Source organism: Pararge aegeria, chromosome 24 (assembly GCF_905163445.1).
Source record: "Pararge aegeria chromosome 24, ilParAegt1.1, whole genome shotgun sequence".
Lineage (NCBI taxonomy): Eukaryota > Metazoa > Arthropoda > Insecta > Lepidoptera > Nymphalidae > Pararge > Pararge aegeria.
In genome coordinates this window covers 1,977,634-2,121,812 of record NC_053203.1, presented here as the reverse complement: position 1 = coordinate 2,121,812, position 144,179 = coordinate 1,977,634, and the positions used below count along the sequence as shown (strand labels likewise).

At 37.3% G+C, this 144,179-nt stretch overlaps 2 protein-coding genes across 2 annotated transcripts; both read right to left on the bottom strand.

Moving 5' to 3' along the window:
• Positions 1-27,582: 27,582 nt before the first annotated feature.
• LOC120634623 lies at positions 27,583-29,238 on the bottom strand. Its single transcript, XM_039905357.1, has 2 exons — positions 28,572-29,238; positions 27,583-28,493 (listed from the first exon to the last, which is right to left on the bottom strand). Exons 1-2 carry the CDS (start codon positions 29,236-29,238, stop codon positions 27,583-27,585), a joined length of 1,578 nt encoding a protein of 525 aa, XP_039761291.1.
• A 14,199-nt stretch (positions 29,239-43,437) lies between these two features.
• LOC120634500 (potassium voltage-gated channel protein Shal) lies at positions 43,438-139,109 on the bottom strand. The gene is made up of 5 exons (XM_039905158.1): positions 137,985-139,109; positions 60,453-60,615; positions 57,784-57,972; positions 51,008-51,160; positions 43,438-45,521 (listed from the first exon to the last, which is right to left on the bottom strand). Exons 1-5 carry the CDS (start codon positions 139,097-139,099, stop codon positions 45,423-45,425), a joined length of 1,719 nt encoding a protein of 572 aa, XP_039761092.1. The 5' UTR covers positions 139,100-139,109; the 3' UTR covers positions 43,438-45,422.
• Between the last annotated feature and the right edge of the window lie 5,070 nt (positions 139,110-144,179).

The window sequence follows — 144,179 nt, the reverse complement described above, 5'->3', positions numbered from 1 at the left end:
ATTGTTTATGTTATTAAATAGTACAGTTCAATTGTATAAACAAAACTTTGATACAAGTGTGCAGCGTGAATTTATACTAAATATCACGACAAACTTTTAATACGTTTGTGTGCTAGACTTAAGATATTCTGCATCAAATATCCACAACTTTTACATTATTGATGGATGTTCATCAATAATTCTATTATTAAATATTTACTACTTTAAAATATTTTGATTGAATTGCTACCGACGCCGCAGCGCGCCGTTTGCACATGATATGGGATGCTTGTAATACACCAAACTATCAATTAAAATTTCTTTTATTTTCCTAATGTAAACATTGTAACTGCATAACTTTTGTACGAGGAAAAAGACAGGAATTTTTTTTTTCTTAAACTTTCAAGCTTGTCCAGCGGTATTGTCTCTACCACCAGTATGAAATGTTTCTTGTAACAAAGTGTACGTGCGTTTTCATATCTCCAGTGAAAATGGGAAAGTTGCTCTCATAAAATATAACTGCCGTTTCACGCACGAGTCTCATTATTTTTCAGTTCTATCTTTGTATTGAATCCTATTAGAATTATATTATATGGGGGTTTCTGGCATAGCCCAGTGAGATGGGAAGCTAAAATAGCAAGACGGAGCACATTGCTCAGAGAACCGATGGACCTTGGAGTCCAGAAATCCAAATATCTATTTTCTATAGTAACCACTAGTGGTAGCTCACGTTCTTCGTCTGCGTCAATTACGGTTTTTTTTTTATTCCAACATAAGTCACCAGACAGAACCTGCCCGCAAACTGACCTGCTAGTAAGTGATAACGCAACAAGTCAACACATTCGTAGATATATTTGTTTAAAAGATTGGGTAATTTATCATCTCAAATCATGAGAAGGGATGTGAGAGTGATATTTCAATTACTTAAAATGCACATAACTTAGAAAATTTAGAGGTGCTGGGATTCGAACTCGGCCCCCGAAGGTGAAGGTGAACTCCAACGGATGCGCTATCACCGCTTATAAAAAGATTACTTAACGAGTTGCAATAAATATACAAGCCGCTTACAAAAAAAGTGGCATAAAATTTTCCATTAAAGTTTTATTATTGTAAAGAAGCCTTCTTGCTTAAATAGTTAGATACCTATTTATTTTTACAAACCGGAACTAAAAGTCAAGCTTGATCTTTTGCACGTTTCATATTATATGAAGCCTGCTTTAAATACAAAAAAATCATCGCAATAACTAAGAAGTATGAAAACTACAGTTATAAATACCAGCACCAAAGATAGGTTCGGGTTTTTCCTATAGCTAAAGTGATATTGTACCTATTCTTGAAATATACGAAAACATATCATTATTTTAAAACTTAGATTTGTCGTGGTTAATCAACATTTTTTAAATATAGTTAAACGGGTACATACCAAGATACTATTTTACCCAAACTTAAAAATCATTTTTTTGGCTTTCTTTCTTTACTAATTTTCGTTTTTCATCACGGGCGCCATTTTAGATTTTGCATGACGTCATATAATCTATTTCCCCCGAAATGCTAAAAAGAACCTACCGCCAACTGTTTTATGAAAATATAATGAAGAAAACAAGCAATGCGAATCTAACATAACCTAACTTTTCTATACTCTGGCAAGCAACTAACCATTTAATCGATCGTTTCCACAAACGTAGGTTAGTAATGCATTGTTTAATTTAACTGAAAACTTCCTATTAGAAACGCAAGAAAATATCTATAAGAAAGAAAATCTAGAGACATATTTAAGTACCTACTTATACAAAATTACGGTAAATTTAAACACACCTAAACCTAAGTAAATAGGGGATAGTATACCTACTTTATGAAACGTTCCGAAAACCGATTTAATAGCCAATACTTCTAAGTAAAGAAAAATATCTTATTAGAAATACAGTTGACGATAAACTTGGCTAAGAGAAAACAGTCTATTTCAAGTGAAATAAGAATTGTCAACCTGAATTCTACTTTTAGTTAATAGTTACTCATAAAGTTAAAGTAAGGTTTTTACCTATAGTAGTGTGTCGTATAGATACTTAGTAGTCATACAAAACCCCAGTTAATATAAAACGTCGTATTCTTAAAGTAATTTTACTCACTAACCGATCGTTATTCATGGTTTACAAAGCGATTGGTCACCTGAAAAATGCAAAAACTTATTTCCAACAAACATACCTCAATCAAAAAAACACCACGTTACTAGAACAACAAGAACTAGATATAACAATGTACACAAATTGTTTCACAGTAGAAATCACTGTAGCACAGGCACTTTGGTTTTTATTGAGTTTACTTGGTTTTTATTTGCCCGCGAGCCGACACGTCCGTTCGCGTCGGCGTCCAACACTCAAATGCGGTTGACTGGAACAACTCGACTCCCGCGCAGCCTTTACCTGTGTGACCATGTAAATCGTGCACATCACACATGCACACATTTATGTAAGGAGTTCTTATATAAAAGGCATATAATTTTGACGGCGGAAAAGTGCCATTAAGTTTAGGTTCGTGATTGCGTTGACGGAGGCTCTTCAATTAATTGTTTTGGTTTACGAGTCGGTGTGATTTTCTACATATTATATTGCCTTTTTGTCGATCTCTCTGAGTCTTGCCCAGTAGTGAGTAAGTACGGTCTTATGCGAGAAAGGTTATATGCGATATCAATTCAGGACAGGGAATTTATGATTTCTGACTTTTCTCTGGTCTAGTGGAGACTTCGGCAGTGGCTAGTTGCCGTTCTTACGTTATTAACGTACGTACAATATTCAGCCGCAACAAAGCGATATGGGTTTAACATTACTGCCCTAACATATTTTGGTTTATGAATTTTGTTTTTAAATAAAATTTAACTTTCATCTTAGGAAATGTGCCTAGCTGCGGTGGTTTCGAGGACGTTTTAGATTTTATTTAGTATATTTTAGGTTATATTTATATTTTAAAGAAAGAAATATGTAATATATCTTAATTTAACTTGTTTTAATAAATCTTTAACTACATAACTTGAGAGAATCACCAACAAAACTATAAACTTTCTTTGCCGAAATGCTCAAAGTTTCGCTTATAATAGAGTTAACAAGTGATTAAATTAAAAATTTAAAAAAATAACACTCCGACAAGCTATATTGATACCCATATTGAAGGAATGGTAGAAAAAAAATGTAATTCGTCATTTCGTAGTGGCGGCCATCTTGGATTTGCAAATTTCCATAGTGTATAGTATTCTACTAGTCAAGCCCTTTAATTTGTTACCCATATTGAGGGGGTTGTGAAAAAATATGTAAACCCGCCATTTTGTGGCGGCGGCCATCTTAGACAGATTTTCATCAAGCATAGCTAAGATAACTCCTGACTAATTAACCTTTCAAACAAAAATAAATTTGAATCGGTTCACCAGTTCGCACGCTACGAAGCCAAAGACAGACACGCACACAGATACGTCAAACATAAAGCAAGCATCCTGACCTGCGACGTGCTTAATGTCGTCTGCCCACCTCGTTGGGGTCGACCAACGCTGCGCTTACCAGTGCGGGGCATCGCATCCAGCACCTTGAGACCCAAACGTCCATCCTTTCTCCGAACTATGTACCCCGCCCATTGTCACTTCAGCATCGCGACTCGTTGAGCTATGTCCGTAACTGTGGTTCTTCTACAAATCTCCACACCATACGTAGGTGCAAAACATAATCTACCTCACCGCATACATCACAGTTGTCAGAAAACAATTTTCACTTAATAGATATTTGAATTAGCTTAAAGATTTGTGCCCTGATTCAAGTCTAAATGATAAACATTATGAATTTAACACGCACATAAAAGTATCAGAACCGTTGGGAATTGAGCCTACGACTCTCTGGCCACATTAGTTATTCGATATTGACATAAATGAAGTATTTAAATATTTTTTATTATTATTAATATAAACGCCTATTTGTATTTTATTTCTTAAAACAATATCTCTATTATATATCATGTAACCCTACTAATATAATAAATTTAAAAGTGTGGATGTTTGTTATTCAATCACGTCGCAAGTATTGCACCGATTGGTCTGAAATTTGTTACAGAGATAGATTGTAGTCTGGAATAGCTCATAGGCTACTTTTTGCCCCGGGAAATAATAATAATAATAATAATAAAAATAATAATCATTTATTTCAGGCTTTACCCATAAAATTAAAGATCAGTTACGACATAAAATTAAATGCAATTAAAATAAATGCATGTCAAAAGTAAATAAAACAAAATTAAAAAAATTCAAATAAAATATAAAATAAAATAAAGTGAGTTCCCGCGGGAAAAAACCCTAAATCTACGCAAACGTAGTCGCGGGTATCAGCTAGTACTTTATAATATATAAGCTTTGTTTTTGCACCAACACTCGTTTTTTTCTCTCACGGGTAGAGAATGCATTAAGTCCGCCTTTTGTAAACACATTATTTTTGTTTTGCTATATAGAGTTTAAAAATAAAAGCAACCGTGTAAGAATACTGTATGTATTAACCAAAAAAAAAACGTGTGTGTACTTATGTACACGCGTTAGAAGTTATACTTCTTAGGCGTAGCACGATAAAAATCTTTTAAATTTTTTTATCTTCCGCTTTATTCTACGTTTGTAGATAAAACGAAACTAATAATAGAAAAAAGGTAATGTTTGAATTATTGAAAGTAAGTAAGTCAAAACTTTTTTAGAAAATCTAAAATGTTGATTATTGCTAACTTCATGGTGTCGGTTTCTGGTGACGGTGCGCGCGCGCATCGAAAAAAATTACTCTCACCATTTTTCCCTAACGCGCCAAAAGAAGTATAACTTCAAAAATAACCTATTTGTAAATTAATCTGTACTTGACGCAAAGCAAAATGACACCTTTCGCACCAAAGTGGTACATTCGTCGCTACACTTTTACCATCATAGCATCTACATTTAGCCACGGTCAGTGTTTCGAGGTATAATCAATTTACTCGAGGTAGTCGGCTACGATCAATAATCTTCTATCTATAACTGGTTGTAATAAAACGCTTTGTTGTAACTGACAGAAAACCTACAGCCTAAATCTGTAATTATAGAAATTAGATTTTATATGGGATAAATAAATATATATCTTAAATATAGTTCAACGGATACATATTAAAATATTATCGTGGTATGTACCCGTTGAACTATATTTCAGAAATCAACTTAACCACGAAAATCTTAGTTTAAAATCTTTAATTAAATAAATATAGGTACTACGACAATACACACATCGCCATCTAGTACTAAAGTGAGCGTAGCTTGTGCTATAAGATAACTGATGAATATTTTTATGAATAATATACATAAATACTTATAATATACAGATAAATACCCAGACACTGAAAAATATTCATGTTCATCACATAAACACTTTCCAGTTGTGGGAATCGCACCCACAGCTGTGAACTCAGAAAGCAGGGTCGCTGCCCACTGCGCCATACGGCCTTCTAATACGGAATATTATTATTGCAGATGTTCCATTATTGAAAATTCTAAATTAACTTCATGCAGCGAAGTAAAATTATTAGTTGCTTAGTTAGACCGCGAAGAAAGGACAAACAAACAAATAATCACGTTCTCGCATTTATAAAATTAGTTAGGATATCCTACTAGCTTATTTGCATTTATCATGTTTTTTTACAAATCCCTCGGGAATTTTTTTTTTGCATATACTTCTAGCTGTTGCTTGAGGTCTTCGTGCGCGTTTATTAAGATTTATAAGAAATCCCGCTGGAACCGTTAATTAGAAAAAAAAAACAAAAAAAAAAGTGTTATACCTACTACTAGCTTCCTAGTTCTTCATCCGCGTTTATTACGATTCTTTACAAATCCCGTGGGAACCATTAATTCTCCTAGGATTAACAGTAGCTTAAGTTACTCTCCGTTCTTTCTATTAGTCTTGGCCAAAAAGTTAGGGCTAAGTAGTTAGGGCGTGAAGGAAAGACAAAAATAACAAACAAACTTTAGAATTCATAATGTTAGAAGATTACATTATAAAGAAACAATTTTCCAAGAAAATCCGTAGTGGCCACAAAAATTACAATCAAATTAGTTAAGAGTTACAAACAAATTGCAAGACTAGTAAAACTCTTACAGCACAGTCCGCGGTCAATATTGCACCATTAGAATCGTAATTAGACGAAACAAAAAAAAAAACTGGGAGAGTAAAAAAAAAGATGGTACTGGCAGGTGGAAATGTTGCTGTCTCTGTCTAACACGCCGGGTTATTGTATCGCCGTCCCGCTCAACCGGAAGAGTTGGTGAATAAATTGTAACGGCCTGATGTTGTAACTGACTTTTGTTGGCACCTGTTGTCAAAGTTTACAGAACGGTATTTGTTTTTATTTTCCTTTTAAAATTTTATATTTTCATTTATTTCCACCTTTTTTGGTTTAGTTTCTGGCAGGTTGAGACAGAATGGTTTATGGAACTGCAAGAGCAACCTTTACGATAAAAAGTAAGTAGGTCCACTCCATTTTATATATTTTAAAATAAACAAAAAGTGTTCAAAATATTAGTAAGTACGATTTATTTCACATTTCTAATATATATTCCTCCTGCCCGTATCCAACCACAGTGACTACTATTATGAGAATCCTTTAAGCTAGAAAAGATTCATTTGCGCAGGATATATTAAAGTGGCATAGGCTTTCGCGCTTAAACAAATGCACTCTCTCGTCCCAACCTTTCTGTATCCGATGGGACGGCCGCGGTAGACCGCTAAATCGGAAAAAAGGTTTGGATGCTGTGTCTGGACGGCATCTCCTTGGCCTCTAACGCCGCCCTTAGCCTTCCACCAGGCCTTGCTAACTCGCCGTCACCAAATCCACTGCTTATCAGATGTGGCTAGCCTTGACGCCAAGTAAGTCTTCGTACACACCTTGCGGGACGTAACCGATGATTGACCTAGCGCAGGCGCATAAGGCCCCCTCAACAAGGTTTAGCCCACGAGCCGACGTGGTTTACCAGGGTGTGGCCACTGCATGTACAACAGCAACTAGGAGCCACTGGCGAGAGTTAGTGAAGTGCTAGCAAATTTAACCATACAGAAGGTTGGCTTGCATACGTTGACGCTGACACAACACTACACCCCTTATATATTTAAATTCTTATAGTAGTAGAGCTTTTCATGATAGCGCTCGCCCGGGGAAGTACTATCGCCGTATTGCTCTAATCAGGTTGCTCTTCTAATAATTTTTATATTGTGAGATGGTGATAACAAAAAAAAGCACCAGGCTAAGTTTATAGTGGGCTTCTTCTTAGACCAGGACGCGTTTGGAACCCTCGTAGCTTTAGTTTTAAGTTTACGAATGTGATTATCGCCATCATCTCACTACCGTGTAATTCTTATGTATCAGTGATAAATTGTTATCAGTTTGAGCATATAAATTATAGTTTTTTATCACACTAACTAGATAATATATTATCACTTATTCATGTTAATTCTAAATTTCTCATAAAGTGAAACTTTTTCTTTTGAGAGTAAATCTATTTAAACCTAAATATCCTAGTAAAATAATGTATCTTAACTATGCCGGGTCCTATTTCAGACTATTGGCTCAACTCTGTTCATCGAGACTGGGACATAAAATAAACTAAGAACCTATGACAGCTGAAATAAGTTTATTAACTATTTCAGTTAGATGTAAGTTTTAATGTATACATTTAACTATACATTTTTTTGTATATAAAAGCTGATTGATATATGGGTTTATATGCCTCTAATAAATAAACTTTATTATTATTATTCAACTACAATGGTCACACATTTATTCGCGTCGGTCTCACGGACCGATAACAGTCAAGCAGCAAGAGCTTCTAAAGCACTTGCCACCAGCGCTCGCGCCGCACCGAACAATCTCGAAACAATATCAATGCGCAAACGAATAACAAATAAAGAAGCCACTACATTAAAGCAGTAAACTACACTACGATAAAGTCACAGTGTTGATACTTTTTGAGAAAACAAAGATTTTTCGATTTGCGAACTGAGAGACCGCGCGGGTATACACGAAGGTTAAATTAAGTTACCAGGTGCCGATGCTAGTGCACAAAGTCGGTCCCCTGAAAGGGAAGAACCTTTACCCCAGGCTGTCACCGCAAAACTTTTTTATGTTAATGTTTATGGCATCTTTGAGAACCACTGGCTCGTTAACAAAGAGAGCTGGTGGCGGGCACGCGCACCAACAGTTCCAACACCAGATTGTTTAAGATAATAATTACCCGCGTTATATTAAAAAGCGGGGCATAAATTAAAATAAAAACTAGGAATTATCAAAATTTCAATAATATTTATTTGTAATGAAAGTTTCATTAATATTTTCAAACGACTTCAACTTTATTCATCACCGTCATCTAATAGCTTATTTCTGAACTTGCATGAATACTGTGTTTTGGGAAGTATAATTAGAACACATGAGGCTTAACTTAAAAAAAAAAAAAGATATACAACATGTAACAGAATTTCAAAATACTGTTAAAGGGTGCATAAGTTTGTTTCATAAGGAAAAAATGCTTTAAAACGATGTTGGAAAAGAGCAATCTGCTGAGTTTCTTGCCGGCTCTTCTCAGTGGAATCTGGCTTCCGAACCGGTGGTAGAGTCACTACAAACAGACTGACTTGACGTTTCAAAAGTGCTTATAATTAGGCCTACTTGAAACAAATGAATTTTGAATTTGACAGCATCACCATGTCAAAATATCAAATCAAAAGAAGCATAATTCAAAACATTCAGGGACGACATAGACTCCATTAGGGATGACATAAGTATTTACTTATGACATAAGTATTTACTTATGACATAAGTATTCACTTATGTCATCCCTAATGGAGATATAAGACCGACTCGTGCAGAGTACCTACGCTACGCGACACGTACTTAATAAAGTGACAGGAGTCACATGGTTTGTCTTTTGCATGTGTATCTGATGTCTTTCAGTGAAAACTATGGCAATGGTTTACTCAAAAGCAATAAGCATTTCGGTTTTACAGATAAGTCTCAGAGACAGTAAATAATGTGCCTCTAAAGGATCTGTATTATTTCGGTTTTCATTTACACGTTGTAATGTCTGTAGGTTGTGGGTAATAATAATAAAGATTATTAATATGATAAATAACTACCCTTCAAGTTGCGATGTATGAAATAATCAATAAATATTTATTTATTCTCTAAAATAGTTGTTTTATAAATATAACCTAAAAAAAACTAAGTATTTAAAACTAAATAATATCTAGCGATGTAATGCGCTATACTTCACAATTTTAGGGATGAAAAAATTTTTCAATTCCGACTCATAGTTTCAGAGATTTTATGTTTAAACATAAAATCTCTGAAACCTCAAAAGAATGACCGAAAAATTGATTGATTTATTGTATGGAGGTTAACTTTTAATATAATCACTATAATACCTACTTATGTTTAAAATTCTTAATTCATATATTTTAAGTTTTATTCTTAAAAAGTAAATTCTAAAAATAAATAAATAGATAAATATACTATGGGTACCCATGAAAACATAATTGGTGATTTATTATGAATAACATACATACATACTTATAATATACAGATAAACCCAGACACTTAAAAACATTTATGTTCATCACACAAACTTTTTCTTATTGTGGGAATCGAACCCTCGGCTTTTGACTTTGCCAGTCGGCTGCCAAAACTACTTATTTGTGGCTCAACAGCAAATTCTTGCATTTCAAATAGCTCGGTTTTAAAAGCCAAACATGCAAACATCTAAGCCAACGAGGCATACATATTCATTGGTCACATTAAAACTTAAAATAATTAAAAATTATTTTACTGCGTTAACTCAGATTACTATCGAGGTATCAGACTGGACTTAATACGAGTTATAAATAATTTGTTATGGAAAAGACTTCAACGCGCTTCTGTTTCCTTACGGGTTATTTTTCCGATCTAGAATATTCCACTTTTTTAAATAGAGGGGCTTATAGTGTTTCCTAATTATGCATTCAATTGGAAGTAAGCATTTTTTTATTCTATTTTATGAAGCGGTGAAAGACGAGTTGCTAATTCGAATTCAAAAATTCCTTATTCATGTAGGCCTATCACAGGCACTTAAGAAGCGTTCATACATACATGCTTACATTATTGTAAAGTGATGGTGATAAATACGTTTACCAACTTAAACCTTAAGCTGCGAGGGTTCCAAACGCGCCCTGGTCTAAGAAGAGCACACAAAACCTTTGCCGGAATACTTAGTTCTTCGCTCTATATTGATTAATTTATACTGGCATGAAACATTTAGGTTTTACCATTGATACTTTGTTAATAGAAAATGTTTCTGTCATGTCTTGGGAATTAACCCAGCTTTCTGAGTCCAAGGCCGTGGGTTCGAATCCCACAACTGGACAATTTTTGTGTGATGAACATGAATGTTTTTCAGTGTCTGGGTGTTTATTTGTATATAATAAGTATTAATGTATATTATTACTAGCTGTCCCGCGCAACTTTGTCTGCATCAAATCGGTTATTATCGGTTTTAATATCTTAAAAAAATAAAGAACCTAATTGCAGCACCACCTACCGGGTCCAGTTTTTTTCCAAACTATTTAATACGCGGGCGGACTGACCTCGGTATGTTTCTTGCTTTTAACATTTCTAAATAACTAAACAATTCGTCGAATTTGAATAATTTGAAGAGGAAATTAAAAATAATCAATTTTAAATATAAAACTATTTTTTTGGATAAGGATTAATATCATGATAGGAAATTACTTTTTCAACTATGCCTATCCAAAAAACCACGTCAATCTAAAACTCGTTGCGCGGATTTTGAAAGACAAATGTAGAAAAAATTGCGATGCCATCCTGTAGTAGCTTTTTGCTTTTCCGGAATAAAAAGAAGTATATGAGCTATTCCAGACTATATTGTATGCGTCTGCCAAATTTACGCCAAATCGGTTCATTCGTTGTGGTGTTAAAGCGTAACAAACCTCCATCCATCCATACATCCACTCTCACAAACTTTCGCATTTGTATTTTTTTTTTATTTTTTTATACGACAATACACACATCGCCACCTAGCCCCAAAGTAAGCGTAGCTTGTGTTATGGGTACTAAGATGACTGATGAATATTTTTATGAATAATATACATAAATACTTAGAATATACATATAAACACCCAGACACTGAAAAACATTCATGCTCATCACACAAACATTTTCCAGTTGTGGGAATCGAACCCACGGCTTTGGACTCAGAAAGCAGGGTCGCTGCAACTGCGCCAATCGGCCGTATTAGTTATGAGTAGGATGGTACGCATGCATTCGATCGTTGTCCCATATGTCTTACGACTCGCTGTTATCTGTGAAGAGTTATGTCCTTTATCTCCAACAATATTTATCAAATCTAAGTCATCAGTCATGTTTATCGGGATAAAAAGTAGCCTATATGTTGACCCGGAATATCAGTTTTCACATGATGCCCGGACAGGCAGACAGACAGACAGACAGAAAAAAAAATGTTTTGGACTCAGTATCGATTATAAAGCATTCCCCGGTCAAAATTTATAAAATATATTAAATGTACAGAAATCTACTGGTTACAGTTTTATTATAAGTATAGATTATGATTACTTATAACTTAAGTCTAATTTTGAAAATTTTTGTACCTTATCCATAAAAATATTCATCAGTAATCTTAGTACCCACAACACGCTACACTTACTTTTGGGCTAGATGGCAATGTTTATTGATATTTATTATTATTTATTAATGTCAGAGTGTAACACTGAATTCCGTCGTTATGCCACGTTTATTTCTTTGGTCCTATATTTATACTTTCCTTTAACTACATTTGAACAAACAATACCTTCTTGATATAAATTCGTTTCCAAGTGTATCGGCAGGAGTAGTGAGGGGAAGACGCGCCACAATTATCGTACTTCCGCTGCAGGACGTTAGGGATTCACTCGTGTTACTAGACTATCGATATCGATAGTAAATTCACGATTCACTTTAAGTAAGGTTATTTATAGAACTATGCGTTTTATAAAGGAAGGGTATTTCGTTAAACTCGCTGTTAAAAAAAACGAAAAAACGTATAAACGAAAAACAAAGACAAGTTTGTAGTATGAAAAATAAATTTAATTTTTTCAAGTGACTCCGAAGTCTAAAACACATGAGTATGCTTTATATTATGAAAATAATCTAACTTATATCAAAACGTTTATTTGCACATAGTTTATTTCATCTATTGAATGAATGAATGAATGAATGAATGAATATACTTTTACTGTACACATAAACATACAGAAAAATTATAAATAAAAAGTAACACAGAGTAGCGATCAGGCCGCCACCTTATCGCTACATACTTTTATTTATTGAAATGAAAATTGTTGTACACAGTGCGGAGTTATGTAGGTTATTCCTTGCACGCTTTGTTTATACTCGGAGGTTTTACACGTCTTGGTCACATCTACTTGGTCAGTTAATTATTCGAATAAAGAATACACATATATCGATGAAATGATGCACGTCATTAGCAGCGCAGGCGGCGGAGCGAAACGAAGAAAGCACAACCGTTCTAACGGCCGACACTCGCCGAAGAAATTATAAGACGACCGCGCGTAGGGGAAGAATACATTACTGCTGTGCCTATTTCGATGCGGTTTTTTTACTATACTATGCTAAAAAGTGGAGGTAGTTACTACCGTCTATCTACACACATAGCAATCCAGCAAGTGTTTCTTGGTGGATTTTATCATATCGTAAATCCAATATTCAAAAATTCAAAATCCTAAATTCATTTAGTTCAAGTAGGCCTGTTATAATATACGGATACAGATAGCAATCCAACAAGTGTTTCTTGGTGGGTTTTATCATATCATAAATTCAAAATTCAAACATTCAAATTCAAAATTTAGTTCAAGTAGGACTTTTGTCAAGTCTGTCTGTTTGTAGTAACTCTAACGCCGGTTCGGTTGGCAGATTCTACCGAGAAGAAGCCGGCAAGAAACTCAGCAGTTGCTCTTTTTCAACATCAACAATTTAAAAGTTTATTTTTCTATCTTGAGAGAGATGCAAGAGGAGCCGGATGCTAAAACCTTGCAACGTATAAAATGCTATATCATTAAGTAGAGACAGACAAACGGCTGAACGTGGAACTTTGTTGTTTGAAAAGTTTGAGATAGTATTCTCTGTGCACTTTATATTTCAACTAACGCCATAACTTAGCAACCAATCAACATGATTTTTGCAATTTTAGTTTAGAATATAGTAAATAAGATAATTGTTATGGTTGTAGCTATGGATTTTTATCTGAATTAAACGTTATTATTATTATTCTTATTATAGAGCTAGGTAAAAGAACAGCGAGTAACATAGGCTTCTTTTTTAACCCAGGAAAATAAATAGTTCCGTAATCGTTGCGAAAGGTAAAGAAGTCATTTGTGGGATTCAGTAGGTATACACTTTTATAATATTATGATTCCTAAGGTAATTTTTGACTGACCAATGCATTTAGTTTAAAAAATATGTTGAAACACATTTATAACAGCGAGGTTATACTATACAATTAATGAATTCCTTATGGCAAGATTGCATGTTAAGACAAGATAGAAAAATGAAATTTGTGGGATTGAGTATTACGCTTTTATAGTATGTTTTGTAAGGTAATTTTGGACCTACCAATGCATAAGTTAAAAGAATATGTTAAAATACATTAATTTCACCGATTAATTTCTTAATAACATATTTGCTTAGAAGAATCCGGCTGCGCTTTCATATCTCACAAGATAGAAAAATGAATGTTAAAATGTATAATGTTGGAAAAGAGCGACTGCTGTGTTTCTTGCCGTTTCTTCCACCGAGAAGAAAATCTGCCTTCCGAACCGGTGGTAGAGTGACCACAAACAGACAGACTTGACGTTTCAAAAGAGCTTATATTAGGCCTACTTGAAATAAATGGATTTTGAATTTTTTTGAATAAGAACCCGGACAGCAGCTAGTATTTGCTAAAATAAACAAGCTGTGATCCAAATATATCATACACGGCTTAAAGCAGTATAATTTTAATATGGTTGACCTTAATTCTTATTTTAGGAACTTGACGTACCTAAAATAAGGATAAAGGTCTATCTCTCTAAAGCATATGTTTAAAACTGTACTGCTTTACGCGACCGCACTAAGTAAAGTTTAACTAGCACATCAAAACATTTCTATAAAATTAAATAAAAATCACTACAGCATTGGTCAGTCTCGTCGACCATACAGTCCACTAATTAACATGACCTGTACGTGCGAGCGAGACGGCAACACTTTTAAACACAAGTGAGAGAGAGACCGAACTACCTGTTATGTTCTTATGTTTATAATCGGCGCACGAGTCGCCTCACGTACACACGGGTAAAACACACATGGATGTGTTCTGTATGGTTGTGTGCAAGTGTTATATGCTTTAACGGAAATTTCTGGCACACATAATGCTTATGACGGATGCTACCCGTATGTACTATACTTGACATTACGGTGAGATAGGCATCTGGACATAATGGTAATATGTCTTATCACATTGCTTTTAAAACTGTTAAATAATTGGATTATTACGGGATTTATAAAAATCATAAAAACCGAATCATCGATTGCCTATAATAATCCACTTTAGGTCTCTCCCAGTGGGAGGATCTGTCCGTAATCTCTGCTACCCGTTCTCCGTTATATTGCCTTAGTCGCTTCGTACGACTTCCGCTGGAAGAAGCTGTGTGAAGCAGAAGAACCGTGAGTGAGGGAACTGAAGCCGTCACCATACGGAAGAATACAGAGTGTACCTCAGTCATCATCATCATCACATCAACCCCCTACCGGCCCACTACAAAGCACGGCAGGGGGATTACGTATTTCGCGACAGCAATGCGACAGGCCTAAATCTTGCAATCATTGCTGTCAAACGTCACTTGTTTATTTGTTGTATGGAAAAGTGACGCTTGACAGCAGTGATTGCAAGATTTACGCCTCTGTAGATTCCTATGTGAATATGTTAAGTGTAATAATATTAAGTTGTAAATAAAACTTGCTCTTCGGTTTGGCCTTATCGATTTTGAGATGCCTTACTATAGGTACGACCCAGCGTCAGTTCTTGAAAATAGCAGTGCATTGCTCTACTGGGATCGAACGATTATCACTGACAGGTATATTACAGCTAAAAGACCTGATATAGTGCTAGTCGATCGATCAGTGCGCCGTGCAATAATTGTTGACATTACTATTCCACATGACGATAATCTGGTGAAAGCTGAAAAGGAAAAAGTATCTAAATACTTGGACCTTGCTCACGAGATTACCGCCATGTGGAATGTTGAGTCGACCGTTGTTGTTCCGATAGTCGTTTCATTCAATGGTCTTCTCGCGAAAAGCTTCGACCAACATCTCAAGAAGCTTTCGCTTGGTTGTTGGATCAAGGGTTGGATACAGAAGGCGCGTAGTCCTTGAAACGGCGCGTATTGTGAAGAGGTTTCTCACTCTGGAGCCCTGACCACCGGTTGCTTGGGCATTCAAAAGCCCCGCAAGCGGAGGGTGGAAGTTTTTTTTTTTTTTATAAATTTTTAATTGTGTCTTTTAATTTATTCTTAAGCATTGTTAATAATTTAAAAAAAAAAAAAAAGAAAAATAATAAATGATAGACAAATTAAGTTGTAAATATATATATGTAAATAGCATCGTATCACCAACCGTCTAAAATTCTAATTATCTATTTTTCTGTGCTGTTTTGGCTTGCAAATTAACTCATAAAGAAAAAAAAATCTGCTACTTATTTAAATGCGTCAAGATTACAATTTGGTCTTCCACATATTTCAGCGATCATTCTCAAAAGCGCGTCTCCTCCACACCACGTGACATTGGCGTAGTAAATCGTACCCAGTTGGTACAAACGCAAGCCATTAAAAAAAAAAAAAAAAAACATTTACGCCTGTCGCATTGCTGTCGCGAGATACGTAATCACCCTGCGGGTCTCTTCGTAAAAATAGAAGTGGCAAAAGTCGCCCATCACGCTTGCCCAGTTGGTTGGTGGACTCCACACACCATTGAGTACATTGTAGAAATCTCAGGCGTGAAGGTATCCTCACTTGACCTACCAATGCATACATGTAAAAAATGTGTAAAAACGCATCTAGTACAGCGAGGTTATTATACATTTGATGAATTCCTCAATGACAAGGGAGATTGGAAGCAGCCAGCCTCGCTCTCATCTCCTGCAAGACAGAAAAATGATTGTAAATGTTGATGTTGGAAAATAGCAACTACTGAGTTTCTTGCCGGCTCTGCTTGGTAGAATCTGCTTTCCGAACCGGTGGTAGAGTCACTACAAACATTTTGAAACTTGACGTTTCAAAAGTGCTTATAAAGTAGGCCTACTTGAAATAAATGAATTTGTATTTGAATTTGAGTTGTTTTTCTTCACCGTTGAAGCAATTGATAGTTTAATTACTTAAAACGCACATAACTCAGAAAAGTTGGAGATGTGTGCTGGGATTCGAACTCGGACCTTCGAAAGTGAAGTCAAGCTCCAAACCAATGCTATACCGCTACACCTACCATTGTACCTTCAACCTCAGTAATGTAAGCTATTAAAGCGAGCTATCAATGATTGAATCAATGTTTCGGAAGGCACTTACCCCTAAGATACGGGATTTCCTAGTTTAGGGGGTCAGGATTCCAAAGACTTATTGTACTGAGTTTTTCTAATAAATATTTTCTATTTCTATTTCTATTTCTATTTCTATTTCTATTTCTATTTCTATTTCTATTTCTATTTCTATTTCTATTTCTATTTCTATTTATCATCATCATCATCATCACGTCAACGGATCGATATCCGACTTATCCCCGGGATAAGTCTTTTGTATAAAGTTCCACAATCCACAATCCTGGGCCGCTGGTTTCCAGCAGCTCCCAGCGACTCGATGTCGTCCATCCTATTCGTTGGGTGACCAACGCTGCGTTGACAACGGTGCAGACTCGCCATTCCAGCACCTTGGGACCCCAAAGTCCAGATGTTAATATAACTATACATATATACATATTATTATGGTTTTTTTATCGTGTATCTTCACCTCTGTTTGGTTGGAAAACTGTGTCCAAGCTCAAATTATCTGTGGCGTGCATAGAGGGTATGCACAGGTTATGCAGATGATATAAAATGAAGAAAATCTCTAGTACGAGTTAGAAAAAACTTAAGGATAAGAGTATATTGAGTATATTATTATGTTTTTTTTTCACGTTAAGATACGTCCATTTAGGTTTTTTTTTTTTTTAATTTTGTAAAACGATGCGGCATAACTAGTGGTTAGGACTCCGACCCATGCCTTAACTTTTCGATGCTGTGTGCGTTTTAATCTTATTTTTTTATTTTACTACAAGTTAGACCTCGATTGCGATCTCACCTGCTGGTAAGTGATCTTGAAGTCTGATGGTATATTATAATAATAATAATTGTCTTTATTGTGTCTCATTTACAACGGATTCTTTTAATCTAAGGAACGGTAACAACTGTGTTACAGCTATTAACGCCCACCTCCGGGTTTGCTTAAATACAAAAAGAATAAAACAAGGAATAATTTAAATATTACAACTAAAACAGTACAATTTACAATTTTATTATGTACGTGTGCGTGTGTGTGTGTGTATCGAACCCATACCCTTAATTGGTTCCTGCGCGACATCGTACTGGAACGCTTAATCGCTTAGCAGCAACTCTTTGTCGGTCGCTGGTAACTAGCCCCGGCAGAAGCCTTCTACGAGACACGGAAATTAACCCACTTTAACGGTAAGAGAAAACCTGTATGCCTGAAAGATGCGTATTTTGTTGGCTTCTTCTTTGTTTTCAAAAACAAAAACAAACGCAGACGAAGTCGCGGGCAACAGCTTTTTAACCGTTCATCATGAAACTTTGTACACGTATTGGAAGTAATACAGGATACTTTTTATTAAAGATACATATATTTTTTACGAAAAATAAAAAAAATGATAGTCGAAAATTTCATGTTGACTATATGTTGTAGACTATGTAGCAGTACGCTGTATCCCGAAAACTACGCGGGCGAAGCCGCAGGGCATATCTAGTAAAATAATATAACCCTACTAATATTATAAATGCGAAAGTAAGGATATTTGTAACTCAATCACGCAAAAACGGCTGAACGGATTTGGATGAAATTTGGCATGCATGTAGCCTTTGCCATGGAAAATAACATATGCTACCTTTTATCGGGATAAAATTCCGATCCCTTTCCCGAGGGAAAATTGTTAACGAGCGAAGATTCAGACCCAATTCTGAAGTCCACGCAGACGACGTCTCGGGCAGAAGCTTGTAAAATAATAAAGGTATATGGAAGCTTTCTTGCAAGCATAAAGCGCTCATCATAAAGCACACATGAGTTGGTTGACCCGCGGCGGCGCACGCGCCGTTTATTTATCAATTACGTCGGAGATGAACTTCTCGCTCGGGCAGCCAACTGTGGCCGCTCGGAACCAGCCCGCTATGTATAGCCACAGGGTATCTACGACGCAACTTTACATTTCTTTACTGTTGTTGGTATAATGACAATCATGTACTTACCTTAAGATTAATCAATAAATGATCCAGTCATCTTATCTGGTTTCATTTAGACCCCGTACTATAACGTGGTGTCAGGTGTGGAAATAAAAATTAGTGATCGTGATAATATTGTCGGCTGACTGGTTCAGTGGGCAGCGACCCTGCTTTCTGAGTCCAAGGGTTCCCAAACCCACGGGGTTCGATTCCCACAACTGGAAAATGTTTATGTAATAAATAAATAAATATACTACGACATAACACACATCGCCACCTAGCCCCAAAGTAAGCGTAGCTTGTGTTATGGGTACTAAGATAGCTGATGAATATTTCTATGGATATAATACACATAATTACTTATAATACCTATACAGATAAACACCCAGACACTGAAAAACATTCATGTTCATCACACAAACATTTTCCAGTAGTGGGAATCGAACCCACGGCCACGACTCAGAAAGCAGGTTCGCTGCCCACTGCACCAGTCGGCCGTCTATGTGTTTATATGTGATGAACATGAATGTTTTTCAGTGTCTGGTTGTTTATCTTTGTATTGTAAGTTTTTATGTATACTATTCATAAAAAATATTCATCAGACATCTTAGTACTCATAAAACAAGCTACGCTTATTTTGGGGCTAGATGGCGCTGTGTGTATTGTCTTAAAATGTAGAGGTACAGCTTTTTGTACCTACTACCACCGCACTTAATTCTGCCGCCAAGCAGTATCTCTTTGTTCCGGTCTGAAGAGCGTGGTTTTCGGTGTGACTACATGCGCATGTGGCTCAACATCAGATTAATTTTTTTATTAAACTGTTTTTTTTTTATTTCAAATTGATTTTTGGGACAGAATACGTTAAAAGTGGTAGAGTCACAACAAACTGACTATCTTGACGTTTCTAAAGTGCTTATAAACTAGACCTAGTTGAAATAAATTAATTTGGAATTTATTAATTTTTTGATTTATTTTTTTTGTAACAACGGAGAGTAACATAGGCTATTCTTTATTACAGGAAACAAACGGTTGCCAGCGGATTTGTAAAAATCGTAATCATCGAGGTCGAAGAACGTGGGAGCTAGTTTAAAAGAATTTTAGAAAACCAATGTACCCTGCGCCTGTACTCTCCTCAGCGCACAAGTAAGGCACACTTAGCGCGATTTTTTTATTCTCTCCACAATTACGGTATGCATGTGTGCATGCACATAAACGCGCACGTGTGCGCGCATAACAGTTAAGCGTCCAGATTGTTTTATAGCTTAAAACTTTCTGATGCCACGATTACGTACCTTTCGTTTCCTGTTTGCCTGGTGGAATGAACAAGTCCGAAAGATAACATTTTCATTATTTTAAATCTATACGCATTTATTATAAACATGAAGTATTCGTTAAATTCATTATTGTATTGGTACTTATGATGAAAAATATTATTTTACATAAAATAACTTATTTTTTGTTAAATTTGTATTTATAAACAATGATTGAATCTTAATGGCATTTAAGTTTAGTTTTCGTATTTCTTTTCATTTTTTGTGTACGTCCTAATCATTTTGACACATTTGACGGTCGATTGGCGCAGTGGGCAGCGACCCTGCTTGCTGAGTCTGAAAAGGTTTGTGTGATGAACATGAATGTTTTTCATAGCCTGGGTGTTTATATATATCACAAGTATTTATGTCTATTTTACATTAAAAAAATGTTCACCAGTCATCTTAGTACCAATAACACACAAGCTACGCTTACTTTGGTGCTAGATGGCGATGTGTGTATTGTCGTAGTATATTACATATAACATTACATATACTGTAGCTTTTTTCTTATTCTGTGATAGGTCGCCTGGTAGCGGGCTTACCTATCAGGGCGTATGGTAATCATACCCCTTATCGGTTTCTACGTAGGTAGGGTGGTGACTAGCCATGGCCGAAGCCGGTCAGACCAGACCAGAGAAAATGCAAATATTATAAATTCCCGAATTGCTGTCGGGAATCGAACCCGGATTCTCCCACTCACAAATTCACAGTGCTCACCGTTGTGCCAACTAGACCGTTTACAAATTATATAATGCTAGACACAAGAAAAGTTTTCCTGTCGTATCATAGCTTAAGAAAGCAAGCAAGGATACATTTTTTGTTTTCGCCTGTTCAACGCACGATAGCTATAAATACCTTAGTCGGCCGATTGGCGCAGTTTGCAGCGACCCTACTTTTTGAGTCCAAGGGCGTGGGTTCAATTCCCATTGAAAAAGGTTTGTGTGATGAGCATGAATATTTTTCAGTGCCTGGGTGTTTATATGTATATGTATATTCTAAGTATTTATGTATATTATGGTTATGGTTACTCAGATGACTGACGAATATTTGTATGAACAAATATTCGTCAGTCATCTGAGTAACCATAACGCAAGCTGCGCTTACATTGGGGCTAGATGGCGATGTGTGTATTGTCTTTATTTATTTATATTTACTTATTTATTTATTTACCTACGTGTGAAAATTAATTTAACTGTTTTGTTGACTACTTTGTAATTTCTAAAGGCTTCATAGTGGAGTTAAGTTCACAATTACCGAAGCGTGCATTTCTAGCAGGTGGTGACCTATCGCGAGGTCATATTCCTGGAGGGTGGATCAATATAGCAAGGCAACTCTATCATAAACCCCGAAATAACATCAATACTAGTTATTATTCTTTACTAGTTGCTCGCGGCTTCGCACGCTTTTTTCGTCCGTATTTTACCATTTATCGAATTAAAATATTTTTTTTAGTGCCCTCGTTACGCGATGTAACGAAAAAAATATTTGGGATTATTTTTTCATTTCATCACTAGGTCGATAGTTGATAATCCTAGCTCGGAGAACCTAAGGACGTTGGGGTCTTAAGGTGCTGGAATGGCGACCCCGCACCGGTAAACGCAGCGTAGGTCGGGCCCAAACGAGGTGGACAGATGACATCAGGCGAGTAGCTGGGAGCCGTTGGAGGCAAGCGGCCCAGGACCGTGTATTGTGGAACTCCCTACATAAGACCTTTGTCCAGCAGTGGACGTCGATTGGTTGAGGTTATGATGATGACTAGGTCGATATATTTAAATGCAAAATTTAACCGAAATTACTTTAACTCGGATTCGCATACAACAAATGTAATATTTTAAAATCCCCCGGGCATTTTTCCCTGGTGTTTTTCGGGACAAAAAGTGCCCTATATCCAGGAAGCAAGCTTTATAAGTGCCAAATTCTATCAAGATTGGTGCAGTAACAAACATACAATCTTTCGCATTTATAATTTTAGTAGGTATGTATTTTAAAACATACAATTAAGCTTTTAAAAACGTTTATATAAAGGTCAAAGCACCTATTAAAATCCTAAAGCATAAATAAATATAACATCTTAAAATAAAATTCAATATCAACACTCTCAAGTGAATTGAAGATTTTTTGTGGATATTTCCAGTAATATATATTTTATTATCGCACGAATAATTTGTATATTATGAGAATTCACAATTTATAACTTCTTAATATAGTATTTGTTCGGCAAAAAAATTGTCTTTATTGACAAAAAGTTGAAATAATTCATTGACCATTGAAATCTCGAAGTGACATCTGCATATCGTCTTGGAAAGGTAGAAAAATAATCTGTGGGATTAAGTATTCTATGCTTCTATATGTTTCACCAGGTAATTTTGTATATACCTATGCATAAGTTTAAGCAGTCTGTATAAAACGCATGAAGTTTAATAAATAATCAATTGATAAATTCTTGATTTCTAAGGTAGCTTAGAAGCATAAAACAGTCATTGCTAATATTTGTAAAGAGAAACTGCTGAGTTCCTTACCGGCTTTTTCTTAGAAGAATGCCTTCAAACGGTGGTAGAGTCACTACAAACAGACAGACTCGACGTTACAAAAGTGCTTATGAAGTATATCTTGTTCAAATAAGTTGTTTCTTATTTTAAAAACTGACCATTGCGTATTCAGAAATATACAAACTAGGTTTGTTTTTCGGAAAATAAATATGTAATTAGGTAATATATGTATCCCGCGCATAGGGGTATGCACAGGATATGCAGAGTATAAAATGAAGAAAATCCAGTAAGAGTTATAAAAAACGTAAGGATAGACTTTGTAAGAGTTATAAAAAGCCTACCCTCGAGTATTTATACGTCAAACTCGAGATTTTCTTCATCTTATATCTTCTGCATACCCTGCCTCTATGCACGCCACTGGTATACCCCTATTTACGGGAGGAGTCCCACATAACCTCCAGCCCAAGGGTCTGAGGTAAAAAAATAAAGCATTTCAAACACGCCCATAAAAAAAAGTGTTATTTAAGTTCGAACTCAATCCGTCCGAAAGACATAATCACTTTGCAATTCACTGCTTAATCTGGAAAGCGAGCCGACCGAAAAAGTATAAGAAACATCGTCTTACAGTCAACTACTTAATATTTCCTTAGACTTGTCCCCGTGTAAGTAAAGTTCACGACCACTGAAGCGTGCAGCCCCCGCAGGTGGTACCACCTCGTGGGGTCACTTTGCAGGAGGGTGGGTTTTTTACTCTGTACCTGTCAGTCTGTATGGTGCTCTAGCTGTGAGCCTATGGGAAATGTTTTACGTTTTATGTATGGGAATGTTTTAAAAAAGTGTTTTTGCTTAAAACTCTCAAGTACACACTCTTCTCATCACTTTTAAAACGAAGCAAGGTGTTTTAGTTTACGTACGTGAATTCGTTTTTGAAATAATGAATGAATGAATAAACTTTTATTGCACACCACAGAAAGTGCATTAAAAAAAAACAAAAGTATAATAAAAAAAAACGTATAGTATTTTGTTTTTATTAGTGACTCGTTGTTTTTGCGACTTGCCGCGAATGATTAAGCTTTTACGTAATAAATTCCGCAAAATTGCGTCTGTTTCGATTATTTCAATCTTCGACGCCTGGGTATAAAATTAAAGCATTAAATTATGGGTAACTAGAGAATCACACTGGTCTCCTCCCACAATGAGAAGGGGTTAAGGCCGTTGTCCACCAGGCTGGCACAGTGCAGATTGGTGGACTCCACACACGTTTGAGAACATTATGAACTAACAGGTATGCAGATTTCCTCACGATGTTTTCCTTTACCGTTGAAGCAAGTGATATTTTAATGACAAGTAGAAATAAGAAAACAACTTTTATAGCAACTTTATGGTATTATTAGTATTTGTTCTACTATATAGAGTAGTCGTAAACCCATCCGTGTGTCTATAAGGTATTCTAGTAAATACGTACAATGTAAGTACTTATTTATAACAGTATGTATGCGTATATCATACGTTCATTGGCGCGTTAATTCATTTACATTACAAGTTCTATAACTCTAGCGTCTAGTACTCGGTTACCTTTTACTTGCAATGTATTTATATAATGAGTTTTTTTTATTCCACAGCATGTAAGACCTTGGCTGCAATCTCACCTGATAAGTGATGATGCAGTCTAACATGGTACCGGTCACATTAATCGGTGTGTACGCAATACCTACCGGAACGCTAAACCTTTTTTTTTTTTTTTTTTTTTCGTGGGGAAATCCTCATGGATACCACTACACCACGGGGAGGCGCAGTGGTTATGCCGGACTCTTACCGACTAAAACCCCACGGTGTTCCAACTCATCGCCTGGTAACTGGGTCATGGGAACGCTTTCGCACACAACCACAACCCAGTCAGCGGTGCCTACTGAGGCAGGCACTTCCCTGTAACAACTTCAGATACTGCTGAACACCACCGAAGGCAAACCAGGAACACGGGGTATGCCTTTCAACTCGAGGACCAAACTCCGACGGGCGACAGAATCCCCGTATCTATCACCCGGAGGTCCTTCTCAAGGGGGCAGACGTCGGTTGTGCGCCAACTGTCTACGCCCGACTCTTCTGCGGCGGAGCGGATTAGAGTCTACATCGTCCTCTCTCAACCGCTCGGCCAACTCCTTCTGCACCATCACATCCTCACAGAAGGAGACCACTGCTTCCCACGACCTGTCACTTCCTACCATGGCCCTAACCACGGCTGGTAGAGAAAGGTCCTGCCCAACCGTAGCTACGAGTGCCTTGCGTGACTCCGCCCATTTGGGGCAGTCAGCCAATGTATGCTGTGCTGTATCTGTGGCACAGCCACACTCATGACACACCTCAGTAGGCTCTCTACCAGCCACCTTGAACAAGTACCTTCCGAAGCAACCGTGCCCTGAAAGGACCTGTGCAAGATGGAAAGTGAGTGTTCCGTGCTTCCTTTTCACCCACTGCTGGAGAACAGGCCGGATGGCCTCAATAGTTCGTTGGCCCGCGCTGGGTGCCTCAAGCCTTCCTTGCCACTGGCGGAATAGCTCTGCCTGTGCTGTTCGCCGCCACATTGCGATCCTTTCTAATGAAGGGTGTTCCCCTCGTATCCGGACAGCTACTCTACGCTGGTATACGTATGCCAGAACTTCAGCATCTAGGTCCCATGGAGGTGTCCCGGCCATTGCGCAGGCTGCCTCGCAGGAGATGGTGCGATACGCTCTCGCTTCCCTAGCTGCCATAACCCGCTGCAGAGCTCGATTACGGGCAGTCAGGGAGTCTACCCAGATGGGCGCCCCATACAAGGCCATTGACCGCACTACCCCTGTATAAAGGCGACGACAGCCAGCGTTTGGCCCACTCGTATTAGGGAGAAGTCGGCATAGCGCCCCAGCGGCTCTTATTACCTTGGGGGCAAGGCACTGGAAGTGCTTATCGAACTTCCATCGACTGTCGAGGACGAGTCCCAGGTACTTCATCGTCGACTCTACAGCGATGGAAACACCTCCCACCACGAGATCCGAGCCAGCCGGAGGTGCTTTCCTTGGCCCGTGAAAACACAGAGCCTCGGATTTATTAAGAGCAACCTCCAGACCTAGCCACCGAATCCGTGCAACGACTTGAGCAACTCCAGCAGTGGCCAGCACCCGCGCCTCCCTAAAATTTTTACCGCGAGCAGTAACAAGGGTGTCGTCTGCATAACACGTCACTTCAACACCTTGCAGGTTAACTCCGCGCAACACCCAGTCGTACCCAATGTTCCACAGAAGCGGTCCAAGGACCGATCCCTGTGGAACACCGCACGACATGTTTTTCTGCACCAACCGGCCGCCAGCTGGATAGCAAACGGCTCTGTTTGAAAGGTAGGCTTCCACAATTCGCTGTAAGTATCCTGGCATTACATGGTACCTGAACGCTTCCTTAATGCAGCCCCAGGGTAGTGTGTTAAAGGCATTAGCGATGTCGAGTGAGACCGCCAAGACAACCTCGCCCTGGGAAACTGCGACATCCACCAGAGTTCGCACCCGATCAATAGCGTCGATGGTGGATCTACCCCGTCGGAAACCAAACTGGTGCTCACTAAGATCAGGTCCAACCTGCTCTAGTTGCTTGATGATACGAGCTGAAATAACCCGTTCAAAGAGTTTGCTAACTTCATCTAGCAGAACGATTGGCCGGTACGCTGACGGTGAGTCAGCCGGCCGTCCCTCCTTCCGTAGCAAGACAAGTTTTCCTGCCTTCCAACTGCGCGGAAAATGACCTTGCCTAAGACAAGCGCTGAATAACGCTCTCACCCAAGGCTCCAGTGGTCCTAGGGCCAAAACCCAGGCGAGACCAGGTATACCGTCAGGGCCAGGTGCAGCCTTTTTGGAGCGTAAGCGGATAAACGCCGCTCTCAGCTCTCCCTCGGTGATATCAGCCATACCTGTATTGGATTCATCGTTTTCACTGGTGAGTGGGGCCATAAGTGGTGGTTCTATCCCAACCCTACTCGGAAACAAAGTTTTCACCACCAATTCCAGCTGCTGGGGCTGAAGGCATTCAGTTAGTGGTGGTACCCTAGGATGGAGTTTTTGTCTTACCATTTTATATGGCCGACCCCAAGGATCAGCATTCAGGCTAGACAACATCTCTGTCTCCGCTAGATCCTTGGCCGTCCTAATTGCCCCCTGGAGTGTCTTAATAGCGGATCGGTACACTGCATACAGGCGCTTTTCCTCCACTTCGTTTCGTATTCGTCGTCGCCGACACCTGGCGTACTGACGTCTTGCAGTTACGCAAGATCTACGTAGCTGTTGAAGTTCTTGTGACCACCAGTAAACTGCGGTTTTCAGTGGCTGAGGACCAATGCGAGGCATAGCAGCATCACAAATATGCGTCATAGCAGAACGAAGCCATTCGGTTTCCTGCTCCAACCCTACTGTATTTTCATAAACTGAAACCCACACCTGAACCAGAGCTGCCTCAATCAAAGCATCCCGGTCCAATCTTTTTAGCGACCAACGAGGGCCAAAGCCCCTCCAGGGCTGACTTGAACTGTTTGTTGCAGCTAGGGTTGTGGAGACTTTAAATCTAATGTATCGATGATCCGAAAGTGTTTCCACATTCTCCATGACCTGCCAGCCCTGGACATAACACGCCAGAGCAGCATTAGCAAACGTTATATCCACAATGGAGCCACCCTGTTGCCGCACGCATGTTTGGACTGAACCTCGATTGATCACAATTAAACCCATCTGTACCGCCCATTCTTCCAATTCCTCACCTCGCACATCGGTAACTGGGGATCCCCATGCCAGAGATTTGGCGTTGAAGTCGCCAGCGACAAGCACCCGATTTGGGCGACAACGACCGATAAGAGCTCCAATTTCCACCAAAAATTGCTCAAACTCGGAGAGCGTACGATTTGGCGAAAAGTACACCCCAACTACAAGGATACCTCCGACAAACGCCGAAACATACCCTCGGCCCTTAACTACTTGTTTAAAAGCCGGGGAGCCCACCGCAGACCTGGTTGTGATGGCTACCAGCCCATTTCGGTCACCTATCCAATCATCTCCCGTTGGGACATAATAAGGTTCGGCAACCACTGTCACGTGTATCAACCATTCCGCCATACTCTGAAACAGAAGGTCCTGAGCTCTGGCGCAATGGTTTATATTCACCTGGAGAAAGTTGAGGGCCATACTTATTAACCCTCGGACATTGATGCTTCCTCATCCCGGGCTCGTGTATTTGAGGGCGGGTGGACAGACTGCGAAGAGACCCGGGGGTCAGTGGCAGCCTTGCCTTTCTGCAACTGTTTTTTACTTCTTCCAGAGTTAGACTGGCCACAGGTACTACTGCCCACTCTGTGATCAGCCATTTTTCCACTTGCCGCGCACACGCTGCAGTGCGGTGCAGCAGAGCATCCTCTCGCCTTGTGCCCCTCCTGTCCGCATCGGTAACAGGTTTTGCTACGATCGACATCGTTGGTGCATTGTGATTTCATGTGTCCTCTTTGCCAACAACGGTAACACAACTGTGGCCGCACATCGAGCACCTTAACTTGTGCTGAAATCCAGCCTACTAAGAGCCTTCCACCCTCAGCTACCTTTTTGGCAGCTGCAATTGGGCAACGAATCCACAATGTCCCAAGACCTGTGTTATCGCTTCTGATATCACCAGCCCGCACCTGCTCAGCTGGACAACCGCCAAGCTGCGCTATAGCAGCCACCACTTCTTCGCCAGAAACAGAGTCATCCAGACCAGACACACGCATTTCTACAGATTTAATGGGTCTGGAAACTCGGACAACATCATCGCTCATTATTTCCTTCAGCTTTTGAGCAAGAGAGTCTGCCTTATCAGAACTGGAAGCTCCTGGCACTTCCAAAATTCGTCCTCCCGCCGCAGCTCTTTTGAACCGCAAAGCAGTTATGCCAAGGTCAGGAAGGACAATTCTTTTCTTGGCCTCATTGAGCACTGTGGCATACGTAACGCCCTTCTCCTCAGCCCCTGGCTGCAGCGTGAGGACCACGGCTGCTGATCGTGGAGGACGGAGCTTGCGTTCCAACTTCTCTTGAGGTCTGAGCTGCGGGCGTCCTTGCTGCTGCGGCTGCTCTTGGGATCGCAACAATGTTGTTGTCAAGTCAAGTCTCGGTTCCTCTTTTTATTCCTCCCTTTTTTTTTTCCTATTACTAACTTTTTCCCAATGTCCTTCGCTAGGTAAACAAGTGGGGGCCGGTCGTGACTCTCTTACATTATTCTTCTCCTGGGTAGGCTTATTGGGACCCGGAACATTCTCGCGGATGGTAGCATCGACAGTAGACGCAGTTTTCCTTGGCCTCTTCTTATCCGCTGCAAGCGGGGGCCTCAGGCTTTTCTCCGGGAGGAGTCGGTCTTCAAAGGAGGCCAGGCGGGCATTAACCATTTCTCCAACCTGGACCATCACCGAACGACAGAGTTCCTCATTTGAAGACGCAGTCAACGTAGCGTTAGCACGTCGGACTTTCAATTTTTGCTGAGGCTGCGGAACAGGGGGCAGCTCCTCAGTCATATTATTATTATGTGAGAAGGTGTGCACGGAACCTTGCGACCGAACCCTCTCCATATCTTCTCTCAGTTGGGCCATCTCCGAACGGAGGCTGGCCATTTCAGCCTGCAGTCGAGAATTGTCGTTCTGCAGCTGCCGCGTCTCTTCCGAAATGGTGCGCGAACCAAGAACTTCTATAGCATCCGTAATGGAGGCTACAGCATCTTTTAAATCACGCACAAAGGTCCCTTTTAAGTTGGTGGACGTTTTAGCCACTTTCGTTATAAGGGCCACGTCCTCTAGTACTTGTTTCTGAATTTGGGCCGCAGTCATAGTTTTCGCCTGTGATAGGTCACAGTTAGGACTGAATCCTTCTTTTTACGAATCTCGCGCCTGAATTTTGCAACAACTGATTCCCTCAAGAGCTTGTCCTCAGCCTGCCTACGCAGCTCCGCTCTTTCTTCTCTTTTGAGGGTCTCCTTGCTTTTAACCAGTCCAACATATTCCTTTACTGTTGGTCGACGATCTTTTATTCTAGCGGGCACTAGCGTACCAGGCCTCTCCTCCTCAGAAGACAACAAATCATCTTCGAGGCGTGGTCTCTTTGCACCTTGCCCCTGCCATAGACGGCCAGATGCATTTGCAGAGGACTCAGATCCCGATCTGGGTCTATTCTCAGACATTAAGCTGCTGTCTGACATCGCCTTATCCACTTCTGTACTCCTTACAGACACTTCCACACTCATTTCTTCTATCTCATCTGTCCCTAACCCAAACTCAACCACTCCCACTCCCCCCTGCACAATACCATTCTCTGATCCCCCCACAATCTCCAACTCTCCCATGCGACGGTTGGCCCCCCCGTATACGCTGGGGCCGATGCACCGGCTATCCGGAACACCAAGGGATTCCCCCCTAAGGGGACCCTCCCGGGTAGATTTTTGACACGATCGCAATTTCATATTTTTTGTTTTTGTTTTCCCCGTTGTCCCCCCCAAACGCTCTATCGACTGAACTCCCAACAGCCATTCATCCCATTAGCGAGCGTCAGACCTTAGGATTGGGTCTTTGGGCGTTCCCACCCACTTCGGTAATTTTTTAACGAGGCTGTCTTCCTCGCATTTGGCATGTCCGCTAACATCAATGGAGCCCAAAAAATATATATGGGTCTCCGGTCTCTTGGACCCACATCCCCAATGTTCACTTCGCAAAGCCCGCTGCTTACCAGAGTGGCGTGCAAAGAAACCTCCCCTCCCCGTCGGGTTATTAGCCATCGGCTAACAATATCGCATATCATAAGAGAAATTGTTAACCGATGTTACCAGGGTGCACCGGCCCGAATGCTGTTCTTCCCTTCGGACGAATCAAAAGGGACTCGCAGCATACAGGCACACGTGGAGGTTACCCGACCTGGCACCCCACCGGAACGCTAAACCTAAGCTAAGCTAAACGATTGTACAGAGAAAATTCAGATATTAAAATTCCTAAAATGCCCCCGCTGGGAGTCGAACATGGGACCTCCCATTTAAAATAACAGCGTTCACCGCTGAGCCAGGGAGTAACGTCGAAATAATAAGCGCACTGTCTTCAGAGAATATAAATGAAATATTACACTAGTATAAAAACCTAACCTAATGCTCGATTCTATTCATTTAAATTAACGCAAATTTCCAAATTTAACAAAAAGGAAATAAAATAAACGTAAAAGAAGTAAACCTTCTACCACATTATAAGAGTTAGTATTTTTAATTATTTGGCAACAATATTAATAATGAGGTATCAATTATGAAATAAAAAAAAACGTGTGTGTACTTATGTAACGCGATATAGGTACGTTTAAAAATTAAAATATAACTTGCTTCAACAGTGAAAGAAAACATAGTGAGGAAACCTGCATGCCTGAGAGTTCTCCATAATGTTCTGTAAAGGTGTGTGGAGTCGACCAATACGCACTGAGCCAGATTGGTGGGCCGGAGGCGGTAGGTGGATGAAAATAACTTATTTACCAATATAAAACTAAATAAAATCTAAAACGAGAGCAGATGCTGGCAGCATCGCTCCTTTGAATGGCCAAACTAATTCTTGGAGTCCAGAGCAAATCTTATAGATAAAAGATCTTGAAGATAAAAGGCCGACACGCGCATAGTACCTACGTTACGCGATACATATCTACCTACTAAAGTGACATGATTTTAAATTTAAATTTTGCATGTGATTTTAGGGGTTTCATTTAAAACTATGGCAGAGGTTTATTCATAAACCATTAGCGTTTCGGGTTCTTTGCCGATCATTATGAGCTGGAGCAATGTATCGCTCATGATACAGAACGTGGCCTAGTTATCCGACTTTTCACTTCTTCCATTATACCAAACCAACCCAAAGAAAGCCAAGTTGACTTGACACTGGAATGTGCTTAAACATTAAACTTTAGATCAATGAATTTTGAGTTCTACTATGTAATACATACAATTGCTTTATTAATATACATGCACTTATTCGGTTTGTGTACCTACTGGATAAAAAAATAGATATCACTAACGCCATCTATGCAAAGCTGTATAAACTACCATGCACGAAGTTTCTTGTTGATAGAATGCAGTGCGAAGTTCTGAAGATATGTACTGCATGCCTTAAAAATATAGGTAAGGCTACTAACGCCATCTATGCAAAGCTTAAGAAAATTCAAAATTGCATAAAGGATTTCCTTGTCCAACTTCAGTGAGAATTTCTGCCCAGTTCTGCAGTTTATAATATATTTACAGTGGTACAGTAAAGCCTATAAAAATATTGGTACTACTAACGCCATCTATACAAACCTTAAGGAACTACAATGACAAAGAAGTTTACTGGTCACTACACCTGGTGTGCTTGATAAACGTTCTTCGTAAATTATAAATGTTCCGGTAGATGGCACTGCCATATTCTGGAACAAATATCAAACCCAAACTAAAGATGGCAGTTTTGGAAAAGAAAGAAAACTTTTAAATACACGGTGACTTTGTTCTTGACATTTAAACGGCATATATGTAAACGTTTGTATTAAGCAAACATCCATTCTATTCTATTCTCTAATATTGTTTTACCGCGCCAGTAACAAAAACCAGTGTATTAAGTACATACTTACATATACCTACGTAGGACACACCCCACGCGATTCAGTTTGGAGGTCCAATTTCGAAAAGAGGTGCACTGCCGATTCCAACTCGAATGGGAAGCGTTCGGGAAACTTCGTGACATCTTCTCGTCCAAAATCCCTCAGTGCCTGAAGACAGTACGTATTGTCAGTGATGACTTTCGAATCCGAAACGCCTCATAAAAAGGCTCAGAGTCACTCGGGCGATGGAGAGAGCTACGTTAGAAGTATCTCTTCGTGATCAGAAATGAGGAGTTCCGTAGAAGGACTAGAGTTACCAACATAGCTCAGCGAGTCGCGATGCTGAAGAAGAAATGATCGGGGCCCATATCTCGGATAACCGATGGACGTTGGGGTCTTAAGGTGCTGGAATGGTGACCCCGCACCGGTAAACGCAGCGTAGGTCGGTCTCCAACGAAGTGGACAGATGACATCAGGCGAGTCGCTGGGAGCCGCTGGAGGCAAGCGGCCCAGGACCGTGAATTGTGGAACTCTCTATACAAGACGTCCATCGTTGAATATATGATGAATGATGATGATTTTGTGAAGTAGGTATTTCTTACGACACTAGGTAGCATGAAAAAAAGTAAAGATAAAATTTTCTCGTAGTATAATTTTATTACTTGGAAAATTATATTCTTCAAATCATAATATTATTATAGTACTAACTTTATTGAACAAAACTGCTATATACAATAAGTTATTTATAACGTTGATTGCTCTTTGGTTTTTTTTTTGGGAAAGGCGTAATGTTTATACAGAGTAGGCCTTGTAACATTTAAAACGGAAACAATAATAAAATATTTAATAAACTTAAATAATATACAATTATTAATAATAAATAGGTATTATAACTTTAAACAGCCTTAGAATCACAGGGAGGGATTAAAAATAGGATTTCAAGAAACATATTATTTGTGACTGGATAAATAGATTTCTGAATCCTGATTCTCTGTTACATTGAATTATACTACTTGTTTGTTTACAAGTGATGTTAGTCTAGTAGCTAAGAGTTCAGTTTCACTTTTGAGGCGACCGGGTTCGAGCTTCGGCATGCACCTCTAACCTTTGGTAGTTATGTGCGTTTTAAGTAATTGAAATATTCTTTGACCGATTAATCGCGTTGAAACTGCATGCCTAGTTCTCTATAATGTCCCCAAAGTGTGTTTGAATTCCACCAATCTGCATTTGGCCAGCATGGTGGACTACGGCCTAAACTCTTCTCATTCTGAGAGCAGAGCTTTGTAGAGGGCTGGTAATGATATTATAAAGATGAAGAAGATGAGGTTTACCTCAGTTTCATCATCCGCAGCCTATTTATATAACACATCTGTAGGCCTAGCATGTGCACCGCGAGAAAGTTATCACTACCCGTTTCTCGTCTTATTTTTATAAACATAGACGAGATAATAGGTACACATAATTTTTCTCGGTGCGCATGCTAGCCGTACTGGACATAGGCCTCATATCTCATACAATAATAAGGACATTGACCCACCATGCTGATCCAATGCAACTTCGCGGGCCGGGAATCAAACTAAGTTACTCTTAGTTAAACGCTTTAAACACTACCACAATTAGCGACAGTCAAATTGACATTCTTATGAAAACGTGTCAAAATCTACGTCACAAAATACATTTCGAGCGCAGGTAATGTTCTATTGGCATAGAGAATCAGAGATCTGGAAAATTCTCATACAATTTGATAAAACCACGTAACATATTATAATGCTTCGATCAATAATACAATAGATACGCAGTCCTCATAGATATATATCTGCTGAGTGAATGAGAGAATAAATACACTTTTATTGTACACCAAAGAAAAAAAATAGTTACAGAGATATAAATACATATCAAGAGAGTACAATTTGGAGTGTTTAATAACGTTGATTTTATTTTTCATGAAACTACAAGCAGCGAACAAAAAAAACATAGAAGTTTGCAGTTGCCCTTTCTAACAAATTGTCATTCTAAATGGGTACGAATCATTCTATATCCGCACGCACCATGAACTGAAACGCAAAATAGTTACACGATTGGTTCTACTGTATGTCGTACAGCACGGGATCGGCCGTGATTGGCCGGCATCGCATGCGGTGCACACTTAATAAGCCACTCCCACCGAGGCTATGTTTTAGTTATTTTTGAGCAGTAGTTATACTTGTGTTTTTTTCGTTCGCTGACTACAAGTCAATCATTGACTGCAATCTAACCTAATGGTACTTCATGAAGCTAAATGGGTAAATCTGTTAGGGGCATGGAGTTATAAACACATTCATCTAATTGGCTTAAATGGCTTTTACAATAGCAAGCTAGCAAAAAGACCCCAAATCCGTTCGCCATCATCATCATCCGCAGCCTAGTAATGTCCGACAGAGCTCGGGCCTCGTCTCTCATAGGAGAGACGGTTTTAGAGCTTATACCCACCACGCTGCAATGCGGGAAGGTGGGCTTTAAGGACTATAATCACAGGTAAGTGATAAGAATAATAATAGTCAATGGTCTTCTTGCTAAAAGCTTCGACCAACATCTTAAGAGGCTTTCGCTTGGTTGTTGGATCAAGGGTCGGACACAGAACAGTAGTCCTTGAAACGGCGCGAGGTTCGTTACTCTGGAGTCCTGACCGCCGGTTGCTTGGGCATTCAAAAGCCTCGCAAGCGGAGGATGGATTTTAATAGTGTTTTTTTTTAAATAAACAATTGGTAAGTATGAGAAATAATGAAAATCAATAAATTATAGAGAATAATAACCTTTCCTAACTCCAGGCTAGTCAATTCTTGGTCCGACCCGCGATATGTACCCAGGACAGTAGGTAAATCTAGTATATCATTGATCGAAGATTATGTTGAAATAAAACCGAAACATATATATTAATATAGCGTACAACAATGGCTTCCCTTTAATAAGTCAAATAATTCGTTTACTTTTTATTTTTAGAAAATAGACGTTAACATTAGGATAATCGGAAAAGACACTAAAATTGACTTTTATAATCTATTGTCTAACTTAGTCACATAAAGCGATCATACTAGCTTCTTCTGTTACTTGGAACGAAATATATTCACACACTCGATAACATATTAATGACTAGCTGTTGCCTGCGACTTTACCCATGCTTATAAAACGTCTGCATAACTAAGATAAAATGTCTATGTCCATCTGGGCAGGGGCAGGAGAAAATTATCTCCCCGGGGAAAGGATACAAATTTACCTTTCCCACAGCTTTATCAACTCTCCGAGCATTGGCACAAAAGTTGAAATAATATATCGTAAGCTTATAGAAAAGTCCTATTATGCTATTAAGGACCACTTCAACGATAAAAATGCTTGGGTGTAAATTATTGCTCTAACCAGTTTGCTTCTTTCATAGTTTTGAATGACAATGTGAGATGGTGATAACAAAATAAAAACAAATGGCTAAGTTCTTTGTTTGCTTCTTCTTAGACCAGGGCGCGTTTGGAACTCTCGTATCTTTAGTTTTAATTTTACTAATAAAGTTTTAGCCAGCAACTTACTTCTATGTCATATTTTACATGTAACGTACGCATCAAAAGTGCCATATATGTGCCTTTTTGAATAAAGAAATATTTGATTTTGACTCTGATTTTAATATCCAAATAATATATGTGTAATAATAAACGGGGGTAAACTCCCCTTATTACGAGTTCCCGTGCTTTAGCAGGTGGACACGTTATATCCCCTGTATATATAATCGGGGGATATAATGTTTGTCTCTTGCATATGCTGGCCCAGCTGCGTGGCTAACATGGATAGGAGATACTTATCTCCACATGAAAACGACAAAATGTTTATCTTCTCGCACAGTTGGACGTTACTTCAATACTACTTTATTTTTTATTTTAATTATGCAAACCAAGAAAGCATCGTACTCTTCTCAATTTAAAAGTGACGTTGTCAGTGTAGTGTGTCGAACAGGTCGTGAAATACCGACAAAAAGAACACGAAAGCGGGTAGTCAGACTCTGCCCGTGACATCCAACTTGACATCTCGTACCTAGTCCCCAATGAAACTTTCATTCGGTACCGTGGTTGAAGTAAACATAGGAAATAAACTAAAAACACTGCACACTTTCGCATTTATAATGTCAATATGGATTCACTTTATAAACTAAAAAAAAAAAACAACTTGGATACCTAATAAAACAATCGTTATAATTAATATTAAAATTACTTTTAAAATATCCCACAAATTTAATATGAATTCAGTAAACTCCACAATGACTTAGGAAATCTTTAATATACACGATGTAGTTAATAGATCAATCACTATCTACTGACTGACGTTTAATTATTAATTTTATTAATTACCAAAAAAATTATTGAATATTTTTATTTATTAAAGTTTAATAGAAACTCTGGCATATTTTGGAAGAGATATTTTAACATCGAATTCGGTTTATACAAATAGCTACAAAATAAGAGTGTTACCCAAGTTTTTCACGGACGGAGTAAATAACTGTTGTAATGAATGTTTCTACACTAGCTTTTTAATTTGAGTAGGTACCTTCAAGGCTAGAGGGAATAGGCACTTATAGGCAAGCGTGCTCCAACCTAGACCTCATCATTGCTTTCAAGCGCTGGCCTGTCGTTAATAAAAAAAAAATGCTTCACTACGATTAAACTTTGGACCGAATCTCGAATCTCCAACCAAAGAATAAATTTGATGTTTTGGCAGTTGTTGCATATGAAATCTCTCAAATTTATTCCTCTGGTTAATAAGCCGACTGAATTGGACATTTAAGAATATTATTAATTTTTTGTTTGTAATATTAGCATGCCTTTACTCTGCCAAAAATTGTACCAAACTAATACGTTTTAATCAATCAATATATAACATCTATGTAGCTCTATAAAATTAATTTATTCTGATTCTGATATTCTTATGCAAAGTTTTATCGTTTGATTCCACATGTTCTACCACATTTAGGTTAGGTTATGCTAAAACTGAAAATGATAAATTTGGCAAATATTACTTTTATAGCACAGCTACACAAATTATAATTATTTTCTGATGAGCACCCCAAGAAAATTTCATGGTAATTTTTTTAGTCTACAATATCCAGCTTATTTGTGAAAAAATAGGAAATAATAGATTTCGAAAATTACCCCTGCTGGGGTCGAGCCCAGGACCGACCTCCCACTAAAAGACACTGCAATGGTTACGCTTACCCAGGGAGGTCGTCAAGCATATAACATAACTTGCTGCACCCCGCGGTAAAAAAAACGTTCAGTTGCTTTGTTAGGACTTGAAGAATTTGGTTTAATACGAATATTCCTGTAAACCCTTGGAAATATGTTGGTGTTCCAGGATTAAAAGTAGCCTTTGTTACTCTCCGTCCTTTCAACTAACTTTGTGCCAAAAATCAAGTCGGTTGGTGACTTTGCTACGACATGAAGTAAGGACAAGTAAACACACTATGCCATTTAAAATATTAAAATGCATTTAATGGACTTGTGAGTAAGTTTAACTTCAACAGGTTTTTACTTCGTCAATGAAAAACGTTTACTCTTCTAAAAAATGCATCCAATGCATTAAACACTCACATAATAATTACAGTTAATTACATCTATAATTTAACATTTATTATTATTATCAAATAAATCTCTATTCATTTAAACCACATAAATTCATCTATCTATACATTATAACATTATTTTATCTAATGCAATCATAAGACGTCCACACCTAGTATTATGTCATGGTTCTAAAGTTCAAACCGTACATAAAATTTCATTGTTTAAAATTCATTGCAACTTTTCCTCAGCCACCACTGGAAATAGTTGACGACACCTCGCAATGTACAGCATACAATGGCACGTAGCATCAACAAATACAATCATAATAAGGAATTATTGTTTTATACATATACCAGGTCATTCTTTAAGTACAAAGCCGATATCCGTATATATAAAACAAACAACTTTTTTTTATCTTAAACTTACTCGTATTTCTGAAATTTCTAGATATGAATTCCAGAGTAAAACTTTAATATTTTTATTGCCCTATCTAGTTATATTTTATTATTACCTTAGGTCCAATGATGTTACAGAGGTAGAGTTTTACGCCCTTTAAATATGGCTAATCAGCAAACCTTATTCCCGAACGTCGTCTTCCAATTACGAATAGGCACGGTACTTCTCTACAATACGAATGTGTCATTCAAGCAAGAAGTGTTTCCGCTTTTTTTGCGCTCTTGACAAACAGAAATACGATACTAAATGCTCCTGTTTTAAATAATAACGTACGCAAGCTATACAGGGTCAAATTAAAATACAAAGAGACTCTGGGCCTTGTAATTCCTATCTTTAAAACCAACACATCTTGTTCTATAACTTTTCAAAATTCATTCATTAATTTATTTCATACAGATATTTATAAATCATGTTATTTCTGCAAAATGACATTACACTGTGGAACCAAATACATATTCCTGTTGCCAAACCGCTGCGAGCACGCACATAGTTTGGGTTCGCGCGCGTTCGACGCTGTAACATTACAGAGTAGTAAGAAGTAGAGTGTCTATGTAAAATATTGAATATTCAATATCTCTAGAGTCAGAAAAAGGTCGTATAACAAAAATTGTTAGTTTTAATGTAAACAACTACAAGCCGAGAGCTTTCTGATATTTTTTTTTAACCCGGTATAATAGCCCTGTTTTTTTTACTCAGTTCCATAGAAAATTTTAATTGATTAGAAATTCATGGACTAAGCGTTATGTTACACGCGTTAGTTTTAGTAGTAGTTAAGAGCTTTTGTGACACATCTCGACTCGCACCATTGCTGTGTTCCGCTCTTAAACTCTTGGTCACCGGTTAGTTACTGGCACTTGAAGTTTAACACATAAATGGACACAGGGCGACACTTCTCAGGACGTGTATCTAGCATGCCGTACACGGCTAGCATGGGCAGGAGATAATTATATCCCCGGGGAAAAGATAAAAAAACGTGTGAGCCGTCACGGGACGCCTGGCAGATTTGAAACATCGAAATTGTTCTCCGTAAGTTATTGCAGATATTGCACAATGGAAAGATAAAACATTAAAATTTGTTCCACAAATTAAAAAAAATACAACCAAATCGATAACCACTCCTTTTTTGTTAGTCGGTTAATAATGACTGTTTATTACAAAATTACTATTCATTTTTATTGTTACATACGAAATACAAAAATTCAATCATATAGCGTGGCGATGCGTCGCCACGGCCTGTGTCGGCACGCCAATAATCAGATTTACCCTCCGCCTATAGATCACAAAAGAGTTTCACTCTTAGATTATTAGCGCACAGGTGGAAATAATATCCAAATAATATGTATATGCGTAATAATAAATGGGGTAAACTTCTTCTATTCCCTGTTCCCGTGCTTAAGCAGGTGGTCACGTTAATTATATCCCCTATAGGGTAATAGTCGGGGGATATAATTTTTCTCTCCTGCCTGCTAGCCCTGCTGTGAAGATTTAAAACATATCATTAAGTAGGCTTGGCCGGTCAATTATTACTATAAAAAAAAAAGTAATTAGTAACAGTGCATTTCGTACCATTATCCAGCATAAGTTATCATCAATGTCCACCTATTTTTTCATATTTTTCACTTACAAGATCATTGCTTAGGTGTTTACAAAGGGGGCGGATTTAAGTGTCTTATGCCCGTTTTCACTAACGGACAACGTAATGCCTAAATAAGTAACGCCTAAGCTTAAGACACTCCTAGGAATACATCAACCGTTCACCAATAGCACCTAAGAGTTGGTGAAACGTTTGGGGACATCGCCTAAATAATTAGGCATTCAATTTAGGCGATGCCTAGGTTTAGAGTCAACGGGCATAGAACTCTTATAACTGTATTACCTATATTAGTTAACTATATATTAATTTAAATTATATAACATAACATTGTTGTTTAGTTATATTTCAACCAGTAGAAGAGTAATCAGCAATCGTCTTATTTTTCTTCCAAGATTTGTATTTTCATTCAAAGCTACAATATGATCATAAGTTATTTATCCAACGGGACCTTTATCCAACGTTAGACTTCCAACGTACGACTTCACAGGTTTATACTATGAAAATGAAGCTCAATTTGCTATAATCCGCTAAAAGCAGGAGAAGCTATTTATACGGAAGCTATACGGTGCTATTTATACCTTCATCAATCTTCATACTCCACACCAAACAGATCTTGAGCAATGTACTCTCTACGCACATTTCGCCGCCACATCGGAGCATCCTCAGGAGATGTTGACTTTACAACGATTGATATGTTGTCTTAAAAAAATTTCATAGTACATCATGGAACGTAACGCCTCTCTGCAAAGTAACGCCTGCTTCTACCAAATACGTCCCACTGTCGATATTACGGCAAATAAAGTTTGCAATTAACTCTTTTCGATTTTTAGGTACAACCATATCTATGAGCATGCATGGAGCCAGGTGGGATGAAGCACCGATACATGTAATGCAACGGAGTAGCAGAACAACACGCAGCACACCTTGGCTCCTCAACAGCACCCCTGAATCACTCTGCCACAAGGGCGGCTTGCTAAGCGTCTGGAGTTAACTAGCGGCTATTCGTACAAACATGGAAATCTTAATAACAAGTGACCAGAAATGTTGCGTACGCGTCACCTTGTCGCCGCGAATAAGACTCAGAGCACTCGAATTTTAACAAAACATTACAGTTAGTATTTGCCGTTGTGAGACACTAAAATGTATGATTACCTGCGCGTGCGCATACGCGTAGTGATACGGCCGCTGGGAGCAATTGCCTCGCCAATAAATGCCAAGTGTTTTCTATACTCAATGTGCTAAAGAGCATTTCTAGTTTGTTATTAAGATTTCTATACGTCGTTGCACGCATAGAAATCCTCGGTTCTAGACGGTTCCGTCCAATCAAGTACGGATACAGGGCAAGGAATAGAAGAAGATGATGAAATAGAGTTTCCTTCATCTTCTTCTTGTGAGTCTCTCGAGCGTAGAGACAGGCACATCTTCTTCCGAACTGGTGTTGCCCTCGAGGACCATTCAACTCACTTTACAGAACATGATATTTTTTTATAAGAAATAAATTAATACTGAATTTTGAAAAGTCGTAGAACAAGAGTTGTTAGTTTTAATATGTTTTGTATTTTTATTTAACCCCGTGTATTGCTTTAATTTGTGAAAACTTCGACAGCGCGATGTTGATTCTTGTTGCGCCATCTGGTTCGGTAACGTGGAGATACAGCCAAATTGTTGCAAACTCTTCGAACTAGTTGAGATAGACCTAAAGGTAAGCGCATACGGTGACATGCCACAGCGCATTCAATTACAAATGACAAATTCGTAACAGTATTTGCGCATAGCCCGGTGCGCTCCGCGTATATCTAGTCTATTGTGCGTTGGTCTATAAAATGTGTAGGAGGATATTATTAAAAGCTCTGTCACCATGTGCGCTAACAATATATTTATATTTTAAAATAACCCTGTACGGCAATATTACACACTTAATATCACCTTAGATTCAGTGGCGTGCATAGAAGTATGCAGATGATATTAAATGAAGAAAATCTCAAGTACGAGTCATAAATACTTAAGGGTACGTTTTTTATAACTCGGACAGTAGATATTCTTCATTTTATTTCATTTGCATACCCTCTATGCACGCCACTGCTTAGCTTTAAGGTTAGGAAGAGATAAGTTTTTTTTTAATAATAATTCGCACTCAATCATATGAATTATCATTTTTTCTGTCACTGCTCATATATATCACATATACACCTATAAATATTAACATATATATATATATATATATACAGAATGTGCATCTGCTACGTGCCTATCACGCCCCGTTATAACACATATAAGAATATTCTAACTCCTATTATTCACTAACACAGAGTAACAATAAGCCGCGTATTCACTAGTACACAAACGTTTTGAATACATCAGTTTACGTTCACAGCGCGGAATAATTCTGAAAAAAATACCACTTCTTAAATATAGTTCAACGGGTACATACCACGATAATATTTTTGGATTGTCGATATTCCCCGTTGTGACCACGATCCATGTGGGTCGAAATATCGACAAATCCAAAAATATTATCGTGGTTTGTACCTACACGTTGAAGTTATATTTAAGAAATGTTGATTAACCACCAAAATTTTGGTTTAAAATCTTTAACAACAACCACTTGCTTCAACGATGAAGGAAAACATCGTGAGGAAACCTGCATGCCTGAGAGTTCTCATAATGTTCGAAGGTGTACAGAGTCCACCAACTTGCACTGAGCCAGCGTGGAAGATTACGGCCTTCACCCCTTCTTATTTAGGGAGGACACGCTGTAGTGAGTCAGTAACAAGTTGATATCATGATGATGAAGACTGTTTTATTATTTCGAAGTTAGTAATCAATGTTTTGATCACAATCAACTGACATTTCACTTGATTTAGTTAAGTGAATCAAAATATGACTAAAAATATAGTCATATTCTATTTGTTCTGTATTCTATGTCTTCTGCCATAGATTTGTAGTTTTCAGTGAAATCCCTAGTTTCTTTCACTACCGTATTTCGAAAAATACTTAAATGACATAGTAATTTAGGTTTCAGAAACCAAATTAGTTGATATCTGATACACGTAGTTCATCCGAAACTGTGTGTGCAGACAAAATGTATACTAATGAATGCGCGGCTTAAGGCTGGGCGTATGCTTATGCAAGCAAACATTGTGGCCCCTATAAACATATAAATAATGGAAAGTGAATGCTAAAGGTGCGTGTTAAGTATTCACTTCACTATTACTAGCAAGTTCAAAGCCTAAGTCCATACAGTCGTACTAACAGGGTACTACAATTAGTTACCCATATTCTATTGGGTTTCCCTTAGTACAAAACCATTACCCTCAGGATGACATTTAACACTACTAATCGAAAGTCAGTTTTGACTCTGTTAAGTCAGAGTAAAATATAATTTATACATCTTGTTAGAAATAACGAATTAAAAAATTATAATCATCTCTCTTTCAGATGTCTATCTCAGATTCGACTCAAACATTCACTTGGAATATTGCATTTGATTTAATGACGTTTAATTATCCCAAAATCTGTACATTACTGAAATTTTTAAGGTACACTCATATATAGTCATCTTGAATGTAGCTGAAGCTACACTGCCTACTATATATATCTGTATATAACTGTATAAATTTATTATGGGCTTCTTTTTTACTTGTTTCTAAGCATATTGAGTGTTCTTTGACCAGGGCACCAGGGTTCGGAACCCTCATAGCTTTAGTTTCAAGTTCACTAATATGGTTATTTTCATCATTTCACTGACATGTACACATTTTTTATGTAATGTACGCATCAAAAATGACATCAATGGGCCTACCTAAATAAAGATATTTCTGACTTTGACTTACTATATGTGAGATGCAAAAAGTCCAAGCCCTTACAGCATCACTACCTCAATACTTCCTTAAAGTTGCCTGCAATACAGCCACACCCAGCCCCCATTTTCCTTTGCATAAATCAAGGCACTAGTGACCTAGCGAATTAAACAAAAAAACCACAGAGAAAGCTAAGAATAATACCGGAATAGCCCTTATAACGCGCCACGAAACGCGCCGAAAATGCCACTATTACTAATGCCGATGGCTCATTAGAGTTTTGCAAAACGCTTAAATGAAGTACGTTGTTATCGGAAAACGAGTCACTTGATAGCTTATACACGTGGCGAGTCATAAGTGTGATTCCAGCTTAAAAATTATTCCTGTTACTGATATTGATATGATTCCCACTATTGACTAGAATGTAATTTGAAAAACTAACTTGTCTTTTTTTTACTTAAGATTTTCGGAAGCGGAAGTCTATAAAGCCACGTATCCACTTGCATAGAAATCTTTCAGATACATCACGTAAATGTTTCTGTAAAAAATGTATCATCATTGAAATCTTTCACTAATCAAATAGTATCGAACATAATAATTATCGCTGAAACTTAAAATGGTATCTCGACGAGACGTGTTTAATATACCAATGAAAAGTCTGCCTCGTATGTTAGCCATAAAAGTATTTTAAGGTTTGAAGTACCACTGGATCCAAACAGCGGATGTTAATGATTGCAAAATTAATGATTGCGCTACGCTGAGTAAACTCTTGATGGTCCAGTGATCGAAATTCCATTGCCATATTTCATTGCCTCTTCCATAAAAAGGGACAACTTAAGAAAACTTGAATGACAACAGGAAAATATTGCATTTCAAAAGTTTTCTTTTCACTTATTAGGCAGCATGTTGAAGTAGACTGTTCAACAAATCTTTATGGCAGATTAAAACAATAATCTAAATAACACGACCAGTGTTTAAATGACATCCAGATTAATGTTATGATTACACTATTTTTCGAGTAGTATTGAAGAAGAACTCGTTTGAATAGGCATTCAATGCACATTCATTTATCACAAATGAATGTGCACCGGGTAGGCACCCGGTGCACATTCATTTGTTATAAATTTAAAATGTACACAAACGAATACGTGGCTTAACATCGTCGCGGGGCAAAATTCAAGCCAATCATTCAAGTTTTTAACATTAAAAATCTTATTAATACTGGTTTTTACTACACGAGTAAAAGAAAACACGAACGGGATTAACGTTATGTATCCTAATGGAGATCCAATGAGATAACATCAATCAATGCCAAATGGTCAGTGAAAGATTGTTATAAGTAAGAAATAGTTATAATACGTAAACGTTTTCGAGTATCGAAACAGAATAATGTCAGAGTAAAATGGATCTTAACTCTAGTTTTTACGTTTCATTTTACTCTGGTGATTCTCGAAAATCACCGATGTATAATTTCATACTAAAGGTCGATGATTTAAATCTGATTAGGGTCTCATATAGTCTCCGTTAGTTTATTAAACTCTCGATACATATAAGATATCTATACCCTTAGTAAGAGAAGCGCACCAAGAAAGCGTCGAAGTTTTACATTACAAAAACACGATATCATTGTATTTAGTTATATTGACCTGATGGTCCTTGTTTTAAAGTTGGACATTTTTATTTTTAGTATTAAAGAAGCGATCATTGAAAGACGATAAAACAGTCACCGTTAAATTTACTCTCACGTTATATTATCGAGTACTCGAAAACTATGGACGCTTTCGAATGATTCGATGTCGTACTAAGGGTACCGTTTAATATTTAGGCAGTATCGTGTTAAGATTTACAGATAATATAATAGTCTAGTAATTATTTGCGCAATGTCTTTAAGGAGTCCCAGTTATTGGAATTGTCCGGGCTCCGTGTGGAAGATCACAACCACACTAAACTAAAGTTCACACATAGCTCTCAACATGAGCGCTAGACGTCGAGTCCTAGAAGGATGCTTCGACTAGATATGTCCCGTCCATCGCCACACCGGTCTGGTTGCCCTGGACTGTGCTGCCCGCTGGAATGTACTTACCGCATGCTTGCTGTAAAAAAAACACCAACGTTAATCTGTATAACTCGTAATTTAATTACGATTTATCCTCGGTTTCACATATACTGTCTCGAACTGTACTAATATATCCATAATAAATATAAGATTTTTAAATGAAAATATAACTATTTGTTGATGTAAATTTATTTTCGATTTTACATATTCTAACGTAAACGTTACGTAACATTTTTTTCTATAAATGTAATGTTAAACTTTATTGCAAATTAATAAAAATATTATAAAGCTTTTAAAATTTATACTCATATTTTTATGTGTATGTAAAATAACTTCAATTAAAATTATTAACTTGTTTTATAATAAATAAAGTACCAATACATTGAAACATATTTCACGACATAAACTTTTAAACTAATATTCTACATTTTATACAAATGAAACAAAAATAAAGCATTCAACATCGATATCAAGCTTTAGGGAGCTTATACACTTGCGACAGGAACCACAGAATATAAAAATACATATAATACGTAGAAAAAAAAACATAAATGTGAGCAGTAATGTATAGGAAGAGTGTATATTTGGTATAACTGTGCTGGAAGCATGCCAATTTGTATTTAAAAAAAAAGTACATTAGTTTGTTTAATATATTTACGAATATAATAATGTAGACCCATTAGTGTATAACGTGTAAGTGTATAGTTTTAGTTGTATAATAAATTATTTGAACACACCCTCAATAAATTGGATATTAATCAGTTGTTCGAAGTGTATACATATGGATGTCGAATAAATTTGTAATTCACAGTAATGAAACCTATGTATTGTAATTGGACATAAAAAATAAAAAAATTGCCAACGCAGCGTCACTTTTTTGATGCGTTCGTCATTTTGTGCTTACTAGTTCTCGAGTACGAAGTTTTACGCAAAAAAAAAACCTTTTTGAAATGTGTTGAAATATTCATTTCAGCGTTTTTATAGAATGTAGCAAAATACAGTAAACTCTATATTTTATATCGAAGCAGCACGCAAGCGTACAGCAAGCGTAAAATGACGAGTACACATCTATGTTGCGAGTTTTGGTGGACGGTGGCATTAAGGAACAATGTAAAAAAGACCACAGACCTCATATATTAAAAAAAAACCAGCACTTTTTGCTAACATTAATGTGTGCAGTGTGTTGGCGACTGCAGATTTGATATTGCAGTTTAAAGGTTAAAGTCTAAATTGCTTTTCTTTATTGCAATTAAAATTCAACAGATAACTATAGATGTCTAGACTCTACAATTAAAATAACTACGACATCCTGTTTTATACAAATATACAACACTCGTGGATCTACTTTTACGTTAAATCGCATTACTATAGTGTTCATAAAAGTTTTATTGAAATTTCTAAAGGAAAAACGAATTCACATAGCTGTAAAAATCTTTAACTAATGAAAAAATGGATTTTTGATCTTGTATAATATTGCGACTTATTTCACAATAAACATTGATATAATACTTATAATATAATAATATACACTTCAAATAATTACAATATAATAAAAAAAAAAAATTTGTTTCACGACAGCGTCACAGCGAAAGCTTACAAAATAATACATTGAAACATTTATAATATATTTACGAATATAATAATTAATAATACCTACTATTTTTATATCAAATTGACATTAATAATATTCACAAAGCGACATAATAGCAGCCAACACCCTGCAGACATTGAAAGCCGTTATTTTCCAGTATTTACCACACAGCGAGACTAACAAAAGAATAAAATAATAATAACGAACCAGTTCAGGTACGATTTTTTTTCAAATATTCAAATTTAATAAAATTGGATTACTTTAAGTAGTTTTGGGAAGATTCAGTACCCGGCACATTAAAGTAATAAAATACAAAAGCTATTCCCCGATTTTCCTAATGCCATAATAAAAATTCTCAAAGTCTAAGTTCCAATTTCAAACGAAAAAATAAGGTACAGGGACATTTGCAATAAAGCAAAGCCACGTCACTCGTCTTGTATCAAATCAAACCGTTATATTTTTATGATAAGCAGAACAGTAAAATTTAATGAATAAGAAATTCTGTCTATGACATCAAAACTAAAAATGTCGTCGATGGATTAACTAATATTATGTTTTTTTTTTTTAAATAAAAACAGCGCCATCTTTAGAAAATTAAAGCAAAACACGCTTTGCTATGTTTCCAAGTCTAGTAAAATAGTACAATTTGATTTGATTCAATAAAAATAGCGTTATGTGGCAAGGCTTTTTTCGGTGTACTTTTTGTTGCAAATGCCCAAAATTTCTCCATAAACGACACATCAATCGCTGCGTGGTAACATCGGAAGGACATACTGGTAAGGGGTCTTCACTTGGGGCGGCGGACACCGACGTTTCGGACGGTCGTGACGTCGCAGTGTACCTTCTAGTGCCTCGAGCTCTTTTCTTACTCGAGTCTAAAAGCAGGACCTGTCAGAGCCAATTATAGACAGCTGTCTTAACCTTTGATCTTAAAAATTTCCAATTTTTTATTCAGAAACATTTTAACATTCATTATTCACGTAAATAAATTTATAGAAATGATTTTTTCGATATTTATGTACCCTAAAACAAAGTGATGAAATATATAAATAAAGGAATATATAAACAAAATATAACCTGAAACTTTTTAATGTAGTTGAAAACATTATTTGTTAGATTATGTGTTAAGTAGAAGTAAATTTATAATTCTTAAAAAACACAATAATAAATAATTTACTGTGTCATATTTACAATAAGAGCAAAAAAAAGACATATCTAAACTGAAATATAGCGTTACAAATAAATGGCAGTATATGTCATAAAAAAGGATAAACTTTTTTTTTTTCGCACATTACGTATTTTAATTGACACTTACCTGATTATTTAAAACGATTATTATAATAACTGTTATAAAACAGGTATAATATAATCTATAGATGGAATATAACAATTAAGTACTTTTGTTTTTTTTTAAATATGGGAGAAAGGCAAGCTCTCAAGCAATCGCCACTCAAACCCTAGCAACATAGGAGTCACAAATATATTATCAAGTTTGGATTTGACCGAATATTGGAACGCCACTAAATGTTCAAGCGCATCTCAAATTTTAAGTGACGTTTCATGACTTTTCCAAAAAAGGATGTATTAATTTCCAAATCACAACGAAGAAATACAGGGATCGTTTATTCAACTTTTCTAAAAAAAAATGTTTTTATTTCCAAATTGGAAAAAAATAACAACGAAATTTTATTCGTCGCTTAAATTTTAAGAAGCGGTTTAGCATTTGGAGGTTTGCAGACAAATAGCATTCAATATTCTGTGCTCACGTTAAAGGCGGAAGCTTTTTTTTTTTTATAAAACACGGGGTTTTGGTATTGGTTTTTTAAGCACTCGGAAGGAAACACGGAGGTCTAGCCACATAAGCAACAATTGGGCGCCAATTACGTAAATTTTGTGTTTTGGGTTTTTTTAATTTATTTCCATGGCCAAAAAGATGACTATTAAAGAACTATTTAAACATGACGATTTAATGACACTTTGTGTGAATATTTAATTCTATTATTTTTTTAGAATCAGTTCTACAAAAAATATTTAGAAGTAGGCATTTTAATTATTTTTGGAACGTATTTTAAGTTAATATTGGTAAACAGAATTGAAACTTAAAGAATAACACTGTTTCATTGATAATATAATATAGTAGACGTCAAAAGGACAGAACAAAACCGTAAAAAAAAACACAGCTATTAGTAAATAAAAACCAAATATATATCTATTTTTTTAATTGTTTAAATGACTAATCCGAATTGGATTCCGATTTTTTTTTATTCGATAGCCCATTTCCTATGAAAGTCATAGGCTATAAAAATTCGTTACGATACTAAAAAACGATCGTACGTGATGCAACTGCAACTGCACTGTTTTGGACTCGGGGCATATTTTGAAAAATAGCGGATGAAAATTTGTATGAAAAAACGTTTTTAATAAAACGAAAATTCGGGGAACTTTTGATTTTATGTAAAACTATCATTTACAATATTTTTTAGGATAAATTATGTGGGTATATTGAAAACGATTTATACGCGACACAACGCAGTATGTAGAACTCGGGGTATATTGTGCAAAATAAGAGATGACATTTTGTATGCAGAAACGACGTTGCGGGGGACCTCTGATTATAGAATGTTATGATTTAAAGTATTTTTATAAAGTTTATGCACGAACAAATTTCAACGGAACTTTTATAGTTGATCTCCACGATTTGGCCATAGAAACGTAATACGTAATTGGTACAAGAACGCGTGCTTAGTGCTTTGTATACCTCACGTCCCGGGTGCGTGACGAGGCCGATCGGACTGATGCACCGTACTGAGCGACGGCGCTTCTGTCGTCAAAACATCGGTATATGACATCGTGATATACTGCACTCGACATCTCTCCCTTAGTAATTCCGAATATTGACAGGTTAACGTACTTCAGAGTCCTGAATGGCGCTATTTTATACTAGCTTCAAATTAAGAAGCATTATTTTAAGAAAAAACAATTCAACTATGGAGAATTCTTATTATATTTATACTAGTCTGTCTAAATAAATAAAATTGAACTGTTTAATTATAAATCGGTTAAATATAATCTTAGTATCACTATTGAATGTGTAAAAAAACTATAATTCTACAACTTTGCTAGTAAATTAACTCTTATATATAAATGTTTATTATAATATGAGAACTACTTGTAAGAAATTTTAATATACAAAGTTGCGATCTCTACTTACTCATATAACAAGTTTGTTGCGAGAAAAATTATAAACAACAAAGTTTGAATTCTTTTTCTAATCCTGATACTTTGATTTGCGAACCTATTATGTATGATAGATATAAAGAAAAATGTACCTTTTATGATCGATGACTATAAACCTTTGTTTTTTGTTTAAATCCTATTCTTTTAGCTTTTAATGTACACTCTATTATTTTCCATATCCACTCTTTTACTAATTCAACTACCCCTAGTACAAAGATTCACATTTCGTTTTTGTGAGTTTTAATAATTCACTGCTTTCGATTTTCGTTTCACGCAGACTTTATTCAGAATGAATAAAGAAGATAAATAAACAGTTGATTGAGAACCCCTTAATTTATTCATAGTTACATCTGCCTTCGTTAATAGTTTGAGTAGTTTCGATTATATGATGCCTTTGTTAATTGTTTTATTTTATTCCGCTACAAGTTAGCCCTCTTGATTGCAAGTAATGAGCCTAAGATGGTAGCGGGTTAACATGTTTTGGAGTATTACACTAATTTACACCATACCCCTAATCAGTTTTAAGGTGATATCGTAGGTGCATATCTTTGTCGGTAGGGTGGAAACTAGCCTCCCACCAGACCAGACCAGGGAAGATTCAGAATATATTAGTCCCCAACTTAAGACCACAGCATTTACAGCTACGCCAGGGAGGTCGTCAAAAGTAAGACCACCAGATCAGCGTACGACCTCACCTGATATTTCTGTGGGCAGCATCCGCATCGCGCGCAACAAGCAAGCAGTGCGGGTGCCCTTCCCGAATGCGCGGGCGAGGCCAACGGTGAGGGCGAACCAGGCCGTTTGGCTGCACCGTTATAAGGATTCTCCATTTCCACAAATTCCCGGTCCTGAAACACAATGGACATACAAGCATTCATTAAACAAGCCCTTTAAAGAAAACAATTTCAAACATTTATACTCTTTTTCAGATAGGAAGTGTCTTTTGGCACAGTTATCTTCAAGTAGAATTATAAAACATTTAAATTTTTCTCTCGCAAGTTACTGAATTTAAAAACGTTCCTATTTTAAAAATTTGGAAGTAGGTACCAATACAATAACTAAAACTTTTTATTGCAGTACCATCTTATGATCTGATTAATGAATTGAACAAATATTGACGATTAATCTGAAATCTTGAAAACTAAATTTCTGGTACATCGTCATCATCATATCGACCCATTACCGGCCGACTACAGAGCACGGATCTCCTTCCACAGTGAGAAGGGGCTAAGGCCGTAGGCCGTAGTTGGTGGACAAATTTCTGGTTAGTAAAAATAAATATGTGGAACAAATAGATTGTTTTATATATAAGTTTCAACATGTCCATATCATTACATCAAATGCTTTCGGTTCTTCGATTTTGAATAAACCTCATATTTAATTTTAAATAAATTAAAGTAAAATAGGTAATAGGTAAATATTACAAAAACAGTAAAAATGAGATTTAAATGAAATTTGGAGTCATAAATGTTTTAGTTTGCTGATAAGACAAAGGTGTACATAACATAATAGTGACGCAGAAGTCTATGATACCAAAGATTCTCTAAATTTTCATTTCGTAGGACGGTACGTGAACTTTCAAATTCATGCAAAAACCTTAAAAACTTTGTACAAGTAATTTATTTAGTTCTTTTAGAATTTTATTCTTTCTTAATGCTATTTCCATTCATAATCTACTGCTACATATTGATTAATGTTAACATGCCCACTATTTATGTATTGTTACGGTGTATCAAATGTGCCAAAAGGGACTTACTTTTTGAAAAAATTTTAAAAGGTTCGGAAAATAATTTTTAATTGGTCTGATTAAATTATTTTCCATATACTACCTCCGCGTAGCACTCGAATTTTCTTACGTCATCTATCATCTGTTGAAAAAGAAAATGGCATTCAGAATCAAATGCAGATGTTTCTACCTTACCTAGATTAAAATAACAATGTAAAATAATTAATAATGCACACGACGACCGTTTCGCGTAAAGTACCCTTGCTCTTAATCGTTATATCGTTTTCGAGTATCGGAACATCCGAGCATTTCAAATACGCAAATTCTGCACTAGTGACTTTTAAATTATAAACGTTCCTTTATAGTTCAGACTGAGCAGCTGACTTTACGTCTTTATAATCTTCACATTTTAGTTGCCTTGTTTGTCTGTGTCATATTTAGTAGTGATAGTCGGTTGTGTAATGCTTCTATTCGTCATTAGATTGCCGTGGGATAAGACACTAGTAGTAACAACAGTCGCTGATAAAGGTGAGATAGTGAATGCCAGTTTTCCATTTTGGTTTTTCAAAACATTATGTATGAACGAGGTAACAAAAGTACTCTTTCACGGCTGGACTATATGTTTCTGTGACTAACTTAATTTTACTCGGAAACATATATTGCTCGTATATTAAGTACTATTCGAACAAGCTTTCAATTCACAAACTTTTACGCTAATATCACTACCTGTAATTAAGTTTAAATAATTGCTTTTTTATCTAAATATCTTAGATGAAAATTAAGTTTAAAAAGCTGTTTGCGAAAACAAACAACAAATCTTCGGCAATATACCCTATATGCACGTTTCGCTCAGAAACCGGAGCATCCTCAGGTAAATATTATTAAATATTTAGAAGAAGAAGAACAAGAAGAGTTAGCTACAGTTTATTATGACATTATCAAACTCGAAAACCATTAACGTTAGCGAGCATTAAAATTTCGTACTAAAGGAAGGTACAGTTTAAACCCAGTTTGCAGCACGAAAAAGTCGTCATGAGCACTTAAGTTGATCGCACATTGCCGCAAGAAGCACTTAGGACCCAAGAGATTTTACAGGTTAAAGAGAAACCGCATTTTCAGACTAAATATATTGCGTCTATGGTGCGATTTTTGCGGTAATGCAATATCAACCCTATTGTTAGTTTTTATTAATAATAAGGCCTTTCAAAGATAATCGTTAATGTTTATTGCGTTAAGAATTTTAGGTTATTTAAATGTAATTTTTTAATGGTCAAGCTCATGCTATTTTTTTTTTGGTTCTACTGTTTTCACTCTCTCTACATCTAATAGGGTATTTTACATGTTTCAGTTTATACACTCATTATAACATAACCGTTACTAAAAACTAAATTATATTCACTTGTATTATTGTCATCAATCCCGTTTCCATATCTAAGTAAAATTCTTTAGTTTTTTGATCGATCAGATATTTGATTCCTTTGGGTACCTTTTTCTGCGTTTCTCTTAGAGTTTGATGTAAAGGGTTGTGTTAGTGTATTTGTTTTGTTTGTTTGTCATTTACCATTTGCTTGAAATATGCTACTGGACTACCTTTATACAGTTTCAATGCATTGCTGACATACATTCAAATCAAAGTATGTTTTATGCAAAAATAGCCCTACCTCATAGGGAGACCATCACCTATAAACAGTGCAAAACTTCATAGGGGATAGGAACACGTCCTGCAACCAGTGGCGTGCATAGAGGTTATGCACAGGGTATGCAGATGATATAAAATGAAGAAAATCTCCAGTACGAGTTATAAATACTTAAGGGTAGGCTTTTTATAACTCTTGCAATGCCTATCCTTAAGATTTTTATAACTCGTACTGGAGATTTTATTCATTTCATATCATCTGCATACCCTGTGCATACCCTCTATGCACGCCACTGCCTGCAACGTGCCGAAAAGTTCACCAAGCTGTGTCGTGGGTGTTAAGCCTCACATGCCTGTAACTACACCAGCAACCACGCCCTTCAGACCGGAAGACAACATTGCAACAATGCTGCTTTGCGGTAGTACTTTTTCACTGCACTGCTACTACTACAATAGTTGGAAAATCCAAAATTGCACGCCTCATAATCTCATTCATTACAATAAAATTGAGATTATTTGTAAATAATAATTAAACTACATCTATTCTTCAAAAGAGAATTTTCTGAAGCCTATAAAAAAAACCAACTCGATAAGTGAAGTATTTCGCTCGTTATCGTTACCACAAGACACGGGATCCGCACATACAGACACGGGATCCGCACATACAGACACACGGCCGTCCAAGAAAGAGCTTTTTAAAAAAAAAAAATTAGTTTAAATAATAAAAAGACATTCAAAAATATCATAGTGTTAAATATAGTGTTTTTTCTCAACATTTGTCTATTTATGTTCACTTATAAAGAATTAAAAAAGTGACATTTTAAGTTGCAGAATCACTCGGTGTGCGTAAACTGACAGTAATACCCACCTAAACGCTTCGCTTATGACGCGTGCAAAAACAACTAAGACTGTTTTAATAAACTGTTGTAAATATACATGTTTTTATATCAAGAGTAAAATACCCTATTGGAATTAAGCAATCGCTTTTGAAAATTAGTATATCTACCCACCGTTACAGCAAAATACTTTGCACAAAAGTATTGGTGACGTCGATTAATTCTGATTGGCAGGCGTCAGCTTGGAAACCCTGCACAGTGTAAGGCAAACGGTCAGCCGTAAACTTAACCCCTAGTGAGAGTATTCACTGGGCCATTGGAAACAGAAAAAAGTCCATTACCAAGCGTCACTTGAAATCGTGGCTTATCTTGAAAGATGGCTTCGCTAAATGTTGTTTTGATGTAGTGGCTATTTTCTATCTACCATAGATGCGATTGAATTCCATTACTCGTATTCTCAGTCGAAACTTTACGTTGATTCTACCTCGCTGATGAGATCTATTACTTTTATTTAATGATTTCGATTATCGAGCTGAGCTAAAATGAAACTTAAGTTAGTTTCATTATTTTTTACTCATAACCCGTGACATATCGTCTCAGATTAATGATTAGCCTGCATTGCACTCACTTCAGGTATTTATAATTGACATTTGTCACTTGCGCGTGAGTTCGTGTGTTCGTTTTTCTCGTTTTTTTTTTTAAAAGATAACAAATACACATTTCCATTTTTGAAAGTAAGCATGCATTGGGAATAAACTTTTATAATTTATAGATTTGGAAGAGTATAAGAATACACCCTTTTTTCGATTAGTATAGATTTTAGTTAAACTGGCTGCAAAACATCTTACGACCCATATAAAATTTATATTCATATTTATAAAATTTACATTTATAAAATTATTTAATTAAAAAAAAAATGGCTGCGCCCAAGGAAATCCGAAACAGTCGCTGTGACCGAATACGGTTAGGATTGATCGATTGATTGATCATCTGGTAATATTACCTTATTTGTAATAATAAAGCCATGTGCCAGATAAGTATTAATTCCTCAACATATTTTTTGGAAAGTCACCCACTATTTTTACTAGAACTGATATCAGATTAATGCCACAGGTTACGAAACAACAAACTTTGTGTGACTTTACAAAGCCATAATTCGAAGTCGTGTACGTGTAGTTTATACATCATTAATTGCATGCGCACTATGTTTTATATTAAAATGGATACGAAGAAATGCAGTAAATAACTTAGGACAAGCTTATGGGACTCCCTCGGACACTACTATCAGTAAAACAGCGATGATGTAGGCCCATTGGGCATACAACAGCCAGCGGTAGTAGATACGTAGCGTAATGCATATAAACTTTGTATTATTCTTACTATAGCTTATTGTTTGCGGTTGACTGTTCCCCTGAATAAGCACTCAATACTTTTTAAAATGGTATAATCACACTACGGCTGATAACTAGTACGAGTTCGAGGTGCCGAAAACTTTGATGGTTTTCGCTTAATACGATATGACAGTTTCAGGGAAAATGGAGAAAAAAACTACCGATTAAAATTATATATAGGAAGATGGTGTTTCTAACGAAACATGCATTCGAATAAAGTATCTGTATTAAAAAAATGATAGTTTTTGGTTTTGGAAAGTGTTTAAACTCGTACTAGGTAGTTTGCGGCAACTTGCTCACTCACCCGTTCAAGCAATACGGCTATATCAGCTGTATGTTACAAATATCTACAGTACGGTCTCAGTTTAAAAATTGGTAGTACTGCTCCCTATCTTCACGTAGAAGATGTAACAGACGATTAAACCAAAGGCGTCTATATCTATAGCAATCGTTTTGTAAGTCCGAGGAAAGTATCCGTACAGGTGGTCGTACGAGTTGCGAAGCCGTCTAAACGATGTCGGCGTTCACGACATGATCAAAAGCGGTTAACTGCTGGATATCTTCCTCATACTGTGATGTGGGAAATCAAGCAACTGATTATGTACAGTTGTAGAATAATAAAAAATAAATAATAATCGTAGTATATTTATTTTTATTATTTATTTAGAACACGTCTTGTCCAGTCATTAGATTGGTCAGAACGCATTTATAACTATACGCATTAGTAAGGCCATAACTTTGAGATTCTTTCCAGCTTTGTATATACATCTCTCATTCGAGTATGACAATTTAGCATTCTGAAGAAGGTTTAGTGGTACAAAAATGTGGAAAGTTTGATGAAAATATGTTGTACTAAGCTTTTTATAAGAAGATGAAGAACTAGAAAAAATAAGTCAGCTAGCAAGCTAGCCGCAAACTATAAGCCAAGTGAGACCGTACCTTATCATCACGTGGATGGTTGATGCGAGTTTCATCCATTAATCCATCCCATCATATTATGGTAGTAAGATGTGTAGGTATACTATGGAGTGACGTTATCCTTACTAAATACCGGAGCGAATTCTGTTATACACGAACCTCTAAACGAAACTAAATTAGTGCCAATAATTCTATTACAAATCTCTAATCTAAACTTGACAAGTCTAAAAATAGTCCTATCCTTTACCACAGCAAACATTGTGTTACCATATTACTTTTGAAACGATTCAGATCAGTGTGGAGATATTTTGTGTATAACAAAATTGGCACCAAATTAGTTTAGGTTAGAGGTTTTGATACAACAGAATTGGCGATTAATTATAATAACGAGTACATTACGATAATAATTTTAAATTGATATTGTATCTAGTTTCATAGATCGCTGTTTAATGCAGGGCATCGAGTTATTTTTTCGTATTTAGCTCGACTGGAGTAATCTAAACACATATTCTTATTACAAATACGAAGAACAATTTTATTTTAAAATGTTGGATAGAAGCAGGCGTTACTATGCGGAATTCCATGATAAATTTTACAATGAAGCTTAATTTGCTATACTCCGCGAACGCAGGAGAATCTGTATGGTGTAATTTATAATTTCTTCAATCTTTACACTCCACACAAAACAGATCTTCGGCAATTGCAAGTTTCATTTTAATTTTAGTGTGTGTATACTCAAATAAAAGTTTTTTCTTTAGTTCTTTCTTACTTGGTTGATACTGCTATAAAGCCTAAACTAGTTACTATCAACTTTCTAACTCTAATGACGAATTTCTTTGTCGAGAAGGCGTTAAATGTACTCGTTAATACAATTATAAATGTAGATTAACTAAGAGAATTTAAGATTATAATCACTATACTAAAGAATTAAAGCTATTCGAATGAAAAAGGTCTCATCACCCACCGTGGTACGCTCCAAACACCTTAATAGATGGTGATGCTGCAATTCGAAGATGTCCTCATCCCGACCGGCGTCATCTAACTCGACACCCGATTCCTGGGCGGCGAGGCGGGCTTCTGCCGCCTTCTTTTTGGAGACAAACGCGGCTCCAGACGATGCTTTGGCTATGCGGATGCGTGCAAGGCGTGCTTTCTGTAATGAGATTTTTTTTTATTTAGTTTCAATATACATGAGGACTTTGAAAAAAGCGGGTGTCGTTATGGCTTGTTGCTCTTACCATCAGATCTGGTCTCTGAATTATTCTGTCAAATGTGACAAAACATACTGTGTTTTGACAAATTTGACATTAACTTGACATTTAATTCACCAAGTTCATCAAGACAAAATATATACTCATCCCGCACATTACGTATCAATCAAAAAATGTATGCAACATCATTTCAATCCATGAAATTGAATCGATAAGGTTGACGCTTCAATAATTTCAAAAGTATAATTTAAGTGAATAATTGGACGGAAAAATGAATGAGTCAATGAATTATTTTGAATAAATGAATATACCGAGTACATTCAAACAGTGTTTTATATAAAGGTCTAAAATTCTAAAATAAACTACCAATTGTCATCTTGGAGATGTCTCTTAAATAAATAAATAAATAAATAAATAAATATACTACGACAATACACACATCGCCACCTAGCCCCAAAGTAAGCGTAGCTTGTGTTATGGGTACTAAAGATGACTGATGAATATTTTAATGAATTATATATACATAAATACTTAGAAAATACATATAAACACCCAGACACTGAAAAAGACTTATGCTCATCACACAAACATTTTCCAGTTGTGGGAATCGAACCCACGGCCTTGGACTCAGAAAGCAGGGTCGCTGCCCACTGCGCCAGTCGGCCGTCAAAACAGTGTGCATTAAACGTAAGATTATAGATAAGTCCTATTTTAGTATAAAGGACTACGTAATCGATAAAAAACCTTGGGTGTGAATTATTGCTCTAACCAGGTTGCTCTTCTAATAATTTAAAATGACATTGTGAGATGGTGATAACAAAAAAAACACCCGGCTAAGTTAGTTGTGGGCTTCTTTTTAGACCAGAGCGTGTTTGGAACCCATATAGCTTTAGTTTTAAGTTTGCGAATATGGTTATCGCCATTATCTCACTACCGTGTAATTCTCATGTAATGTACGCATCTAAAGTGCCACCTATGGCCTATGGGCCTGCTTGAATAAAGCTATTTTTTGACTTTGGTCCATCACACTTCTTTACATAGAATAAAACAAAATCGCTTTCCGAGTCTCTCTGTTTATCCGCTTACCCTACTAAAGCACCGCTTTCCGAGTCTCTCTGTTTATCCGCTTACTCCTACTAAAGCACCGCTTACCGAGTCTCTCTATTTATCCGCTTACCCTACTAAAGCACCGCTTTCCGAGTCTCTCTGTTTATCCGCTTACTCCTACTAAAGCACGCATTTTCTTTACTTTTTCTTTGGAATGGAACAAAAACGGTGATAATGATCACGAACAAAGGTCTATTATCAGCCTATTAACAGCCCTCTACAGGGCGTGGGTCTCCTTTCAGAATGAGAAAGGTTTAGGACGCTGACCCAGTGCAGATTGGTTGACTTCAAACGCCTTTGAGTACATTGTGAAGAACTCTCCGGCATGCAGGTATCCTCACGATGTTTTCCTTCACTGTTGGAGCTAGTGATATTCAAGTACCTAAAACGCACAGTACAGGGATCAAGCCGAAGCCCAATTTACTTCAATTATTAAGATGATTAGCATCATCAACATTATCATCACATCTGGGTTGATGTGATGATAATGTTGATGATCCTAACCATCTTAATAATTAGTAATTCTTACGGGCCCACTACAGAGCACGGGTCTCTCCCCACAATGAGAAGGGAAGGCCGTTGTCCACCACGCTGGCCCAGTGCGGATTGGTGGACTCCACATACCTGTAAGAACATTATGTAGAACTCTCAGGCATGCAGGTTTCCTCACGATGTTTTCCTTCACTGTTGATGCAAGTGATATTGTAATAACTTAAAACGCACATAACTTAAAGTTAGATGTGCGTGCTGGGATTTGAACTCGGCCCTCCGAAAGTAAAGTCGAGTTCCTACCTAATGCGCTATCACAGCTCCGCCATTATGTATAAGTGTTAGTATATATTATATTAATGGATTGTTAAACAAGGCGGTGTATATTAATGTCTTACGGTACGGGCGCGGGGAGAAATTCCAAGCAAATGAGGGATTTTTGAGTCTTCCGAGCGTAGCGAGGTTGTTGCAGAGACGCCCAAAACGAAGGCATATTTGACTGAGTTGAATACTCTTCTTTTTACACCTCGCGAGGTATTATAATCAAGTTTTGGAGGAATTTCTTTTACAATCTCTACTCTATGTTTCGAGCCTCAAAGGATCTGGTGAGTGAGAGGGACGCCATCATACGTTAGTGCGAGATAGCAATATTAAAATAACAGATTTTCTTTAGCGCGCCGTGCGCAAAGTTTCTTAATCAAATCATAAAAGCCCGTAGGGACTCCATTACAACATTACTTTTTCGCTAATCCTATAGGATGTATTAACGTATTTGACCTTCCTATACTAGGGTATGTCGAGCGAATGGTATCAAAATAAATCTTACCCTTTGCGCCTTCCGCTTATCAGCCCTCTGGTTCTGATGGTAGATCCGCGAGAAGTTGGACACGATGACAGGGACGGGTAGAGCTATCACCAGCACGCCAGAAAGAGAGCAGACACCTCCCACGATCTTCCCGGCTATCGTGCCCGGGACCATGTCTCCGTAGCTGGAATGGAGGAAAATAAGATTTTCAATACAATTGGTAAACCTATGTCAGAAGATGAAGGTAGGAAATTTACTGGAATGACCGAGAAAATATCCAGCCAGGAAAGGGGGGGGGGGATAATAGGTAAAAAGAATAACCGTAAGGCAAAACTATTATTAGCTATTTTTGTAATATTGACCTACGCGACGACTGCATCTCTGATGGAATAAATAAATATTTAGATTTTACATTTTAACATTTTTCTATCCTGTGAGAGATAAAAGCGGAGCCGGATACTTCCAAGCAACTTGTCTTTAAGAAATTCATTAATTGTATAGTAACTTCGCTGTAATAAATGTGTTTTTACATATTCTTTAAACTTATGCATTGGTAGACCCAAAACATAGGAATCATATCATAAAAGCGTATACTCAATCCCGCAAATGACTTCTGTACCTTTCGCAGATGATATGCAGATGACACTAATTTATGACCATTTCTTATAAGTTGACCGTTTATATGCACTATTTGTTTATAAAGATTAATATGTTGTCTTACAAATACTATATCTTTATAAATATTTGATGAAGCTACAGTGAGTATAACTATTTCTTTAAATTTCTTACGGAGTGATTCGCGTGGTTCAAGTTTATATATTAACAAGTCATTCAAAATTATAATTATTTAATTTGTTACAAATTAATTAATTATCGTTTTAGTAAACACTAGCTTACCTGTTCAATTTCGTCTGCACCAAATCGGTTATTACCGGAAATACGAATAAAATGGCATTTTCTAAAAATGAATCCTAGCTAGATTGATTTACTGCCCCCGAAACCCCCTGTATACTAACTTCATGAAGATCGTCATCGTTCCTACTATGGCAATATATATAGGTATGTCAAAATTTTAAGATTAGTTAATAATGCAAAACTTATTTTCTTGTCGTTTTATAGTATAGGAATTCTCGGGTGGAGAAACACAAATTATTTAAGAGCCACATTTTGAGTGCAGGTACTTAAAGTAAGTTTATATAGGTTTATCTTTAAAATCCCTGGCTTCCAACAATATAAAATGCCGGAAAATGCCAATCCGAAGAAGTGTATAACAAAAAGTGAAACATATTCCGCCGTTGACGCGGAGTGCTCTCAGCGGAGTACCTACTCGGCTGGAATTAGCTCAAAGCACGAGCCACTGCGACCAACAATAGGCGGATTGTGGGGAACAAAAGGTTTGCGGATATTTTTATAAGTGAAATACTATGATTTTTTATTTGTTCAAACACTGGGCGGATAGGTTTAAAGAGTTTATTCTCCAAAGAATATACTGTTCACTTACAATATAACTTAAAACTAATTACATAAACTTAGACCGCATACGGCATATACGTACATCAGGCATGATAGTTGTCAAGCGCAAGTCTATCAAGTATATAAAAAAAACATTAAGTTTTTGATTATTTGAATTTTTGACTCGAACCTAAATAAAGACAAATATTTTGACAATGATTTTTTTCTTATAAATGAAAAATGACTTTCCTAAAGAAATATCTTTTCGTACTTATTATGTAGAAGACTAGCTGACTCGCGCCAGTTCGTCTGCATCAAATCTCTTACTACCAGTTTTAATATCTTAAAAAACCCTAGAACCTAATTGCCACCTACCCGGTCCAGTTTTATTTCCAAATCATATACGCGGCCGAGCGCGGCGCGGCGGCTCGCGGTATTTTTCATGCTCTTAGCATTTGTATACCTACCGACCTATTAAACGATAGGTCTAATTTAAATAATTTAAAAAGGATTTTGCAGGTAAATAATCAATGTTAGTTATAAAACTATTATTTTGGATAATGATTAATATCATGATAGGAATATCACCATCTTTCGATTGTGCCCGTGTTTTGATTGACAAATTATAACAAAAAACGGTTATTGTGACTTAACCATAACTGTTAGACGAACTTTTTTGTGGACTTTTTTGTACATAATAATGATTACTTTAAACATACAGAACATTATTTGTATAGAAACTAGTGAGGGATCATTATTTGTTTCTATCGGCCGAACATCGCTGAAGCGGATATATTTAAGTGTGTAATTTTAATTATTTATGTATTTCGAATAAATTGAGGATGTTATATGATATATATTTATATAGGGATTTATGTTATATATTTTATTTGTATTCATATGTAATATATTTATATATATATATATATATATATATATATATTTATATATTTAATTTAATTTTAAATCTTATTTATTGCACCACCTACCTCTTTTCTATGTTTTTTCCTTTTACGCCATTGATTGCCTGAGAGAAATCGCTATTTAGCGATAAGGCCACCAAATTGTACTCTCTTGATATGTATTTATATCTCTGTAACTACAATTTTTTCAAATACCTAATGAGGAAAGTTGATTCTCCCAATTGTGATTTATGTGGTTGGTGTTCGGAATCACAGCTTGAGAGAAACACTAATCTACGAACTGAATATTAATTTTATGAACATTGGCATTTTTAATTCTATTATTAGCGAACCGTTGAGCACATCGGCAATAAAACTTTATAGATTCGTTGGTGATTATCTCAAATTGTTGTAGTTTAAGATTTATGTTTATTTAGGATTCATATTGTGTGTTACGATGGGGCTGACATATAGGTAAAAGTCCCTTAAAAAAAATAGATTAAAAAAAAAAAAAAAACTACATTTTTCTTTGGTGTACAATAAAAGTGTATTCATTCATTATTTTTATGTATCATCAATCATTTTCGGGGCTTACGCCAGTAAAGCTCCAAGTCGGTACGACATCTTTACCAAACATCGTTATATTTCAGCCATATAACAGAAAACAATAATAAAATATACACTAAAACCTTCCGCATGAGTGACCCTGTTCATTAGTGAAAACCGTTCGGTAGTTTTTCGCACCCAGACAGACGGACAGACGCAGGGACTTTGTTTTATAATATCATGTTCGTATTTTGTTTATAAAATATTTGTTGTATTATATTTGTTTTATAATATGCTAAAATAGTCATTCGAAAATAATAATCTAATAGCTCGACGATACAATTCACGAGATAGAACCTACTTAGTTTTCGCTTCGGAAAGTTTGGAAGTACCCAAAGACTGTACCACATGTTTTTTTTCGAACAACAGCTACTGTGATCACTAGAAAACTGTAAACTTGGATCAAAGATGATCCAGGGTCGAATTTTATTCTGTTTACGTTTTATGGGTTTCCCCTTGAACTATAAAGTAAGAATTCATAACATCTTCATTCAAATATTTTGTTTACATTTTAAAGATAAAAAGATTTTCATTTTAAAAGTTATGCTTTGAGGTTTTTTTTCTTCGTAAACGGTTAGAACCGCTATTGGTAATTAAATAGCTCTTTGGTTTTCTCCGTTGGAACGTTCAGTTGGACAGTACTAGATATGGTTCCCAGGTCTTGCCAAAAGTGTATATTTATTTGGATTTTTCTGCAAATAAATTCACAGAAGGTACCAGCTTGGAGTTAGGAAAACGATTTTCACTTTCGTAACGGCACGCTTAGCCATCGATCCCTGATGTTATAATTGAGTAACAACCTCACTAACACTACAAAAGCGAAAATATTTTTGTTTGTCAAAAAACCGACTTCCGAAATAAATGTTATACCTACCAATTCAAATTCAAAATTCAAAAATGTTTTATTAATGTAGACATCATCACAGGCGTTGAATCGTTTATACATTTAACATGTAACCTCTGGTGTTAGGTGACGATGATAAAGCTGGGAGGGTTGCCAACGGGCCCTGGTCTAAGAGCCCACGACAAATTTGGTCAGGTTTTTTTTTGTTATCACCTTCTCACAGTCGAGTTAATGTTTAGCTATGCAGTGAGAGCAATTGACACCCATGCTTTTTTATCATACATGTAATCCTTAATGAAAAACTAGTTACGTTCATTTACACGTTGTACATGAAATTTAAATGGGATCATTTCGGGAGTCCGAGAGTTAAAAGAACCCCGAATTGAAAGTCTCCTTCTTTTCAACGGAAGCCAGTTAACAAACAGTTTTGTTTAAAAAGAGCTTTTATTCAATACAAATAATAATTATTAGCGAGAGACCTTTTACCAAAGTGAAATTTAAACTTTCATTTCGCTATAACACGAAACTCCGAGTGCACTTGTGGCCGTTGCTCGTGGAGAATACTTGATAACCAAAATGCCGCCAAAACTAATGGTTTAATGCGGAACTATTTTATTCGGATTTAATGCGGAAATATACGCTAATTTCCGCAATTTAACTTCTATGTAGCGATATAATTTTCAGTCGTTTATATAAGTTATACACGTATGTACTGTCAATAATTGGCGGCCGATTGGCGCAGTGGGCAGCGACCCTGCTTTCTGAGCCAATGCCGTGGTTTCGATTCCCACAACTGGACAATGTTTGTGTGATGAACATGAATGTTTTTCAGTGTCTGGGTGTTTATCTATATATTATAAGTATTTATGTATATTATTCATATAATTATTCAACAGTCATTTTAGTACCCATAACACAAGCTATGCTAAGCTTACTTTGGGGCTAGATGGCGATGTGTGTATTGTCATAGTATATTTATTTATTTATTTATTCGTGGTGCTGGAATGCTAAATCGCTTGTTGGCCTGGCCGAAGCCTCCCTCCGTGAAAAAGTTCTGAAATTTTTTACACGAAAGTCGTCAAACCTCTTATAAAAGTCGCTCCCCGAAGATTTAAATAGATGATTCAAGTTTTCAACAATAAATAAATAATAAATAAATATACTACGACAATACACACATCGCCATCTAGCCCCAAAGTAAGCGTAGCTTGTGTTATGAGTACTAAGATGACTGATTAATATTTTTATGAATAACATACATAAATACTTATATCATAAATATAAACACCCAGACACTGAGAAACATTCCTGTCTATCACACAAACATTTGTCAGTTGTGGGAATCGAACCCACGGCCTTGGACACAGAAAGCAGGGTGGCTGCCCACTGCGCCAATCGGCCGTCGCAATGTACCCTGTACGCACGTTTTGCTCCGAATTTTTATAATACATCATGGAATTCCGCAAAGTAACGCCTGCTTATATCAAATTTTTACAATGTGTACTTTTCTAAAAGGGGTTTAACGTTTAAAGTTAAACTGATTGCTAATACTAATTAAACCTATTGCGTTTCTTATTCTTGCCTGGAACTTGGCTGACACATTTTCTTTAGCTTTGTCTATAGCCTGTGAAAGATTACTTCTTGTCACAATCATCTGATGACCCGTGATAGTTCACTGCTCCCTTATTCTCTTTTTTCATTTTTATTATTTACTAGCTGTCACGTCAAACTTCGTACCGCCAAACAATTTTTTTTATGTATACTATATTTTAATACTTTTTATCCTATTCCGGACTAAGAATAATCCAAAAAATCAAATATCATAAAAATTGGCCCAGCCGTTCTTGATTTATAAATGGTAACTAGCACAACTTTCTTTTATACATATATAGATACTTGAGGATAATTATTTTTTTATTTATTTTCTTTGTTTATATATAAGTATTATAAAATTAGTAAATAAGATAAAAGTATTCGTAAATATCGTTTTTATATATTATATTTATATTAGCAGTTACTTATTTATTTATTTGTCTTCGAATATTTTTTTATATATATTTTATACATTCATGTAAGTAATGAAATATTTATTTAATCATGTACCACCTAACTATTTTCTGTATTTGTTTTCTTCGCTTTGCTTTGCTTCGATTGCTAGCCTGGAAGAAATCGCTATGAAGTGAGAAGGCCGCCAAATTGTATCCGTTTTGTGCAATAAAAGTATATGCATTCATTCATTCATTCATAGCTTGCTTTTTGGCATCCGCATATTCCATGAAAATAACTGCATATTAAACTTGCAATGTCAGAATTCTAAACTGAAGTGAATATAAGTGTTTTAGAGATTATTTGAGTGCATCGTTTATAATTTACCGTCCAACAAAGAACATATAATTTAACTCAGGTCACCCATTTTTAACTCCTAAAAGAAGGGGACTGAAGTGAATTTAACCACTTCGTCTGTTAGTTTTGCTATCGTAGAGTGCGGTCCTTGAGCTTAAAAGTTAATCTCGGTCTATCAGTACGCCAAGTTTTAACAAAGTCGGCTTTTCCTGTTAGCCTTAGGTATTGTACAGGATTTTTTTTTAAATGCTGTGTGAAAATTTCCCTGGCTGTTGTCTGATATAAAAATTATACAAGTAAATAAAGCTCACACCTGACAGTTGCACTGTCAGTGATCGCGTCGTACACGTACAGTTTTTATACTCTGTGACAGCTGAAGATTCAACGCTGTTTGATTTTCACTTTCAGTATAGCGTGCAGGTAGTTGGCATCGATCCAGCATATCGCCAACTCGGTCGTCAAAACTAAATTAAACCGAACCGAAACAATATCCTCAATTAATTGACTCGGTTCATAACTTAAACCACACTAGCGTCAAGTCTTAAGACTAAATATTGATTATTTTTATGTCTTTATTGACGTCGTGACGGCCGATCGGCGCAGTTTGCAGCGACCCTGCTTTCTGTGTCCAAGGCCGTGGGTTCGATTCCCTGGAAACTGGAAAATGTTTGTGTGATGAGCAAGAATGTTTTTCGGTGTCTGGGTGTTTATATGTATATTCTAAGTATTTATGTATATCTATATATATAAAGGAAAGTTGTTTTACTTACACCATTTACAACTCAAGAACGGCTGGACCAATTTTTTTTGGATTCCTCTTATACCGGAATAGGATAATAAGTATTAAAATATAACATTGATCAAAAAAAAAAAAAGCTCCGCGATACGAAGTTCGCCGGGACAGCTAGTTATTCATAAAAATATTCATGAGTCATATTAGTACCCATAACACAAGCTACGCTTACTTTGGGGCTAGATGGCGATTTGAGTATTGTAGTAGGATATTTATTGTATTTATTTTATAACTCCTTGACTCCAATTTAGCAGTGGTAGAGTTATTTGTGACAATGAAAGTCTATCTCATAATTATTTCTGCCGCCAAGCAATATTGTTGCAATGCTGTGTTCCGGTGTGAAGGGCGTGGTTTCAGGTGCATGAAGCTTAATTTGATGGTCACAGAGCGGCCTTTTGCAGGACGTGCGCTTTGCATACCCTTATTTCTCATTTTACGAGAAATAAATATTTACTGTCAACTTCGAAATGGTATGAAATGTATAACCGTGTCGTGTACGCGGTTTCTGTGCGTTCGTAATTCTGTGCTTGTATTATACATAATTAAGTTTTTTGTTATTAAAAAAACAGGATATTTTGCTAAACCGCGGCGGGTCGCTAGAAGAAGAAGAAACACTTTATTGGCGACATGTTATGGGCGAGAACTAAGAAGAACGACTATTTATTAATCAGAGAACTTAAAAATGTTCTACCTATTCGATCGCGTGACAGTTAAATAAGATTTTAATGGAATCGAAAAAACGCCATCTATTTCATCATATATTTTAAAGATCCTAAGCGGCATCGTACTAGAACGCTAAATCGCTTGGCAGCATATCATTGTCAACGGCGTGGTTATGCGCCATGTCTGAAGCCTCTCACTAAATTATACTCCTTATCCTCATTGCAAAATTCTTAATTGAGATATTATGCATATTATGCATACATCAGTTTAACGGCCCACTACAGGGCACGGGTCCTCGGACTATCCGTAGTAGTGAGAGGGTTAAGTACGAGGGCCGTAGTACACCACGCTGGCCCAGTTCGAATGGGTGGACATCTATTCGCAATACGCTTTGTTGGGATTTCCACAATCCGCGGTCCTGCGCCACTTGTATCCAGCGGCTCACATCGGATCGTTTGACCTCGTTAGAGGCCAACCAACGCTGAGTTTACCTGTCCGAAGTCGACATCCCGGCACCTTGGGGCAAAAACTTTCATCATTTCGTTTTGCGAGCTATGTGCCCCATTGCCACTTCAGCTTTGCGCTATGTCGTAATTATGTAATTATTCTATGGATCTCGTCATTTCTTGACGTAGAGATACTCTTAACCCAGCTCTCTCCATCGCCCGCTGAGTGACTTTGAGCCTTCTTACGAGGCCCATAGTTAGTGATTAGGTTTCAGTTTCGAAAGTCATCACTGCCAGCATGCACTGTTCGATGACAATGGTCTGAGAACCATTAAATGTATTCAATATTAAGAGTAATTAGTGTGAGATTTCTTACCTATTCGATCGCGAGAAAGTTAACTATGATTTGTAAAGAATCGAAACTGCGCCATCAAGTTACAAGACTTAGAAACAGTAGTGTCATCATATGGCGTTCACGACCAATATTATCATTTTAGACTGGGTTTACAGTCTAGAACTTGTGGAGCACTAGACGAAAGACGTAAGCAAAAAGTCCATAGTGTGAACTAGCATTCAAATCGACTTTATTTGCACTGAGCTTCAGCCAATATAAACTCCACCTCGAACTCTGTTGTTGTTTTTGTCTGTGTGTCACTTTTTATGATTCCATCAACTTCGATTCTTTAATTTTCGACCGCGTTTTTTTTTGCGATCTAAATATCAGTCAGCGAAAAAACTCCAAAAAAGTTTTGTAAGGTTTAATTTAATTTTAAGCCATATTTATCTTAACTAAACTAAATTCAGTTTGACGATGATAGATAATAATAAGTAAAATATAATAGTACCTAAGTTTTATTCAAAAGTTATTTATTCACTAGATATTCCCTGCGGCTACGCCCGCGTAAATTTCGGGACGCAGCGTACATAGTCTACACCTATAGTCATACATGAGATTTTCAACAAACATTTTGTTGTTTCGTAAAAATTTTTTTTTTTTTTATCGTGTCCTATATTACTTCTGATACCTCTAAGAATACGTGTACAAAGTTTCATGGTGATCGGTTAAGTGATTTTCGCGCGAAAGCGTAACAAACAAACTTACATTCACATTTACAATATTAAGGAAGGAAGGAGGAAGGAGGAAGGATGTAGGCCATCACAGGCACTTATGAGGCGTTCATACATATCTGTTACCATTATCGAGAGGTGTTGCTGCATTTTTCAACTTAAACCTGAGTCCTGAAGCTAGGAGGGGTCCAGGGGACCAGGGGTCTAAGAAGAGCCTACAACAAACTTAACCGTGTTTCTTTTGGTTATCACTCAACTCAATTAATGTTTTGCTATAAATTTAGAGAAATTCATACACTTATGGCCCCATAAGTAATCGTGGAATAACATTGCGAAAGAGATTCGGTCTTTTGTCTCGCTCTTGTTGCCCAGCATGATATGTTCTACATACATTTACTAATTCGATCGCGTGGAAGTAAACTACGATTTAAATGGTATCGGCAGAGCGCCATCTAGATTCTATAGTGGGAACAGTATTGGCGTCATCAATCTCTAGATCGCGATGGTTGGAATGTCAGGGGGGAGAATAGTAGGTTTAAAGTTATAAAGTTGGTTAAGATGTATAATTATTAAGATTTTATTATTATTCAGAAGGCCTTTTTAGTTATTTCATGTTTCTTAGGTTATCTGTGATAGGACAGCTTATATTCTATCCATTGACAACAAGGCTGCTTGAAAGCAGCCTGCTACGCTCTCATCTCTTGCAAGATAAAAAAAGATTTTTAAACTACACCTTGATGCGGCATAAGAGCTATACACTGAGTATCATGCCGGCTTTCTCGGTAGAATCTGCCATCCGAACCGGTGGTAGAGTCATTGCAAACATACTGACTTGACTATACAAATGTACTTATAAACTAGGCCTACTTGAAATCAATTAATTTTGAATTTCGAGCGGGTTCGAGAAAGACTACTAAAGTGGAGTGGTTTTTGATCCCTCAATATTAGTCATGTTACACGGTTTCTGTATGTTCTTATTCCTGTGGTTTTATGCCATTTTATTAATGTGTATTGCGTCTAACATAAACGCGTCGCGTAAATTTTGTCCGTTTGTTTGTATTCTCACAATTGTTCCACGTCCAATCGTAAAGACGAACGCAGGGTTGCGATAATAAACATGCCGCACGTGATTTCCGCATTTCAATCATCGCTTGCACATTTTCGTAGTATTTTTTTGTTTCACTAAATGTTAGCCCTTGACTGCACCACATGACCTTGTCGTAACTAATGATGCAGAGATGGTAGCGGGCTAACCTCAGGTATGTTAGTTATTTTAACTCCATTCCTCTATGGTTCCACACGTCATCATACCGGAAATCTAAATTTATTGGCGGCTTTTCTTTATCAGTAACATTATCGAAATTGCCCCGAATCGAACCCAGAATCTGCCTCTTCTAAGACCCAAGACCTTACCACTGCACCAGGGATCGTCAATGAATGAACTTTAATATATAGATAGAGTATTAAGTTACAATTACCTATTGTTATACACATCCTACTATCTTTATATATATATTTCTTGTGTGCGTGTGTATGTCACTGAACTCCTCCTAAACGGCTGGACCGATTTGAATGATTTTTTGGTATGCGTTTGGGTGGCACCCTGGATGGTTTAGATTCACAAATTAGCCCGACAGATGGCGCTGGGGTCCGCTAGTATAATATATAATTATTTAATATATTCAGTGGCGTGCATAAAGGGCATGCACAGGGTATGCAGATGATATAAAATGAAGAAAATCTCCAGTACCATTTATAAAAAAATTAAAGTAATTTGAGAGTTCTTGAATAATAAAATTTATTAATAATAATAGTTCAGCCGATTTTGCGTGCTTGAGTAACAAACAAACTTTCACATTTATAATATTATTATATATGTGAAAGTTTATATTACACAAGATACAATCACGCAAAAACAGCTGGTCAGATTTGGATGAAATTTGGCCCGCATGTGGGCCTTTGACAAAGAACATCAGCAGGCTAGCTTCATCCCGATTCCTTAAGTAGCTCCTGAGGGAAAATGGAAAAATGCTAAACTAAACCGCGGGCAGAGCTTTGAAATTTAGTATGCATGTCACCTATGCTATGGAAAAGGACTTGTACTTTCAATACCGATCTCTCATATAATTCCCATGCAGTGGCGAGCATACAGGGTATGCACAGGGTATTCACTAAGCGGGAAGTTGATGTAAAATGAAAAAAATCTCCAGACCGAGTTATAAAAAACCATCGTAAGAGTTATAAAAAGTCTACCCTTTAGTTTATATTGTAGATTTTCTTCATTTTATATCATCTGTAGACCCTGTGCATACCCTCTATGCACGCCACTGTTCCCGTGGTAAGATTAAAAATTGTTAACGAGCGAAGCTTTAGACCCAATTGTGAAGTCCACGCAGACGTAGTCGTGGGCAGAAGCTAGTACTATTTATATCTAAATAAATATAAATAAATATGCTACGACAATACACACATCGCCATCTAGCCCCAAAGTAAGCGTAGCTTGTGTTATGGGTACTAAAGTAGCTGTTGAATATTTTTTCTTATGAATATAATACACATAAATACTTATAATATACATCAGAACAATCATGTTCATCACACAAACATTTTCCAGTTGTGGGATGAACCCACGGCCTAAAACTCAGAAAGCAGGGTCGCTGCCCACTGCGCCAGTCGGCCGTCAATATTTAGGTAAGTAATGAAATAATTAACTACGGGTATATGTATAAATATATGCACCATCTACCTATTATTTTTTTTTTGGTTTGTTTTTATCCGCTATTGGTTGCAAGCGATAAGGCCGCCAAATTGTATATGCTGCTTTGTCAAGCCTTTTTTATGCAGTTTACAATAAAAAGATAGTTTTGAAACCACTGCGGATTTTTTTATGGTGGTTAGGTAGGTTTTATGTTGATAGAATCTATTTCCACTAAATTTTCCATATTTATTTTTTACTTTTTCCGAGCATAAAATAAGCAAATGATGGCTACCTGTACCGGTATCGCATACGAGTACTTATCGCATCACATACCGTAACCTGTGATTGACGTCACAAATTTTGATCTGAATTCTCGTTCTAAATTGTGCCTAAATTTATCTCCGATATAATTTAGTGGCTAGATACGAGTACGGAGTACATCACCCGTAATGAAGTATCATAACCTAGTTCAGTTTTGTTAGGTTAGCCAGTTGCGTTATAAATTCAAAAAATTCAAAATTCATTTATTTCAAGTAGTTACCATAAACCAAGTAACCATCCAAAATTAGTATCCAGTTAGCCAGTTGCGTTATAAATTCAAAAAATTCAAAATTCATTTATTTCAAGTAGTTACCATAAACCAAGTAACCATCCAAAATTAGTATCCAGTTAGTCAGTTGGGTAAAGTGTTAGTCGACGAGGTTATACGCAGGGACGCAGTGGGCAGCGACCCTGCTTTCTGCGTCCAAGGCCGTCGGTTCGATTCCGTCAACTGGAAAATGTTTGTGTGATGAACATTAATGTTTTTCATTGTCTGGGTGTTGCGGTGTGTGTTATAAGTATATTATAAGTATTTATGTATCCTATTCATAAAAAAATATTCATCAGTCATCTCAGTACCCATAACACAAGCTACGCTTACTTTGGGGCTATTTTATTTATTATTTATTGTTATTATTATTAAATTATTTAGATGTAAGCAAGTGCTACTGTTTGGTGAAGTCCATATTAAAAACTGGCTTTCGTCCCCACAAATTTCCCACTTTAAGGGATGAATTTGCAGTAACTAGTCTAGGGGTCTTTCTTATTAGATGCCGATGAAGTTTTAGAGCGTATCTATCGTTGATTCACGTCACGCACATATGCCCTTGCCATTCGATGCCCGGGTAAGCCATAACGCTAGTGAATAAGATATAGTAGAGAGCAGAAACAAATAACTAGGTACTTGTAAATAACGTTGGTATATTTAGGTTTAATTTAAACAAATTATAATATCACTTGATTTAACGGTGAAGGGAAATATCGCGAGGAAACAAAAATAATTTTTTTTATTAATTTATTTTATTTTATTTATTAGGTTTACTTACAAACACTTACACTAATACAACCGTTTTTAAAATCTCAACTATTCTATTTAAGTTTTATGTTTTCTTAAAAGTAAACACAGCATATCAAAATATATAATAACACCATATAATGAAAAGATAAGGTATCGTGAATGAGAATATAATATCCTAGGAATCCCTTAATCGGATGTCTAGCTCTAGGGATTTATGTGATTTTCCTACGACGTTAAGCGCTGTCTAAAATTACGACACCGATACAGCGGATTTTAAAGTTTAGGTACTCGTAAAATTACACTTACCAGGTGAAAAAAAATATGAATTCGAAATATTATCATATTCTTTAGCCACAAAATAAATAAAGCAATTGATAAACGACTAAGACACCGGGAGGTATCATTGCATCGTTCGAGTCCATGTAGGACCGAAGTTTATCAAAAATGCAGCCGTATTTATATCAAAATACCCACCAACACAATGTCATGAACGTTGGTTTTTAATCAAATTTGTAAAAATCCTAATCAATTTAATAAAATATCTGGCAAATATGATTTGATAGTTATCAACATTTTAATTATTTACCCAATTTATAAATTTTCTGTAACACAATACTTCGCAGGGTATGCGAGGGACACGTCCTACATATTGCCGCGCTGTTTTCGTGAATCTGATTTCTAGGTATTAAGCCTCAGGCACATTTGTCTTAAAACACATACACACACACGTACACACACACACAACACATATGATACAATTACAGAATTATACATGGAACAAAGCAGTGATAGCGCATTGGATAGGAGCTCGATATCACTTTCCGGAAGCCGAGTTCTATTCCCAGCACTCACCTCTAACTTTTCTAAGTTATGTGCGTTTCAAGTAATTAAAATATCACTAGCTACAACGGTGAAGGAAAACATCGTGAGGAAACCTGCATGCCTGTGAGATCTATATACCGTTCTCAAAGGTGTGTGGAGTCCACCGGTTCGCACTTAGCCAGCGTGGTGTTACAGCCTTAACCAGTGGCGTGCATAGAGGGTATGCACAGGGTATACAGATGATATAAAATTAAGAAAATATCCAGTATGAGTTCTAAATACTGGAGGATACGCTTTTTATAACTCTTACAATACCTTTTTTTAAGTTTTTTATTACTCGTACTGGAGATTTTCTTCATTTTTTTTGACGGCCGAGTTGCGCAGTGGGCAGCGACCCTGCTTTCTGAGTCCAAGGCCGTGGGTTCGATTCCCACAACTGGAGAGTGTTGGTGTGATGAACATGAATGTTTTTCAGTGTCTGGGTATTTATCTGTATATTATAAGTATTTATGTGTATTATATTCATAAAAAAATAATTATCAGCTATCTCAGTACCCATAACACAAGCTACGCTTACTTTGGGGCTAAATGGCGATGTGTGTATTGTCGTAGTATTTATTATTTTATATCATCTGCATACCCTGTGCATACCCTCTATGCACGCCACTGGCATTAACCCCTTCTTTTGTGGCAGGAGACCCGTGCTCTGTAGTGGGCCGGTATTGGGTTGATATGATGATGTTGATGATTAATAGAATCACGCCCTTGAGCAATGCTGCTTTGCATCAGAAATAACCACAAACTCTGTCACAAAGAGCTTTTTTAAATTTTAATCATATGTTACTAACCATTATCCGTGATATAACGCTTATATGCTAATGCTGTGATATCAAACCTAGTACCTCGTTATCCACACTCATGATATACTACACCTAAACCAACGAGGGATTTCAAGGGAACGGACAATTGGAAATAGTTTGTGGAAAGTTTAGGGTAAAATTTGTAGCGAACAAAATTCCAAGTAGGTACCTTACCTATGTTGATGGATTGTTTGGGATTGTTAATTTACTTTCAACACATAATGTGTACGGAAGAAGGAATTATATTATATTATGTGTAAATGGAAAAAAACATATTTTTAAGAAATCTTAAAAAACATTTTTTAGCTAATAGTTCAAGAATGCCACTGTTTGATTAAGATTGTCTAAATATTTTTACATTAAGATTAAGTAGTTGAATATTTTTTTTCTTTTTTTCAAGATATATACTTGCGAACCCGCCATCACCACCATGAACGCATAGTTTCTAAGGGGATGGATAATTATGTTGGAAAAATATTTGTTACTTTTATTTTGAACAATAAATTAAAAAAAAAAAAAAAAAACTTTAACACGCGTGAAACCTGCAACTACGTTAAGTGATATTAGAAGCAACTAGAAGTAAGCCTGCAATCACACCTGCTAGTGATGATGCAGTTTAAGACAGTAAAGAGCTAACCTCTAATCGGGCTCTACACGACATCGTACCGGAACGCTAAGTCGCATAGCGGCATGTCTTTATCAGTAGCCACAACCGGAGCCTCGCACCAGTTCTGTACGCGGTGAGTTTATACGCATCTATAGACAACCGAATCACTGTTTTTACCGGATTCATTAGATAATTAGACTTAACATTGCCAGGCGATGAATAAATAAATGAATGAGTGAACGAGTGAATGAATGAACGAATGAATGGCAAATTTAATTGTTTTACGAAGTATTGAATAAATGAATGATTTCAATCATTAGATAGAACGAATGAATACACTTTTATTGTACACTGAAAAAAAAACACAGAATGTTCAATTTGGCGGTGCTCTAGAGAAGATTTTATTTCTCGTGTGTGGTAAACGCTGTGGACTTTCCCGTGTTCGGTCCCAGTAATTAATATTCCTGAATATTCTCGGCCCGGTGGGAGGTTTCGGCTGTGGCTAGTTACCACGCTACTGACTAAGACTTGCTAAACGTGGTACGATTCCACGTAGATACCGATGAGTTGTACCATTGGGTTTATTAAAACTGCCATACCCCTAAAAGAATTATAATAATAATAAGTTTATTTCAATTAACAGTTACACAGTAAATTAAAAATAGTACAAATTAAGGCGAACACAAGGTAATGTGTATCATGAAACCCAAATTCGATAATACTGCTATAGTGCAAGACTGAGTCGCAGTTATTATCGCCCGTCTCTGGAGCGAGAACCATACACTTAAATTAAATCTAGTGAAATTAATAAAAATAGAAACCTAAAAACCTTTTGAATTAAATTCAATTGAAAGCATTGATTAACTCAATTTTTTTTTTGTTTGAAAGATTAGTCTAATACCACTACGCCAGCTAGCTTTAAGTTTAAGTTTACAAATATGTGTGAACGCTTCATATATCAATTTAATTAGAATTTACTTCTAGATATAAGAAAATATATAAAAATATCTTCTAGGCAAGCGAGCTTTGCCATCACTTGCCATCGCGCGTGATTGCAGCCAAGCTGCTAGTTGTTATATTATTAAAAAGACATCTCAGACGTCATGAGACAGCTTTCTTAAACCTAACTTTTCACTTGTAACCCTGAGATTTGTGAATACAAATTTGGACTTTAATGAAACAGCAATAAGAGCTGTTTAACTTTAATCTGTCACACACATTTTGAATGACATTGATTTTCTGTCTGCAATGCGGCCTGAGTCGGGCATTTATGCAACGACATCTCAAACCAAAGTGGTCCAACTTAAAAAAAATCATAACTTTAAAAAACAAATGATTCACATAATAGCTCATTTATGAATGTTTTTGGGAATGGGAATGTTTATTCCTAGAGCCTTATTGAGGTAATTTAAAAACATTTTAACCAATTTAATTAACAAACTATCTTCATTTTTATTCATTGCTTAAAGGTATATACTTACACTTTTTATTGGTTGATTGGGAAAGGTTGCCTGGCAGAGATCGCTATTAAGCGATAAGGCCGCCTTTTGTATTCTACTTCTTTCGATATCTTTCTGTTTTTATTATATTTTATATTTGTTAATGTTGTGGTATCAAAAATTAACAGTTTAATTATAATAATAATTGGAAACATTTAGTGTATTGTTTTAAATTATTATAGTAGTTGTAAATTTAAGTGTATTACTTTTAAACAATAAAAAATATGACTTAATTTTTAAAACCGTTAGAAAATTGAAGGTGTGAAATTAACGGTGCTAAATGTGCAATTCCATCTGTCATTACTATTTGTCTATAATTTGTCATTCATAAAAACCTCTTATTTGTTTCTAAGCGACATTGCACCGGCTGGTAACTAGCCACGGCTGAAGCCGCCTAGATAAAACCAAAAAAAAACTGTCGTTATAAATCCCAAATCGAGCCCTCCACTTATAAAGCCATAACGCTGAGCTCTGCGCTATAGAGGCGAGTCTAAGAAGCACTATAACATGCACTATTTTTCAGTATACACACTTTTTAATTACTTAAAATGCACATAAATTTAGATGCTGGGATTCGAAATCGGCCCCCCTAAAGTTAACCCGAAATCCTGGGCTATCACCTCATTCTACTTCTACGTTATTAAAATATCACTTGCTACAACGACGGAGGAAAACATCTATGTTATCATGAATGTTCTCAAAGGCGTGTAAAGTCCACCAATCCGCAGTGGGCAAGCGTGGTAGACAACGGCCGAAACACTTTATTCTGAGGGAGACCGGCAGGGTTATCTCGCGACAGGCTTGCGACAGGCGTAAATCTTGCATTCGCTGCTGTCAAACGTCAGTTTTGTTTATTTATTGTATGGAAAAGTGACGTTTGACAGCAGTGATTGCGAGATTTACGCCTGTCGTGAGATACGTAATCACCCTACCATGCCCTGTAGTGCGGTAAGGAGATTATGTACGACAGCCTTGCCACAGACATCTTGCAATCTTCGGTATCAAAAGTCACTTTTCTAGTTTTTTGTTTTTCTGCAAAAATGTAATGTTTCGGCATGCTGTCAATCATATTTTTTAGTATTAAGCCACTTTAACTCTGCCAGCCTCGTTTAATATGGGGCAAGCGGAATTAATAACTGCTTTTATTGAATTACTTACTTTCAGCTTTTATTTTCAGGATTATTTTAAATTGAGCGATGCTACGTGAGAAAAATAACAGCCGCTAAAAGCTCGTGAAAATTACTTAAACCTACATATTCCACTGTGTACATTTTGCAGTGGACTGCAGTGGACTCCCACCCCCTTATTAAAAAACATAGCGAAACGTCGAAATGGTTAATCGTTGGTGGTGTTTTATTTAAGCTCTGACATTTGAAGGGAGCTGTCAGTTTCAGTCTCAAAAAAAAATTGTATAACTATTCCAACGTTATGCCACTTTTATTATTAAGGTAGTAAGGGACTTATTTACTAACGTGGCATGACGTCTGAATGGCTAATAGTGTTTTAATGAAGCTCTGACATTTGAAAGTTGCTGTATTCCGACTTAATACCACATTTATAAGGAAGTAAGGAAGTTATTAATAAACTTGACGTAGCGTTGGAATACTTAGCAGTGTTTTTTATATGCTCTGACATTTGAAGTATGGTAAATCGTTCCATTGCTATTATTCCCATTATGCCATGCTTTTTAATGAGCGAGAAAAGATTTGTTTGAATGATATTGCATACCGTCGGAATCGGGAATAGCTAAGTAGTGTTTAACATGGTCTGTTATTTAAAAGCTGCCGTCAGTTGAAGTGTGGCAACACATTTTATAACTATTCCGCCTTAATTATTTTATAAAATTTCATGAATTTAAAATGCATATAAAAATTTTCGGAACCGACAGGATTTGAACCTGCAACCCTCTGACAATCGCGGCCTGAGCTGATAATTATTTTCTTTTTCATATTAGAAATTGGATATATTGTTAAATATCATCTTTCATTCAAATGTCTTATAGTTCCATAAATTATGCAGTTCTATCTAGTTATCAACCAGATGTAAAAGAAATAAATAAATAAATTCCTAAATTAAATAAACTCCGCGAGTGCCATTGCAAATTGCTCTAATTTTGTATAATAGTTAAGTTTGATTAGAATTTATGCATACTGCATACTATTAAATTATTTGAGTGTTAGAATGTTGCACTTATTGTGGTATTACAAATAATTTTTGTAAGACCAAAATATGTACAACATTCCAGCAAATTAAGTAATTCTATTATATTTTAGGGGCTTTTCTGATTTGAATGAGGATCATCGCACATGGCGTTTCTAAATAAAATCTGTTAATTCTAATATTGCTATCTCGTTCTTACGCATGACGGCGTCCCTGTCAATCAATGAACCTGCGAAGCGCGAACCATAGACTAAAGATTTCAATAAAAAAAAAAAACTAGATTGCGCGTGGTGTGAAAAGTATAGTGTTAACTCAGGGTTAAACCTGTCTTAGTTTTGAACGCGTTTAAAATCCTTGCTACACTAAGGATTATAGATGCACAATCCACGCTTCGAGTTACTCTAAAATACATGGTCTGCTTTATACCGGCGCCCATAAAGTAAGACTGCTTTACCGCCTTGTTGAACAATCCACAATTAAACTCACAACTCATTCGTAGTCGGTAAAACTGGGTGTGTAATATCACTTTATTTTTTCGCAGGCCGCTATAAATAGAAGTTATAGTGGCGCGTAAACTCGACTAGACAAGGCCGTCAGATATCCCGTACGTCATAAAAAGGGTGTTAAAATTAAAAATAGCTCAAGTGCCAGAGACGGTAAAGTGCTTGCACGTTGATACTTGATCAAACCCGTATTCCCGACTGAGGGAAGTGGGACTACACTTCCCTCAGTCGGGAATACGGGTTCGATGAAAGCTCTTTATGTATAGACTCCAATCACAACTGCTGATGTGTGATGATTTTTTTATAAAATTCGAAAAGTCCACGTAGGCTTTGACGGTCGATTAGCGTAGTGGGCAGGGATCCCGCTTTCTGAATCTAAGGCCGTAAAGTATTACGATATCAAAAATTAAAAAAAAAATTATGACAAAAATTAGGAATAATAATAATAATCATCATTTATTTGCAAGAACGTTTGTACAATATAAAGATGTTGGTAAACAATATAGTTATTTTAGAGAGCATAACATTCTACTAAATTAATAGTGTGCAAATTTGGTTCATTGGATATTAAAAAGATCAACCTTAATTAAATGTCAAATTAAATTAAAATAAACACTACAAAAACACATGATAAAATTAAAAATGACACTACATAAATAAATAAATAAATAACCATATCGAAATAATGATCCATAATTTATATTTAAAATGGTTTAGTTTATAACAAATATTCTTTTACATCATAATAACATTTTTCGAGAAGCATTTTACCTAATTTATTCTTAAACATATTAAGATTCATGTTTTCAAAATCGGTTGGTAGTTTATTATATATTTTTACAGCTATACCGCAAGCACATTTCATATATGTACTATTGCATCGTTTTGCATATTGATTATTGTTTATGATTCAAATGAGACAACATTTTAATTTACAAAAATACATAATGTATTATATACCTAAACCAACTGCTTAAATTATGTTTAGTAAAACAATTAAAGTGAAAAATGTTAGCTTAGTTTTTGTTTAATTCAAGCTAACTACATGGCCCTCAGAAATTATTGCGTCACTTGCAATCATGAAAAAAGGCGTCACCGAGACGATCTTGTACGTCATAAAAAGTTACATAAATCATAAATAACTCGAGTGGTTTCAGGATACACGCTGAATGGAGTCAATCAAAAAACCATTAGTGAAATACTAATGGTATTGGCCAAGCATAGGCCAAATATATAAATATATTTATCTATGCATCATTTATATATTCGGTTATTCGTAAAGGTGCCTTTAAACGCCCAATACTTTGAATGCACTTCAATGACATATCTTCTTGCAAAACCCATCAATGGCGTAAGGCGAAAGAGGATTGATGACCTCCTTGGCGCAGCGGCTGTGGGTAAGTGGGAAGTGCCAGGTTCGATCTCCGGCAGAGGCAACTTGGTAATTTTATCTCATCAACCCATTACAGGGCAAGGGTCCCCTCCCACAATGAGAAGGTTTTAGGCCGTAGTCCGCCACGATAGCCAAGTGCGGATAGGTGGACTTCACACACCTTTGAGAACAGTATGAAGAACCTTCAGGCATGTGAGATTGCAGTCAAAGACTTGTAGTGTAATAATAAAAAAAAAAGTATTAAAGTTTTTATCATACCTACTCGACGTTTCAAAAGTGCTTATATTAGGCCTACTCGAAATAAATGAATTCGGTCTTTTTTTCTGCATTTAAGTAAATGCAGAAAAAAAGACCGGGGAAGTCCTCGGACGAGGTTTGTCCAAAATACCTCTATTACTAACAAAATGCATGCTCATATCAAAAAATGACACCCGATTGGCGCAGTGGGCAGCGACCCTGCTTGGAGTCGTGGCCGAGTCCAAGGCCGTGGGTTCAATTCCCAGAATTGGAAAATGTGTGTGTGATGAACATGAATGTTTTTCAGAGTCTGGGTTTTTATATGTATATTATAAGTATTTATGTATCCTATTCATAAAAATATTCATCAGTCATCTTAGTACCCAAAGCACAAGCTACGCTTACTTTGGGGCTAGATGGCGATGTGTGTATTGTCGAAGTATATTTAATATTATTATTATAATATCGTCTCACCTTGGCGAGAGGTCTCGGCTCTTTCATTTCAAAGAATAGTTTGAACTATTATTACATGATTCATGAGGACTATTGTATAAAAATGTTATTATTGCATTGGTGTCAAAAATATTCCAAGTTAAAATAAACCGCGTTTAGAAGCGCCATTACGTATGATTCACATTATATTATTCTGGTAAGAGGGTAAAGGAGGATGTTTATTTTAAGATTACAAATTTATTGGCACTTGAGAAACTAGTATTGCAACTTTAGTGGGAAACAACACACACACACACAGTAACTGCGCACCAAGACCGTCTTCTCAACAATAGTCAACGCTAGACTACCCAGCTTCGGATCTACAATTTGTTCGAACCGGGACATAAACTTAAAAAAACTCACAAATATAAATATTGGATAGGAGCACGTTACTTTGCGGAATTCCATGATATTCAATAAAAAAATAAGCTTAATTGTTAAGAAAAGCTTAGACTTAACAATTATTCATTTTAAAGTCAACATCTCCTGAGGATGCTCTGATCGGAGCAAAACGTGGGTACATTGCCGAAGAACTGTTTGGTGTGGATTGAAGGAATTATAAATTACACCATACAGATTCTCCTGCTTTTCGCGGAGTATAATAAATTAGCTTGGTTTTCATAATAAATCATGCATTCCCGCAAAGTAACGCCTGCTTCTATCCAATATAAATTTGCTATACTATGTGGCAATGCGTACATTTCGCTCCGGCGCGGCCGTTCGAAACCCCGTTGCTCCAATCATCGCCTGAGCCGAGGTTCGGCCTCACACGAGGCGCCCTCATATCAGGCCGACGACCCCTTCGCTTCTTGGAGCCCTAGAATTCAACCTCTTTTTGACAGAGCCCCATTCCGAAGCACACCAACCAGTCCGCGTTATGCCGCTTAAATCATTAGGGCTAATCAGCTACACACAATCCGAAAAAAAGATACCGAATCAAGAATAATAATCTTTTCTTCTGCTCTCCGTGGAGCATGGCAAATTAAGCTTAAATTCCATTATGATATATGGTACAATCCGTTATTCATATCTGAGAATAAGTTTTTATTCTTAATCATACTCATTCAACAGATGAGAAAGTTCGTTATATCAAGTTTTGTAATTCTTATTGATGTTACAGAATGGTAGTAGTAGTAGTGGAACTTTAAACCAAGAGGAAAGGTAATTAGAATTAATTTCACTTTTTTTTGTTACTTGAAAATCCGTTATAAAAAAATTGTGAGCCGTCACCGGACGCCTGGCAGATGTGAAACAACGAAATTATTTTGTATCAGTAATAGGCACATAAGTACAGATTATGACAGGAACTAAATATGACATGATAAAAAAATACAATATTACGAATTTTCTCCAGAAAATTATAACATTTATTTTCTTCATATACAACATTCATAAATTTCTTTAAAAAGGTGACAACTCAAGTATTTTCATCAACGTATAGTACCTACATATATTCTATCATACAGGTTTCCAAAAATCAGGTTTACCCTTCGCCTACAGATGTTTCACATCAAAAAGGTTGTTCGCAGTATAAAAATATATTTTACTCTTAAGGACTATTCAAGGAGCTTACAAAGAATTTGTTTAATCGATTAAGTCTTTCAATTGAGGTACGTTTAAGGATTTATTTTTATTGTTATAAATAAATATACTACGACAATACACACATCGCCATCTAGACACAAACAGAAATACTTGACGTTTCAAAAGTGCTCATATTACCTACCTACCTTTTTTTTTTTTTGTCATGGTGGAAAAGCTTTATGGCTACCTCTGTCCTTTTGGGCAGGACAGAGGTTACGTGGGACTCGTTTACCCGAACTAAAACCACCACGGCATGTCCCTCTCGTTGGCTTTATTGGACGTCCGGGGAACCCGTTGAATACTTCCCCGACGTCGACCAACCGCCCCAACCGATTGCCAGGGCTACTACGCTAAGGAGGAGGGGATCAGGACAGCTTGACCCCTCCTCAGACAGTAGGGAGACTCATATAGAAACGGGTAGCTAACCAAATAACTACCCGTCGCCTCCCTTTACGTACCTACCTAGTGCCTACTCGAAAAAAAATGAATTTGGTTTTTCTTTTTGCATTTACTTCCTTGGACGAGCTTTGTCACAAAAAAAAAAAAGCTGTAATACTACTGAAATACAAGGTTGTTTCAATGCGTGATCTGTAGATAGAAGTGCCAGAGTTACCTCTTTTGTTGTTTGTTTTAGGTTTTTCACGTAAACCTTTACAACATAGACAGCTTCATGAAACAGCGATTGGTTTTCATTTTACGAGACGGTTTATCGCTTGTAACGCGACATCGATACGAGCTTTACGACACGTTCGCATCGAGGTATTTTGACGCTTTATGTAAAACATTGGTTATCAGACATCCTTAGATATAAAATAGCAGTTAAGGCCCCCCATTCAGCAATCCGTCGCAGCAATAGATTGAACGTGGATGAAACTGCTTACTTGGTATTTATCCCATTCTTTATTTTTTCTGTTTCGTTAACAAAACACCTTAAATGTATTATCTTGCGCTATTAAGACGAATAAGTATTAATAATAAAGACATAATTAGAGATAAAACCATTTTCTTTGCACCAGCAACTTGTTCAAGTGAAGATAAATAAGTGAAAGGCTTAAGTCTGCTAGCGTGCAAAAGTACTAGGGGTGCAGAAATCGAATGCGATAAATTTAATCGCCGTTTACATCATACTAAATATCCCTATACATTGTTTACATGAACTTCGATAATCGCGTAAACCGGCGACGGAGATTACGTTAACAGTTGAAACCTTAAAAGATATTCGCGAGAAGCGTCATACCAACACGACAATAGTATTTACGCGATAGTAAAGACAGGATTCTCTATACAAATGTATGTTTCCATATTTCCTCACTGTTTTTGACGTGACAACGTCTTATAATTCGATGGAGCCGGCTGTACGCACAAAACATGACAACATTGGCGTTACCTCGCTCTGAGGCGTTCCATTTAAGACTTGAAGTGCAAGCGAGAGCGCGGAACGAGCGACAAAGAGGCACAATCGGCCTCCGCGCTCGGCAGCGTTCGACATCTGTCTCTCTCTTACTTGAGTGAGCGATGCGTCCGCGTGGACAGCTGCTATACAATAATAAATTTACATGTTTTCGTCAAGTATGAAGTGCAGGGAAAAGTGAATGTGGTGTCAATTGTTTATAGCAACGATGATGATAGAAACTATGTACATTGTAAAAAAAATTGACATAATTGTATTCATGCGTACAAATAAATGTAACTTGATCAATTAAATTGTTTCTATATCCATACAAAATAACTATCAAACAAATAAAATTTAAATTTGCTTTTGAAAAATGCAACATTCCATCAGTATTCTCTTATGACGTTGTCACGTTTAACTATCGTCAGTAAACCGAATTTACAGACAAACTATTTTTTTTTTATAGCGATAGTTGGAAAACCATCGCTTATAAACAAGGCAACACTATTCAGGTCATTCAAGGAACTCGTCCTGCAACATGCCACCCTGTGTCCACAAACCTGAGGCTTAGGTGTTAAGCCTCATGTCCCACACCGGAACACAGCATTGTAACAATGCTGCTTTGCTGTAGAAATTATCATGGCGTTAGTACTTCCGCGGACGAGCTCAGTCACATAAATCCACTGCTACTAAATGTGTCGAGAACAATAATTTCAAAAGATGTGTCTTTTTTGTGTCCGTATTCTTTTTCTTGAAAAGCTCAATACTAAAAACAAACTAACCCTGCAAGACCCTGACAATTTTTTTTTTTAAATACATTTTTAAGAAGACTTCAAGACAAATAGGAAAACAAATATTCTAAAGAAAATAATAGAATTCTTTCATGAAATTTCCACGCGAACATTATCCCAAAAATGTAAATAAAATAAATGAATACATTACAACAATACACACATCGTCATCTAGCCCCAAAGTTAAAAATCATTTTCGTCAAACCCACAGCCTTTGACTCAGAAAGCAGGGTGGCTGCCCACTGCGCCAATCGACTGTCATCTAATATTGCGATGTTTATTGAACAATATTTTGGAATGAATCTTATAGTAGGATAATGCATATCTTAATATTACGATGAATGAGTGAATGAATACACTTTTATTGTATACCACAGAGAAAATTTACAGAGATACAAATACAACAGCACAATAAGGTAAAACGTACAATTTGGCGGCCTTATCGCTAAGTAGCGATCTCTTCCAGGCAACCAAAGGCATACAAGAAAACGATGTTGTTTTAACACAATTTTGGAATACATCTTATACAAGGTTAGTATTATTTATAGTTAAATTAAAAAATCATTAATAATTATTTAATAAAAAATAATAAAAGTTAAATAATATTACTTTTAGTTAGTAGTATTTCATATCGCACGGCGTGGAAACATAGAGTAAGCTTGCAAAATCCCTAAGATTTTCCGTATTTCCCGGTCGCAAGCGTCCGGAGCTTGATATGAATAGCCTTTGTGCCGGGACGTTAACATTATGATGCAAGCAGTAAGGCAACCTTTGTGTGCAGCTAAGTTACGTTCGCTTATAGAGAAAAGATTTTCTCCGCGCGCTTAGCATCTATTTTTCTAATATTTTACGACAATTCTCACCTATTAACCGAATGACTAATTTTTTTTACAACTTACCTTGACATTGACATTTTTCATGACACTTTAATTAGCTTTAAGGCACAACTAAACTTAGAGTAATAATTTTTTTATTGAAATCATTATTTTCATTTGTTTAATATTAATTCTTTTATTTTAACTATTTTTGCTTTTGACTTAATTTAATCATTCTTAACCGGACTTACTTCAATGTTGTGTATACCTGTAAGTGATAACTGTAGTCGGACAATAAACTATAATGTAAAATGATTCATGATAATACAGTGTATCGTTGGTATATCTAATGAAATAAATAAATAAACAAAGGCTGCGCATTCTAAAAGTACAGAATTCCACCCGTCACAGTTTTATTATGAGTATAGATATTGATTAATACTTTGCTCGAAGTTAGCCGAGCGCTTATTACAAGTACCGGAGTTATGCGGGCGAAGTTTGAGGAGCGGTGTCACATAGTTATTGTTGTTCAAGGATTGGCAAACTTTGAGAATTGCTGCTCTGTCTTGCGGTATCTATTGTAGCTCCTATGATTAGGGGGTTTATACAAAGGACAATCCGTCGCAAGCAACTGATTGCAGAAACACAGGTAGACTCTCTATTCCCTCCGAATCAAAACGGAAAGAGATCATACCTACGACCGAAAGCATAACATGCTCTCCGAGGCACGGAGACGAATCACCAAAGCGCCATTTTCCAAATTTGCAGGCTATTAGTAAGATTTTTTTGACCGCAAACCCCTAGGCTATTAATTGGCCACACGCACACAAACACACACACACACACACACGCGCACGCACGCACGCGCGCACACACACACACGACAAACTTATAAAATCCGCCATTTTTCGCTTGGGGTAAAAAAATAAAGGGTACCGGTGGATTTTTAAAAACCCAAACTAAACACTGACAGATACATAATATTATACTTGTGAAGTTAAAGTCAGTAGAAAGCGTGGTATCAGTTACTTATGTAACATTGAGACATTGTATACGTTGTTTCGTTATACTTTTCTTCTTTTGTGGTGTGCAATAAAAGTACATTCATTCATTCATTCAAAAAACAATATAATGCAAAGATGTTGTTAAAATGTTGATATACCTTAAAACTGTGAATAAAATGGATGTAACATTTTCGCGTCAAATTGTTTCCCGCTCGGGATTGCAGCTCTGATTACCAGGTACGCCCTTATCGATTTATCTGTAACGCTTCAGCCTCCGGGCTTATCGGCAACAAGCAAAGCTTTACCGAGCGGTTTAATATACAATATCATAAGCTGAAATTTTTATACGTTACATCCTTACTTTATGTCATAAATGCGAGAGTGTGTTTACATTTTGTCCGTCCTTTACGCCCTAGATAACCAATCATCTTGATTTTTGGCATAGCTTTAGTTGATAGGACAGAGAGTAACATAACCTATGTATTTTTATGCCAGAACTAATATTTTAATTGTGGAAGGATGTTTGTTTGTTTGTCATTTTATCTTTTCTTGGCAGCCTAACTAAGCAACCAGTTAACCTAACTAAACGCCGTCTTCGAAGACGGTGTTGACGGTGTGCGATTTTTGGCCACATCTCAAGGAATGAGGGGTCGATTGAACGATTAGTGGTGCAAGGACAGGTTGAAGGAAAAAGGGCAAGAGGGCGGTCACCTACTCGTTGGACAGATACAGTGAAATCGCTGACCCAGACAACTGTGGTGGAATGCTTTCGACACGCTACCAACCGCCAAAAGTGGAGAAGACTCGCGCGGGAAGCCATGCAATCCAATGATGTCTAGCGCCGTGAAATTCATCTCAGCAGCCACGACCACTCTGACAAGAGTGCACGACTAAAAAAAAAGAAGAATTGTGGGAGGAGACCCGTGCCCTGTAGTGGGCCGGTAATAGGTTGATATAATGATGATGTTGAGAGTAACGGTTCCTGCGGGACTTGTGAAAAACCGTTATAAATGAGGACGAAGAACGCGTGCAACAGTAAGACCTTATAATAATAATTCTTTATTTTCGGGCTATAGTCCCATAGAAAAGATTTGTTTTATAGTACAATAATAATAAATAAAGCTAATGCTGATGTAAAAAAAAAAAGAATTATCTTAAAACCTAAAATTATTATTCAAGCACCGGTGCACGCAAGACCAATACTTGACAATCGGATTTTTAAAGTCCTTATTTAAAGTGCAAAAGATGGTATTAGTGGTGCGTCTTAGTTTATCCCAGAAGGAAGCCGTCCTTGTTCTGAGAATCGCAAAGAAATCGGGAACCCGCGCTGTAGTAAACATTGACTTTAGCACTACAGAAACGAGGCAGCTGCATGAGGATGCGAAAAGCGTTATTACATTGTATCCTTAGCACGTAATAGCTTCGCTTGGTAAACCTTGGCAAAATGCTTTAAACAAGGTCATCACGTCATCAGTGCAGCGAGCGAATCTGCGTGCTGTCATGTTAGCTCACACAGCAAGAGCTCTGCGCTCCCTCTCCATATCTCCGTCATCTTTCAGGTTATCATATATGTCCTAAGTATTTAAAATGTTTAACAACCCGAACGGGTGATCCATTTAAAAACACTTATTGATATTATAAATACGGAAGTGTTTTGTGTGTTTGTACTTCCTTTACACCCTAACTAACCAACCAATTAACTTGATTTTTGTAATACCAAGGGATTAGTGAAAAACCGTAATAATTAGCGATGTTTCAAATCCAATAGTCCGAAATCCGAAGTCATCACTGTTTGAAGAATTTGGTCTTCAGGTTCTGAGGAATTTTGAATGAAAATAAAAATGAATTTTGTCACTTATTAGGTACAAAAACTCTATTTATATAAAAGGCAAAGGTGACTGACTGACTGACTGATCTATCAAAGCACAGCTCTAACCACTTGACGGATCGGGCTGAAACTTTGCACACAGATAGTTATTACCACGTAGGCATCCGCTAAAAAAGGATTTTTGAAAATTTCAAGACGGTAAAATGGGGGATGAAAGTTTGTATTAAATCCTTCGTTTATCAATTTATTTTTCAAGTTACATCCATGAAACTTTCATTTTAGGTTTTCGATCAAATATAAAGAATTACGTGTTTCACAAATTTTAAACTCCAAAGGCATCAAATAGGGGATGAAAATTCATATGAACGTTTCTGATTTTTTAAGAAATTTACGTTCATATTTTTCCATTTGCAGCAAGACATTTTTTTTTAAACGTTTGTAGATAAAATTTACCAAATCAAAAATTGAACTTAATGTGAGCAAAGCCGCGGGCAAATTATTAATAATAATAATAATAATAACGTATAATTCATAGCTACAACAATAACAATTATCTTATTTACTATATTCTTAACTAAAATTGGTCAAACCTATAAATAATAAAAAATTAGGAATCCCGTGTGTACCAACCCAGTGCTCCATAAAGGGATTTTCCCATTTATTTTTTTCCATTAAGAGTTATTTAGTTACACACCGTTGCCGCTGCCTTCGCCGTCTAAGGAGCGTGCTTGCCTTTGTGCTTAAAAAAGATGTATCGCCAAAACGCTATTCCTTCGAGCCACATATTTTCATCCATAAACACTGTTAACTTACAATTAGGGATATCAAATTTATAAGCTTCATATCGTTTTGCCTGTTTCATTCTTATCTTAGATAATTGAACACTTACATTAGTCTTTTCAAAGATATATTTCGAAATATCATCTTTTGAGGCGCCTTTGTCTATATATATATATATATATCCTCCTGGCCGTATCCGACCACAGCGACTCCTTCTAGCTATTATGAGCGTACCTGATGTGCTCTCCAGTGACTGGCATAACCACTCTTTGTTTTAAACGTGCGATCACATTGACAGCACGTCAGTACTCCACCAATAATATTGTAATATATGGCCGGCGATGGTCTGGCCTTTATCTCATTACGCCTAGCATCTTGCTCTGCACGCCTTTTAACTTCAAACTCCGATACTTTTTTATTTACGGAGTGTCTCCATCGCGGCCGATCTTCTGCTTCAAATTCCTACAGTGATGGGTCCATATCACATCTCTTCATGTGCCGCTTTAGCACATCTTTATACCGCAAGTGTTGCCCGCCCTGCTTACGTTTCCCAACCTGCAATTCGGAGTAAAATATGCGCTTAGCCACTCTTACACATTTTTGCATTGTTGCAATTCTTTGTTCCAGTCTGAAGGGCGTTGTTGCCGGTGTAATTCCAGGCAAATGAGGGAGGGACCCCATAAGATGGCTTAGAGTTACTTAGCCGGGGATGGAGTGAGCTATGCTAGGAGTATCTCTACGTGATCAAATCAGAGATGACTCTGATTTGATTACAATCAGTGTCATCTCTGACTCCTCATATACTCCTAGCTCCTCTCTTCATGGAGATCCGTAGAAGAACTAGTTACAAACAGCTATGTTGGTAAATCTAGTTCTTCTACGTGGCGATTCGCGAAGCTGAATTGGCAATGAGCGGGGCATATACCGACGCTGGGATCCTTAGGTGCTGGCGATCCCGCATCGGTAAACGTAGCGTTGGACATCCCCATCCCCCAACGAGGTGGACAGACGACGACAAGCGAGTCGTTGGAAACAAGCGGCCCAGTACCGTGGATTTTGGAACTCCAGAACTCGCAATGATGACAATAATGATGGTGACCAAATACGTCTGGTTTTAAACTACATAAACCCCATTGCGCGAATCTGGCTCGCACTTGACCGATTTTTCTTAAAATAGGTTAAAATGTAGTAAAAGCCTTATTGGAACTTTATCCAAGTCTGGTGAAAGCGATACCTTAGTGTTACTCGAGTAAACTTGAATTCCCGCATTAATTGAACCTACTTTGAAATTTTCTGTTATTTGTACCATTTTCCCTCATTTGCGGCCCGCTTAGGTCAAATGGGGGTGAAACCTGGAATCTAGGTCACCTTAAATGACCGCTATCTCAGAAAATACTTTAAAATATCGAGCGTTTTCCGCAGACTTAGTGTAACCTACTAAACACAAATTTTAAAGGAGACGGTTTATTGAAGTAACTTTAGCACGCGACTTTATCTGCGTGAACTTCAGAATTGGGTATAAAGCTTCGCTCGTTAACAATTTTTAATCCTACCACGGGAAATATTTAAGAGATAATATCGTAAAAATTTCCCTCGGAAACTTCCTAAGGAATCGAGATAATATGTAGCCTATGTTCTTTTCCTTGTCAAAGGCTACATGCATGTCAAATTTTGTCTAAATCCGTTAAGCCGTTTTTGCGTTATTGAGTAACAAACTTGCACACTTAAACATTTATAATATTAGTAGGAAAGGATTAGGTGTCACTTGAGTTCTTCGTCCGGGATAATTAATCAATCCCGTGGGAACCGTTTGTTTATCTGGGATAAGGAGAAGCCTATGTTACTCTCCGTCCTGTCACCTAACTCTATGTCTAATTAGGGAGTGAAGGAAGGTCAAACAAACAAACACACACGTCACAATCACTAACATACATGAATTAGAATACAGTTGTCACTATTTTTCCTCTCTCCTCGGGTGTTTTACGAGGCGACTAAAGGAATATAACCGAGAACGGTGCTATCCGTTCTATGCTAACCATTGAAACGGTGCGTCCAGTGGCGTGCATAGAGATTTGCACAGGGTATGCAGATGATATAAAATGAAGCAATCCCGAGTACTATTCTTAAGTTTTTTATAAATCTTACTAAAGAATTTTTGAAGTTATACTTCTTTTGGCGTGTTAGGGAAAAATGGGGGAAAATTTTTACACAGGACAGTAAAATCTTACTTCTCAAAATTTTGCCCAAATCAAGTCAGCTATTCCAACATGGTTGAGTAGTACAAAATTTGTAGTGTACAAACAGCCTTTCATATTATAAAAGAAGATAAAAAAAACACATATCTAAATGTTAAATTAATTTCATTATTTAGCTTTGCACCAGGAGCGAATAAGCTAATGGAAAGTTGCAGCAGTTCTTTTTAAATTTTTAAAATATTAATAGATATTTTTGTTGAGGATGGGCTTTTAAGGTTAATTGTTTTAACACAGCAAGAGCCACTGGGGAGAGCTAAGCACACTTTAGTTTATGCTGTCCTAGTACATTATAAGCGTTTCCGGGGTTACATCACATACATAATTCAAGTAATGTACGATAAAAATGCGGCCTTTTTTAGTCGCTCCAAAGAGCACTTTAGTGTGACTGACTTATTTAATTCCACGGTGCGCTTATATTTTCTCTTAAACAGATTATAATATAGCGATGATAGCCCAGCGGGTAGGACTTTGACTCCGTATTCCGAGAGGCCGAGTTCGAATCCCAGCATGCATCTCTAACTTTTCTAAGTTATGTGCGTTTTAGCAATTAAAATATCACTTTGCTCCAACGGTGACGGAAAGCATCGTGAAGAAACCTGCATGCCTGACAGTTCTCCATAATATTCTCAAAGGTGTGTGGCGTCCACCAATCCGCATTGGATTAGCGTGGTGGACTACGCCCTTAACTCATTCTCAGTGTTTTATAAATTTCAAATGCATATAAAAATTTTCGGAACCGACAGGATTTGAACCTGCGACTCTCGGGGATCCGCGGCCTGAACGCTTTCACCAATTAAGCTACGGCTCTCCTACCGTCGATGCCGAAATTAGTATATGCCTTTCACATCAGACTTATAGCGACTGTAGCGTCATCTAGTACGAAACGTTGCAGTTTCGATCTACTTTCTCAAAGGTCCATATTACAATGAGACACGTTTGAAACAAGAGATGACACATTGCTTTTTTATCTTGATATATATAAATCTCCTGTCACGATGTTTGTCCGCGATGGACTCCTAAACTACTTAACCGATTTTAAATTAAATTGGCACACTGTGAGTAGTCTGGTCCAACTTAAGAGATAGGATAACTTAGATCTTTAATTAAAGTCGCAATTTTATTTTATTGCAAATTACAATGACAATCACATGTTTTATATATATCATCATCATCATCATTATATATCATTTAAGGCTTAGCGATACTGAATACTTTAAAAACAAAATCAAACGCAGACGAAGTCGCGGGCAACAGCTAGTATTTTTATAATTTTATTAGTGTTTTTACCTACACTTGGAGGAATTATCAATTTTATAAATGCAAATTGCATAAAAATATTTTCGGAACCGACAGGATTTGATTCTCAGATTTGATTCTCAGTGTTTCAGGAGACGTGCTCTGTAGTGGGTCGGTAAAGGATAGAGACTGTTTACTAACCTGGATCAAAAAGAAACTACTACTGGTCGGTCTAAGCCTCGATATCCTGGAGGTCAGGACTTTGGCTTCACTTTCAGGGAAACCGAGTTCAAACTCCGGCACGCACCACTAACATTTCGAAGGTAGATGCGATTTTCAAGCACTTAAACATAACTCAACGTTGAAGGAAAACATCGTGAGGAGACTTGGATGCCTGAAAACTCACGTTAGGGGCGTGAAGTCAACCAATATACTTACACTTGGCCACCATGTTTACCGTCTTATTCCGTGAGTAGACCCGTGCTTTGTTGTGGGCCCGTAATGGGTTGATAACGATGAAGTCATATATAACAGGTTAACCCGTTTCCATCTAAGACTGCATCATTACATTCCACCAGGTGAGCGATGACGCAGTCCAAGATGGTAGCGGGCGGATTACAACTCGCCCTTGTGCTCATTTGCAGAAAATTTTAAAAAAAGTAATAGGGCGGGAAAATGTCACTTTGGCAACCGATTAAAGCCGAATTTAGCGGCTGACCGCTACTGACAGCAGCCGAAACCTTTTAAACACAACGGCACGCATACGCTCCGCAAACCTAGTTTTTACCACGCAAATAAGATAGTCGTTAAAAAGCAATTAGTTTTAGCATTATTATTATTTAGCGATTAAGTTAGACATGATCATTTCATATCAAAGTCAAAGTCAAAAATATCTTTATTCAAATAGGACCATATGTGGCACTTTTGATGCGTACATGAGAATTACACGTTAGTGAGATGATGGCGATAACCACATTCGTAAACTTAAAAATAGGGTTTCAAACGCGTCCTGGTTTAAGAAGAAGCCCACAACAAACAAGCCGGGTGTTTTTTTTGTTATCACCATCTCACACTGTCATTTAAAATTGTTAGAAGAGCAACCTGGTTAGAGCGATCATTCACACCCAAGCTTTTTATCGATTACGTAGTCCTTTATACTATAATAGGACTTTTTTATAAGTTTACGTTTAATACAAACTTTGAACTTTTTTAGAGACATCTCCAAGATATCAACCGGTAGTTCATTGTAGAATTGTATACAATATCCTTGAAAGCTATGATTTTTTTCCACCACAAGTTACCCCTTGACTGCAATCTCACCCGGTAGTACCGAAGTGCCTGGAATGCCCTCCCATCTTCCGTCTTCCCTGATACCTATAATCTGGGTACCTTCAAATCAAGAGTGAATAGGCATCTTCTAGGCAAGCGCGCTTCATCTTAGGCTGCATCATCATTTACCATCAGGTGTGATTGCAGTCAAGCACTTGTCTATATACTTAAAAAAAAAAAAAAAAGTGATGATAATACTGCTAAGATGGTGACGTTAGCAGATAGCGGGTAGCGGATGGTGCTTATTTTCTGTAGCTTTATAAGTAAGTTGGTAACTAGCCACGGCCGAAACCTTCAGACCAGACCGGAGAAAATGCAGAGATTATAAATTCCTAAATTGCTCCGGTTATCAAAATCGAGATCTCCGTTTGTTATACCCAAGAGACGATGGTAGAGTCACTACAGACAGACATACTTGACGTGTCAAAAGTGCTTATAATAAATAATAATAATAAATATACTACGACATCTAGCCCCAAAGTAAGCGTAGCTTGTGTTATGGGTACTGAGATAGCTGATGAATAATTTTATGAATATAATACACATAAATACTTATAATATACAGATAAACACCCAGACACTGAAAACCATTCGTGCTCATCACACAAGCATTTTCCAGTAGTGGGAATCGAACCCACGGTCTTGGACTCAGAAACCAGGGTCGCTGCCCACTGCGCCAATCGGCTGTCAAAAGTGTAAAGTAGGCTTACTTGAATTAAATTAATTTTGAATTTTGAAAGCACCAGAGCTTTAATTCAACAGTTATAATACTTGAAAGACGAACGAACGGACAAAGTACAGTGTTATCCAAATAAACTCTAAGCCTCGCTTCACTCGGTAAATAAAAAAAGCTTCCACAAAGGCCTGCAAAACTTTAATTATTAAAACTCTGAGTAGTATAGCGTCATAGAAATTAAATTTAAACTTAGGTGCTAAAGCATATTTATGTTGGAGATAAAGGTCCCTTCCGCACTAACGCAAAACTATTTACATTGCTAAACATTGTATTATCTATCATTTCTAACGTGTCTTTTTTTTCTAAACAATCATTTCATTGCTTTAAGTGTTAACTAGGTTTATAAAAAAAAAACATTCATAAAGAAAAGCACTTTTATTTTCATTTGTTTCCATGAATTATAAATGAATGAATACACACTTATTGTACACCACATAAACAAAGTAATATACAAATTCGGGGCCGCTTACTTTGGGGCTAGATGGCGTTGTGTGTATTGTCGTAGTATATTTATTAGAAGGATTAAGACTAGTGTTAAATGTATATCTGACGGACGATAAGCACAGTGGGCAGCGACTATGCCTTCTAAGTCCAAGGCCGTGGGTGTGGGTTCGATTCCCGCAACTGGAAAATGTTTCTGTGTATGTTCCGTGTAAGCTCCGAAATGGCTTGACCAATTTCAATGAAACTTTCAGGGCATCTCCGGATTGACCTGACGAGTAATCCTGTAAAGTTTGGTGACGATCGGAACACTCCTATTTTTGAACTGTCAAACTGTCAAATACAGCTTTTATTTACATGGGTGTAGATAATGATCTTCACCCGCTCGAGAAGAGAATAGAAGAGAATGAATACGGAGAGAAGAAATAAATGATTTAATATATTATGAGACTTAAATTAAAAATGTAATGATGTAAGTTTATTGTTTAAATAAAATAAAGCAAAATCAAGCCCGGCGAAGCGGGCTGGGTACGCTAGTGTTATATAATTATTTATGTATATTATTCATAAAAATATTTATCAGTCATCTTAGTACCCATAACACAAGCTACGCTTAATTTGGTACTAGATGGCGATGTGTGTATTGTCGTAGTATATATATTTATATATATTTATTATATCATGAAAATTCGCAATGTATCGCCTACTCATCGCTCACTTATACTATATGAGACTTAATTATGATGCCCAGCGGTACTTCCTCCGATGTCTCTACAACAGATAATATAGGTCAGTAACGCGGTAATCCGATTGTCTAGACAAGAATAGATTTATAGATTGTCTAGGTCTAGGTATAAGACATAAATAACGACGTTAGCCTGTCATTTCTTATAAGAAGTAAGTGGTCAAATGCGTGTAAGAACATGTATATTGTAGAGGGTTCCGTGACCATAATACATTATACTCAATCCCCTTTGTAAGGTAAGTTAATATTTTATTTTGATGCCGTCGCGCCGGTCCCGGGATCGGTTAGGTTGAATGAATGAATGAATGAATGAATTAATATACTTTTATTGCACACCACAAAAAGTACATAGGACTAAAAGAGGAGTATAACAACGCAACGTATATAATTTGGCGGCCTTATCGCTACATAGCGGTTTCTTTCAGGCAACCAATGGCAAGATAAAAAACAGTTACAAATTGTAAAATCTCGCAAATTTATTATTGAATAGGCAATTAATAAGGCGAATTTTGAAAAAGTGCTCTATTATGTTTAGAAGTTTTATTTATATATTTATTTATTAGCTTTTCAAGTGAAACAAACAGTACTACACATAAAAGTAATGCCGTATTTTTGTATCACATAAACCAATGAAGTTTCCACAACTTGGTTATACATATAATAAGATAACATTAACCACAATTGCTTAGGAATAAGTACCTAGCAAGCAATTATTATACAAAAAAAGGAAAAAAATAATTTAATTAAAACAAAAATGAAAAACAAAAACTTTAAAGCTTAAAATACTTATTTTGCCATACTAAATTTCCTAAAAGTGCCAATCTAGTATAAACAAAAAATATTTTATTATTTTAGAAACAATTGCAATTCTTTTGGTATAAATTATTATTCCACTACAAGTTAGCCTTATCGATTGTAGGTGATGATTCTCTCTAAAATGCAACCACCACCCAAGCCTAACTTTAGAGTAGACGAGAAGAAAATTCTGATATTATAAATTCCTAAATTTGCCCTGCCAGGGAACGAATCCAGAACCTCCAACTGAAAACCAACGCGCTCTTCGCTGCGCCGTCAAAAACATCTATTGTCTAAATTGCGTTACAATACCTTTAGAGTCTGGATTACACCTAAAATTGTTTTGTTAAGGATCTGGAACGTGTCACCCCAAAGAGGGGCAGGAGGGGGTGAAGGGGTGATATTAATTACACGCTATGTAGCAGAAATAAATTCTCATAAGATGCCCATTGTGGCCAACTCTTGGTAGAATTAACATTTATTTATTATACCTTGGGAGAACAGTAAACTCTGCCTCAAAATAACAAATGTGTTCTAGGCATGAATTAGGTCGATTTCAATCTTGTTTTTTGCTGTTATGCAGATACTGAAAAACGTTCATATTCATCGCACAAACATTTTCGAGTTGTGAAGCGAATTTCATTCGTTTAAGCGAAAATTTAAGGAATTCTTATTTGATAAGAGTAACTTTGCAATTCAATATTATCTCATAGATAAGGTGTCCCATTTTTTATTTATAATATTTTAATTCTAGCTTATATAATTACTACACCTACATGAATTGCATGCTGTTAAGCGGAATTGAGTTGAGATTTGAGTCCTATATAATAAATACATAAATAAATACACTGCGACTATACACACGCCGCCATCTAGTCCAAAAGTAAGCGTAGCTTGTGTTATGGGTACTAAGATAACTGATAAACATTTTTATAAATAATATACATAAATACTTATAATATACATATAAACACCCAGACACTGAAAAACATTCATGTCCATCACTCAAACATTTTCCAGTTGTGGGAATCGAACCCATGGCCTTGGACTCAGAAAGCAGGGTCGCTGCCTACTGTGCCAATCGGCCTATATACTAAACCAATTTCGCCAAAGAAATAAATAAGCCCACAGCCTTAGGCCCACTACAATTTGAAAGTTTATCATAAAATGTTATACATAACAATATAACATATTTCCTATCCAAAACAAGTTAGGTTACCTACCTAGTTAACAAAACAAGTTAGGTAGGTAACCTAACTTGTTTTGTATAGCCTTCATTAGGTTGCCAACTAGTATAGACTGTCGTGGTTTTGATGATATTAACTGCAATGCAGTAGGGCTGAGATGTTTAGCAGTTTTAACCGCCAGCCGTACGCTGTTACGGAATAAAATTACTTTTAAACTAAGCGAATGTTTTAGTCGGGGCCGGATTGGGCATTCAATTTTAATATTTCTAAATATTTTTTTTTTACCGTTTTGCCATCAGAAGAAAACGAATAGCAACCGTTATGAAAGGAACGTGGGTAAGCAGTAACGGCATTCTGAAAGCATGAATAACTACGACTCTCCAATTTACAAGCTTCATATTAAACTCCACGTAGGGCTGCCTTGAGGCAGAAATTCTAATTTGTAACTTTTTTATATTTGTATATTAATATCTCATGTTAGTTTTGATTCAGTTTAGTTTTTAATTCTGTTATATAATAGTGTAGATGGGTCATAGTTACCACATACAAAATTATTAATATTATTATTATAAAAAAGAAACCGACTGTGTTAAACAACTAAAAAGCAAGAAGTAAATATTTTCTTTTTGTAAAGTTTACACCTGCCTCATTTGCCTATAACACATCAAACAATGCTGTTTGCGGCAGAAATCAGCATGTAATAATTCCCCAGATGTGCATGTGCCTCGTTGGTTTAGTGGTTACCATGTTTAACTACGGGTCACGAGGTCCTGAATTCGAATTACGGGTCGAGCCAAAAATTGTTAGGTACTGTTTTGAGCTACAGAATTTCCAACACAACCCCCGTAACTAGGAAAGCACGTTAAGCTATCGGTCCCGATTATTACCACTAACTTGATTTAAAGCCTATATAAGCTGTATTTAAATGATAAACAATATCTATATATATTGTTTTTTAGGCCACTTCCCCAGCGGCGTACATAGAGGGAATACACAGGGTATGCAGATGATATATAATGAAGAAAATCTCCAGTACTAGTTATAAATACGTAAGGGTAAGCTTTTTATAACTCTTACAATGCCTATCTTTAAGTATTTTATAACTCGCACTGGAGATTTTCTTCATTATATATCATCTGCCATCTGCATACCCTCTGCATACCCTCTGCATACCCTCTATGCACGCCACTGCACTTCCCCACTCGTTTTTCTCGCACGTTCGAAGTATGGCTGGTGGAAAATGCTTCAGCATTAATTCCGCCTTTTGTGAGCCGATTTGGCTGTGCAATAAAGGGAGAATTAAAAAAGCCTACCGACCAGCATTGGATAGATAGATAGATAGATAGTCTTTATTGCGCAAGTGAAAAAAAGAATCAAAAACAATAAAAATATATCGTATATCTTTAAACGAGCAATTCTTGTATATATATAATTGGAATCTCGGAATTGGCTCCAACGATTTTCTTGAAATTTAGTATACAGGGGGTTTTGGGGGCGATAAATCGATTTAGCTAGGATTCATTTTTAGAGAATGACATTTTATAAGTGTTTTCCGATAATAACCGAATTGGTGCAGACGAAGTTGCACGGGTCAGCTAGTATATATAAAATGCGCAAAGCATGTCCTCCAGACACCCCTTTATGGTAGAGAATTAAGTTAGAGAAAACGGGATAATGCAACAGGTTAATAACAGGTTATAAAATAAATAACATAACACTTTTCAATTTAATTATACCGAAAATTTTATTAATTGGAATAGCGTGGTGGGTCATTGCTCCAAAACTTCTACTAGAGATAGGATACCGGAGCCGGTGGGTAGTTGATAGGCTGCAGATGATATAGAATGCAGATGATCCAAGTATTTCAATACGTTTGATATTTTGAATATACGAGCGATGCGATAATATTCCATAACTTTACAACTAGCCTTTGTAGTAACGTAGGCGAAACGTATTAAACTACTTTGAAGTTTAAAGACCGCTGAGAGAAAATCCACTTTACGAGCGAATGTAATAAAAGACTGCAATAACAGTCAACCCCGTAGGAAGGTACTGTATACATTTTTACTTAAAATATGCTACGGTATTGTTATATTAATTATATTTTATACCAGATCATTTCTACCGCGCACTTGCAAATTATGGAACAATGATGTGTTTCTCCCATCTGATGTGTTTCCTCAAAAATACAATCTAGGGTTATTTAAGGGGCGGATAAACGAATTCCTTAAAAGCCGGCAACGCATCGGTGGCTCCTCTGGTGCTGCAGATGTTTATGGGCGGCGGTGATCACTTATCATCAGGTAACCCACTTGCTCGTTTGCCCGCAATTAATATTTAAAAAAAAAAAAATGCACTGTGTAGTCATCATCATCACATCAACCCATTACCGGCCCACTACAGAGCGCGGGGTCGTACAATGAGAAGGGGTTAAGGTCCACCCTACTGGCCAAGTGCGAAATGTTTGGACTCCACACATCTTTAAGAACATTATGTAGAACTCTCAAGCATGCATCATGCTGTTTTCTTACGATGTTTTCCTTCACCATTGAATCAAGTGATATTTTAATTACTTAAAACGCACATAACTTAGAAAAGTTACAGGCGAGTGTAGTAGAATGCACTATTTTAAAGCAGATTAATTTACTGCGATATTTTTCATTATATTTACATCGTTGTGCATCACTCTCTTATTTCACTTTATGTGAGGTCACTGTTCCTATTTTGAATAATAATATTTATTTAAAAACAAAACAAATACATCAATAATCTTGCCGCCGCGCCGTGCAAGCAAAAATATAAATCAAAAAATCTAATTCCAATTTAAAAATTCTTTATTCATGTAGGCCTAATCACAGGCTTATAGGCTTCATCTTATAGGTTTACGTAATTGTAAGGGGATGGTTATAACTACGTTCGCCAAATTAAACTTAAAGGTTCCGCGCCTTGGTCTAAGAAGAGCTCACAATAAACTTAGTCGCGTATTTTTTTATCACTATCTCGCATTCAAATAATATTAAGGTATAAAGTTAGAATAATTCAACCCAAGCTACACAGTGTTTCTTTAATTTCCTTTTATTGAAATTAGTTTCAAATAACCCCCCATAAACCCTTTCCTGGCTACGGCCCTGAGCGTTTAATTGAACAGCCGTCAGTCTACGTGATCGGTTTTACAAGCGCAAATGGTAATTAGTTAACCGTAGTTTTAAATCGATGATAGCTCTGTGGTTAAAACTCCAACCTCCCTTTCGGGTGACCAGTGGCGTGCATAGAGGGTATGCACAGGGTATGCAGATGATATAAAAAGAAGAAAATTTGGAAAATCCAAAAGTGCACGACTCATAATGCTCATTTAATTATCAAATATTGAAAAAAAAAACATAAGTCGTTCAAATTTAGTTGCCGAAAAAACAGCTGTACTAGGAAGGTACTGCACAAGCGCCCCTGGTGGAATAAATGTACATAATAGCTATAGATATAGATATATCATCATCCATGTTAATTTTACATGGATATATATATATATACAGTCTTGTAGTTTTCGTGTTTTATTAATTGTAATTAAACGACACTGAATTAATTAATCATTCGCATTCATTGACCTACAATCGTCGATTAGAATTTTTAAAAAAAAAATTTAACTCAAATAATGGATTTTTTCACAAGTGTTTTCGGGTTTCACACATGACAGGATTTTTTTTTGACCTATTTTGGTGTTTTTTTCCAATTCTATTGCAGTAAATCAATTTTTTTAAAGTAGGGAATTAATCTCCATTAAATTATCTCGACAATAGTATGCAAAATATATTGATTCCGTGAACTAACAGGGCTATAATAAAAAAAATAGCCGCCGAAATGAGGCGTGCAAAATCTCCAGTAAGAGTTATAAAAAACCTAAGGATAGGCATTGTAAGAGTAATAAAAATTAAGTATCTATAACTTTTACTGGCGATTTTCTTTATTATATATCATCTGCATACCCTGTCCATACCCTCTCTGCACGCCACTACGGGTGACCAAGTTCGATACCAAGTACGCACTTCTAACTTTAACGGAGTTATTTGCGTCTTTAGCAATATTATATCGAATTCAAAATCAAAAATCCTTTACTCATGTAGGCCTATCACTTAAGAAGCGTTCGCACATAAATATTTAGGATATAAAACACTCATGTGATACTATTATCAATATTAACCCAAAATGATGATTTTAATACTACATTTCATCATCGTATCAACCCATTACCGGCCCACGGAGAAAGGGTTAAGGCCGTAGTCCACCACGCTAGCCCAGTACGGATAGGTGGACTCCACTCACCTTAGAGAACATTATGTAGATCTTTCAAGAGTCTCAGGCAAGCAGGTTTCCAGGTTTCGTCACGATGTTTTCCTTCACCGTTGAAGCAAGTGATGATTTAATGACGGCCGATTGGCGCAGTTTGCAGCGTCCCCGCTTTCTGAGCCCAAGGCCGTGGGTTCGATTCCCACAACTGGAAAATATATTTGTGATGAGCATGAATGTTTTTCAGTGTCTGGGTATTTATATGTATATTCTAAGTATTTATGTATGTTATTCATAAAAATATTCATCAGTCATCTTAGTACCCATATCACAAGCTGCGCTTACTTTGCTAGATGACGATGCGTGTACTGTCGTAAAATATTTATTTATATATTTATTTAATTACTTACAACGCACATAACTTAGAAAAGTTAGAGATGCGTGCTGGGATTCCAACTCGGAACCTGGAAAAAGAAATCACGCTCCTTACCAACGCGTTATCACCGCTTCGTACTCCACTGAACTGGGAGAAAACACGTTTCAGTAGCGTTCAATTAAAAAAATATTATAAAAGATATCCTTAAAAGTATTTCATTTCAAATCGTTCACTTCAATAATCAAAGGTGAATAAAAAGGTACGTTAAAGGAAAAAGCTCGAGAAATACAAACAAATTCCCTTTGTTCTGGCAACACAAAGTCTATAGATATAAGCGCACGGTTTATAAACAGACAAAAAGGTAATCTTTCCATCTGTATTATAAATACGGAAGGATGTCTGTTTGTTTACATGTTTGTTTGTTGCCTCATAGTCCAGTCATTGCTTTCCTAGGAAAAAAGTAACCTATGTTACTCTGCGTCCTTCCAATTAAGTCTATGCCAAAAATCAAATTGATTGGTATAATTAAGGGCGTGAAGAAAGGAAAAAAAACAAAGGTTTTTTTTTATGTTTAAGGAAAAAAAACAAAGGTTTTTTTTTATGTTTAAGGAAAAAAAACAAAGGTTTTTTTTTATGTTTAAGGAAAAAAAAACAAAGGTTTTTTTTTATGTTTAAGGAAAAAAAAACAAAGGTTTTTTTTATGTGAATCATTTATAGGAGGGTAAATCTGATTTTTGGCATGGCGACACACACGCCACTTGCATACTCTCTATGCACGCCACGTGCATAGAGAGTATGCAAAGAGTATGAAAATAATATAAAATGAAGATTATCTCCAGTACGAGTTATAAATACTTAAGGGTAGGCTTTTTATGACTCTTACTAAGCCTACCCTAACGTTTTTTATAACTCGTACTGGAGATTTTCTTCATTTTATATCATCTGCATACCCTCTATGCACGCCACTGGCGACACAGGCCGTGGCGACGCATCGCCACGCTTTATGATAGAATATGTGCACTATACGTTGATGAAAATACTTGGATTTTCACCTTTTTAAGGAAATTTTTGAATTTATACATTTTGTATATGAAGAAAATAAATGTATGTTAAATAAACAGTCATCATTTTCCGGAGAAAATTCGAATGTGTCGTATTGTATTTTTTTATCATGTCATATTTAGTTCCTGTCATAATCTGTACTTTTGTGCCAGGCGTCCCGTGACGGCTCACAATTTTTTTTTAAATTTTTATAGACGAACGCTCTACTGCAATCACACCTGATGGTAAGCGATGATGCAGCCTAAGGTGGAGCGCGCTTGCCTAGAAGATGCCTATTCACTCTTGATTTGAATGTACTCATATTGTAGGTACTGGGGAAAATGGAAGCTGGAAGGGCATTCCAGATCCTAGCGGTGCGGATCAGAAAAGAAGATGCGAAGCGCTTCGTACGTTCGATAGTAAAAAGGCGAGGGGGGAACTAGATCAAACAGTTTATAAGCACACCCTCTGAAATACATCCTATAGAATACTGTTAATATATGTATGAAGTGGCAATCGACGGCAAAAGCTCGGGGAAACGATGAACGTTGAGATTCTAAGGCGCTAGAATTGCGACGCCAGGAAAACGCAAGTGACACATGACAGATGACATCAAACGAATCGCAGCCGCTGGAGCCAAGCGGCACAATTTCGTGGTTGTAAAAGAAAAGACTTAGACGCAGCTAGTAACAATTTTATTGCCACTAATTTATATACTAGTTTACAAAACTATGTTAACGTTGAACAACCGTCTCTTGTCCACGCCTAAAAGACAATTGAATCACAATTGCCCACCAGTCACACGACTCGTGACGTCATAAGATGCATGCGTGGAAATTGCAATCCAGTGGACGCCATGAAATGCCGTTAACTAATCGCAGGCGCGTACAGTGGTTTTATTTATTTATTTATTTATTTATTCGTAATCAACAGCGTTACAATAAAAATATATTTATAAATACTTTTACTTAAACCTAAGGCCACAAAGATTACAAAAACATAGCATTTTGAAATAGTTTCGGATTTAACATAAAAATAATTAAGTTTTGACGTGACAACGTCTTATAAATTGGTTTGCCGGGTGACACTTCAAGAAACTGCGTTACGCTCCGCTCACGTTATGCGCTCACAATGAGAGCGAGTGAGAGGCACGCGTCCCTTCCACTCGGGCATGGTTAGCCCGCCTAAGAGCGAGAGAGACAGACATAAAAAGTGAAAGGCACGCGTCCCTTTGTAGTAAACGCTGTTTCATTGTACGCAAATGTATTGCAAGTTATTGTATGTATATTTGTATATAAATACGTATGTATGTGTAAAGGTAAAAATAAAATTTTGTTAATATGAAATTCAGTGCGAGATTCTTTGTATAAATTAATGTTTTAAATATAATTCTTTGTATAAATAAATGTTTTAAATTGTTACTATTATTTCATCCTTCTTCCTACTATACGAATGAATATTAACATTAAAATTATTTTACCACTCAAAGTCGTTGTCACGTAAAACTTTCGCCCGTATACCGACTTTACAGGCAACCAATTTTTTAATTATAAATATTTAAAAGAATTAATAACATAAAAGTGTAAACACAAGACGTAAAGAAACAAAGAAAACTATTAAGACTAATCTAATAATAAACTAATAAAAATTTATTCGTCGCATCATTTGAAAAAACACCTATTTGTGTATGCGTACGTGCTTGTATGCGTGCGTGCGTGTGTGTGAATGTGTGTCTGTGTGTGCGTGTGTGCGCGCGTGTATGCATGCATGCATAAGTGTGTGTTGCATACTATATAGTGCGGTGCTCCATTGCTTTAGAACACCCTATATAACTTAATAAGACCTATGTCCACGCGGACGTCAATCGGTTGATATTATGATAAAAGCAGCACTCAACAACACAACAAGAAGCCGTAAAAACAACCATAGATGTGGAGCATTGAACACATTAAAAAGTGATATATTCCAAACAAACCAGAAACACTATTTATCACTTAAAAGTGAAACACATTTTTTCCAACTGCCCACATTTCCGTCATGGAAGGCATTCAGTGATTGCGAGATCCGTAAATTATCGTGTAAACATTCAATGAAAATTCCTGAAAGTATTGTAAGAAACTTTGATAGCCCAGTGGTTAGGATTTCAACTTTCGGGGGGCCGAGTTCGAATCCCAGCACGTCAATCACCTCTAACTTTACTAAGTTACGAGTATGTGCGGTTTTAAGCAATTAAAATGTCACTTGATTCAACGGTGAAAGAAAACATCGTGAGGAAACCTGCATGCCTGAGAGTTCTTTATAATGTTTTCAAAGGTTTGTGTAGTCCACCAATCCGCAGTGGGCCAGCGTGGTGGACTACGGCCTTTACCCCTTCTTATGGGAGGAGACCTGCGCCCTGTAGTCGGCTGGTAAAGGGTTTATATGACGATGATGTTAAATGTAATTTATATCAAAATCATTTGAAAATCTTTGCCTAGGTCTTCAAATAGAGTTACCGTCTGCAATGTTTTATATAATCTGCCGTCAATTATTTTAAACAATAATTATCTTTATATATATATTGCTTGTGTGCGTATGTATGTCACTGTACTCCTCCTAAACGGCTGGACCGATTTGAATGAATTTTTCGGTATGCGTTTAGGTGTCGCCCTGGGTGGTTTAGTTTCACAAATCAGCCCAACAGATGGCGCTGGGGTCCGCTATTTATTATATAATCTTTTTTACGAACTCCCTGCCGCATCGGCTTTAAGTGGAAGGTCCAGAGTTTGATCCCCGGCAGGGTAAAATTTGAGAATTTTTAATTTCTGAACTTGAAATAAATGAATCTCTGGTCTGGTCTGGTAGGGCTTCAGCTGGCTAATTCCTTCCCTTCCGACAAAGACGTGCTGCTGAGCGTTCCGGTACGTTATCGCTTAGAAAGCCTAGGGAAATTATATTTATGTTCATACGGTCCGCCGCCAAAACTATTATAAAAGAAATATCATTTTTTAAACGGATTCCGCCATTAGAACCTGCGTCACTTGGAGCTACTCAAACTATACATGTAGGTCAATGTCTGAATGCGCGTCACGGGCTGAGGTTGGATTCACAAATACCTGCGAAATATTAATGGCCGAAGTATACAGGGTGTTTCGGAAGCGTTTGGGTTTTTTTTTAATTACCTTTTCTTCGACAAATTAATGACCAAGGTGTTATTCCGGAAGACGTTGGTGTTTTTTTTTTACTTTTTATTCTATTAATTAGTGGCCGAAGTGTACAGGGTGTTATTCCGAAAGCGGTTGTTTATTCTTTGGTTTTTTTATTCGACTAATTAATGGCCGAAGTGTATAGGGTCTTATTTCGGAAGCCGTTGGAGTTTTATTTTTATTCGACTAATTAATGGTCAAAGTGTCCACGGTGTTATTCCGGAAGCGGTTGGTGTTTTTCGTTATTCTACTTCCATGTCCACTGTGGGTAAGAAAAGGGCGACTTTTTGACCTTTTCTGAAATGTCCTGCTTCCGCATAAAGAGTTTTAACTACTTTGCTTACTCTTTTAAAAAACAAAAAATAGGGACGGGCCAAAACCAGAGAAAATTCTGAAAATATAAACTCAAAATCGTACCGGCATCGGCACGCCACGCTGGCCGAGTGCAGATTGGTAGAATTTACAATCCTTTGAAAGATTTACTGGGCTAGGCTATCACCAACTCGCTTTACTCGTTTTACAGCCACAGAATTCTGTAATCCTGTTTTTAATTTTGCCTAAAGCTCTTACTTTAGACATGTGTTTGAATTAGAGCTTTAAGTTCAGATGTATAAATTCCATTTTCCTCTGACGTTAAAGAGTATCGAAGATCGATAGAAATGAACACTAAAATTGTTTATTCTATACAAATTTTTGCCAACTGCCGATAATTGACAGACGGACGGAGAGACAGACGGTTGGGGAGTGAAAGCTTAGTAAGAAGGTCCGCTCTGAATTTGTATATCATGAGATACAGTTAATGGACAGATAGACGGTCTAACGGACAGATGGAGGGTGGAAGCTCAGTGAAAAGGTCCACTTACCACCTAACCAACTTACGTACTCCTCTACGCACGTTTCGCTCCGAAACCGGAGCATCCTCAGGAGATGTTGACTTTACAATGAATAATTGTTAAATGCATTTCTTAACAATTATTCATATACGTAGAGGGTACATTGACAAAGATCATTTAAAAAAAAATTATAAAAAAAAAAAAAAAAAAAAATATTTATATTAAATTTTATTAAACTTTTTGATTGGAAGTCAAATATAGTAAATCTTAATATATATAAATCTCCTGTCACGATGTTTGTCCGCGATGGACTCCTAAACTACTAAACCGATTTTAAATTAAATTGGCACACCGTGAGCAGTCTGGTCCAACTTAAGAGATAGGATAGCTTAGATCTTAAATTATAGTTGCAATTTTATTCTATTGCAAATTATTTGTCTATAATTAATTGACAGTCACATGACAGTCATACTACTATACTCATTTAAGGCTTAGCGATACTGAATACTTTAAAAACAAAATCAAACACAGACGAAGTCGCGGGCCACAGCTAGTATTATATAAATAATTAATTACCTCATCAATAAATTGAAATATATAAAAATAATCCTGTTCATGTGGAGTATGAGGATTGAAGAAATTATAAATTGCACCATACACAGAGCATAGTAAATTAAGCTTCAAAAAAAATTCAAAATTCAAAATTCAAAATTCATTTATTTCAAGTAGGCCTAATACAAGCACTTTTGAAACGTCAAGTCTGTCCGTGTGTAGTGACTCTACCACCGGTTCGGAAGGCAGATTCTACCGAGAAGAAGCCGGCAAGAAACTCAGCAGTTGCTCTTTTCCAACATCAAAAATTTACATTTTATATTTTAACATTCATTTTTCTATCTTGTGAGAGATGAAAGCGGAGCCGGATGCTTCCAAGCAACCTTGTCATTAAGAAACTCATCAATTGTATAATAACCTCGCTGTAATAAATGTGTTTTAACACATTCTTTAAACTTATGGATTGGTAGGTCTTAATTTTTATAAAATACAGAATCTGATAACATGCGGACTAGATCTAGGTCACAAAAGCTACTACAACTAAAAACATTTTTTAAGGAGGTGTTAAGGATGCCATCGGACCTTTTCACTGAGGCTCGATCTGTAGTTTATATATTAATTACGCGAGTAACATTTGGTTTAGTTAAATTAAATAGTTAAAATCATATTATAATATAATGTTAAGGATTACTTAAACTATAGAAAAACTTGGGTGTGAACTGCTCTTACTTCATAAGCTTAATATTAATTTACTGTGAGATGGTGATAGCAAAAAAGAATACCCGGCTAAGTTTGTTGTGGGCTCTTCTTAGACCAGGGCGCGTTTGGAACCCTCGTAGCTTAGGTTTAAGTTGGCGAACGAAGTAATCATCATCCCGTTACAATTATGTAAATAAAGTTGATATGTTGATATATGATGATGATGCATGTATAAGGCTGCCTTTTGTATTCTACTTAGTTTTTCTATTCTTCTCTTATTTTTAACTTGTAGTGGCGGCAAATTTAGAGTAGGTATAAATTAATTAATGATGCAGTAATGCGGATTTTTCTTTTACGGGAAACTTTGTAGAAGTTGAACCGCTAGTTAAAATAGTACGAATAAAATTCGCATCCTGTGCATGGAAATGACTCATTTACAAATCCAAAAATAATAATTCGCCAGACGGAGCGTCGCGTAAATACAAAACATCTTCGCATGACAGAATTATAACTTTACTAGCTGTTGCCCGCGACTTCGTCTGCGTTTGATTTTGTTTTTTGATGTGGCATTAGTTTTAATTCTAAAAGATTTAAAGTATTCAGTATCGCTAAGCCTTAAATGAGGGGTTTGCTGAGGAGTTCTATCCTCTATCTCCAACCACATTCATCAGATCACAAAGTTTGGGCAAAATTAAATACATATCCTATATACCTCTATAGTACAAAAATAATTATTCAATTCATTAATGTCGAGATAAAAAGTATCCTATATTACTTCTAACACTTCCAAGAATATATGTACATAGTTTCATGACGATCGATTAAGTCGTTTTTGCGTGAAAGCGTAACAAACAAACTTACATTGACATTTATAATATTAGTAGGGATTTTATTGTGAGTCGTAAATAATTAGTTTGAGAAATTTTTGACGGATTTGTTTACGATGACAGTACGATGACAGTGCTGTAATTAACCTAAGCTGGAAAGCGGGGACAGCATAGAGTTAGAACTTCGGCTAGACCGTCGGCTAGCCGAGTTCCAATCCCAGCACGCACCTCTAACTTTTCTAAGGTAGAGTCACTACAAACAGACTGACTTGACGTTTCAAAAGGTAAGCTTTCGAATAACTAGGCCTACGTAAAAAAGATGAATTTTGAATTTGAATTTGAAGTTATGTGCGTTTTAAGCAATTAAAACATCACTTATTTCAACGCTAAAGGAAAATATCGTGAGGAAGCGTGCATTCCTGAGAGTTCTCCAAGGTGTGTGGAGATCAAAATCCGCGTGGTGGCATACGGCCACAGTAATTATATTACCTCTAATGTTCTAAACGTTTACCATAAAATGGGAAAATGGCAAAAAGTTTGTGAGCTAGCTACATTCCGCAGGTATAAAGTGAGACGTGCGCGGGACGTTCACACTGTTTTTGGACACAATAACTGCATACGACTGCAAACGATAATGGCTGAATGAGGATTCTGTGTGTTCTTAATTCTGTTGCCTAATATTTTTATTTTTACATTACAGTATCCGAATTTGGGTCGGAATTTGAAAGTAGGGTTAGTAGGTTGAGTAGGGAATAATATGAAAGGGCTACGTTACGCTATTCTTAAATAGGCTTTCATTACGTTTTAAGCCTGCATTTTTAGGCTTCTCATTAAAAATATTTAAAAATACCATTCTATGAATGAAATGTCGTAAGCTTATAGAAAAGTCCTATCATAGTACTAAGTAATATCGATAAAAAATCTTGGGTGTGAATTATTGTTCTAACCAGGTTGCTCTTCGAATAATTTGAAATTACAATGTGAGATGGTAATAACTAAAAAAAACATCAGGCTAAGTTTGTTGTGGGCTTCTCCTTAGACCAGGAGGCGTTTGGAATTCGCGTAGCTTTGGTTTTAAGTTTACGAATATGGTTATCGCCATCATCTCACTCCCGTGTAATTCTCATGTAATGTACGCATCAAAAGTGCCACCTATGGACCTACTTGAACAAAGATATTTTTGACTTTGACTTTGACATTTTTATGAAGACAAAATCTAGTGTTACAGTAAATTTATAAAGTGGGTAAATAATTAAATTTTTCAAAAGTAAAACTTCATATTTGCCAGATATTTATGTTCATGACATTGAGTTGCTTTTTTGCTTTTTCGGAAGGACACTTGCCGATAACCTCCTAAGGGGTTGCTACGGCGTCACCGGGGGAGTGGGGCGAGCGCGAAAGCTCGCCATGAGAAGAGCCCCAGGGCTCGACGACATCGGGGGGAGTATGGGAGACGTCGACCCGAGGGTGCCTCCTGCGAGGACTCGGACCTCGGCTCGGTTCGACGTTAATCTGACTGTTGGTGGACTTTTGGACTAATCATTGTTTAGTCCGAACGCCCCCGTGACCGTGGTAAGGATCCACGTCCGGATGACGTCAGAAATCGGGGCCCTCGTCTTCGCCGGCGAAGACGCTGTGAATGTTGCGTGTGTGTGTGTTGTTGGGACACGTTGTCGGTAGTTATTTTGTCGTCAGGGTCGTCAAGGACATGCTTCGGACGTCGCCGCTTTGGTTCGACGTCGGGGACGGGGGTATAAGTGGACGCCTCGACCACTAGGGGGTTGGGGTGTCGGACTGCATTTTCAAAGTAGGTCTTTGATAATGTTTTCATGTACTGGGCTATGGTGGGAAGATCGAGGTCTCGGTGGAGATCTACGTTGCGCATGTACCACGGACTGTCCGTGGTCATACGCATAAATTTGTTCTGCAGGACTTGAAAGCTCCTGTAGGAGCTGTGAGGGCGATGGGCGAATACGACGCTGGCGTATGTCATAATGGGACGTATGCACGTTTTATACAAGGTTACCTTGTGACGGAGGGATAATTTGCTTTTGCGGCAAATCATCGGATAGAGACGACCCATCACATACGCAGCCTTGTTGCGGGCCTTGCGAATGTGTGCGGTGAAGCTCATTCTATGATCGAACGTTACTCCCAGGTATTTGGCCTTGTCTTGCCAGGGTATGGGACGCCCGTAGAGGGTGACCTCTGCGGGGTTTACCGTGAAGCGGCCTCTCGGTTTGCCCGTGAAGAGCACCGCTGCGCTCTTCTCGGGGTTAACCTCGATCCTCCAGAGGCGGAACCACTTGCCCAGCAGGTGGAGCGCCTTTTGGAGTCGACTTGCAATGTTGCTCTTTTTGGGATCGGTCGCAAAGAGAGCGGTATCGTCGGCGAATTGGGCCAGTTTGACCGTCGCCGGTAGGTCGCGGGGAATGTCGCTCGTGAAGAGCGCGTATAGAAGTGGGGAGAGCGCGGAGCCCTGAGGGACTCCCGCTCGTATGGGTCTAGGGGAAGAGAGCGTACCGTCTAGACGATAGCGAAATGTGCGATCGGTGAGATACGCTCGCAGCAAACGAACGAGACTAGCTGGCACGCCCAGATGGTGCAGCTTGTACAACAAGCCGGCGTGCCAGACCCTGTCGAAGGCCTTGGCAATGTCTAAGAACACGGCCCCAGTGGGGCTCATGTGTCTGTATCGATTGAATCCTGCCAGTATGTGCTCCGTGAGGCGGTGCGCTTGGTGGACGCAAGAGTGCTTGGCTCGAAAGCCGAATTGCTCGTCGTTAAGGAGGTTTTTCTCCTCTACGACTGCCTTCAGTCTGTGTAATATTACCCTCTCATACACCTTTGCTAAGGTGTTGAGGAGGCTTATAGGGCGATAACTGGAGGGAAGGTCGCGGGGTTTGCCCGACTTGTGGATACCTATGACTGTTGCTTGCTTCCACTGGTTGGGGAAGTAGCAGTTTGCCAAGAATACATTAAAAATTACCACAAGTAGGTTGATAATTTGTCCTGGGAGTAACTTTAGGGTTTTATTGGTAATGCCGTCGGGGCCTGGGGCTTTCTTAGAGTGGAAACCCTTGATAATAGTATGAACTTCATCGCAGGTCGTCGGGGCGAGAGGTTCACCATCGGGAGGGGTCGAGAGGATTGTTGCGAGTTCGCTTTCGACTCGCAAGACGTGGGGCCTATCAATGGATACGGTGCTCGGAGAGCATTGGGATTCGAGGCAGTCAGCCATGCATTCAGCCTTATCGATATCTTCAAAGGCGGGCGGAAGGTCGGGGCGTGCTAACGGTGGGAGGGCGGGAGCGCGGGTCATTTTGAGAGCCTTCGCCAGTTTGTAGAACGCACTACGCGATGGCGAGAGCTCCCCCAAGAACCTGTCCCATTGTCCGTGTCGGAGTGCGGTAATGATAGACACTACCTTCCTCTGGGCTCTCCAGAGTTCTAACCGATTCTGTCGTGTCGGATATTTGTCATGCTCCCTATGGGCCCTATTCTTGTTTGTGATTAGCTCTCGCGCGTCCTCCGTGAGTACCATGCGGTGAAATCCGCACGGCATCTCGCGGGAGCATTCGCTCGTAGCGTCACAAACGTGGTTGGTCAGGTGCAGTGAGGCTGCCTGGGCTTGCTCTAATGTCTCTACGACGTCAGGAATTTTAGAGAGGTGCACAGAGTCCTTCGCTTCGAGTAGCCCGGAGAGCTTCTTGAAGTCGATGACTTTACGGGTCGGGAGGATCGCGGGGCCTACGGGGCCTAGCTGTAGTTTGACAGGTCTGTGATCCGAATATAGCTCGGATAGCACTTCCACAGAGTTCACCTGAAGGGTGATATTCTTGAGGAGCGCTATGTCGAGTATGTCCGGTCGGTCGATCGAACTATCCGACATCGGGAAGCGAGTCGGCGAGTCTGGGGCAACTACGATAAAGTTGAGGTCGGGTCGTCTGACAAGTATGTTAAGTTGTCGTCCGTGCGCGTTAGTGGAGCGGGACCAGTCGGTGTGCTTAGCGTTGAAGTCGCCAGCCAAAATGACAGAGTCACCTAAGGAGAGGAGAGCGAGTAAGTCACTCTCTAAAAAGGTTTTGTTCGGTGAGAGATAAACGGATGCTAGTATGATCGACGGATGGCCGGTCATACCCACCTGACATACGGAGGCTTCCATGTTGGTAAGCTGTGGAGGATCGAGAGGAGTGCAGTGAAGAGCCCTTCTGTAATAGATCGCGGTACCACCCAACCGGTTGGTGGTCCGATCATTTCTAATTAAGTTATAATTTCCAACTTTGGGATCGCTTCTACTAGGTTTTAAGAAGGTCTCTTGCACTAGGAAGATATCGATTTGTTGTGCACATATAAATTCACGGATTTGATGCATTTGATCGATAATGCCGTTTGCATTAAAGAAGCTGACTGCCAGGGAGTGTGGTTTTACCCTACCTTTATATGTACTACCCATTAACGGATTGCTTTTTGGATAGTCCCGATGGTTGTTAGGAGGCTAGAGTGCTCACGCATAGCCTGGTTGAGGGAGACCTTTGCCTTTGCAAAGAATACTTTTACCTCGTTCATGTCAACCGCAGACACGAGGTACTGGATGAAGTCCAGGGGGTCCATATCCGGAGATAGGTGCATGGGCGAGGGCGCTGAGGCCGGGTGGGCCGCTGCCGGTGCGGTGGCCTGAGGGGCTACCGGCACCGGTGCGGGGGCGGGGGCGGAGGCGCTAGGCGCTCCGTTAAGGGGCTTGGCCCATGCGCTGGTAGCGGGTACCGGCGCTGGGACGAAGCGTTGGGCGGGCTGTGCTGCGGGTCTCCGAGCCGGCGGCGGACCCCTGCGCCGTGTAAACTGCGGCGCCTTTGGGCATCCGCGATAATTCGCGGGGTGCCCTTGGGTGTAGCAGAGTACACAGCTCGGTGGTTCGTCGACGGTCGGGTCCCGTCGGGAGCAATCGGCGGTGCCGTGGTCGCCCAGGCACTTGACGCACCTAGGGCGGGCGAAACAATTCCTTGCGGAATGGCCGTACAGTTGGCATCGGTGGCACTGGCCGACCTTGCCTCTGTTATGGGGCTTCTCGATAGTGAGTCCTGAAAGGTGGCACACTTTTTCGAGATTGTAAATCTCTTTACCTTCGGGGGAAAGTTCTAATAAAACGAGAACCATCTCGTAGACATATTTCGTCCTGGTATTGTACATCCTATGTACCTCCAGGACAGGTAGATTTTGCGACAAAAGGTCGGCTTTTATTACCTCGGAGCTAATCTCCTTCGGTAATCCTTTAATGACGACGCGGAGAATGCGTTCGTCTCTTAGGGCGTAGGTATGAAAACCTATATTATGCTCTCTGAGCATTGAAGTTAGCCGACGGTGGTCGTCGGAGGATAGGCACTGTACTCTAATGCCTATAGCGGTGGATCGGGCACCGGTGAAGCCGATGCCGTTCGCTTCAAGAAGCGGGATGATTTTCATCCATGCGAGCTTGTCGCGGATGAAGAGAGGTGGGATTCTATCCCTGGGTTGGGGTTGCTCCTCCATAGGGGAGTCTTCGGGCTCGTCTTCGTCCGCAGGGGAAGCCTGGGACGCTGCGCGAGGCGCTGCGCGGGGCGCTTGGGACTGGGTCTTAATCGGGCGGTCCGGTACCACTTTCTTTGGCGGGTTCGCCTTGGATTTGGAAGCCTTAAGCTTCCGCTTTTTAGCACCGACGACGGTGAAGCCGTCGTCGGTCTCGGATGATGCCGGGGAGGTAGATTCTTCGATCGCTATCGCAGGGATAGCGACCGGGTCTTCGGTTATCGGCTCTGCGGGAGCCGGGGATTGCGGGCTGTCCGTGAACACTCTAGGCCTAACAGTCCTAAAGCGGTTTAGGTAACCCGCGTTATTCTCCTGGAGGTCCTTTAAGAGGGCCTCCAGATTAAGGTCGGAGTCGGCGAGGGCCATGGCGGCCCCCGGGGTAGCGGTTGACCTCCCTGCCATGCAGGGAGGTGTGTGCCTAAAAAAGGGTGTGGCCCTATGGGGCCTCGCCTTTAGGTGACGAGGGTGTTAAACTACGCTAATAATAACACGTGTACTTACAGGAATCATACTACATAGGCTATTTCATCAACAGCCCACAAGCATCCACTGCTGAACATAGGTCTTTCCAAGAGCGCGCCCCCACACACGGTCCTCCGTCTTTCTTATCCAGCCGCTTCCAGCCACCATTTTAAGGTCATCTGTCCAGCGGGCTGGAGATCGTCCAGCACTGCGCTTAACTATTCGCGGTCTCCACTCTAGAACACGTCTGCCACAATGGCCATCGGTCCTACGACAGACATGACCCGCCCACTGCCACTTAACTTGCTTATCCTTGAGCTATGTCGGTGACCTTGGTTCTTCTACGGATTTCTTCGTTGTGAACTCTATCCCGAAGAGAAACTCCCTACAATAGCGCGTTGCGCGAATTTAAATTTGTGGATCAGGTCGACTGTCAGTGTCCATGTATCCGCTCCATATGTCATTACAGGCAGGAGGAAAAACTCGTTAAAGACTTTCGTCTTTAGGTATTGGGGTATCGGCAAATTGAAGACTTGACGCTGTATACCAAAAGCTGCCCAGCCCAACTGAATTCTTCTGTCAGCTTCCTTGTCGAAGTTCTCTCTACCAAGTTTTATAATTTAACCTAGATAGTTATATTCTTGGACAACTTCGATGCTGACATTATGGACTGTAACTGATTTTGGGATAGGCTTTTTATGATTGATGAACTCATTAGTAAGGAGAAGAATTCGTGCTCTGCATATTTTATTTTTATTTTGTTAGTTTGTTTGAAAACTTTATTGCACACACACATTTTATATAACTACACTGCACTACCACAACGCAGAAACGGACACTGATTTCCACTGACACTTTCACCTCGAGCAATCGGTTGCGAGACAGACATCCGTACGGGACGGATGCGCGAGTCGGAAATCGACATTGAGTTGGTGGTTATTTTGATATAAATACGACTGCATTATCGATGCACCTCAAGTCAGATTAACGTCGAACCGAGCCAAGGTCCGAGTCCTCGCAGGAGGCACCCTCGGGTCGACGTCTCCCACTCTCCCCCCCGATGTTGTCGAGCCCTGGGGCTCTTCTCATGGCGAGCTTTTGCGCTCGCCCCACTCCCCCGGTGACGCCGTAGCAACCCCTCAGGTGGTTATCGGCAAGTGTCCTTCCGAAAAAGCAAAAGATGCACCTCAGTCCTACATGGACTCGAACGATGCAAAGATAGCTCCCGGTGTCTTAGTCGTTTTTCACTAGTTTATATTTGGTTAGTTAAGTTTTTGTTTACTTAAACTTAACAAAGAGAAAAAGGAAGACGATGTCTTCAACTAGATACAATTTTTTGATATGTGCTATACCCTTTTAAGTTTCGATCACTACGCTTTCGATAAAATATATTTTTCATCACACTTGCACGTAATATTAATAACATAATAAGAAATAACATCATGTACCCAATTATCTGAACTGCAATAAGATCTTACAAACAATAGTTACATGTAACATCTCAGCCAGTTTACCAAATATGTAGACATGATTTCTACCCTACATATTAATAATAAATATAAAATACACAATTGGGTACACACAAAGATTTAAACATAAATTAACATTTAGGAAACACTAAGAATACTTATTTTTATTCTAGCAGCATGGAGACAGCTCACCCAATTATAACACAAGACTCGATCCCTTTTTCGAGTTCCACTGTGTTTTATATTTTTGAAAGTCGGTGGCAAACTACGTCGCACCACCTTCACATCGAATATATTTTACTATCCAAGTTGGTAACCTAAGAACCCAAATAAAAAGTCAATTGTTTAATATTCTATCATTTTTATTTTTCTTTTTTTTTAAATTATTAACAATACTTAAAAAAAATTAAAAAACACTATTAAAAATTTATAAAAAAAAAACTTCCACCCCCCACTTTGAATACCCAAGCAACCGGTGGTCAGGGCTCCAGAGTGAGGAACCTCCTCACAATACGCGCCGTTTCAAGGACTACTGCCTTCTGTATCCGACCCTTGATCCAACAACCAAGCGAAAGCTTCTTGAGATGTTGGTCGAAGCTTTTCGCGAGAAGACCATTGACTGAAACGATGATCGGAACATCAACGGTCGACTCAACTCAACTATCCACATGGCGGTAATCTCGTGAGCAAGGTCCAAGTATTTAGATACTTTGTCCTTTTCAGCTTTCACCAGATTATCGTCATGTGGAATAGTTATGTCAACAATTATTGCACGGCGCACTGATCGATCGACTAGCACTATATCAGGTCTAATATTATTATTACTTTACCAGAGATATGCTTTTACGATAGATCATAATTAAATATGATACCAATTATCAAATAGTTACTTTTACTATTATCCTTAAATCTTACTAAACCAGGTCATAATATTATGATTCAGTTGACTCGTTTTAATCAAAGTATTTTTTAAATGATTATAAATTCTTAATAACTATATCTCTATATTAATTATTATTCATTTAAATAATATCCAAGCAGTTACTGTATTTTATATTATTTTAAATAACATTAATAAGAATAAATCAAGTAGTTAACCACTACCGTTCTTGTCTACCAACTGCAAATATAAAACAGTACAAGTGTTGAAGTGTGTTGTGTGTACACTTGTACAACTGAATAGAGATCCCATTCTCAAAAATACCACAGTGTATCATAGATAGAACTTTTTAAAATAATATAAACAATAATATTCCAATATTCAATTAAGTAAATAAGTGTCCTTTTTTGAGTCTCTGACTATATTCTAATACGCGCATCGTAAACAGTGAGCTGGCGGACGACGCAACTACCTGTTAAAATTGTGTAACCATGTGCGCGCGCATTTCTTTACATCGTATAAATTCACTACCATGATTTTTTCCTAACGCTACAAAAAGAAGTTTAACTTCAAAAATCTAATTACAAGTAGGTACCGACATACTGTTTCTCGTCGTAAAAAAAAACGAGCTCCAGACATTAACTCCCGGTAAAAAAAGCCAAAAGTACATTGATAAGGCAATTGAATTGTAGGCAGTTGGCAGCGGGCCACGGCATCGGAATATCCGATGGTGACCGACGCCTTGATGGCCCTTGAAAACAATTTGTTAGCTTCGGAGCCTGCATAGATAGCTCGTTAAGACGTATTCGATCATAGTTCTCATGTCGCTTCTAGAAGCGTTTTTTTTTAAGCTTCTTAACGCACTGAAGATACGAGTACGTTTTGGTTGCGTGCTAAACTAGAAAAAAGTGAAATGAACTAGAACAATTCAGTAATATATTATACCAATAAACATTTTTAAATATAAATAAACTACTTTTTGTGACTTAAATGTAAAAGTTAGACTGTCGCTGCCTTTTTTGTAGGCATTATCAAGTTCTACAAATGGTATCTACAACTCATCATATATCTCTCTCTAACAAATAATATGGCTTTCAATTGGTAAAAGAAATTTTAAAATCGGTTCAGTAGATCCAGAGATTTTACCTAACAACTTCACAAACTTTACCTCTTTGTAATATTAGCATAGAAGTATAGACAACAAAAGTTGGTATCTATTAATTATGACAAGAAAGCGGAATATTGCAAACATTGCAAAACCATATTATAAGTATAGATTTAAAAAAAAATATGCGAATTATCACATACAATAGAATAGAATAGAATAGAAAAACTTTATTGCAACACAACAAAAAAGAAATAGATATTAAATACATATAGTATTAATAAAATAAATATAAACAATAAACGAAATATTCATGCCGGCTTCTTCTCGGTACAGTTTGCCTTCCGACCCGGTGGTCGTCACTACATGTTTGTAACATAACTGACGTTTCAAAAATGCTTATAGAGAAAGCGAAGTGAAATAATTGGATTTTGATTATTTAAACAACTACGAATATATAGTTCTATCATTATTCGTTATGACAAGATCCTTAATTTAACAAAAAAACATGCAGGGCAGTCTTTGGGGACGCGAGTTTCAAGCTCAGAAAGTTCACCCAAAAAGTGCTCAACACACCTAAAGAAGTTTTTTTTTATAGTAATAATTGACGGAGTAAGCAAATAGTCGACCTGATGGTAAGTTGAATCCCATCACCTTTTAACGGAGGACACTTCACAGGGCATGCAAGGACACGTCCTGCAACATGCCGGCCTCTGTCCATCAATTTGAGGCGTAGGTGTTAAGCCTCACGAACCTGGTTAGGCTCACCGGCAACCACTGAATTCAGACCGGAACACAGTATTGCAACAATGCTGCTTAGCGGCAGAAATAAGCATCGCGATAGTACTTCTGCGAACGAGCTCTCAAAAATTTCTACTACAAAAAGTACTAAAATGTAAAAACTACTAGATATTAGTACTAAAATGTGAAAACTACTATTAGTACTAAATGTAAAAGTACTTTTAGTAGTACTAAAAGTATTTTTCACATCAAAACGATTCAAGCATCAATTATTAGAAGGCATTGACCCCGGATTAATTAGAACAACGACCAGGGTTTCAGAAAATACTAAGGGTATCACACACTAGACACCAGCGAGACAAAAGTTGTCACGAAGCGCCGAAGATGACCGAGCCAATCAACTGGACGCCTGCCAACTCGCTCTGAAACTACATTAGCTAATAACAGTTGCCGGAAACGTTGATTCTGACATTAATACGCATCACGCAACTGTAGGTAAACTTTCGACTAATCGTTTACTATTACGCAGTTATACCTCCAGTTATGCACCAATAGTAACCATGTGTGTATGGTTAAAACTAGTGGTTAGGACTTCGGCTTCTTGGGGCGTTTGAATTCCAGCACGCAGCAGTATCTTTTCCATGCTATGTGCGTTTTAAGCGATTTAAATATCACTTGCTTCAACCGTGAAGGAAAACATCGTGAGGAAACCTGAGTTCATCATATTGTTCTCAAAAGAGTGTGGAATCCACCAATCCACACTTGGCCAGCGTAATGGACTACGGCCTTAAGCCTACCTCATTGTTGGAGACCCGGGCTCCTGGCTGATAATAGTAAAAACATATCTTTTTTAGTTACAAAAAGGTTTTTATATTTAAAGACGTATAAACATTTGACCATAGAGCATAGAGCTGTTTAGAACGAGTGGGTTAAATAGGGATTCCTTCTACAGACCAGCTTGCAATGAAGAACATAATTTAAGTTGTTAGTGTTGATAAAGCTATATTTTATTTTATTACGGGTATGTTAGTTTACGGATTTTGTATGGTATCCTCTCCATACCATTAATATGTTAATTAACTACAGTTTGGCTTTTCTCCAAGAGTGAGCATATTCAATACAATTTGGGAGGCGTTCAGGAAATTTGCATTTTGTTTTTTCTTCCTATGACCTTGACGCAGTGGAATGCTAAACTCACTTACGCTAACTCTTGTATGGTTTATTGTTACGACTTAAATTGTATAGATTGATGAGTCATATAATTTATCTAAACTGTGGAATCATCCATTTCTAATGATTCTCCACTTATTATTACATTTTTATCCACTTTCTTCATATTTGCTTATATACGCTACGCCATAAACATGATGTGACGTCACTACAAGATTTATTTATATAGAATTGCTTTAATAGTACTATTTTGCTTTATATAATTCATAATAATTCTTATATTTAATGTTTTTCCGAATAGAATAATAACTATATATTTTGTGAAATAAATTACCGGAAACTAATATCGTAAAATATTATTATTCGTTCGTTTTGTTGTCAACATTGTGAACGGTACCTGAGCTGTACAAAAGTAGAAGCATTACCTTCTCAAGCATTCATTCTGTATCAAGTAATTGTAGGCGTTTCTGCTAGATTATATGTCAAATGTAATAAGTGAAAACTAGTATTATTCCAAGTCCTGACCTCACGTTCTCCAACATGTGATAAATTCTACACACTATATTTTATTTGCGTTCAAAACTAAGTTATTGACAGTCAACCAGTGAGATATATGCGACATTGCACGGTTTAGATCGTCAGAATTGTCTTTAATTCAGTCCGTCTTATAAATTAAAGATGTATCATCTGCAAGCAGTACAAATTCAAATTCAAAAATGTTTTATTCATGTAGACCTTATTACAGGCACTTATGAAGCGTTAATACATTTAACATGTTACACTAATGTTAGTGATGGTGATAACTGCATTCGATAACTTAAAACTAAAGCTAGGAGGGTTCCAAATGCGCCCTGGTCTGAGAAGAGCCTACAACAAAGTTATCCAATGTCGCAAGTATTACTGCAACGCTTACTTTGAGGCTAGATGGCGATGTATGTATTGTCGGTAGTATATTTTGTATAGGTCATTGTCGTAGTATATTTTGTATAGGTCATTGTCGTAGTATATTTTGTACATCAGAAGGGAGATTGTTCCACAATTTGCAAATGCGCGGTAGAAATGATCTGGTATTGCGAAAAGTAGAAGAATACCAGGCGCCCAGATGAGGATGGATGGAATTTATTTCTCCGGCGTCAGGGGAGATAAATAGTATGAATTCCCATATCGACTTTTCCGGGGATTGAACCTGGGAAATTTCACTTATAAAACTTCAGCACTCACTGTAGTCTGCTGAAAATTTACAATTCAAAATTCATTTATTTCAAGTACGTCTACTTTAGAAACGTCAAGTTTATTGTGACCCCACCACCAGTTCGGAAAGCAGATTGTACCGACGAGAGCCGGCAAGAAACTCAGTAGTTGCTCTTTTCCAACATCAACATTTACAATCAATTTTCTATCTTACGGAAGATGAGAGCAAAACTGGCTGCTTTCAATCTACCTTGTCATTAAGAAATTTATGAAATGTATAGTAACCTCGCTGTATTAGTATCTACCTGGTCACTAATGTCTGAGGTCGTCAAAAGCCTTATCAACCGATAAATGTTTGACCCAAACAAAGAATTGAACCCTCGTCATACGTATATTCCACCCCCTAGACCAGCGAGTCAGTAATTAATAATTAAAATGTATTACTTTTCCTTTTAGGTTTTGCGTTAAGCACGAAATGTCACCTAGTTTAAAAATAACTTTACAATTGTAAGGTCAGTTTAATGTTAGCGATTTCTACATGCAATATAAAATGATTTAATGCGAAGGACGGTGTGAGGTTTGACCTACTTGCGGTAGTGTATCAAAGGAAATATTATATTTATAAGGACGCCTTTAAGTTGGTGATAATATTAGTATGGATTGCTTAGATAGCGGTAATATCCCAGAGTGAAGGACAACCAGTAATTGTTAGGAGACCAAAAGTTGCATAGAAAAGAATAGAATAGAATAGAAAAAAACTTTATTGCAACACAACAAAAAAAGGAAAATACAAGGAAAACAGTAATAGTACTTAGTGCTAGGGTGCAAAGGCAAAAAAAAGTTCTTTACAGCTTTCCCAGTATGTTTGTCGAACCCTCCTACTTTATTTTACCGTGACCGTTGCCGTTACGTTATTACTTCCCGTGGGGAAGCAAGAAATTCGACGATGTCATATTTATTTATTTATTTATTTTATTTATACTCTTTATTTGCACACAAATAAAAAAATTAGAAGAAGAATAAAAGAAAACACAGACAGAAGAAGTATACAAAAGGCGGCCTTATCGCTTTGTAGCGATCTCTTCCAGGCAACCTTAGGATAAGGAAAACAAAAGGATAACATACATTTAGTTGTGTACAACAAAATATAAATGTCGCTGTGTAGTATAAAACCCTCCCGGAACCCCCCTCAAATAAAATAGCTAGCTAAAGTGGTTGGGAGGTTATGTAAATTGTGCATAACTGCATTAACCCCGGGTTGATGAACTAAACCTTGTTACGCGCGCAGTTAAGAGATTATATTAAGTGCAACGGCTAACATATAAATTATGCCGGGTTTCACTAACGTCCAAGGCAATGCCAAAATAAGTTATAAATAAATATATATATACTACAACACACATCGCCATCTAGTCCCAAAGTAAGCGTAGCTTGTGTTATGGGTACTAGGATAACTGATGAATAATTTTATGAATAACTAGCGTACCCAGCCCGCTTCGTTGGGCTAGATTTTGCTTTATTTTATTTAAACAATAAACTTACATCATAAAATTTTTAATTTAAGTCTCATAATATATTAAATCATTTATTTCTCTCCGTATTCATTCTCGTGTATTCTCTTCTCGAGCGGGTGAAGATCATTATCTACACCCATGTACACCCAACAATAGAATATCATCATAGTAAATAAAAGCTGTATTTGACAGTTCAAAAATAGGAGTGCTCCGATCGTAACCAAACTTGAAACTGAAAGTTTCATTGAAATCGGTTTAGCCGTTTCGTAGCCTATACGGAACTACTCACACACATTTTATTTATATAGATAAGAAGATATACATAAATACTTATGATATACAGACAAACACCCAGCACTGAATAATATTTATGTTCATCACACAAATATTTTCCAGTTGTGGGAACCCACAGCCTTTGTCTTAGAAATCAGGGTCACTGCCACTGCGCCAGTCGGTCGCCCTAATCTAAAGATATATATACCTTACCAATAGATATCACCTAAGAGTTGGTGAAACGTTTATTTCTGTAGACGTTGCCGAAATCATTAGGCATTTAAGCAATTCCTGGGTTACGTGAAAACGAGTATAAGTCTCATATCATCAAATTCAAAATTCAAATTCAAAATTCATTTATTTCAAGTAGGCCTAATATAAGCACTTTTGAAACGTCAAGTCTGTCTGTTTGTAGTGATTCTACCACCGGTTCGGAAGGCAGATTCTACCGAGAAGAAGCCGGCAAGAAACTCAGCAGTTGCTCTTTTCCAACATCAACAATTTACATTTTGTATTTTAACATTCATTTTTCTATCTTGTGAGAGCTGAAAGCGGAGCCGGATGCTTCCAAGCAACCTTATCATTAAAAAAATCATCAATTGTATAGTAACCTCGCTCTAATAAATGTGTTTTAACAAATTCTTTAAACTTGTGCATTGGCAGGTCCAAAATCACCTTAGGAATCATATTATAAAAGCGTATACTCAATCCCACAAATGATCCCTGTACCTTACGCAGACGATATGCAGATGACACTAATAAATCAATAGACAAGAAAACATCAATAGCTTATAACAGTGCAGTGCTGGAGTAAAGTCCTCACGCAATGGGATGATTGCACCAAATCAACAGGCTAAGCAGACGGGTTGGTGACCGCAGTAGATGGTCATAGTGGCACAAAGGACGCTGCTGTCCGTAGCAGATGGATGGATGGCGTGTGAAAACGCATCCATAATATATACTATACATACTATAATCCCTATCCCTACTAATATTATAAATGTCATTGTAAGTTTGTTTGTTACGCTTTCACGCAAAAACTACTTAACCGATCCTCATGAAACTTTGTACACATATTTTTAGAAGTGTTAGAAGTATTATAGGATACTTTTTATCCTGACATTAAGCTCGGTTCCTTTGGGAGAGGGGATAAAAGTCTTTGACGATTTTACACCATAACTCCGACAAATTATAACCGATTTAAATAATACTACTATTAGATAATATACTATTATAGTATAAGTTATTATTATATTATTATTTTTCCCAATCTTTGTGTAGATTTAATGAATGTGGTTGGAGATAGAGGACAGAGCTCCTCAGAGGACAGCAGCAAACCTCTCATTAAAGGCTTAGCGATACTGAATACTTAAAATTATTTTAGAACTACAACTAAATTGAATGCAAAAAACAAAATCAAATGCAGACGAAATCGCGGGCAACCGCTAGTATTATTTATGTGTAAGTGTGTTTGTTTGTCCATCAAAAACGCAGCAACAGAGCAATTAATTGATGTGAATTTTTGCATAGACATAGTTTATAAAGACAAACAAACAAAAACTAATTTGATTAGTTACGAGGCCGGAGAGTGACGTGAGCTACTTTTGGTCCTGGAAAAACATCGTGCTCCCATAAGTCCTTCACTCACATCCTAACAAATAACCAAACGACTTTATTTTACGCACAGAAATAGTTGAAAGGACGCGGAATAAAGGAGACAAGAGCGTGATTAAAAAGTGCACTGTTGTCTATTCATGATGGGTGTCCCATAAACAGAGAAGCACTTAGCAGGGTGTGCCAACAATGTCAGACGTGGGTGTAAAGTCTAATGTGCCTATCATATGGTGAAAATAACAAAGAATCATTAAAATATTTTATTTATCAAATGGGAAAAAAATCTTTTGACGCGTACGTTAGATAAAATAATGTATATGCGGTAGTGAGAGGATGGCAATAAATACATTAATTAACTTTAAACTAAAGCTATGAGGGTTTCTAAATAATAGTTGAGAACCGCGGGTATTCAGCGGATTACGTCAGTAGCCGCTTTTAAGCCCAAAGAGCCCCCAGAATGCCATAATTCGTCGACAAATAACTAATAAAAGTTTCGTCCGACTCAAGAATCCTTAACAATGTAGTGACTATTGAATAGAAGCAGGCGTTACTTTGCGGAAATTCATAACATATTATAAAAATTAAGCTAAATTTGCTATACTCCGCGAACAGCAGCGGAATCTGTATGGTGTAATTTATAATTACTTCAATCCGTATACTCCACACCAAACAGATCTTCGGCAATTTACCCTCTACGCACGTTTCGCTCTCTTACAGGCAACCTTTGTAGAAAGGACTTAGAGCAAGAGAACGGGATCGTGCTCTTACTTCATAGCTCAACATTAACTAGACTTTGAGATGGTGATAACAAAAAAAACCTGGCTAAGTTTACTGTGGGCTCTTCTTCCCTCCGTTTAGCTTTAGTTTTAAGTTAAAAAATGCAGTTATCACCATCACTACTAACATTAGTGTAACGAGTTAAATGTATGGACGCTTCATAAGTGCCTGTAATAAGGTCTACATGAATAAAACATTTTTGAATTTGTATTTGAATTTGATTCCATTTAAACCGGTTATCAGGTGTAAGAAGACTCTGCAATCACCTCTGGCGCTGTGTTCTCGTGAAAAATGGAATTAAACAACTGCTGTACGATTTTAGGTATCGGTTTATATACCTATTGCTGTGATTACGTTACGATTTACCTATTGCTGTGATTACGTCATCACCTAGCGGCTTACTGTTCATAGATTACTTGAGAGCCATATAACAAAATATACTTAAATAATTTTAAGCTAATACACACAAATTAAATTCTGTTTACAAATTTATATATTGCAGCAAGCAATATTCAAAATAATTGAAGTTTGCTTTTATATATAACTTAATATTATTAATCCAGATTTGCAAAAAGGACGGGGTGTTATAAGTTTGACGTGTCTCTGAGTGTTTGATACTGTCTGTGGCAATGTATTTCACTATACTGGACACTGACAATCGACCTGATCCACAAATTTAAAGTCATGTAAAGTCGCGCTTTGCTTTAATGGAGGTTAAGTAAGTTGCGGGTAAGACATGGAGTACTCTTGCAAGGGACAGGTGCAAATGGAAAAATATGGAGGAGGCGTTTACCGCCGCTGGCGGTCCTTACGTAAATTAGATAGTATAAGTACAATAAGGGCAATATATTACTTAGCTATGAAAACATTAAAATAGAAAATAAGAATTTAGGATTAAGGAAAATTGTATTTAACTCTATTATATTTAGCCAGTAAGGTACTTAATTGTAAGGAATGTAAATAAAGCTTTATTATTATTATTATTATAAAGTCGTGCTATGCAGAGAGCTATGTTGGGAGTCTCTCTTCGGGATAGCATTCGAAACGCCGAAATCCGTAGAAGCACAAAGCTCACCGACATAGCTCAAAGGATAAGCAAGTTGAAGTGGCAGTGGGCGGGCATGTCTGTCGTAAGACCGCTGGCCGTTGGGGCAGACGTGTTCTGGAGTGGGGACCGCGAATCGGTAAGCGCAGTGTGGGTCGACCTCCAGCCCGCTGAACAGATGACCTTAAAAAGGTGGCTGGAAGCGGCTGAATGAGAAAGGCGGAGGACCGTGTGTGGTGGCGCGCTCTTGGAAAGGCTTATGTTCAGCAGTGGACGCTTGCAGGCTGTTGATGATCATACACTATGGCAAATTTAGAATCCAAGATGGCCTCCAACCACAAAATAGCGAATTACACTTTTGATTTTGGAACTTCATGAAAGTTTATAAAGTTATATTGAACAAAGTATGTAATCCGCCATACTATACGGCGAAAGCTACCGACTCATCCATTTTTCACCAAAAAAAAACAAAATGAGACTCCGTTCATCCGCTTGGAGCTACAATGCCACAGACAGGCACTCACACACACACAAACACGTCAAACTTATAACAATGCGTCGTATTTGCGTAGGGGGTTAAAAACAAAGGAGAAAATTGTTGAGTTGTTGAAATATTCAAGTAGGTTGTGTAACATATTTGTTGTTAGGTACGATAGTAGGTCGCGCTGTTTGGAACAATGAACGCAACAGACAGACTGTCGCCGGACCCACCTTTTACGACCCCTGGTCTGATTCACAGACGATGTAAACATCCAGACGACGAACTTAAGTGGTTATATTATCATATCATATCGATTGTACTGTATGTCGGATCGTGAGCTAAGTGAGCGCTAAAAGTATGTGTATTTATATCTATTTTGTCTTACGTGACCTTTATATTTTATTTATTATTTATGTGATATAGATCGTGATTACAAACATAAATTGGAAAATTCAAAATTGCACGCCTCATAATCTCATTCATTACAATAAAATTGAGATTATTTGTAAATAATAATGAAAGTATTATCTAATTATATCTACCGTAAAAAGTAATAGGCTTCTATTCTTTAAAATCCTGAAGCCTATAAAAAAAAAACAAATCGATAAGTGAAGTATTTCGTTCGTTATCGTGACCACAAGATACGGGATCCACACATACAGACACACGGACGTCCAAGACAGAACTTTTTAAACATTTTTTTAATTAGTTTAAATAATAAAAAGAGATTAAAAAATATCATGAGTGTTAAAAATAGTGTATTTTCTCAACATTTGTCTATTTACATTCACTTATAAGAGTAATAAAGAATTAAAAAGAGACATTGTAAGTTGAAGAATCACTCGGTGAGCGTAAACTGACAGTAATACCCACCTCAACGCTTCGCTTATGAGGCGTGCAATAAATTCAAATTCAAAATTTCTTTATTCATGTAGGCCTATCACAGGCACTTTTGCCTAATGCCATAATTGTAAGGGGATGGTGATAACTTCGTTCGCTAAAACCTAAAGCTACGAGGGTTCCAAACGCGCCCTGGTCTAAGAAGAGCCCACAACTAACTTAACTGGGTATTTTGTTATCACCATCTCGCAGTAAATTTATATTAAGCTATGAAGTTAGAGCAATTCACACCCAAGCTTTTTTATCGTTTGAGTAATCTATAACATATATTAGGAAGATAGAATATAAGAAGTGTAAAACGGAAATCTTATCTCTATAAGAGATCTCTTCCAGCCACCCGTGTACAGTGAGCAAGATTATTTTATAAGGTCAAAGAAAGTTACAATATACAAATTGATAACTACTAAAAATATACAATATCTTATATCTTTAAACGAGCAATTCTTGTATATATATATATATATATATATATAATTGGAATCTCGGAATCGGCTCCAACGATTTTCATGAAATTTAGTATACCTAGGGGGTTTCGGGGGCGATAAAGCGATCTAGCTAGGATTCATTTTTAGAAAATGTCATTTTATTTGTGTTTTCCGGTAATCGATTATTGGTGCAACGAAGTTGCACGGGTCAGCTAGTATATCTTTATATTAACAAGATTCTACATACTAGTACTGTAGTACATAAATAATTGGAAAAAACTTACATCATCATATCGACCCATTACCGCCCCATTAAAGGCCACGGGTCCCTACCCCACCCCCTTTTTGAAAAGGGGTTAAGGCCGTAGTCCACCACGCTGGCCCAGTGCTGATTGGTGGACTCCACATACCTTTGAGAAAAATATGTAGATCTCTCAGGCATGCAGGATGACGATGTTTTCCTTCACCGTCGAAGCAACTGATATTTGTAATAACTTAAAACGCACATAACTTGGAAAAGTGCGTGCGTGCTGGGATTTGAACTCGGCACCCCGAAAGTGAAGTCGAGCTCATACCCACATCGCTATCACCATATGATATGATGATAAATAAATAAATAAATAAATATACTACGACAATACACACATCGCCATCTAGTCCCAAAGAAAGCGTAGCTTGTGTTATGGGTACTGAGATAGCTGATGAATATTTTTTTATGAATATAATACACATAAATACTTATAATATACAGATAAACACCCAGACACTGAAAAACATTCATGTTCATCACACAAACATTTTCCAGTTGTGGGAATCGAACCCACAACCTTGGACTCAGAAAGCAGGGTCGCTGCCCACTGTGCCACTCGGCCGTCGGATGATGATGTGATGATGGTGTTATTTGGATACCAGTACGATTAAAAAAACTTAACGCTTAGCTTCTGATTAATTGAGTAAGGTGTAGACGCTGCAGTATGTAGCAGTACGCTGTGTTCCGTGATTCTCGCGAGCGAAGCCGCGGGACACATCTAGTAAAAAATATTTTACAATCACTAGACTACAAAAACCGTTAAAAAGTAAATATTTTGCGATATAAAGTCACCAATTTCTTTACAAACAAGTAAAACCCTTTCCCTTTCGCGGACAAAAGCAGACCCTTGATCGGACATTGATAAATTTGATCTAATACTTACGTATACGTACTTAGGGGTCTAATGTAAAAGTCATTAATGGGACCCTATATGGCTTTACGAAATTTGATTGTGTTTGCGAAGGCTTTAATATAACATATAATATACTAGCTTCTCTACTAGCAAGAAAGAGATTAATAACAATAAATTAAAATTGAGGTAAAATAATTAATACATTTCATAAGAGTCCACCAATCCGCAATGGGCCAGGGTGGTGGACTACGGCCAATAACAATACCAACTAATTATATTTCTTAACTTTCGTACATAAATAGAAACTTCCTTTTTAAACTGCATCTGCATAAACAGTCTTATTGGATTCATATTCCCCGGCTAATGAAATATGCCCCACTTCTCTCCAAGAGAGAGATTAAGAGTTTTAACCCTCCACGCTGCTCTCTTTAACCCCTTCTTACTGTGGGGACCCGTGCCCTGTTGTGGGCCGGTATTGGGTTGATATGATGATGAAGCTTACTCAACAAACACTTTTGAAACGTCAAGTCTGTTCAAACAAAGCGTTTCTTACGTGTTCATAGGATATCAACTATGTTAAAGTGCAGATCCTTAAGATGCCTCGCAGTTCAATGGGAACAAGTTTGGTGGGAGCTAGAATAAATAAATCAATCACCATCATCAGCAATTACGGCCCCAATAAAGGAGCGAAGCTGAATTGGCAATGGGCGGGGCTCATCGCTGGGAGAACCGGTCGTTCTTGGGGTTCCAAGGTGCTGGAATTACGACCCCGCACTGGTTAACGCTCAGTATTGCCCGGACCTCAACAAAGTGGACAGATAACAAACGATTCTTCGAAACCACTTTAAACAAACAAATTCAAATTCAAAATTTATTTGTTCATGTGGCCATTTGGCCTATCACAGGCACTCATGAAGCGTTCATTCATATATGTTTACATAATTGTAATGGGATGGTGATAGCTTCGTTCGCCAAATTAAACCTAAAGCTACCAGGGTTCCAAACGCGCCCTGGTCTAAGAAAAGCCCATAACAAACTTAGCGGCTCAGGACCGTATATTTTGGAACTCCCTACACAAGACCTAATTGTAGAGATCGCCATATTGCATATGCATCGTCGTAACGAGTTTTCTTTAATTTTTATGTGATGAACAATAAAAGTGTATTCATTTATTCATTCATTAAAAAGACCTATGTTTAGCAGTTGACGTCAATCGGTGGAAGTGATGATGATGAAGAAAGAGCGCAGATCTCCAGTCCCCTCAGCAGTGGCGTGCACGACATAAATATACATAAGCACTGCATACCCAAATTATTTTACATAACTCGTATTGAAGGGGAATTTTTCCATTTCAAGCCATGTACCTGATTTATGGTCTGGTCGAAAACCTTGTGCACGCCACTGCCCCTCAGTATGAGAAGCGCGTGGCTGTAATAGAAATTTTACACGCCCTTCAGAACAATATGGAGAGCCACCTCACAATGTTATCCTTCACCGTTAAAGCGTGATATTTAAATGATAAAAAAACGCAAATAACTCCGAAAAATTAGTGGTGCGTCCGGGAATCGAAATATGTCCCTATTAAAGGAAAATCCAAGAAGATTCTTCAGGTCCAATACATTTTAATCGGGATGTTTTCAATTTAAAAATCTAAAAGCACACATATTTAGCATTTGTACAAGTCGTTTAATACTATAAAATATTTATACAAATAAATATTGCAGCGATTATAAAATGTACTGAGTGTTAAACAATTTCTGGCAACGAGGAAAATTGGCAGTCATATTATTTCCAGCTGCGAAAACTTTTCTGTTACAAATACGAAAAAATCATAAAAACATTGCAGCGCTTCAGCAAAACAGGTGTCACGTAAATAGAGTGCTTAGTTTCTTCAAAGAAGAAGACAGTGGAAATAAATCAACGGTAATGTCATCTCCTTCCCCGTTCTACCACAGAACAGCGAGACACCGTGAGCGGTGGCACTCTTATGTGGTTGATATTCAACACGCACGAAACGTTTTGTATCCACGTTTCTGATACGTACCGCTAAGATGTGAAACGACCTCCCGGTAACTGTGTTTCCTGCCACGTATAATTTGAGAACCTTCAATGCTAGAGTGAATAAGCTTTATCTAGGCAAGCGTGCTCCAACCTAGTCCTCATCATTGCTTTCTAACGGGCATGATTGTCGTCAAGCGCTGGCCTATCATAAATAAAAAAAAAAAGACTGTAACAGTCCACTGCTGGACTAAAGTCCTCCAACGGAAGGGTTTTGCCCATAATCATAGTAATGCAAGTACTAGATACCGCCATGTACATAATTAAGATCATAAAGAGACCGTGTACACGACTAATATCGAAGCACCAAAAACCACTCCACTTTAGTAGTATATCTCGAACAAACGGTTACTACATACCATTTAGCAGTTGACACTTGACAGTAATTATTTACCTCTAATGCTTTAAACATTTATCATAAAATGGGAAAATAGGAAAAAGTTAGCCAGCCTTCCACGGAAGTAAAGCGCGTTTCACTGTTTTTGGACAAACAGTTTCTTCAATCCTTATACTCCGCACCAAACAGAATGAATAATTGTTAAGTCAAATTTTTATTTTCATTACGCTTTTACAACATGATTCCTAAGGAAATTCTTGACCTACCAATGCATACATTTAAAAAATGTGTAAAAACGCATCTAGTACAGCGAGGTTACTATACATTTGATGAATTCCTCAATGACAAGGTAGAATGGAAGCAGCCAGCCTCGCTCTCATCTCCCGCAAGATAGCAAAATGATTGTAAATGTTGATGTTGGAAAAGAGCAACTACTGAGTTTCTTGCCGGCTCTTCTCGGTAGAATCTGCTTTCCGAACCGGTGGTAGAGTCACACAAACATACATACTTGACGTTTCAAAAGTGCTTATAAAGTAGGCCTACTTGAAATAAATGAATTTGAATTTGAATTTTGAATTTGAATTGTAAAGTCAACATCTCCTGAAGATGCTCCGGTTTTGGAGCGAAACTTACGAAGATCTGTTGGGTGCGAGTATAAGGATTGAAGAAATTATTAATTACACCATACAGATTCTCCTGCTGTTCGCGGATTATAGCAAATTAAGCTTAATTTTCATAACATATTATGGATTTCCGCAAAGTAACGCCTGCTTCTATCCAATAGACATGACAGCAGTACTTTCCCAAATGAGCTCTACGGCAACATAAATACTTTACCCTCCCGTAACATATCATTACAAGTCGTCTTTTATGTAATAAACTATAGTGGTTTTTGACAGCTTTCTTAAATATATAAAGTGACTTAGACTGCCTTATGTCGAATGGGAGCGCATTCCACAGCTCTATGGCTTGTACTGTAAACGAGTGCTCGTAGAACTCAGGCATTTTCAGAGTCAGCGCGCGACACGATCTTAAATCGGATTGCACTCCCAGAAAAGTGAACTTTTCCTTAAAATAGGAAGGAGTTTTTAAATGAATTTTGAATTTAGATTTAACGCACAATTGCCAGTGGCGTGCTCTGGGTTTCTTACCTGAGTACGCATACGTACGTAGGAAAATTGCATAAAATGGCAAAAATCCTCCATATTTAAATTTTAGGGTCCCAGTACCTCTGACTCTTCTAAGTTAAGTGCGTTTCATAAGCAGTCAGCTCCGCTCTCAACTCCCGCAAGATAGAAAAATTGTAAATGTTGATGTTGGAAAAGAGCAACTGCTGAGTTTCTTGCCGGCTTCTTCTCGGTAGAATCCGCCTTCCGAACTGGTGGTAGAGTCACTACAAACATACAGACTTGATGTTTCAAAAGTGCTAATATTAGGCCTACTTGAATTAAATGAATTTTGAATTTGAATTTAGAATAAGAGTTAGCGGTGGAGATACCCTATGTGGTCGCGTGCGGAATGTTTGGAATTACTTTACGTTGCATATTTGTACCAAAGTTTGAACTTTATCCCATGCGATAATATGTGTAAACTTTGGTGCATGTTTTTAATGTTGTTCTATGTAGCGTAATTCTGTTTTGGTAATGTTTTCTACCCAACTGCGAAAAAAGTAGGGTTATGTTTTTCGAGTGTATGTATGTATGTTTGTATTTATTTAATATTATTCATTTATATTCATAATTATAAATTAGAACGGCCTAATTCCAAAAAGTTTAATTAAAAAAGATATAATAAAGAATAGTATGGAGCCTAGACGGCTTGTCATATTTTTATGAGAGTGGTGTCAATAGATTCGTCTTTGTCGTGAGACATACAAATTTAAAAACACAAAAAAGAACACAAAAAAATATTTAAAAAAATCGACTGCGTCAATATCAAGAGACCGAGGCGTGTGGTGGACTACGGTCTAAACCATTCTCATTCTAAAAGGAGACACGTGCCGTATAGTGGGCCGTTAATCGGTTGATATTATGAATGTAAATAACGCAACAATTGTACCTACTGCAGTACTACATAACAAATTAAAAACTCAAAAACATTAAACATTCGCTACATATTTTACATACACAACTAAAACAAACAATCGTTAAAGTGAAAACAAATAAAACTATTTGGTAAATATATCCGCATCAAATAAAAATCACGACAATCAAAAAGTTGAAATAACATAAATGTAGAGCGATCCATTTTACGTTCAAATAAAAGTCTAACGTCGCAATTTTCCCGCTTCAAAAGAGTTTACGTGCCAACGTTCGCGTTCACAAATGAAAAGGCAATTAAAACGAGCACGCAGCATCAATATTTCATGCTTTAAGCCCTTTATGGAGGGAAATCTTCGACGCCATGACACTCATTTACGCGCGTAAATGTTTAATGGCGCTGACAGGTGACTGCCAAAAAGGTGGAGGTCATTAATACGGTGTGTTTTTTTATTTCCCCTAAAGTCGATTACTCTCACGCTTCGTCGTTACTAGGCCAATTTGTGTGTATTTTCTTTATTCAGCACTGGAATAGGGTCACTCGTTTAAATAGTTTTTTTTTAATAGTATTAAATGTGAGTTCCTTGAAAAACTGTTTTGTTGACACGGTTGTCGCAAATCAAAGAGCGAAATTGCTAACATAATATATCAATATATTTTGTAATAGAAATAAAGGATTTTACTGATTATTAAATTTTTTTAATAAAAAGATTAACCTGATTAACCAAACCTAACCTGGACAGCATTTTAATTGTTATGTATTAAAAGCGACCTAGTTTTAGCCTTTCAAAATTACTGTACGACACCAAGAGCTACTTACAAAAAGAAATTCGTTTGAACACGTAGTTTGAAGTTTATCGTTACTCAAACACGCCTGACTTCTAAACAATTAGTTGGATTTTAGCTACAAAGAAAATGTATTAGTTTTCTTTGAAGCTTGTTTTAAAGTTATGTTTTTATCATTGTTGTTTTAATAAATATTAAGTGTAGTAAATAAACTAAACTCCAGCCGATTTTTACGTTTATCCATTATATTTATTACGACAAGATCGTTATTTTTGTCTTTTCACTTATAAGTCGACTGTCCATAAAGTTGTAACTCAGCATGCTTTAATAAAGTAATCCTTAATATGTTTAAAAATAACATTTAATAATTTAAAATTTGTATTTCAAGGTCAAAATCTGGAACATTATGACTATAATTTTGCATTTTACTCTTTGTACTAAGACTAATAGGAGATGTGAGAAGATCTTGTACTAATAAAAGTATATTTAGGGGACAACTAAAAGAACGACCTACTAGGAATCCAAGCAAATAAGAAGAAAGCAAACGTCCCGTGACTGATCTCCAACCCTTTGGTCAGATTAACTAAGAGAGACGGTCGCCCGTACCTTCTATAAGGCAATACCAATGGCCAAAGACAGGACCCGATGGAGAGAGATCACGATCTTCAGTCATAAGGGACCAACTAAAGAAAGAGACTAAGAATCCATGGATCGATGAAGACTTCCAAACTCTCGGAAGGTTCTATCGGAATGAAAAGGCATATTCTGGTAACAGATTGCAATATCTGCTTTGCGTGAGCTGAACCAACAAGGTACTCCTTCTGTGGCTATGTTTAAACATCCTAACAATGAGAGCGGGAGACATGTCTTAATTGACGATCGCTCAATCATCGACTCGCTTTTATGATCAGCTTTGGCTGTGTTATGGGTGGTATGGTCATGGCCACTAAGAACATAAATATTTAGAAAGAAGGCACAACAAGTGAAGACTTCTTTTAGATCGAGTTTGATTTTGAACAAAATCAGTATATATTTCGTTGTCACCAAAAGATCCAGAGCACTGAATACGTTATATCACAGTTACTAATCGTTAAGTTAAGATAAAATGAAGTACTCACCCAAGTGTAGTCATAGTGACTATGGTGTACCAGAAGGCAGCTGGAATGGAAGTGAAGTTTGTGTCCTGTTCATTCTTCTCCGCGTAGAACATCACTGTGGCGAATATTATGATAGCCATTGCCAACGAGAACACGAGGAATCCAAGTTCGCTGGCGCAAGACTTCAGTGTATACCCGAGGATTCGAAGTCCTTGCGAGTGCCGCGAGAATTTGAAGATACGGAACACTCGGAACACTCTTAAGGTCACGAAAGCGCCAGACACGTCGTCGTTGTCAGTGATCCCCAGCCCGATGTAGTACGGCAAGATAGCGACGACATCTATGATAGACATGACAGATCTCACGAATTTGCAGCGATCTGGCGCTGCGAACAGCCGCAAGAGATACTCAGCTGTGAAAATCATCACGCAAGCGGTATCCAAACAAAAGAAAACTATCTTGTATCTCTCTCCGCAGGGCAGCGTGCCTGCTCTACCAGGTCTATGCCCACACGGTACCGTCTCGACGACGTTCGCCATCACAGAAACGGCAATGAAAAATCCAGTCACATAGTAAAATACTAGGGCAGCAGTCGAAGTGTGGGGGTTCTCGAAAGCCCTCCACATCTTCTGCCGCAAGTCCGTTAGCTGGGGCAGACTCTGGTCCCCAGCTTCACTGAGTTTATCGTCCATAAGTCTCTCCGCATTCTCACGTTTCCTATCCCTGTAGTCTTCATAACAACAGTCACCTATCACGTCTGGTAGAATACCGAAAAACGCGAGTTCCTCATCGTACCCAGTCAAGCATTCGTGTTTCGGGTAGTGGAGTTTACCGGTCCTATAGTAGTTCAGTATGTGTCTAAATATATCCGGGTCTCTGTCGAAGAAGTACTCCCGACTGTCCTCGTCGTAGAAGAACTCTCTCTCGGTGGAGCCGAGGAGGGAGTCGGGGTATTTCTCGAGGGTGTTCCTCCATGTCTCGAAGCGGCGGCCGGAGACGTTGATAAGGAGCTTCTCGTCCTCAGCGCGACGCCTGTCCTTGGGGACGGGCGGGGGCGGCAAAGGGTGCGTGGCGATGGGCACCCAGCCGATAGCAGCAGCGCGCGCGAACGGCAGCCATGCGGCGACCGACGCCATCGCGTGCTCACGGCGCCACCGTCGCCGCTCTACTGGGCTCCGTACCTCAGCGCCCCCCGCACCGCTCTATTTCGGGCCGCCCGCCCAGATGGCGCGGTGTTGCCGCGTTATGAACTAAAATAAACCCTCCCCTGAGTATTGCAGACGTTTTAAGTTTTATTGCAAACTCCGGAGATTTATGATGCACGTTAAAACCGAAGATTGTTTATGAAATTATTCATTCGCCGAAACTGTGGCATTGTTACGCGTGTTACATGCTTTGGCACGCCAGTAATGCACTTGCGTAAATTGTTGTGTAAACATCACCTACGTCTTTTGTCCGATGGAATTAATAATGAATAATATAACTATACGACTTCTACTGTAGTGGAAGTGCATAACTATTTTTGTTCTGTATGTGTTTTTTTTAATAAAATAAAATTATTTTGTTGTTCTATTTTTAATACCCTGCTAGACAGAATTATTTTCAGTATCACTGGATAGTCAATACCTACAGTAGATTTGCGGGACTTAGTCGAAATTCCAAAAAGTTACTAGCATATTATTATATTCAAATGTTCCTTAATGTCTAATAACTTTATGTAAAACCATCTTTCAATTAATATTATGCATATTAAAAACAAAACCTAAAAAGGACGAAAAGGAACAACGTAAAAGATTTCTGGTCCTTTTTTTAACGCGTAAGTACAATATGAGTACGTTTAATTAAACAACGGTTTAAAACTTAATCGAGTAACATAATATTCTCATCGACTACTTTAAAATTTAATAAAAAAAATTGGGTAAATTACTAATAAACTTTAGATAGAATTATTTAAGTTAACAATACAGTATTTTTTAATTTTCCCCAAAAATATTCCCCATTTAAAAGCAAACCCCTACCTTTCTAGCAACACGATCCCGGGTGAAAATGAAATACGCGTGCGCGAGTCGTGACGTCACCGTCTAATAAATTGATTTTCATCCACCTGTCCCTTTCTATCCCGTCACATTTCCCATCATTCCATCCACGTCACACACGGCGAAACGACGGTGACCTTTTTGTATATTTTTTAATCGCCATATTTTTTTTAAAAGCCTTTTGTCTGTTGTGAAAGGCCTGAGGCCCTATTTCTTTAAACGAGTCCCTTTATCTCGAGTCGTTAACGTTGCTTTTTTTTTTAATCGATTACAAATTAGCGACACTCTAATAATCTGATTATGAGAAATTAAGAATTTTAAGCAGATAACTCAATTGGACGTAGACCGCCGACATACTCGTATACCTCTACAATTCCTAGGTACTTCACTACATAGATTGACCTGAGTGGTTGCCATAGCGTAACCAGAGAAGCGGGGCGAGCACAGAGGCAAGAAATTCGGGGGGAGAAAAGCTAAAACTTTTTCCAAACACAATTTGAAACTTACCTTTTAACGTACCCAATATTTTTCTTTGAATACTATGATAGTAATAAATAAATAAAATAAATAAATATACTACGACAATACACACATCGCCATCTAGCCCCAAAGTAAGCGTAGCTTGTGTTATGGGTACTAAGATGCCTGATGAATATTTTTATGATTTATATACTCAGAATATATAAACACCCAGACACTGAAAAACATTCATGCTGATCACACAAACATTGTCCAGTAGTGGGAATCGAACCCATGGCCTTGGGCTCCGAAAGTAGGGTAAATAAATAAATAAATATACTGCGCCAATACACACGTCGCCATGTAGCCCCAAATTAAGCGTAGCTTGTGTTATGGGTACTAAGATGACTGATGAATATTTTTATGATTTATATACTCAGAATATATAAACACCCAGACACTGAAAAACATTCATGCTCATCACACAAACATTTTCCAGTAGTGGGAATCGAACCCACGGCCTTGGGCTCAGAAAGCAGGGTCGCTGCAAACTGCGCCAACCGGCTTAGCTTGGGTTTCAAAAGCGTTAGAGCTGCAGCCTCCCTTTCGGGGTGCCCAAGTTCGTTCACTCTAGCCAACCTCACCTGCTCGTGACGTCACGGTTGTGGTTGTGACAGTTTCGTCTCTTGCGTATTTTATACATATAGGCTACAATTTCGCTTGTTACTTCGTAAAAAAGTTATAAAAGTTTTAATGGAAGTGCAGCCATAGTGACAGTGTTATTTCATTTGGATGTTTTCTATAGGCTTCTATTTATTTTGGAGTAAGCTGTAAGTTTTTGATATCTGAGACGAACATTAAATATCATTCGAGTTATCACCACATCACACAGTGATGTTGAGCCATCTATTGGTAAAAGTACAAACTGCATCGCTACGAACGCCGCGCACAGCGACTTCTGCTACGTAGAATATAAAGGGGGCTACCCGGACAAGCAAAACGAGACTCTGGTGACCGATTAATGGCGGTAGCAACCATACGTTATTAGCTGGTCCAAAATACACTTTTTTTTATAAATATACTACAACAATACACACATCGCCATCTAGCCCCAAAGTAAGCGTAGCTTGTGTTATGAGTGCTAAGATGACTGATGAATATTTTTTTTATGAATAATATACATAAATACTTATAAAATACATATAAACACCCAGACAATGAAAAACATTCCTGTTCATCACACAAACATTTTCCAGTTGTGGGAATCGAACCCACGGCCGTTGACTCAGAAAGCAGGGTCGCTGCCCACTGCGCCAATCGGCCGTCATGACGAGTAACGGGCTGCAGCGATGTCGTGGCGAGGACTAGCACTGCGATCACAGACCCGCATGCCATGTATGATTAAATTATTTGCAAAATTATATAGGAACTACAAAAAAACCACAGCTCCTAGTAGCTGATGACCCCGCTTTTCCTGGCTCTGGCAGTGATTATACGACGGGTAAACTGGTGTCAAAAATTCGGTCGACCCCAAACGAGGTGCACAGAAACCGGATTATATATTTATATCCAAGGGATGACACTAATTTGGGGCTTATTACAAAAGTTTGACAAGTTTCCCGCCCAACGATGTATTGATGGTCGAATTTTACAGTAATTATATAAAGTGGGTAAATAATTAAACTTTTGATAAAAACAACAACTTGATATGTTCCCAGATACTTTATTAAATTCATTAGCATTTAAAAAAATGTGTAAATACTACTTAATTTAATTATTAATAAGTTTTCAAGAAATAAATAAAATGATACATTGTGTCGGTGTCGGGTTTTTTGATTTAAAAATACGGGTGCATTTTCTATACACTTGAGTGTTGTATGAGATTAAAACGATGTTAATATACCTCCCGGTTTCTTAGTCGTTATGAAGAGATAATAACAGTTCCCATCCATTGTTTAGAAAACCGAAAAAACGCGACAACGTCGGTGAATGAATGAATATGCTTTTAGACACTACAAAAAGTATACATACAAAAAGAAAAGTATAACAAAACAATCGATGTTGCATTCCAATAAAACTCACCTGTCTGTACTTGTAAAATTGGCAAAATGTGAAAATGGGTTAAAATATAGGTTAATGACATTAGGGCAAATGCACATTGAGTGATATCTGGTCACGCTTTTAGCTTGGCCTAGGTCAAATGTAGTTCACTGGGCTTTAGTTGGGTCATCTGTTGTTATCGATTTTTTCACTAACTGATTGTATTATTAGTGTCTCCTACCGAGGAATAGACAAACATTTTTATTCTGTTAACCATCGCCGCAAAAGCGACGGGTTGTTTGTTATAACTTAACGTGACGTATCTGTGTTTGTGTGTATGGATGTCTTTCTGTTGCATCGTATTTCCCGAACGGATCAAACGATTTTGATACTGTTTTTGTATTTTAAAGGTGAATTAGTCTGGAGTGCTTAGCTATGTTTGAAACTCGGTAAAAGGTATGATAGATGCGTAAATGTAAACAATGTTTACTATACGAGCGCTGAACTTCTTAGTGACATGATTGGTCGGAAGCAGTCGGCTTTGCATTCGATACAATATTCCTTATTTAAATTTTAAATACGCAAGTGTGATTGTTTGTATGTTTGTCCTTCACTAATTCAATAAACTTGATTTTTGGCATACAGTTGATAAGACAGAGAGTAACATAGGTATTTTATACCGAAAAAAGGTTTCCATCATCATCATCAACCCATTCCAGGCCCACTACAGGGCACGGGTTTCCACCAACAAAGAGAAGGTGTTAAGGCCGTAGTCCACCACGCAGGCTGCGGATTGGTTGACTTCACACACCTTGGAGAACATTATGGTGAACTCTCAGGTATGCAGGTTTCCTCACGATGTTTTCCTTCACCGTTGAAGCAAGTGATATTTTAATTGCTTAAAACACACATAACTTAGAAAAGTTAGAGGTGCGTGCTGGGATTCGAACTCGCATCCGTGAAAGTGAAGTCGAAGTCCTGCCATCTGGGCTATCACCACTTTAGTTCCCATATGATTTGTTAAATCCCTTCCTACTAATATTATAAATGTCAATGTAAGTTTGTTTGTTACGCTTTCACGCAAAAACTACTTAACCGATCCTCATGATACATATGCTCCTTTGTACACATATTCTTGGAAGTGTTAGTAGTAATATAGAATACTTTTTATCCCGACATTAAGCTCGGTTCCTTTGGGAGAGGGGACGAAAGTGTTTGACGATTTTACAGCATAACTCCGACAAATTATAACTTAAATAATTATTTTTGTACTATAGAGGTTGTAATAATTGTTTAATTTTTCCCAATCTTTGTTTAGATCTGATGAATGTGGTTGGAGATAGAGGACAGAACTTCTCAGAGGACAGCCGCAACCCCTCATTTAAGGCTTAGCGATACTGAATGCTTTAAATTATTTTAGAACTACAACTAAATTGAATGCCACATCGAAAAACAAAATCAAACGCAGACGAAGTCGCGGGCAACAGCTAGTAATGTAATAAAATGGACCAAGAAAGCAGGTAACAGATCAATAAATTGTTAAATGTTCATGCTGACGTAGAGCACCGGCGGCGTATTTCTCGGGATCTTCTCCGCAGAATTGGCCTTGCAAACTAGTAGTAACAAAATATTTCTCGATTATTAGCAGAACATATAAAAACGGGAATTAAAAGTATTAATT

Excerpts from the sequence above, each read along its gene's own strand:
- LOC120634500 (XM_039905158.1), bottom strand. The coding sequence starts at position 139,099 with ATGGCGTCGGTCGCCGCATGGCTGCCGTTCGCGCGCGCTGCTGCTATC. Across the intron at positions 57,973-60,452 it reads ATAAGCGGAAGGCGCAAAGG|AAAGCACGCCTTGCACGCAT; the intron begins GTAAGATTTATT and ends ATCTCATTACAG. Across the intron at positions 45,522-51,007 it reads GCTGCCCACAGAAATATCAG|CAAGCATGCGGTAAGTACAT; the intron begins GTGAGGTCGTAC and ends TTTTTTTTACAG.
- LOC120634623 (XM_039905357.1), bottom strand. The coding sequence starts at position 29,238 with ATGACTGCGGCCCAAATTCAGAAACAAGTACTAGAGGACGTGGCCCTT. Across the intron at positions 28,494-28,571 it reads AGGACATTGGGAAAAAGTTA|AGCAGCCGCAGCAGCAAGGA; the intron begins GTAATAGGAAAA and ends TGCGATCCCAAG.